Source organism: Malaclemys terrapin, chromosome 1 (assembly GCF_027887155.1).
Source record: "Malaclemys terrapin pileata isolate rMalTer1 chromosome 1, rMalTer1.hap1, whole genome shotgun sequence".
NCBI classification, from domain to species: Eukaryota; Metazoa; Chordata; order Testudines; family Emydidae; genus Malaclemys; species Malaclemys terrapin.
In genome coordinates this window covers 108,042,896-108,172,595 of record NC_071505.1, presented here as the reverse complement: position 1 = coordinate 108,172,595, position 129,700 = coordinate 108,042,896, and the positions used below count along the sequence as shown (strand labels likewise).

At 43.1% G+C, this 129,700-nt stretch overlaps 1 protein-coding gene across 3 annotated transcripts; it reads right to left on the bottom strand.

The window, feature by feature from the left end:
* Positions 1-35,982: 35,982 nt before the first annotated feature.
* IPO8 (importin 8) lies at positions 35,983-120,040 on the bottom strand. Of its 3 annotated transcripts, XM_054034702.1 has the most exons (25): positions 119,852-120,040; positions 101,739-101,820; positions 99,186-99,342; positions 95,311-95,469; positions 92,388-92,544; positions 84,635-84,724; positions 82,127-82,221; positions 78,962-79,046; positions 75,846-75,980; positions 73,204-73,303; positions 71,372-71,448; positions 68,348-68,464; positions 67,594-67,683; positions 65,559-65,724; positions 64,821-64,981; positions 63,841-63,966; positions 61,263-61,329; positions 59,176-59,301; positions 58,585-58,682; positions 57,822-57,917; positions 56,082-56,302; positions 44,999-45,204; positions 41,049-41,270; positions 40,061-40,177; positions 35,983-39,323 (listed from the first exon to the last, which is right to left on the bottom strand). In XM_054034702.1, exons 1-25 carry the CDS (start codon positions 119,933-119,935, stop codon positions 39,226-39,228), a joined length of 3,132 nt encoding a protein of 1,043 aa, XP_053890677.1. In that variant the 5' UTR covers positions 119,936-120,040; the 3' UTR covers positions 35,983-39,225. The 3 variants fall into 3 exon arrangements, with proteins under 3 accessions (XP_053890677.1, XP_053890686.1, XP_053890696.1); XM_054034711.1 differs by lacking the exon at positions 101,739-101,820 and having other exon boundaries at positions 119,852-119,928; XM_054034721.1 differs by lacking the exons at positions 95,311-95,469; positions 99,186-99,342; positions 101,739-101,820 and having other exon boundaries at positions 119,852-119,908.
* Between the last annotated feature and the right edge of the window lie 9,660 nt (positions 120,041-129,700).

Genomic DNA, 129,700 nt, shown 5'->3' with positions numbered 1-129,700 from the left:
TAGCCTAGTTACATTAAACAAAATCCCAGGAAATCTTAATGTTTGGAAATAATGGGATTGCTCCAAGGAATATACTATCAAACAAAAGGCCAACGGGAAAATGAACGAGTAGACAAATTGGATGGCGGTGCAGGGGTTGAGAAAGTGGAACAAACATTGTATCTTTAAGAACAGGCCATTTCAGCTTTCTCATCTGCAGAGGGTCCTACTCCGTGAGTGGCTCTAAGAAGCTCTTCTTAAAAAAGAGAAGAGGACTCTTCCTCTTCACTTCAAAAGCATCAGCTGGTAAGGGGAAGGGTAATCTTTAAATTGGTCTCCAGTGCTGGCCTCCGATTCAAAATGAATTGAATCATGGACCTATTTTGCATTGCTCTGTGTGCTCATCTTTAGACATCCAAGGGGGAAAATGAACATGAAAATTAACCTTTAAACTGAAATTACTTGAAAGATACAGTACAGCATTCGAATGGCTTGCACCCAGGGATCCAGACTTCAGCTAAAATATACAGATTAATAATATTGCTAATTAGCTGTCCACATTTATGAGACTGGAGCGGTTTAAGGGCACTATACACTGGTGCCCTATACTTTACCTTTCATTCTATTAAAACTTTCCCTCGGCTAAACAAATAGGTGTCTTGAATCCATGTCTCATTTCCCTGAAGCTATGAAGTGCCAGTGTACCTCTAGCCTAGAATTATGGTTGGACTACATGATCTCCTGAGGTCCCTTCCAACCTTGATATTCTATGATTCCATGTGGGGCCCAAGAAAAATAGATAAGATTGCATGTGAAATTTAGAGGAGCGTCAGTGTGTCAGGGTATCACGTTACTCTTAGGCATCAAAGACACTTCTATTCAACAGCTGCTCAGCAGAAGGATAAAGTAATGATTTACAATATCAAGTTAAATATAAAATGACCATGGTGTTTCATTCATATCATGCAATTACAGCTTTGTCACAAATGTCCTCAGTTAAAGTAATATCTAAATTACAAGAATACCAAAGAATTAGAAGTCTGTTTTTTAATGTTCTCAATTTACTGGAAAATGCTTTCTTTAAATACTTCATCTGAATAGATGGAGCTAACAGAAAATTAATGTGCAGTGTGAGTATAAAATCTGTGTCTTTTTTCTGCAAATGAGCAGCAGAGCAGGTACAATTAGTATGACAGATTATTCCTAACTTCACCCTATGTCTTTCTTTCTCAAAGGCGTTAAAAGACATCAAAGTTGGTCCTGTCCACTCTTCAGTGACTTCATTCAACAGTATAAATGAAAGAAAAAGTAGCAGAGTCCATACACTTCCTATTCCTGATTCTGTTCCTTTGCTTCCCACTGAAGAACCTTGTTATTTGTAAGGTAAGGACCAGGAATGAGGGAAACCTCAAGCAACACCCACCATGGATCATCAATTAGGATAGCACTGGGAATGTCAGTATCAAACATACCAAGCACCGACGACTGCTACCAGCTAATGGAGTTACTCTGTTAGTTCTATGTCGACTAGCTGCTATAGAGGGACATAAACGAAGCAAAAACTCTCTCTCTCAGCATGGTAGTGTGCCTCACTGACTATGCTTCCATTTATGGGTTTGGCTTCCATTTGTTTCTTCCTTATTTGTTTGGCTTGTTAGCCCAAAGAAAGCCTGTGAAGTTGTCTCCAGCAGGACCATTCACATATTGCACCACACTGAACTGCAGCTGACAAAAGCGGCCTGATGGTCTACTGCATCATTGTCCAGCTATTCTGGTGGCACCATGAGAACAAATGCTAGCATTCCGAACAGTTCTTAGTGTTGCTTATTTTCAGCTGCCTGCACTGTATTTTCTTTCACTTTCAGGGAAATGGGCTTTGGTGACGCCCTTTTTTTAAAATTGCATTTGTAAAGTTTTGTAGGTGATGGATTTATCTGATATGGACCATGTACTGAGCTAGAGCAGCAAGATGAAGTGTCACTCTAAGGCCCTTACGTACACACCTAACTTTATACACAGTGAGGAGTCCCCATTGAAATAACTGGAACTACTCAAGTGGTGAAATCCTGACTGCCAAAGTCAATGGCAGTTTTGCCACCGACTTAAGTGGGGTCAGGATTGCACCTACAGTGTCTAAGTGAAACACGTGCTTAAGTCTTTGGAGGATGAAGGCCTACATTGAGACTGCAAGTGTTTTGGGTCAGGAATATTGCTATGTGCCATGCACCACCCACATTGCTATATAAATAATAATTAATAATAGTAAATTATTACAGAGACAGAGAAATATGATGGGCAAGTGAATACCTTAGAAATGAAGATCACAGAAGAAAGCAATTGAAACCAACATAACAAAAGATTTAAGCATTAAGCCAAGTTCTGTTTAGAATATCTAGAAGAACATATTAGGGTTGAATAGCCATGTGCTAAGCATCCCTGCTGATATACCCCAACTTGCCGTCCTTCATGGAGTAGTCAATAATCTTATTTATGAAGCTGAATATGAAGGATGATCTTGCATAATGCTGACATAGCTTACAGAATTCCTGTAAGAAGAATTAGCAAGGACTATTAACGCGAAGGTACTTTTTTCCTCCTTCCCTGATACTGGAGATCAAGATGGAGTATTATAAGCATCCCAGGGCATTAGACATATCTAGGTTTGGGAAAAAATGATGCACTTTCCCATGACCTTAGTCCAGCTTCAGAGGTCAAGACAATGCGGAGAGATAGGGGGGCAATGAAGGGGCATCTTAAAATAAAACCCATGAATAAAAGGCCCGAACCATCATTGCTCTCCTACGCACAGGCTCATTCACAGAGAGAACTCATACATTTTCTCTTCAAAGCTCCTTACTGATCAAAATAAAAGGGCAACAGCCAAGAAGTAGCTAGTGAGACACAAGGAGATGGTCTGTTCTTAGTCATGTCGATCCTAATTTCCTTTTACTCTAAATGAGAGGGAGAAAATGGCTTCTGTCCATGAACTATGCAGATAGTAATGTCTGTGTCTTCTTCCTGCATTCTTTCCTTTCCACACAACAGTAACTTGTATTTAACCCATTCAGGAAACCTATCACAGCATATTTAAGCACTGTGCAATAAAACCAAGGTGTAAAACATTCTAAATCAATGTAAAAGACCCAACAAGCTCAATTGCATGGGACAGACCCAGAGAGAGTTAGGAGAAACACAAAGACAATGAGGGAAAAACAATGACCATCCAGGCAAACCATCCCAGAGAGATCAGTTCCCAACTCTTCAACAAACAGGATGATGTAAAAAGGAACAGAAGGGGGGGGTGGGCAAACAAACAAACAAACCCAAGAGACAGGGCACCAAGCAGTCAAGAATAGGCCATCTCAAATAGGACAGCTAGACAGGGACTGCAACTGTCATTGTCTGGAGAGTTGTTAAAAGTCAATGAAAATCTGTCCATTGATTTCAATAGATTTTGTGTTGGGGCTCAAGAGGAGATCTGTCTTGGCTAATCATTGTTGTATACCTCTTACCTTCCAACAATCAGAGATATTAGCCTTGGCTTGGCTCCAGCCTCCTAAACAGTGGTGCTCAAAATAAAAGCTAGAGAGGAAAGAAAAAAAACTGTGGAACAAGAAATCTGAGTTGGAGGGAACTCAGTTACAAAAGTCTCCAAGGATAAGTACTTAGGGTGACCAGATGTCCCAATTTTATAGGGACAGTCCCGATTTTGGGGGCTTTTTCTTATATAGGTTCCTATTACCCCCCACCCCCTGTCCCGATTTTTCACATTTGCTGTCTGGTCACCCTATAAGTACTAGGGATGGGCAACCACATTTTGCCCAATTCTAAACCCATTCAAGTCTACTGGGTTCAGAATCACAAGCCAACAAAGATCGGTCTTTCGTACCTGATGGTGGAACATAAGCTGCTTCCTGGTTGATAATGAGTGTTTCACTTCTGGGTTTACACTTCGTACTGCCAAAAAGCAATTTCTCCTGCTTTATGGTCTGGGAATTTTAGGAGAACTCCATCTCTAATGAGATTTTGGGTCTGTTGAAGCAAGTTGCTGCCTCACTCATTGATGGAGTTAGAGATCTAGCACAGGGACAGGAGGAGGAAAAAGAGGAGGCAGAGGAAGGTAAACACTGGAAGAGAGAGGAGGCAGTAAATGATACTGTTTATATAAAAACAATAACTGGAAGCTGCTTGTAAGACCAAAACAGCGAGAAAAGTCATTTTGCAAAAGAGAAAGAAAAAGTTTATACACTAGGAATTGTATTTCTTGGCATATATTGCCTCTGCAAAAGCCCACCATCCTGCAGGGCTCAGAACCAACTAGAACAGCAGTGCCTGCTGGGGCCACACAAGCACCCCTCATGGATGTGAGCATCTGAATCCAAAGCTATAAAAAGGCCTTAATTGTCCTCAGTTTTTTTCACTAAATCTACATATTCATAGGAGGACTCCAAAGAGATGGGGGAGAAGTTTGCAGAGGCAGCATACTGGAAGAACTACAGTTACTAAGAAAGCCTTTCTCCTTTGAGAAGTGCTTCTGCATACCCCCCACGTGCACTTGGGAGGGATCAGTCAGCAGTGCAAACCACTCAGGAAGGGGACAGAGGAGAACTAATTAAATAATGACCCAGAGTCTGAAACTAGTGCTAGAAGAGATGCCAAACGCAGAGCATATTAGTGTAAAAGTGTCTGACTAGAGCTCCAACGGGCAGCTTTGCAAATCTCTGCAATGCATACATTATGTAAGCCTGCTGTCGACCCCCCAATATGCCCTGGGCAGGGGACCTGGGGGGCAGGGATATGGGCCAGGGGCTGTTCTCAGGCCCCCCGACCTGGGCAGGTTGAGGGTCTGTGGCTCCCCACAGTTGCCTGGGTTGGGCTCCAGCTTCCAGCTTGGCCAGGGGGGGGCCTCGGGGGGGAAGTGGGGAGCTGGGGGGCAGGCCTGTGGTGAAGAGTGGATGGGCCAAACCTGTCCTCTTTCAAAAGTGGGAGGGCCATGGGTCCTTGGCCCCCTCTACCCGCACCTATGTGGAGTCACTAACTTCATTGGAGCTTCAAACTAGAGCTACCCTCAAGGATACAAGAGAAAGACTGGGGCCCAATAAAATGGACATAGAGCCTCATGCAGATGCAGAAACTGCAAGATGAGCTAATGGTGAAAAAAGTCGATTTATCCCAGGCCCAAGTAAAATCCCAGACTGGTCTCAGAAATATGATCGGATCTGGGGGGGTTAGATGATCAGCTTTGGCAGTGCTAATAGAGTCTGTCTGCCAGGATTGATTGTAAACACAACCAACATCTGAATATAATAAAAAATAAAAGTAATGTTACCATGCTCCATGCCCATTGGGATTTCTCATTTTTGCTTAGACTTCAGAATGATAAGGCTGTTTAGATCAGCAGCTTCATTCCAGCCAGTGTTTCTGACAAACTTGTCACCATGTTTCTCTCCAGTAAATATTACACACAATATAAGTCATTTTTACATGACGCACAAACAACTTGTTTTTCTCAGTTCACCACTAGTTTTATTTGTATATATATACATACACACACACACACACACACACACACTCACAATTAATTAAGGATACCTAACACTTTCCATCGGAAGCAGGCTTGGAAGGATTAGATTTTTATTAGGGCTGTCAAGCGATTAAAAAAATTAATAGCGATTAATCACACTGTTAAACAATAATAGAAAACCATTTATTTAAATAGTTTTGGATGTTTTCTACATTTTCAAATATATTAATTTCAATTACAACACAGAATATGAAGTGTACAGTACTCACTTTATATTTATTTTTATTACAAATATTTTTTAATACAATCCAAAGCAGTACAGATTGATGCATGTTCATTTTCATTATCTGAGTCAGATGCCATCAGCAGAAGGTGGATTTTCTTTTTTGGTGATTCGGGTTCTGTAGTTTCCACATCGGAGTGTTGCTCCTTTAAGACTTCTGAAAGCATACTCCTCACCTCATCCAGCGCCGCATTATTGCGTAGGCCGACAAGGCCTAGGCCTAGGGCGGCAAATTTGCAGGGGCGGAAGCTCCCCTCCGTGCCCCGCCCCTCTGCTCCAGCTCACCTCTGCCTCCTCTGCGAGCACGCCGCCGCGTCCTGTTTCTCTCCCCTCCCAGCGCTTGCACCGTGAAACAGCTGTTTCGCAGGGCAGGGAGGGAGGGGGAACGCCGCGTGCTGGGGGAAGAGGTGGGGCTGGGGTCAGGGATTTGGGGAAGGGATCCAATAGGGGAAGGTAGGGGGCAGAGACTTTGGGGAGGGGGTTGGAATGGGGACAGGAAAAAGGCAGAGTCAGGCGGGGCCAGGGCGGCAATTATTTCCCGGCCTAGGGGCGGCAAAATTATTAATCCACCACTGACCTCATCCCTCTTAGATTTTGGACGGCACTTCAGATTTTTAAACCTTGGGTCGAGTGCTGTAGCTAGCTTTATAAATCTCATATTGGTACCTTCTTTGTGTTTTGTGAAATTGGCAGTAAAAGTGTTCTTAAAATGAATAACCTGTGCTGGGTCATCATCCGAGACTGCTATGACAGGAAATATATGGCAGAATGTGGGTAAAACAAAAGAGGGCAGCATTATCTCCTGTAAATGTAAATAAACTTGTTTGTCTTGGCGATTGGCTGAACAAGAAGTAGGACTGAGTGGACTTGTAGGCTCTGAAGTTTTACATTGTTTTGGTTGTGTGCAGTTATGTAACAACAACAAAAAAATCTACATTTGTAAGTTGCACTTTCAAGACAAAGAGATTGCACTACAGTATTTGTATGAGGTGAATTGAAAAATACTATTTCTTTTGTTTATCATTTTACAGTGCAAATATTTGTAATAAAAAATATACACATCGATTTCAATTACAACACAGAATACAATATATATGAAATGTAGAAAAATATTTAATAAACAACAGAATGCCAATTAAAATGTAACAGTGCGATTAAAACTGCGATTAATAGGAATTAATTTTTTTAATCAATATTAATTTTTGGAGTTAATCGCGTGAGTTAACTGTGAGTAATTGATAGCCCTAATTTTTATTGATAAATGTTGGTAAACATTGAATTTCACTGTACCCACACAAACTGACTAAAAAATATTTCCATCAATAATAACTGAAACTAACAGATAGGCAAAGTAAGACAAATGCTGTTTGAGAACTTAGAGTTTGATTTAAGGATATTTACTCTATATTTTGACATGTGATGTTGACAAGTTGTTTTAATGGTTATAAAGCTTTAATTATTTGAAGTGGTCTACTGTCATTAAATGATTACTGACTGAGGCACCCACAATTTTGCACAACTGTGAAAATGTAACTTGAAAAAAATTAAAAAGCTTCAAAATAAATATCAATATTGTGGCAAAGTTATAAAAAAAAAATTGAATTCAGCCAAATCTAATTATAAGACTTTGTTTTCAGTTGCTTATAACTTTTCCAACTTAACTGTCTGGGCTGAAATTTTCCATGCCAAGTGTCTGCCTCAGGCTAAATATTTTGGGATTTTTTTTTTTTTTTTTGGCGCTGAAAAAGTCCTAAGAATGAGGTTATGGATCAAACAATGTATTTTTTCCTGTTAACAACTGTTTCATTGAGAAGCTCTAGTGCTTCCATGCTTTGAAGCAAGAATCTGAAATTTTGCAAGATGGTTACCCTGGTACTACGAATGTACTTTTTGCTGTCTCCATGAAAATCTATCCAAATTTAGCTAATTTATATGAAATTATTTATAACAATTGCAGTTCATACATGCTCAGCAGAGGTTTGTTAAAGCTGGCATCATTATTCCCTGAAGATTCCATCTGCACTGAGCATGCTCTATCCCCACACAGCTCCTAAGTGCAGACATGCAGGTGCCATCCCCAGAGAGCAACCAGTCATACTCTGGGTGAGGGCTACAGGGGTTGAGCAGCAGTTTTCCTGCAACTGCATCTCTTCGCCACTGGGGGTCACTATGTTGCTGTGCACAAGACCTGAGAGTAGAGAGACTATGCTCTCAATGTTCCCCCTTTGGCATCCAGACAGAGTGGAGAGTGTGACTGGTTTCCCCCTGGAACTGGGGTTCCACTGAGCCTGCCTGACCCACCAGCCGCGGCTCCCTTTACACTGTACTGCTGTGACAGGCTCTCAAGCCCCCTCCAGCACACGTACAGCTAGGGACACACCCAGCTGCAGTTGCAGAGCTGATCGCAGCATCTGTAAGCATGGGAAGGGTTCAGATAAGGAACTTTCCAGCTGCTCAGGAACGCACCCCCCTTTGCAGTGTAAACCCAAAATTATACCATCTTGCACTGCACAGGGAACTGTGCAGCGTAAGCTCATGAAAGTCACCCCTTCCCTCAATGTGGAGAGGAATATACACAGCTTTCGGCCCCAAGTTATCACTCCCACACACACTGGATTTAGATAAAGCAAAAACAAGTTTATTAACTACAAAAGATAGAGTTTAAGTGATTATAATGGATAACAAACAGATCAAAGCAGATTAGCTAGCAAATAAACAAAAAAAACCCATGCAAACTAAGCTTAATATACTACATAGATCAGATATGAATAGCAAATTCTCACCCTAAATGATGATACCAGCAGGCTGCAAGTTCTTAAGGGGCGAGCTGCGCAGACTTAGTTTAGAAACCACAGGTGTTCCAGTCACAGGATAAAAATCCCTTCCCCCAGTTCAGTCTTTGTTCCTCAGGTGTTTCCAGGAATCTCTTTGGGTGGGGAGTCAGTGAAGAACCACGATGTCACTCCCCTGCCTTTTGCATATGGCAGGAACCCTTTGTTTCAAAGCTTGGTTCCCATGTCAGTAAATGGAAAAAACACTGGTATCCCAAGATGGAGACCAGCACCAGGTGATCTGATCACATGTCCCTGTAGTGTCATAGCAGCCATGAGTCAGAGGCTGTTTGTAGCATCCTCAGGAAGCGCCCCCTCCTCCTGCAGGTGGGCAATAAGCTTCTTCTAAAGCCTACTGTTATCCCTAATGGTTCATTAACTTGAATGGACCCTTCCCAGCCAGCCATCTGGACTGGGAATTTTTTGTCTAGTGGGGGTTCCCCATGTATAAACACCTTTGTAATACAGATACATAGTCAATATTCCTAACTTCAGATACAACAATGATACATGCATATAAAGAGGATAATCATATTCAGCAACTCATAACCTTTCCAATGATATCTCACATGACCTATCCTGCATAAAATATATTATGATTATGTTAGGGTTACCATTCATCCAGATTTTCCCAGACATGTCTGGCTTTTGGGTTAAAAATAGTGTCTGGGGGGGATTTGTAAATAGCTACAAATGTCTGGGATTTCCCGCCCCCATGCAGAGCGTGGCAGGGCTGCAGGAAACTCAGCCGCTTGCATGGGGGTCCGGCACCCAGAGCCCTTCCCCCGCAGCTTCAGATCAGCTGCTGGAGTTCAGCCCAGCCAATGTAGAGCTACTCCCTTCCCCTCCCTGCATTCTCAGATCGTCAGCCGGCCGGGCCGTTCGCATCGGGCCTCGGCAGCTCCTCCTCCTCTTCTCATCCTCCCCTGCTCCCCGTCCCCTGCTGCCCAGCGCCCCGCTCTGGCAGCACTGTGCAGGGGCAGGGACTGGGTTGTGTGTTGCGCTGGGGAGCGCAGCCACGTGTCGGGCTCCGCGCAGAGCCCGACATACTGTTCTGAGTGGCAGGGTAAGGGGGCCAGGGGGCTGGAGAAGGGGCAGGTGGTTTCTGGAGGGGGCAGTCAAGGGTAGGGGGGATTGAATGGGTCAGGGGTTCAGGGGGCTGTCGGGGCGGGGGTCTGGAGAGGGGTCAAGGCAGGAAGGGAGCAGAGGGGATTGGATGGGTCAGGAGATCTGGGGGTCCTGTCAGAGGGTGGGGAGCGGTTGGATAGGGCGTGGGAGTCCCGGGGGTCTGTCTGAGGGCAGTGGTGTGAATATGGGGTGGGGGTGTGGATAAAGGTTGGGGCAGTCAGGGGACAGGTAGGGGGCAGTCAGGGGACAAGGAGCAGGGAGGCTTAGATAGGGGGTGAGGTCCTAGGGGGAAGTTAGTGGCAGGGGTCCCAGGAGGGGGCAGTCAGGGGACAAGGAGCGGGGGAGGTGGAGGTTCTGAGGGGGGCAGTTGGGGGGTGGGAAGTGGGAGGGAGTGGATGGGGCAGGGTGGGGCTAAAGCAGGGCTCGCCCCCCCGTGTCCTCTTTTTTGATTGTGGAAATATGATAACCCTAGATTATATTATAATCATATCATCATATCTCTATGAAGAATATGGGGTGCAGTGTCACAGAGAGGAATGAAATATGTAAGTAAATCTATTTATTCATGTCCAATTATCAGCAACATCATAACAGAATTTTCAGAAGTTTTCACCATCCATTGCTAACTTTGAGCTTCCAATATCTGACCTTCCAGTGATCTGCTGCACATCATCCGTCTATCTCCTCGCTGGTTGTCCCCTACCACAATAACCCATCATCATTCCTTTCATAATTTTCTCAAGGTTATTTCCACCTTTGTAGCTAATGTGACCAAAGTACATAAGTTTGTGTCTCTTTATTTCCGACATCAGAGCCTGCTTCTCTCCAATAATCTTTATAACAGACATTTGTCTATGTTTCCCATCCAGGACATATGCAAAAAAAAGTTTTCACCAGAACCACATTTCAAAAGCTTGTTTCCCCTCATGTCAGCAGCATGATTTGCATTCATAAATCATCTTGGGGAAAAATTGTTTTTCCCACAGTCACACCTTCATTCATTTTGAGATGCCATTTTCCCCCACACTTCCTTAAGGGAGGACATAACTGAGCGAACATCCCTAGTCATCTTCTGATTGTGTTGGAACAGCCACCTTGGTTGGATATATATGATCCCAGATAATTAAATTAATCTACAGCCTCTATGGCTTGTTCATTAATCATGATGTCTGTTTGCATCCAGTTTTGGTTAGTTGTGTCAACATACAGGCATTTTGGTTTCATTGTATTTAGGAATTGTCCATATTAGTTGCTCTTTTTACAGACTCAAACATTTGTTATATTCAATCAGTGGTTGTGGCAAATAATGTCTTGTCATCAGTATATCGGAGGTTGGTTAAGAGGTGTCCACCAAGGAGATTACAGCTCCTTCCAGTTTATCAAAACCTTCCATGGCTTTTCTCATATTCGGTGTATATGTTAAAGTGGCTTGGGGACAAAATACATCCTAGTTTCACACCCTGCCCAGTAGAACACTAATCACTGTCACCTACTGCTTTTCTCGCCGTGGTTGGCTGGTGGTTGTAGAGACTTGAAATGAGTTAAATGAGATGTTTTCGAATCCCCATGGTTGCCAGTATCCTCCAAAGAATCATGCTGGACAGCATCAAAAGCTTTTGGGTAGTCAATTAAGCACATGATCAATGCCCTATGCCAAAGAACCAAATCAGTTATGCAATGATACAGCAACTCTAGAGACAGAATGTCAAGTGGAAAAAGACTTTCTTGAGTGAAGACTGTGGATCAGACCATCAGTTGTTAAGCCCCAAACATAAAATTAAAACTTAACATACAACGCTTGACAGGTCCGCTGCATTTGGACTTACCCCAAATCAACGCCAATCATATAACTTCTGTCCAGAATGGGTTTCAGTCATTGGTACAGGTGAAAGAGGAATAACCCTAATGAACTTTGTAATAAAATGAAAACTATTATGCTCAAAACCGCCGGAGCACACATTCTGAAAAATCATAATCAGACCACACCATGGTTAACTGAAGCCACGTCTACACTACAAACTTTGGCCACCACAAGTTACATCATCATAAAGCTGCCGCAGTTAGCATATCCCTCGTTTGCATGCATAATTGGTTCTTTGTGTTGGCACTGCATGTACTCACCAGGAGTGGTTGTGTCAATGCACAGTGTGGTGCACCAGGGGTAGGTATCTCAGTGTGCAATTCTCCCCTGCTCACTGCACTGTGTTTTGGGAAGTTTTGGCAATGCATGGTAAGGAACAAATGAGTCATACGGGGTGACTGGAAGGGGTCAAGTTCCCAGCATGCAACTGTCTTCATCTGATGGGGTGGGGGTACCCCATCCAGTGCAGGGTAAATGCACCCTACCCCCCTTTGGGGCAGGAGGGGTATTGCAAACTTGTGGCTAAGTCCTCTTGACTGCCCTTGACCTCAGGACAGTCTGGCCTAGTGGCCAGGGTCAGCAGGGTTGCCCTTGCTCTCAGCACTGTAAGGTCTAGTGGTCAGAGTCAATGGGGGGGCCCTGGGTCTCAGGGCTGTAAGGCTTATTGCCAGAGAGTCAGGAACACAGGCTGCCACGTACAGGTGAGTGGCAGCCAGGTATAGGGGGACCCAGACCCTCCCTACTCCATTGGGTCCCAGCCCAGAGACTTGTCAGTGGTGAGGGTCTCTGCCACTGAGTCAATGGCAGGGATCCTGACCACAACATGCAGACTGTCATTAGCCATGCGGCTGATGCCCCCTTTCCCGCCCCCCCCCCCAGGGGCTACTTCCTACCATATCCCTTGTAGTTGTGCTCCAGGTATCTCCAGGGTCTCCAGTCTCTTTGATGCGGATGGCTCCCAGTGAGTGACCCTGGGTTCTCCCAGGCCTCCGCCAGCATCTGAGTCTCTGCCTGTGCTTCAGCATCCCTGGTTTCCATTGTGAGAGCCTCTGGTGCCTCCTGGCCTAGAGCCTGCAGTAAGCGTCCTTCCTCGGCTGTAGTCAGCCCAGACTGAGCTGAGCTGCTCCCTTTTATACTACTGCAACTCTGGGAGCATGCCCAGTAGCTATGTGGGGGCATGGCTTCCTCAGCCCACAATGTGGAGTTAACCCTTCCCCATCCAGTGCAGGATGAATGCATCCCATCACTCCATCCCATACTTATTTTTTAAAAAGGCATGAAAAGTCCCAGGAACCAACACAGCCCTTCTCATGGTCCGCCATCTCTGTCAGAAGCATGGACCCTGCAGAGCTCTGCACTATTGACATGAATGTTGCAAGCACAGGATGAATGATTCACTGGTATTTGCAGAGCCACAAGAATGACTGCATCTGCAGGGAACGTGACAATTTTGTGGAGAACAGATTGCTGTGAGATATTGTAAAAACCAATGCAAGGGTGTTGGTAGCAGGAGCAGCTACAGACGACGGAGTGCTGCTTCTGGGTCCAAGAAACAAGCACTGATGGGAGGGATTGTATCGTAATACAGGTTGGGGACAAAGAGCAGCGACTGTAGAACTTTTGGATGGGACAGGCCACAATCCTGTATTTGTGTGCCAAGCTCACCCCAGCCATCCAGAATAGGGACACCAGAATGAGAGCTGCACTGACAGCAGAGAAGCAAGTGGTGATCAAACTGTGGAAACCTGCAATGCCAGATTGCTACCAGTCAATGGAAAAACATTTTAGAGTTGGCAAATCCACTGTGGGGTGACCATTGTCATGCAAGTGTGCAGAGCCATTAATCGTCTCCTGCTACACAGGACTGACTCCTGGCAATATGCAGGACATAGTGGATGGATTTGCAGCAACGGGATTTTTCTGATCTGCAGTGGAGTGGCAGACAGCATGAATATCCTATTTTGGCATCAGCCCACATTGCCCTGGAGTATATCAACAGAAAGGGCTACTTTTCTATGGTTATGCAAGTGTTGGTGGATTACTGCTGATGCTTCACCAACAGTGTTGGTTGGTCAGGGAAGGTGCAGGACACTTGTAATCTTTAAGAACACAGCAGTGCTCTGAAAGCTGCAAGCAGGGACTTGCTTTCCCGACCAGCAGATTACTATTGGCAATGTTGAAATGCCAACATTGACCCTGGGGGACCCCACCTACCCCTTTCCCCCCCAGCTCATGAAGCTGCACACCAGTCACCTCGACAGCACCAAAGAAAGATTCACCTACCATCTCAGGAGATGCAGAATGACAGTTGAATGTGTTTTTGACAGATTGGAGGGGTGATGGTGCTATTTACTCACTCTGTCCTTTTCCTCCTGGGATTCCTGGGTCTGTCTCCTGTCTGCTCTTTCCTTCTACACAGTCTGAAATATCAACACTCCAGATCCTCTGCTCACACTCTGATGCAGCACTGGCTGCAGGATCTCACTGAACATGTAATCCCAAGTCCTCTTCTTTCTCCTCTTTATCTGCCTTAGGTGTTCCGCTGATGTGGCGGGGGAACCGTCAGAGTGGCAGATGCTGAGAAAACACAGAGATACCGCTGTCAGCATAGCCACACAAGAAAGCAAAAGTTACGGTTCAGAACTCCCTTCCTTGCTCCCCTAAAGTTTTAAGCAAGACATGCTTATTGACACTTCTGCTTCAGAGTGCTTGTGCACAGCTCCAGCCATAGTGAATATGACCCATCAGGGATACGGGAAATGTGAAGGGAATTGCTCAGTTGCATTAAACTATGAGTATAGGGCACTGGCACTAAATACTGGCACCATTTTCCACAGGCAGTAGTTTTAGCTGATATCTTATTCCTGAGGGTAACAAAGGCACAGAGCACAGCTGCTGCTGGCATCCTGAAACTGCCCAGGCCCATATGCCACTAGCCTATGTACTGCAATGGTGCCTGCCAAAGCTATCGCTGACTGGCATGGAAAAGTGTCCTACTCCAGAAGAAGAAATAAGGCTGCCATCCCGAGAAACCTTCAGCAGGGGACTGCAGATACCTCCATGAAAGTTCCATCAAGATCTCTCAGGAGGATTCAAGAGACATCCCTGGGTACATAAACTGCTCTGCATGCCTCCCCCCACCCTAACTCTAAAGGGAATGAAAAGCAGGTAACTCTACCTCTCTTTGTTGTACCGCTACTTCTTCTAGTATGAGTAAATTCATGAAAAGTCGATAGCAGTGTCCCGCTAAGTGAAGAGTGCCATCAGTACATTGTTTTAAATGGGAAATACATTATAGACTCAGACTTTAAAGCCTGAAGGGACCATCGTGATCATCTAGTCTGACCTCCTGCACATTGCAGGCCACAGAACCTCATCCACCCACCATAATCACTGGCTGAATTACTGAAGTCCTCAAATCATGATTTAAAGACTTCAAGCTACAGAGAATCCACCATTTACAGTACTTTATACCTGCAAGTGACCCAGGCCCCATGCTGCTGAGGAAAACAAAATCATCTAGGGTCTCTGCCAATCTGACATGGGGGAAAATTCCTTCCCAACCCCAAATATGGCAATCAGATAGACCCTGAGCATGTGGGCAAGACCCACTAGCCAGACACCTGGGAGAGAATTCTCTGTAGTAACTCAGAGCTCTCCCTATCTAGTGTCCCATCACCAACCATTGGAAATATTTGCTACTAGCAGACACAGATATGCTACATGCCTTCATCATTCCAGCCCCTCCATAAACTTATCAAGCTCAGTCTTGAAACCAGTTGGGTTTTTTGCCCCCACTGCTCCCCTTGGAAGGCTCTTCCAGAACTTCACTCCTCTGGGAGTTCAAAACCTTCATCTAATATCAAGCCTAAACTTGTTGATGGCCAGTTTATAGCCATTTGTTCTTGTGTCCACACTGGCACTCAGCTTAAATAGCACCTCTCCGTCCCTGGTATTTAACCCTCTGATGTATTTATGAAGAGCAGTCATATCTCCCCTCAGTCTTTGTTTGGTTAGGCTAAACAAGCCACGCTCTTTGAGTCTCCTCTCATAATGTAGGTTTTCCATTCCTCTGATCATATTAGTAGCCCTTTGCTACATCTGTTCCAGTTTGAATTCATCTTTCTAAATAATAATGGTACTAACATTTCCCTGTCTCTACTGGAAATACCTTGCCTGATGCACCCTAGGACTATATTAGTCTTTTTCACAGCTGCATCACACTCACGGCTCAAACATCCTGTGGGCAGGTCTACATTAACCGCTTAAGTTTCTATTTAGAAAAAGACACCCCCCTGAGCGACACAAGTTACAGCAACCTAAGCATAGGTTGGCATCGGCATAGAGTGTCTTCACCAGATGTGCTACAGTGGCACAGAAGTAGCACTTCTAGTGTAGGCCTTCCATCCAGGTCTCGCTCTTCTTCTGTCTCTTCCTCTGTTACTTCCAACTGATAAGTGGGACTGTGCCAAAAGCCTTGCTGAAGTCCAGGTATACTATGTCCGCTACATTCCCCCATCCACCAAACCAGTTACCCTGTTAAAAAACACAAATGTATCAAAATGCATTAATGCAACTCCATTCAATGTTTACATACTCTATAATAAAGCAAATCACATCCCAGTTCATTATACCTAAATTAACTGCTCAATTTTTCAACATAAAAAATGAATATGGCTAGATATTATCCATAGCATTACACAAAGGTGTTCACTGCTAATCTGGACAACACTGGTGTTACAAGAATCAGTCATTCACGGTCAACAAGTGGTTCTTTCATCGCCCCCAATAAACCTGACCATTACACATTTTTTCCCACATGTTGATCCTGTTACTAGTCCAGTTTTTCTACAGGGGAAGCAAAGATGTCTGAAAGACAACAGTCACAATTCCAGAAAGTAATTTAATTAAAAGAAATAATCCTAACCTGAGGTAAAATTACTGTATTATTAAGAACTTTAAGTTTCAGTCAGTGGTGAGAACTGTTTTAAAACAAAGTTTGCAATTGATCACATAAGCTATGGGGAAAAAAAATGTAGAAAGAATCTGATGTGTGCCAAAGTGACTCTTTTGGCTTTCTGCCGAAGACAAGTCATGTCAACCCCCAAGAAAGTTAACTTTTCTAATTAAGTTTTAAGACTAACTATTTCAGGTAATATGGCAGATTGGGGGTTTTCCCCCTTGAGCAGGACAGCAGAGAGTTCCCCCCCACCACCTTGGCTCTTCATGTGCTTGTGAGGGTTCCATTTCCTTGGGGCTGCCCCCATGGGTTGAAGTAGCAGGGATTTCCCTGGCTCCCCTGACTGCATGGAACTCCCCATCCCAGTGCCCCCCCCCCCTTACGCTCTATGTTCTCCCAGTTGCTGATGTGCTGCAGGTCACAGCCCATGTCCTCACAAATTAAATATTTTTTATACATTGCTCTAGTAGCTTCCTACATATCGAAGTCAGTCTGACTGGTCTATAGTTCCCAGGTTCCTCCCTTTTAAAGATGGGTACTACCTTAACCTCTCTCCTGTCATCCATGAATTTGTAAATATTATGACAGTGGCTTCAAGATTTCTAATCCTAATTCCTTCCGTACCCTGGCTGACCTGAATTCATTCAAATTGGTCAGAAGATCTCTGAGCTGTTCTTTACTTATTCCGATCTGCATCCCTTCCCCTTTGGTCTATGGTAACTTTGCTCCTCACACAGTTCCATGAAAGTGGCTTTTCTCATCTGAAAGTTCTGCAGCCACTGGTCATCATCCCAGACTTGCATGACAATGTGATCCCACCACTCAGTGCTTGTTTCCCGAGCCCAAAAGCAGCGTTCCATGGTGGTGAGCATGTCCATGAATGCCACAAGCAAACTCGTGTCGTATGCATTACTCGAGTTGCAATCATCGTCGGAGCCCTCACTGTCACTGTGGATCCTAAGGAATAACTTGACTGCCAAACGTGACGTGCTGGTGAGACTTGTCAGCATACTCCTCAGCATTTCAGGCTCCATTCCCGCAGACCGAAAGGGAAGACAGAGCGCGCAGTACAAAAAAACGTTGAAAGATGGCACCAAACGTGGACGGAAGCACAGGGAATGCTGGGATATGAACCAATGTATCACGGGGCGTTGGGACAGGACCCAGAGTAACCTGCCCCCTCTGCCTCCTTCCCACAAGCCACAGCGCCAGAATGGGAAGAGGTGCTCTGTGGGATAGCTGTCCATAATGCACCGCTCCCAATGCCGCTGCAAGTACCGCAGATGTGGCCACGCCAGTGCGCAAGCAGCTGTCAATGTGGACAGACTGCAGCGCTTTCCCTACCGCGCTCTCCGAAGGCTGGTTTAACTCACAGCGCTCTACATCTGCAAGTGTAGCCATGCCCTGAGTCTCAATAGTCACCTGCTGTCTCGCAAATAGCTGTGAATTCCACTACAAAGTATATGGTGTATCCTTCTCTACTGACTGGTCCACATAGAGAACCCAAGCTACTATTGCTACCACTGTTAGTTCAGTGGCAGAGGACTCTCCTGTGGATCTAAAGCTCACAGCCCTACTGATGACCTATGTGGGGATCAATATGGTTCCACGTGATGGAAAAATCTGTGGGGGGTTTTTTCAGTTTGCTTTTTACAGCAAGAAGTAGGAAGTTACACACGAACATCTGCACTACAAGAACATTAAGATTTTACAGCCATACATTAAAAGGGTAGGGAATGCCAGAATTAAGGTTATTCTGTGCAATCTTATTTGTTCCCCTTGTGATACAGGCTTTAGTTGCATGATCACCTTTTTTCCCCACAGGACCCTGGCCTCATTCTGTGCACTGGACTGATGATGCCCAAGGAATAAGTCAGGGTTATGCAGTTATCTGTAAGCCCCCTGCCTCATTTGTTGAGGAAGTTGGAAGGTGTGTAACGAATGACGCAGAGGACTGCAGGAAGAGAAAGGACAGTCTCATGGTTAAGCAGCTGAATGCTGCCCTGGATAACTGGATTCTATCCCTGCCTCTGCCACAGAGATCCTGTGTGATGCTGGGCAAGTCACTTAAAAAAAAAAAACAAACACCTTCCCACTAGTGGTTACAGTATGTTCTAACTACCCAATTTAAAACACGTGGGGCCCGATTTAAAGAATTGCATTCCCTCTGCAACTGAAGTTAATTGAAGCTCTGCTTTGAACATACAATGTGCTATAAAAATGCTAACTACTTTAATAATCAAACACTAGATATCTCCAGCTGGGCACCCAAAAATTAGTGAATATTATTAATGATTTTATCTTTAATTTTTCTCTGCCTAACTTCAACATCTCTAAAACAGGGATATTGAGACCACCTCTGCTTCCAGATGTATTGTAAAAATAAATTCATTAATGTTTGTGAAACAATCAGTTGCTACAATGAGAAGTGTCGTAAAAAACCCCTTAGGAAAAACCCATGTGTTCAGTGCATGGTTTGGATGGTGTGCAGTAAATAATGCATGACACATATTCAAAAATGAGGACACCTAATCAATGGCGTGCCATCCATCCAGCACACTGAACGAGGAAAGGGTCCTGTAGAAAAATAGTATGTGATTATATAATTATAGACTATCACAATGCATATGCACAAGGGGCCCAAACTCAGGTTGCTTGGGCATGTGTGTGTATATATTGTGACAAAGCTCTGATCTTGTCTCCCTGGGTCCCGTGTTTCCTGGTGGATTTCGCTAGCCTCAAAGGCTCACTGTGACCATCCACATAGCCCTTCTCTCTCTAGAGGCAAAGGTCACAACCTACTGAGCCATTTTTATCATCAGCCAACAAGGGAGGTGAGGAGAAGCTATCCTCCCTTGCACAGTCTCTGTTGTCTCCCAGTCTCAGTGATTAATCGGGGGGGGAGGGGCAAAAGGGGGGGAGCCCGGACCCACCCTTTACTCCAGGCTCCAGCCCAGGGACCCTAATACTATCAGCTATGGTAGCTGACTTTTTAGAAATGACACGTACAATTCCCTGGGCCACTTCCCCACAGCAGCCCCCACTTCCTCAATATCTACTTCACCCTTACCTCAGGGCCTCCTTCCTTGTGCCTGATATGGTTTGTACTGCTCAGTCTCTCCAACAGCGCAGCCTCCTCCTACAGCTCCTGACACGTGACACCACCTGACTAACTGGGAGGCTTTTAACTAGTTTCAGCCAGCTCCTGATTGGCTTCAGGTGTCCCAATCAACCTAGCTCCCTGCCTTCTGGAAAGATCTTAATTGGCCCCAGGTGTCTTAATTGACCTGGAGCAGCTGCCATTTGCTTATCTTGGTAACAGGGATTTGTTTAGCCTGTGGCTAATATATCTGTCTCCCACTACTTTACTGTAGTCATCTGGCCTTGCCCCATCACAACACACACACACACACACACACACACACACACACATATATATATTATATGCATACACACAAGTACCGAAGTTAAAGTTCTCATAGGAATGGAAACTCACCCACATTTTATATGCTGTACATTAAAGTGTCCATATATCAGCAAAACGAGTAATCCAAAAGACTATGTGTTTGTGTGTAATGTGAATGAATGAGTTAAATTTTTTAAGTAACACTAATTCTTATTACCTGAAATTTTTAAAAATTTAAAATTAACTGGCTTTTGCAATTCATTGCCTTAAAAGGAAATAAAAGCAAGAGAGAAATGTACAAAGCAGAACTGTACAACTCCATACCTCAGCACTGAGGGATCGACTAGATGACCTTGGAGTCCCTCCCAGCTCTATATTTCTATGATACTATGAACTGCAGGACTCAAAACACCCAAATCTTTGAGACTCTTGGGTCACACTATTTCACTCTGTGCACAATGCTATAGGTTTTGAAGTTCACACTATAGGGGGGAAAATAAAACACTTCATTTCAGAACTTGTGCCACTGGCAATAATCCAGCTAAAAACAATGGTAATGGAGTATTTTAACTGCTCATGCATAAAAGCCAAATTTTATTTATTTTGTAAACACCAACATTACCAAATGACTGCTCCTCAGTGAGGACTAGACACACATGAACTTTTAGAGTAGGATTTCAATATAAAATATGCACCCATTTTTTCCATGTGTGCAATTTTAATCCTCTAGCAGTTAAAGTTTAGCAGTTTGAGTGAGTTGCACAAGAAGCCTTAAATTATTTTTATAGACCATGCTGGGCACTTTACTAACAAGTATAAATCATAGAATATGATGGCTAGAAGGGACCTCAGAAGGTCATCTAGTTTAACCTCCTGCTCAAAGCAGGACCAATCCCCAGACAGATTTTTACCTTAGTTCTGTAAAGGGCCCCCTTAAGGATTGAACTCACAACCCTGGGTTTAGCAGGCTAATTCCCAAACCACTGAGTTACCCCTCCTCCACTGAGCTAGCTAAGGTTCCCGCCTCAAGGAACTTGCAATCTAAATAAATAGAAATATTTTGCCCTTCCTGGCTTAACTTTAACATATCTTAATCTTTGCGCTGGAGAAGTATTACAAATTTTGGCTGGAAATGAGATTTTTTTGGAGATGGTTATGAATAATTGAACAGTGTTGTACTGTAAACTGGAATATTAGCTATAGTGTTTTCCACCTTAATGCACTAAATTATAAAATTCTGACTTTATTTTTTTCTTCAGAGGAATCATTCAAATTTATCCCTGATGTAATTCCACTGGAGTTACTTAAGATACACTCAACAAAATGTGGGTACCTGATTTTTCCCCATGCTTCCTTGACACCAATGAAATTTTATAATCACAATCTACCATTGACTTGCTGCAAATAGGCAAGCTTGTAATTTACGGTACAGGACAAACATCTTTCATAAAACAATAGGAGTGCACTCTGCTCCCAGGAGAAGGGAAATCTCACGCACATCAAGTGATATCTGCTGGCTGACTGGGTACAGTAAATCAGTTCCAAAGGGGATCTTTCCTAAGTTCTCCTGTTCTGAGAATGGCAATACCCCTGGTGATTTGAGGCCTAAAGAGGGAAAGGTTGGAGGTCATACAGGAGGAGATGATGGTCTCCATATAGGTTCAGAAGCCATCAAATCCCAGCCTACAGGAGACTATCACTGAGATGCTTTGGCAGATGGTAGCTCTATATGTGTTAGAGAGGGCAAGAATTAGAGGTTGGAGGCATAAACAAGAAGGAAAAATGATAATACTTCCCCTGTCCCAAACAAAAGTGCACTAACTTGGGGTTCTAATCGCACAGCAGTTTCACTCTCTTACACGAGAGAGGGTTGGACTTGGGCATAGCAGTAGGTCAACATGCTGCTACAGGAAGGCGTGTGAAATGGAACAAGACTCCGAGTTCTGAAGAGGTCAGTGCAATCAGATCATGTTGCCAAGTGGCTCCTGTAGCTTTCTGGGGCTCTCATGCTTGTCCCTCAGACAGACCCATTCAACCTTTAGTGTCTGATCAGCCAAGTGGAGACTTCATAGAAGATGAGACTATTGCAGCATAGACTGCAAAAGCCTAGGATTTCTGGACTGAATGGGAGTATTGCCCCAGCTTGAGGCAGAGGGCATAAACGAGGGGAAGTGTGATTTGGAAAGGAGATCATAATTAAAAAGGCAATTCTGAAACTAAGTGACATCACTTCATTATTTCTACGTGTGAAGCCCCGTCTTTCATTCATATCATTATGTTTTTAAATTAGTATTTTTATTGGACCCTAAGACCTGCAGCCATCAATGGAGGCAAGATGATAGCTCTGGCGTGAGGCCAGTGCAGTAGAAAGGCCCTTGTTGGGAAGCCAAATACTGACAAGCAGAGAGCTAGAATTTATGAGGTCCTTGTTGCTAAAAGCATGTGTTTGGGATATATATAAAAAGAGTAACAATTATGCCACCCACAATGTTTATTCTTTTCTTATGTGTGGAGCTTGGAGCTAGTGTGTTCAAACATAAAACCATCAGAACTATTTTTAAGTTGGATTTATAGCATTTCTGGAATGACATTTAGTAGCATAGTTTGCAGTGGAGCTTGTCTGTTATTCAGCAAGCCCCCTACCCCATTTGGTCTCAGACGCGGTTATTTATAATTCAAAAGCTAATGCTGTCCTCTTCTCTGCAATTGTTCACGCAGAAGCCAGGAAGTTTTCTATCTTCATATTTCTACAGGCCACCAAACCTTTAGCAATCCAAAACTGCCTGTTGTTTTCTCCACAGTACAGGATCAGTAGAAACGTGGTCAGTAGCAGATACATTGACCTTTTCTTCTTGTGCAGCTTTGGACCTAATAATATACACTGCATTTCTCTGGCTTGTCCTTCTGCTTGCAAATTTATAACATGACTAGCTCCAAACAGGCGATGTTTCTCCCCTCATTGTTTTCAGACACTTCACAAGTCTCTTGCAGGAATTTCCCTTTTTAGAACAAACAAACCAACCCCACTAAGCTTAAGCTTTCAAGTTTTTTTTCTAACAAAGCTTCTTTTAAAGATTGTTGCAGGTCAAGAAAGAGGTGCACCCACAGGATAGTAAGTGTAGAGGAAGTTTTTATAGTGCCTGCCATATTATGATTAATTCACATGTTCTCATCCTATTCATATTAGGAGAGTTTAACTGACTCACCAAAAATATAAAAGTAAAGAAACCTGAGTAATAAACCAATCCCTAGATATAATGTGCATCAGAGAACTACACAACTAACAGTCTCCCACAGTCTCCAGGCCTAAAAATGTAATCAGGCAGGTAATTTAAAAAAAAACACAAGTCACCACCAGCAAACCAAACCACTGTTCAGCTCGGAATAAAAAGGAAAAAAAAACGGATCCTGATCTTGCAGTTAACCTTTACAATTATACTGTACTCCATTCGCCTTTGCAAATTTTCTTCACAACCTTAGAGCACTAGAAACTTTTTTCCTCCCCCTCCAAAGAAACCTTAGAGTCTGGAATATAATCTGGCATTTTAAAAGAAGTGGTGGTGTGCCATACCACCTGGTAACCCCCAGTTTGAGCCCTGAACATCTTTGGATGTAGTCCACTGATGGAATTCTCACTTTACTGATTAATGCATTTATTTGGTATAATACAGTCTCTACCTCCAGTTTGTCCTATAGGAGCTTATTTATAGCATTGATATACTGCATTAATTCTACAGCATAACAATGTTTTCTGAATGCTGCAGTATCACGTACTGAGGCAGGAGAGTCCATGGCCAAAGACAGAAAAGCTGCAAGATGAGTGATGCAATTAAAGCAATGTACAGTACTGTACTGGAAAAAGCAAAAGGCAATAACACAGCTATGGACAAGAAGCAGCTGTAACCTCTTTTACAGGAACAACAGAATAGGACTATTGATGTGAGTTAAATTATTCCTGTGTTTCCAGGCTCTTACCTTCTGAAAGGGTAACAATTAAACCAACTGTACAAAAGTGCTACCAAATGCACAAAATAACATTTTAAAAATGAGGCGTCCTTGTGGCACCTTAGAGACTAACGAATTTATTTGGGCATTGGAGTCTCTCTCCAATCTCTTTCACTTAAAGTCATCTTAGGTGATACTTGTAACTCTACAGAACTTCAATGGAACTCTTCATGTGAGTAAAGTTACTTGAGGATGCTTGTAGGATCAGATCCATAGCTGGTCAATTACCCTGTTTGTGTGGGTCTTTCACAGCATCAGTAAGAAAATACTATTGCAAAACCACAAAAAAATGGCAGGGTGACTGAAGGGAAGATTGCCGCCTGAAGTTACTTTAAACTGGGTTTTGACGTTTACTAGATTTGAGATTGGTGGTGTCACTTTAAGTGATCTGCCAAAGTGGGATAACTCTTCTACTCCACCTTCCTGTAAGACAGGTGACCTTAGAGTGCAGCCAACGAGATGGCAGCAAAATAAAACTAGAATAAGCTTTTTGACAGAGTAAGTCGTTGGTGCTTTATGTGGGAGATTCAGAGCAGCAGTACAGGAAAAAGCAGTCTGCTTTCAAACTGCAAGACTTTGAATGAAGAATACACTTTTTATTTTAATGTAAATTCACTTGTGTTGGTTCTTAAAATCCAAAATCAGTAACAGAATAAGGATATAACATTACAGACTGACCATATGCAGTTTACAAAATAATCTCATTAAAGTGTTTGTGTCTACACAAAGCAACAGAGGGTCCTGTGGCACCTTTAAGACTAACAGAAGTATTGGAGCATAAGCTTTCTTGGGTGAATGCCCACTTTATCAGACGCAAGTAATGGAAATCTCCAGAGGCAGGTATAAATCAGTATGGAGATAACGAGGTTAGTTCAGTCAGGGAGGGTGAGGTGCTCTGCTAGCAGTTGAGGTGTGAACACCAAGGGAGGAGAAACTGCTTCTGTAGTTGTGTCTACACAGTGGCTTACTCACTTTTTTTTCTCCTTTTCTTCACAAATAGTTCCAGAATTTTGTTCAATGAAGGCCAAATTGGGGAAAGCATTCCTAATCAGAACAGCACTTAAGCACATGTTTAAATCCAGCACATATATCCTGAACTAGGGCCTGTAACACTAAACCTAGTACTGAGGAATCTGTCAAAAGCCCAGCACTAATCTCCTTTGCAAATCAGTACACAAAATACTAAGCAAGGACATGGAAATGTTCTATAACTAATCTGTGTTCTATGGTAAGGCTCATCAGAAGGCAAATCTGTAACCCATCCCCCAACTTCTCCTAAGTCAGTATTTCATGAAGTGTGATTTGTGACCATCCCCTGCAGATGTGTGTGGTGGCAGGGAGAGCTGAATCTTCAGGGATGGGTGTTGCAGAATTGAAATGATTAATGGGAAAATGTCCATGTTTACAAACAAACAGAAGCCTAAGACCCAATTAAATACAGAGATATTCCTCTGTCTGAAAGACACACGTGCTCTAGTTGCATAGTGGGTGCCAAAGTCAGAGAGGAAGCACTGCTTGTCCAACCAGATGGGGAACATGGACTCTTCCCCTCCCCTTCCCTTCCCTCTAGTAAAGGGTAGGTTTGGCTGGATTTGTAACCACAAAGAGTTCCTACTTCAGTCTCCCCACACCAGTTGTTTTTCATTGTGTTTATTTTATTGGTGGCAGAAACACCAGTCACATCTTTAGAGAAACCCACAGACCAATGACAAACATCCATTCATAGTGGTGGGGAGGAAATAACAACATGAATTTAGGCCACCCTAGGGGTTGGTGAATCTCCTACACGGTCCAATTTTTGGCAACCCAGGGAGGTTCCTTTATTCCATCAACTTGGCTGGATCAGGCAGTGTTTTGAAAGTTATTGTTGTAAATAAATATTTGGAGAGGGAAAGAGGGAGTATGATTGGAGAAAGTTTAGGAACCCCCTAGTGCTCATTGGAAAGTCATATTTATGAGATCAGCAACCTCCGAAATCATTTGAATTAAGGAAAAGGTGTTTTATAAATACTCTGTTACTAAACAGTAATAGAAATAGCTTTTTGTGAATGATTCCTCCCCATGCCCAAGCACTCCCTTGCAGCTGGGCACCTTTACACAGGGATTACCATCCCACCAGGGTCGGCTCCAGGCACCAGCGCAGCAAGCAGGTGCTTGGGGAGCCAACGGTAAGGGGCGGCACGTCCGGGTCTTCAGCAGCAATTCGGCAGCGGGTCCCTCAGTCCCTCTCGGAGGGAAGGACCTGCCGCCGAATAATGAAGCTCTGCTGCCGCCGATTGTGGGGTTTTTTGTTTGGTTTTTTTCCCCTGCCGCTTGGGGCGGCAAAAACCCTGGAGCCGGCCCTGCATCCCACTTCTCCCCTCTGGCCCCTCCAGACTCCACAACAGGTTCTCTTGCCTCAATAATCCCACTCACTGTGTCTAGTTTATTACAAGAACAGGGCAGATAATGCATATGGAAAGTCTCAGAACAGTTCATTTGTCACTCCCAGAGCATCTTGTCCCTCAACATTGCACATAACACACACTAGCATCTTCCACCACACCTGGGCTCTTCTTCAGTTATCGCCTGTCATTCTGCCATGACAGCCAGCCCGACGCTCCTAGCTGGCGTGTAACCCCACTCTCCCCAGGGGGAAGTGTCCCAGCCTGTCTGCTGGGGGTTAGGCCACACTAGGGGACCATCCATTATTCCCTCTGCTCTGTTAACCTCTCATCTTAGCCAGCCAGAAGACAGGCCCTTCTACTGTTCCCCTGGCCCTCAGCCCACTCCATCCCTCTCTCCAGCATGCAGATGTCAGCGGGTAAGCCCCTCTACTGCTCTTTTCCCTTCAGCCCTCTCCAAGCTTGGGTAGGTGAGTCAGCAAACCCTTCTGGCTGCTCTCCTGCCTTCCCCCAGGAACCACCTACAGCTTCTATCAGCAACCTTCTACATTTATCTTTTTAGGCAATTGGAAATACTTTTATTGGCCCTCCAAGCCAAAGCAATGACTCCATCCTCCTCAAGGTAACTAGTGCTTTGCCCCGCCCTCCCCATGGACTCTGTCTAGGACTAGCACTTTGTCTATTTCACAGTGTAATAGACAGGACCCTGCGGTGACCATACCTGCAAATGTTTCAAGAAATAGTGAAATACCACAAGCTAGTCTATGTGTAGTAAGTTCACTGCTTTGATTCTTTGACTGAGCTCAAGAGATCATGATCCTTAATGAGCTGTGGAACCGGCTAACATCTGTTCAATCTTCTTTCATGTTGTCAGATTACTGAGCTGCCTCTACATAAAGAGTTAATGGTGGACGTTGGCTCCCCCAATGCACAGACACCTCATGCTGCTACTTTGAACATTGTGGGAGGGTTTGTCTCTCTAAAATTCACAATGCTGATGGTGGGGTGGGAGGAAAATGGGACAAGTCTCACTTTGCTCCAGGAATACCTGACTCTTTGAGAACCAGGTCTGAAAGCAGCCACAGAAGTACAAACTATGGCCCCAATACTGTTGGAAGATCCCTGTGCCAGTACAGACCTAAAATTTCAAATATGGCACATCCGGCAGGAACCATGTCTACGTGTAGCCTGTTGCAAGATCAGGCAAATTATACTAAAAAGAGTATCATCATAAAGGAATGAATTCATGTCAGATCACTTAACACACTGGGGAAAATTTGAAATAGTGGGCACCTATTGTTGGTTGCAACTAGCTACTGGGGTTTAAAAACAAACAAACCATTTATACATGGCCCTACAAGCCATTAAAAAACATCTTACAATAATGGGGAGGAGGGAGAGAGAGAATCCATTACCGATTTACTGGTATGAAGTACTCAGAGGGAGGATTTTTTAAACCTGATCATTTTTTAAACCTGAAATTCTTGATATAATCCATATAATTAAGGATAGATTTCAAAGCACACACATAATAAGGGGCCCCAAGCTTTGCAACATCAAGAGCAATGTTGGTAAGTTGTCAGGAGCATGTGAATAAAGTGCACATAAAATATGAGGTTTATACCACGCTCTCTCTCACACACTCCACCCCAATCACTGGAAGCTCCTTGAAATCAAGCAACCAATCTACCAACTGCAATATAAACCTGACCTCTACAGGGAGAAGGTAGCTATGGCTCACATTTGAGGACTTTGCAGGCAGAATTTAATTTAAGATCAAACTTTGGCCAACAGGAGTTCAATATTTTAGTATTCATCCTTATGATGTGTAGGAGGCAAGAAAGCAATTTGGTTATCACTGCAAGAGGAGAATTACTGCCATTGTAAGTCTGTGGCATATTCTAGACAATCAAAACCTATGGACCTCATAATTGATCCAACATGTTGGCTAGCTCTTCCAAAGAAACTATAAGGCTCATTAGCATATTGGATATAGGCAATGCAATGGATCATCTGAAGCTCTATACTCCCCCCTACTTCTCATCCACCTGGAAAGTATTCAGTGGTGCCACATCCTCAGGTTCATTTCAATCCACCAAAACATTTTACAGTATCATTCCATGATGGACGACTGCTGGGAAGAGATGGGGTACACATTTGATGATGAAGAAGGGGTATCTTGAGACACCGACTTGCCAAGCTAATGAGGAGGGTTCTAAATTAGGTTCAAGAGGGGCAGGTGACAAAAACCTGCTGGTAAGTATAAAAAAAAATCACCTTGACAGAGAGCTGGAAGTTGGGGTCGGGGGAAATGGAAAATTACAATAGGAGCAACAAGAGGAAAATCAGTGTGGGAATCTGCACATTTTGTGTGTCTATACACAAATGCAAGGAGTAAGACTAATAGTTCTTCCTGTTTATTCGCCAAAACTACACAAGCAAAATGATGGAGTTGATTGCATCATATAGACTTGGTGGGATAAACCTCATGACTGGAATTTTGGTACAGAGGAGCAGAGCATGCTCAGGAAGGTCAGACATCAGAGAAAAAGGGAGGAAGTGTTGCATTGTACATCAAGAATGTAGTTACTTGTTTTGATGTCTAGGACAAGGTGAGAGACAGACCTGTTGAAAGTCTGTGGGCACAGCAGGGGAAAAAAATAGGAGTAATGTTATAGTAGGGATCTACCATAAAACTACCAAATCAGGAGGTCGTGAGGAGGAGGCATTTCTAGAACAAATATCTAAAACTCAAGACCAGGTAGTAATGGGGACTTTAACTACTCAGAAATCTGTTAGAAAAGTAATGTGAAAAAACAAATTTTCCAATAAGTTCTTGGAATGCATTGGGGACAACTTTTTGTTTCAGAAAGTGGAGGAAGTAATCAGGGGGGACAGACCTTTTAGATTTGATTCTGACCAATATGGAGGAATTGGTAGTGAATCTGAAGGTGGAAAGCAATTTGAGTGAAAGTTGTTATAAGATTTCATGATTCTAAGGAAAGGAAGGATGGAGTAAGCAGCAGAATAAAGACAATGGACTTCAAAAAAGCTCACTTTAACAAACTCAGAGAACTGGTAGGAAAGGTCCCCTGGGAAGAAAATCTAAGGGGAAAAATGAGTTCAGGAAAACTGGCAGTTTCTCAAGAAGACAGTATTAAAGGCACAGCAGCAAACTATCCCAGTGTGAAAGAAAGATAAGAAGAAGCCAATATGGCTTCATCAGGAGCCGAAAATCAAAAAGGAATCCTACAAAAAGTGAAAAAACATGGACAAATTTCTAAGGAGGAGTACAAAACAACAGTACAAGCATGTTGGGACAAAATCAGAAAGGCTGAGGCACAAAATGAGTTACAACTAGCAAGGGACATGAAAGGAAGTAAGAAGAGTTTCTATAAATATATTAAGAGCAACACAAAGATGAAGGGAAGCGTAGATCCTCTCCTTAGTGGGGAAAGGAGAGCTAAGAACACGATGACACGAAGAAGGCCGAGGTGGTGTTTAATGACAGTTTTCTTCAGTTTTCTCTAAAAAGGTTAACTGTGACCAGATGCTTAACATGATTAATATTAACAAGAGGGAAGGAACACAAGCCAATACAGGGAAAGAGGTTTAAGAATATTTAGAAAAGTTAAATGTATTCAAGACAGCAGGACCTGATGAAATTCACCCTAGGCTACTTAAGGAACTAGCCAAAGCAATCTCAGAACCATTAGCAATTATCTTTAAGAACTCATGGAGGATGGTTGAGGGCCCAGAGAACTGGAGAAAGGCAAACAAAATATCTTTTAAAAGGGGGAATAAAGAGGATCCAGGGGATAACTGTTAACTGGAAAGATACTAGAACCCATTTTTAAACAATACATTTGCAAACACTTAGAGGATAATAGGGTGATAAGAAATAGCCAACATGGGTTTGTCAAGAACAAATCATACCAGGTCAACCTAATTTCTTTTTCTGACAGGGTTACTGGCCTAGCGGATGGGTGAAGCTGTGGATGTGATATGTCTTGATTCTAGTAAATCTTTTGACACAGTCCCACAGGACATTCTCATAAGCAAACTAAAGAAATGTAATCTAGATGAAATTACTATAAGGTAGATGCATAACTGGTTGAAAGACCATACTCAAAAATAATTATCAACGGTTCACTGTCAAACTGGGAGGGTGTACCTGGTGGTGTCCAACAGGTGTCAGTCCTGGGTCTGGTACAATATTTTCATTAATGACTTGGAGAGCGGAATGGAGACTATGTTTATCAAATTGGCAGATAATCCCAAACTGAGAGGGGTGGCAAGAACTTTGGAGAACAGGATTAGAATTCAAGAAGACCATAACAAATTGAAGAATTGATGTGAAATCAGTAAGATGAAATTCAAAAAAGACAAGAGCAAAGTACTTCACTTAGGAAGGAAAATTCAAATGCACAGATACAAAATGGGGACTAACTGATTAGGAATTAGTAGTGCTGAAAAGTACTGGTGGGGCTTAGAGTGGATCACTAACTGAAAGATCGAACAATGTGATGCATCTACAGAAAAGGCTAATATTCTGAGGTGTGTTAACTGGAGTGTCATGTGTAAGACATGGGAGGTAACGGTCCCATTCTACTCAGTACTGGTGAGACCTCATATGGAGTACTGTGACCAGTTCTGGCTGCCACACTTTAAGAATAATGCGAATAAATTGGAAAGAGTCCAGATGAGAGTAACAAAAAACAACAAAAAAAAGACAGAATGTTTAGAAAACCTGACCTATGAGGAAAGGCATGTTTAAAAAGACCAACAAGGGACCTGATAACAGTCTTCAAATATGTTAAGGGATGTTATAAAGAGGACTGTGATCTATTGTTCTCCATGTCTGCTAAAGGTGAGATAAAAAGTGATGTGCTTAATCTGCAGCAAGGGAGATTTAGGTTATATTGGGGGGAGGGGGGATCTTAACTAGAAGGATAGTTAAGTATTGGAATAGCCTTCCAAGGGAGGTTAAGGAAATCCTGTCTTTGAAAGTTTTTAAGAACAGGTTAGGCAAATGTGCGTCAGGGCTGGTCTATACTTGTTCCTGCCTCAGCACAGGGGACTGAAAAGATGACATCTTGAGGTACCTTCCAGTCCTCCATTTCAGTGATTCTTCACCATAGTCTGGACCCATTTATTCCCCCACATAAAAGCTCTTTTGGACCAAGCAATCTGAGAGAATAAAATTAACTGATGTCATCACTAGATAGATTAAAATGGCATCTTAACAAAAGATTCCATTGTTGTTAAAGAATTCCATAATGAAATATTTTCCAGATGTGTTTCAGAAAAAGGAAAAACAGAATCCCATGGTCCAAGCACAGGGCAGAGAACTCATGCATCTCCTTGGGTGAAATCCTGGCTCTGCTGAAATCGGATGGGAATTTTGCCAGTAATTTAGTTGAAGCCAGGATTTCCCCCCCTAATCTCTAATGCCAGTTCTGACAGAGAGCACACTTCTACGGCCTTGGACAGGTCACTCATTCAGTTTCCTCAATTGTAAAATGGGGCTAATATTTCTCTCCAAGAGGCGTTAATATGTTTATTTAATGTTTGTAAAGTGTTTCAAAGACAAGTGCTAAGGATTATTAAATGCTGCAATCAATTATAAAGTCCATATCTGCAGCCCTCACCTCAGGCAAATTTCTCATGGATGTCAATACAAGATTTATAAAAATTTGTTTGTCTGAGCGTGGGCAGCAGGACTAGGCACTGGATCTCTGGAAGTTCAGTAAGATCATATAATTCTTATATAAAATTAGCATAAAGTCTGAAACATCTCAAACCCAGGGAGGCTGGTCCAAGCTCCATCAGTAAGTGATTCTAGGAAGCTGCTCTGCTGAAATGCAAGACAGGCAGGCTCAGTAAAATGAAGAAATGTCTTTGCATTACATCTTTTATGTTCTCACCACAAAGCAGCGTCTGCTACGTGCTTCTGTAAATCCATGGGATAGCATAACCATTTCAGCAAGCAAACAGACACATATTGCTACAATCAGTAGAAAAGCCGCAGAAGTTGATTTTGCCGCCGTCCTCACAGCGGGGTAAGTCGGCTGCGATACGTCGAATTCAGCTACGCTATTCACGTAGCTGAATTTGTGTATCTTAAATCGACTCCCCCCTGTAGTGTAGATGTACCCTGTGTGACCGGGAGGAGTCAGGGGGAAAGAGGGGCACTACTTACCAGATCTGTCGCCTCCTCCTGGTTGTTTTGGGGGTTAGTTCTGCATGGTTGATTCCCCTTCCTGCCTTTGTGCTCCCTCTCTCTCTGGCCTTGGCTACACTTGAGAATTCACAGCGCTGCCACACGCTGTGAAGCGCGAGTGTAGTCGCGCCGCTAGCACTGCGAGAGAGCTTTCGCAGCGCTGCAAGTACTCCACCTCTCCCAGGGGAATACTTGCAGCACTGCGAGCGAGCGAGCGAGCGTGCAGCGCTGCAGGCGTGGATTACACTGGCTCTTTACAGCGCTGCACTCGCTGTGCTTGGGGGGGGGGGCGTTTTCACACCCCTGAGCGCAACAAGTTGCAGCGCTGTACAGCGCCAGTGTAGCCAAAGCCTCTTTGCATACCTGTGTATCATTTTCATATGACTTTGTATTATGCCTCTTCATATAACCTTGTATTAAGTCTTTCCATATATAACATCTATTTTCATAGAACTTTATATCAAGTCCTTTGATATAGGAACTTTGTATCAAATCCATATAGAGAAACTTTGTATTGAGCCTTGGTATAATGCAGGGGTAGGCAACCTATGGCACGCGTGCCGAAGGCGGCACGCGAGCTGATTTTCCGTGGCACTCACACTGCCCAGGTCCTGGCCACCGGTCCGGGGGGCTCTGCATTTTAATTTAATTTTAAATGAAGCTTCTTAAACATTTTAAAAACCTTATTTACTTTACATACAATAGTTTAGTTATATATTACAGACTTATAGAAAGAGACCTTCTAAAAACGTTAAAATGTATTACTGGCACACGAAACCTTAAATCAGAGTGAATAAATGGAGAGTCAGCACACCACTTCTGTAAGGTTGCCGACCCCTGGTATAATGCTATAGCCCCTAAGGATAGTTAAGGTAGAAGAAAAATGTCTTTTCGCTAGGAGTAGAATAAGATCTCTCCCCCCCCCCCCCCTTTTTATCAATTGCCCTGTTGAATGAATGAGGTGTGAATGAGTAAGGCATGGAAAGCAAGCACCTCCAGACAGCTACAATGGTTGGAGAGGGGACAGAAGCCAGATCCAAGAACAATAAAACTTGTCAAGTGTGCTCATTAAAGAAGATCAGACATATTGACAGCCTTGGGAGTTAGAAGCAAGCACCTTCTTTTGAAAACACCCTCTTTGAAAATAAATGTGGCAGCATTAAGACAACACCCAGAAGGAAGCGTCACAGATGACCAACTGACACAGACACAGATTTTGCATCTGGTATAGATTAACATGAGGGGGAAGCTGCTATAAATGTGAGGCATTTTGCAGAGGACCCTGGGTCTCGTCTTGTCAACATCGGAGCATTGATCCGGATCGACAGAAGCCCGGCTCCACCCTTCCCCCATCTAACTCACCTGGCCAGTGAAGTTAAGGGGAGCAACTAGTAACAAAAACAAGATGGAGTGTGCTTGTGTGTATGTGAGTGCATGAGTGTAATATAGATCATATGCATATGATACAGTGTTGATTGATACATGTATTACCAATAAATGTGGTGCTTTGCCTTATCCCCCCTGAGAAGATCCTGTGCAGTACTTTAAGTACAACACCCAGGCCCACCCTCTACTCTGGGTTCCAGTCTAGGGCCCTGAAGTGAACAGGTAAGATGCGCATCTCCACCACCTTACTGCTCTCCCCCCTGGACTCCTTCCTACTAGGCTTCTCCTCCCTTGCCTGATGGAGGGAACTGCAGGCTTCCTTCCTACTGTCTTCACACTGTTGCCAGCCTCTTGGCTTTGTAGAAGCACCACCTGTTCCCTCACAGGCAACCCTCCTTCTAATTAGCTTCCTCCAGCTTAAGTCTTCCCTCTTTGCAGCCTAATTGGTTGATTGGGCCCATGTGGCCTAATTCAGCCCTCTCAGAGCCAGTGTGGAGAGTACACCCCAACACAGACAGCCAAATTTTGACTTGATCTCTCACTTGTCAGGCTGTCAAATTCAGTCTCCAGCTGTCCAGAGCGAGACTGCACATTGGCTCAGCTGATCCTGTCTTAAAAGGCATATGAGTATGTCTGCAGAGAGCATCCTGATTAGATGCATGGACCAGGGATGTCTCTGCCAGTCCAAAGCAAAAGACTTATTTAGATCTACCTTCCTTTATAAAGTATTTTGTTTTCACAAGTAATGGCATTGGAGGAGATATATTAAGCAGGCAACTGAACCAGTCTATATATTCTCTCTATATCTAAGACTTTCTAATCTCTTCCTGGAATAGGGTCTCAGGACTTTTGCTATTTTTGTAAATGACTACACCCCACTTGTTTTGATCACATGTAACATTTCAAGGAGAGAGTGTTGTCTACACCTGTATAAAGTGTTTTTCTGCTCAATCAAGCAGCTGTTAAGGTACCTGTGTTATGTGCTTTGCTGGGATTGGGGAAATATGATTCTCTGCCCACCTGAAGAGCAACAAAACCTCCTGGACTAAGAATGATTGAAGAAGCAGAGACATGGGGAGTTGCCCACAGTACTGGCTGACATTAACAAGAGATGGCACAGAACCTTAACTAGAAGTCTCCCTGCTCTGCTAGGGCAGGGTCTCCCTTCCTCTGGTTCTCTGGTCTTTCAATTCTCAGCAACACACCTCCAAACTCCAGTCCTCTCTCCATGCTGTCTGCCTAAAGCAGCGTGTTTTTTTTATTTGGTTCCTGACAGGACCTGAATTGGCTACAGGTGCACCAATTAACCTGTAGTAACCTTCCCTAGTCTACAGGGAACCATGCCTTAATTAGCCTAGGGCTTATATATCTCCCCTCAATCTCTCTCCTACTGCTCCCTGGTCCTGCTCTATCACAATATCTATTTTTAAATGGCAAAATATAATCAGGAAAAGACCTTAAATCAGAGTTTATCAAAGTGGAGGTCCTAACACAAAAGGGGGTCGCAAAGCTACTGTAGTCGGGGTCACGGTATTGCCACCCTTACTTCTGCGCTGCCGGCAGCTGTGCAAAAATAAGGGTGGCATGGTATAGTATTGCCTGATGGGCTCCACTGTTCCGATGGTTGGTCTTGTCTACTAACTTGTGACGTAATCTAACACTCAGTAGAGACTAAATTTCTCCACCTGGACAAATGGCAGATTCTGAAGTAGTAAATCACTTATTTCCAATACCTCCTCTCTCACAATCCCCATCCCCAAAACATCCTTTTCTCACTGAAGCAAAGAATCTTACTATGACACTCTGCAGAACATGGTTTACATATTTTGACCCAGCCTCTGCCAAAGCATGTCAATTTTAATCACTGCACGTTTTCTTCAGTTTGGAATTCTGCTTTCTTCCTGGAGCTAGTCTCTTTGGTTGTAGAGTTTGCTTTGTTGCTAAAACAGACGTACTCTTCCCCCTTCAAAGAAAGACTCAGCCAAAGCAAAAAGAGGAAACCAAAAGAATAATAAGAGGCACCAGAAGTTTAAGAATGACAAAACAGCATTTGAAATTTCACACCCAGGACTGGTTAATTTATCTGAAAAAGATGTTTTACCACATAAGTTAACACTTGCTATAATTATAACCTACACAAATCTAATTTCATACTTAAGCACCCATAGCGTCCATACAGTCACCTTCATACTTAGTGAATGCTGGCACAGGGCAGCAAAGGTTACTTTTATCAACCTTTGTTTTATTTGACAATACATTCATAAGTCTCTGCATTTCCAAAGGCGACTACATCTTGCTCAGTTCAATGTTGCTGGTATCTGACGTTCCACGATTACCCTGGCTTCAACATGAGACAGTAATGCACATTTGTACTAAATGTAGTACAAGCTGGAGACATCTCAAGAAGAAATCCCTACAATCCCTTACCTATTATGATTGTGTATGAATGCATATTTATCACATTAAAAGAGAACCACATGTAAAAGGGGAGTTTGGAGCCCAGTAGATCTCGGACTATTTCTTTAATTGAATACCTTTTCAAAAAGGGTATAAATTTATGTTTGTTTTTTGCCAGTAGAAACATTTACTCAATCTCCTGGGAAGGAGAAAGCTAGTCACCCTTTTGTGCACCATCTCCTAAAATCTCCCCTTTGACCACAACTGTGAGATACCAAATAGCAATTCAAATCTATTGTCAGAAACATCTGGATGAAATCTTGGCAGTTCATTTGAAAAGTATACAAGCAGCAGCATTAAGGGAACAACCATGACTCAGAGGGGTGGACACAAGGATAGTGCTATACAGTGGTAGATTTTGCCTTGAACATGTTAACTCCTGAAAACTACCTTTTGATTATGGAATGACCTTCATTAGTGGAAGAAAAAAAATCCTTTTGTTCTTAGTTCTGGTGGGAGGAGAGGCTTTGAAGGAAATCCCACTGACTGACAATCAACATTTTATACATAAATGAACACAGAGCTTAAAAACTCCATTTGCCAGATGCCAAATGGCAAAAAGGAAGCTTCCGTTGCCAAGTATGTGTGGAGAAATCAATGCCACCGACTTCTGAATAACTTTTGTTTAGAGTTGTGAACAAGTTTCTAGCTTTTTATGGTTGTAAAGAAATCCCAACTGTAAACTGAATGTAAAGTGATGTATGTAGTGTTATCCATCTAGAGTGTTAGGGAGACATCTCCAGATCTAAATCTCTGAAAGTGACCAATGACTTTAGGGCCTGATTTTCAAAAAGTACAGAGGACTCTTGCTTCTTTGAAGGGTCTCATATTGGACATCCAAAATCACCAATCACTGTATTAGCAAAGGAACTGGGGCCTGAATTTTCAAGTGTTCAAAGCTTTTTCAGGCTTTAGCGGAATGAAAGGAGTTCTAAGAGACACGATAGTTTTTCACTGCTGCAATCAGGGTTTTGAATAGCAGCAGTGAAAACTAATAAGAACCAAGTCAATTTCATTCTGGGGCTGCTTTGAAAAAAAAAAAAAATCTATAAATACAGTGGCAGAGAAGGCCACTGGAGAGGACCTAACACTGAGGCTGAGGGAGGGGTAAAGTAGCAGACACATGACTCTCACAGCAGGAGGTAGGAAGGCTGAAGAGGGCTAAAGCACCAGAGGACCTCTCTCCACCCAGCAGTTCTAGCAGGCAGAAGATTCTGGGGCAGGAGGAGGGGAAAACAGGAGAGAGGTATTTTCACAGCTGGGCAGTGGGAGAGACAGAGGTTAGTATAAAAGATGAGAGCCCTGAACAGGGTCCAAGGACAGCACCCTCCCCCCCTTTGCAGTAGCTAAAGACGTGATGGGGAAGGAAGGAAGAGTTGAGCTTTTTCAATTGGGTACCACCCCAGGCAAAGGGCTTTTCACCTTTCATGTCAGTCTTGGGGTAACAGTTGTCTAGTAAACACTTTCAAGCCCTGAACAAGTGATCAGACACAAAAAAGACATGAAACATGGATTAAAGATTCTACCTTCAATCCTCATTTTAAAATATTTAACCATTTTAATTATCCCCATAATTTCCACTATAACTTTGTTAACCCCTTAGTTATAGAAGAGGGGTTTCTGTGCATATCAGTATTTAGCTGGGTGTCTGCTTAAGACAAGTTTCACTGTACGAACACACATACAATTAGGTATTTGTGTATATTTGAGTATAAGAGACTGACCTTTTAAACATGGGAAAATTAAACATGACTAAATTACAGCACTGGGAATAGAAGCCAGATGGGATGCAGAGTAGAAATTCAGACATAAAAAAAGCAAGATTTGGAGCTACTTTCCCCTCCACTAAGATAAATTATTGCTTTAAAATGTTATGGACCCCCGTTTTTCAGTACTATAGCTGGAATGATAATGAATCACTAAAGGAAAAAAATTTACAGGGTCCCAAAATCAAAAACCCAATATTCAGCAATAAAGGAGACAAGTGGTCATGTAGCTCATCTACTCGCAAGGGCCAGAGATTGATCACTCTCACACTTATAGAGATGAAAATTATTTGGTACCAGTGTCTGTTTTGATCTGAACCTGCCAGGGCATGAGTGCCATTACAACTCAAGTGGGTTGTCTTTTAATGGAGAGATCTCAAGGACGTAGGCTGAGGTGACCATTGCCTCAAGGGAAAAACCTGCTTTTTTTATAAGAACCTTTGAAAGCCCCAGAGTATGCTTTATAATTCCAAAAGAATGCCCAACATATAAAGGTCTACACCAAGGAGGGAAGCTGAGATGATGTTTTTGAAACCAGCAATGTATATGCAATTAACAAACAACTAAGTCATGTAGTAAAAGACAGATAGTAGGAAAACATGGAACCGAGGCTTACAGTGCATCTAGAAGAATCCTTACACTTAAAAAAATTACAATACACTCAAATTCATTTGTTCAGCTAATCCATATACAACAGAAGGCACTGTTATCCATAGGGATCCACCAATTCTGCACAGCAAAAACCTGAGAAGTGCAACTCAACTAGATTCAACCTAGCCCCTCCCAGTCATTCAGTTTCCTTGAGGGCAGATGTTTTCTTTTCAGTCCATCAAATTATAAAAACACCACAAGAATTTGACCCTTACAGTAGCTGGCTAGAAAGAGCAGGCTGGTGGGGAAACCACACTGCTGTCTCCCAGGGGAAACCCTCGGGAACATCAGATTACCCTCCCCACACACTCAGAAGTCATGACTGTTTTATAATAAAATGTAATGATGAAGCCATTCCCAGAGTCCTTTGCAATTTCTCCTTCAGTTGCCTCCAGGAGCATTTCCACCAAAGTTAAATGCTGTGATCAGTCCTTTGTTGTCAAACGTGTAGCCACTTTGTTGTTCTATCGTCTTAGTCTCTAGAATTCACAGAAGGGAAAGAAAAGGGGTATGAAAGTAGAGAGCAATTGCGTCTGATCTACATAGTCCTGTGCGGAAGGGGAAGCTTGTGGAACAAACTCTATTGACCAAGATTTCAATCTCAGATCTGCCATGGCAGTGATAAATTGCAGTAGATTAGATTTTCTTTTTTTAAAGTAACATTCCACACCCCTCTCTAGGACAGAAGTTGAAAGATTAATTTATTATGAAATAATTGTACATGACATTACACTGCATGCTCCTCACTTTAATGAACTTACTTCCATCAATGCAGGCCCCTTTTTAAATGTTCAAATGCTTATATTTACTGTGAAAAGTAATTTTAGTGGTAAAAAAATTAAACAGCTGTAAAACGCACACTGATCTATAACAGTCTTGCTCAAATGAATGGCTGTCAGCCAGGTTATACCTTAATTTACTCTTTATGTGAAAAATCCATCTGAAAATCTAGCTCAGTCCCTATTTAAACAACTATATCTGGCAGATAGGAGTCTACAAATTAGAGGCAATGCTAATCTCTAGGTGAGATTCATCTCAGTGCAGAGACAGCATAAGGCCCTACGTACCGCTTATGCTCCTCAAACCTCCTCTAAGACCCAGGTCAAGTAGTGCACAGGGACTCATGTTGGCCTACTGCACCCTATATAATCGTTACAGGGGCATAATCTGTTCCAGAGTCCCTACAACACATGACAGCCCCAGAGAAATGACTGACCTGCAGCACTTCGCCGGTGTTCTGCTAATGTGTAAATTTCCTGTAATTGTTTCTTCTGATCATCGCTCAGTGGTGCTGTCAGTGAGTGGTACCAGACTGCATCCCGGATCTGAACCGCTGTCAAAACAAAGAGTGGATGCAAAGTGATTATCAGCCTGTGTTTTAAGACTACTTCAGAAGGACAAGATGAAAAAGACACAGAGAGAAAGAAGATCTGGGGTTGTGGTTAAAAAACACAGACCTCACCCCTCAACACTGGTTTAGCACCTCTGTCAGCTTCTCAGAACACAGATGAAGTTGGCCTATTTCCAAAAGGGACTGGGATTTGAGAAGTTTAAAATTAAGCATGTGCTTAAGAGCTTTCTGGAAACAGGGACTTAATAATGTTTCAAAGTGTGCCCAGTATTCACAGCCATGTTCAATTTCACAGTCAAAATGCATCCATTATGCTGAAAATTAGACTCATTTCAAAGGTTAAAAATAAAAACTATACCTGTTAAACCTTCTGGACAGGAGAAATATGCTTTTTCCTTTAGGGTTTTGACAATTTAGAAAATGATAAATACTTCTATCTGAGCACTCAAAAGACACTGAAGTAATGTAGGCCCTATAATTTAGGTTTTGTTTGAAAAATTGCAATAGAGATAGTATGAACAGAAATGATTTCGGGACCTTTTCAGTTAGAACACTTGTTCAGCTTTAGATGTATCTTTGAGTGTGTGCTAGCCAAAGATTTCACGGTTATGTCAGAACAGGAGAATCAGAAAGTGAAACTTATTAGTAGAAAGGGGGAAAATTTTCAAAAATCCAAACTGAGGTAAATCAGCATAAATGGTGAAGCAAACATACAAAAAAGATCTTAGGTTATTTTTCAGTTTCAATAGTGCAAGAGGTTACTAATACCACAGATAACGATTTTAAACAATTATTAACATAAGTGCCTCTGAACTATCATATTAAAGAATTATGCATACAGGCATGTACGTACTTAACAGTGCTTGTGTAAAAAACTGATATTCATCTACACCATCTTCAAGGTCAAGAGGAGTGCTAAATCCTTCCAGAGCAGTTTCTTCCAATGCATCTTCATCCCAGTCATCATCGTCGTCATCCTCATCTTCATCTTCTCCTCCACCACCACCTCCTCCATGATTCTCTTGCATTGCCTGACCCACTTCATTTGTCTCCTCTTCATCACTTGGGATCTCTTCTGCAAATGTATCAACATTTTTCTTTTTAAAATCATCATATGCTTTCAGTAATTAAAAATATTAAGGGACAAAACATGTATATGTACATTTTTGGCCAGAAAAGGGACCACATTTTAAAAACAAACAAACTTGAAGATGTGAAAAAGGAAGTCATCAAAATATTTCATACATTTTAGAACACAGTTATGCTCTGTTTCTAATCACACCTTGGAAGTGTGAAACTGAAATTTGCTCTCACACATACCCGATTAGTTTGTGAGTAAAAGACTGCTGTAGGAGCAAAACAGCAACTTTTCTCTTTTAAATTACCGTATATACTCGTTCATAAGCCGAATTTTTTTTAGTAAAAAAGGGAAGCACCAGAGATGGGGGTCGGCTTCTGAACAGGTATAGAGAGGGAGAGGTGGGACACAGCCCCTCCCTCAACATAGGGAGCAAGGAGAGGCAGCACAGCCAGCAGAGCCAGAAGGGAAGAGGCGGGGCCAGAGTCTCTCTGCTTCTGGCCACGCTGCTCTCCCCCCAGCCTGCAAAGCAGCTACAGCTCTGGGGCTGGCAGACTGCAGCCGTGCCACCCGGCCCAGCCCGCTGGAACATGCTGCGGCCGCGCTGCCCAGTCTGGCCCACCGGAGCAGGCTGCGGCCGCACTGCCCAGCCTGCCGGAGCAGCTCCAGCCAGGTCAGAGACATCCTCCCCAGATAAGGTGGGAAGGGATGGGATGGGGAGAGTATGGGGGTCCCAGGCTAGGGGTGGGGGTCATGTGGGGGGTGGTCACAGGGGTTACTCCCCTGACTTCCAGCTTCTCCCCCCCCAAAAATTTCCCCACCAGTTGCTGTCCCGGCCTGTCAGGATAAGCAGCTAGCGCGCCGGGACACTTTGTTTACTTAGGTTTACCTCCGTGCCTGCGGATGCTCGAGGTAAACAAACCATCTCGGCCCACCAGCGTCTTATCCTGATGGCCCGGGAGCCAAAGTTTGCTGACCCCTGAATTATAGGGTCGGCTTATGAATGGGTTATAAAAAAATTCCATTTTTACTTATCCATCCTGCGGGGATCGGCTTATAAACGAACCAGCTTATGATCGAGTATATACGGTAATATAAATGGCCTGTCATTTTGCTTTTTAATAAAATACAGCAAATAAAGACTTACTTGGACTTTACAAACAGGTACCATATACAGTTAAAAGACTTTTGTCAAATTTATTGCCTACCAACCTTTAGAGAGCTCTCTTAACTGCACACACTTAAAGCAACTTCCCTTGATTGTTTTACCCAGCTTTGTATTTCTAAAACAGCAATCATATCCTGAATCAAAAACCCGAAATGTAAGTTCCAAACATTGCTATTTCTGACTTAAGCAAGGTCTCAAGTTACTATGCCAAAATATCTAAGAAATATTTTCAAGAATATAACGGGGGCTAAAAACAGCATTTCAAGTTTTTCTTTTGTCAGCTGGATAAAATGAGTGGAATTGGTTATATCTGCTATGGGCTTATGGACAGCAATCTGGAATGGGTGGGACTGGAGTTTTAGGCAAATCAGAGTGCAGAGATCTGAGCAGCACATGGCTACTGAAGTGATTGTGTAGCTACTGTACCACGTTCTTATGCTTAATAAGTAGGGGCAACTCAATTTAATTACAATTATGTCTGAAATTTGCACCTCATAAAAGCATTTCATTTGTACCCATCTTAAGCATTAGAGCCTACAATAGTTTTATCTCAGACTGCAAATTAGACATACTGCAAATTAGATATATCCAGACAATAAAATAATCGGTCATTAATGCTGTGTAATATACACTCTCCAGTGCAGCAAATTCTCTGGATTTTTTTTCCTTTTTGCCTGATAGATTGAGAGGAGGCCTCTCTGCAACAGGAATCATGATCATCTCAATTCCTGCTTTGTAAACCTGTCCTGAAGGCTCTTTGTGCCAGGGTGGATTGACTTAAACCAAAACAATTTACATCACTGAGTCTGATCATGATTTAAAGCAGTAAGCAAGAAACTTTATATAAATAAATGATTTTAATCTCATTTTGCATTTGTTTATTTTCCTAAAGAAAGACTGATTCTCATTGACTGGCAAGCCAATAAAACATGTGGATTTGGAACAAAACATAGCCTTTCCACTAAATTTGGGACATTTTGCTAACCAGGAGCATATACTATCTATACACAGTTATTTAAGCAATTATATAGATTAATTTACATTCATTCACATTCTTAATTTTTATATTTTATGATGTTAGAAAATAGTAAATGATGCATTTCTTATTTACTAGAGGATTTTCTTATTAATCAAAATTTGTGTCTCTAGTAAGATTGGAACTTGGAATTCAATTAAAAGTGCACAAAAAGAGCACTTTAAAGTTGTTTTATTAAACAAAACTACCTTAAATATGCTGAATACAACAGAATGAAGTTAATCAAAACATGGTTTACCATTTAAAATGGATTTATCAAACAAAGGAAGCATTATCTGTAGTTAGTGAATCAAACTGATTGTTTCTGCCCTTCAAGTTTTTAGAACTAGTAGATCTCATCTTCTCACACATAGTTTTTATTCATAGATTAGCAGAGGAAAACAAGCTTTTCTCCTTTTTTCAACTCACGATTGGTTTCTTAACTTTGAATGAACTAATCATTGAACTGAACTAGTTGATTAAACCAGTGCTTCTCAAAGCCGGTCCGCCGCTTGTTCGGGGAAAGCCCCAGGCAGTCTGGGCCGGTTTGTTTACCTGCTGCGTCCGCAGGTTCGGCCGACTGCAGCTCCCACTGGCCGTGGTTCGCTGCTCCAGGCCAGTGGGGGCTGCGGGAAGCGGCGCGGGCTGAGAGATGTGCTGGCCGCCCTTCCCGCAGCCCCCATTGGCCTGGAGCGGCGAACCGCGGCCAGTGGGAGCCGCGATTGGCCTAACCTGCAGATGCAGCAGGTAAACAAACCATCCTGGACTGCCAGGGGCTTTCCCTGAACAAGCGGCGGCCCGACTTTGAGAAGCACTGGATTAAACTGAAAAGAAGAAAATATTTTCTGCTCCTGCAGAAGAAGCTACTGCTGTCAAAAGCTGGTTTAGCACTTCAACAAACTCTGGTTCCAGATGCCGAGCCAATGACTTCACTAGTTCAGTGGTTTGACTTTCCTTACAACTTAAAATTAACTGTAAATAAATTTTCATTTCAAAATAAACCTATGTTATTTAAATCAAAAACTCCCCTTTAAATTAAAATATCAGTTCTTTTTTCAAAAAGTCATTTTTGAATCCACCTTTCTTTTTGCCACCCTCCATCTGGGAGAAGACAACGTGCCAGGGATCCCTTCCAAGCCCATTATCATTGCTTTTTAAATTAACTGAAGAGGTAGCTATTGGGGACATTTTTTTTCCAGGGACCAAGAATGCTGCCTCCACAGCACTGCCAAATTTCTGCAGGCCTATTAGTCAGGAGTCTCCCGCATGCTGGTTTACAGAGCACATTTGTGATCGGGCAGCATGGATTTGCAGCTTGTATTATTTATAAAACAAAACTGCCCTTGCAGGAAGAGTGACATAGATGCACCCCAAAAGGGCTTTAGCATTAATTTTAAGAGGAATGACCAATTCACAAGAGGATCTTCCCAAGCATCCAATAAACCAGACCAATTCAGCAGACTGGCTGACGAGTCTTAAAATGAACTGTAATTTCAAACACATTTCCACATTCTGGATTTAATTTTAAATGGGAGATTTTACCATTATCTTCTGCATCGTGTTTTTCGTCTTTAGCCTGGTCTTCATGTTCCGTAAATTCTCGCGTAGCACACACTTGTTTTAATCCCAGAAACAGGAGCAGGATTGAAGGAACAATCTGCGCAGCCACAGCATCTACCGCAGGAGGTCGGTTTTGCAATTCCATTAGGATGCTCAGTCCTATTATACACATCTTTCTGTCATGAAGTCTAAAACAATACAAATATGTTACATGAGAAACAGGTCCCTTTGTATAGATTACAGAGGACACAGGAGTAGAGTTACAGTACTAAGCAATGGCTCCTAAATATATTCTTCCGCTAGGTTTTTAAATGCAAAATTCCCAAGAGCAAGTACTGCATGTAATAACTGATTGCTCACCTGTCGCACACTGGTTAACTTCCTAGAGCTGTTGATTAGGATTCTCAGATACAAAGAAATGTAATGCTAAATAAACATGGTTACTGGTGTAATTTATCTGATTTTCAGTAAAGCGTTGGACGCAGCACATCACTAAACTGGACTGGAAAATCTATTTGAATTGGTTTAAATAGGAGTACTGTCATATGGATTGAAAACTGGTAAAAAAGGACCATAAGCAAAGAGCAATGACAAACAGTAATATACTGAATTGGGGGGGGAGGGTGATCTGATGGAGTGCCACAGGGGCTGGTTTTATTTAAACCAGGGATTCTCAAACTGTGGGTCAGGACTCGCTTAGACTTGCTGGGGCCTGGGGCTGAAGCCAAAGGCCCAGGGCTTCAGCCCTGGGTAGCAGGACTCAGGTTGCAGGCTCTCTTCCTAGGGCTGAAGCCCTTAAGCTTCAGCTTTGGCCCCCTTGCCCAGAGTGGTGGGGCTCAGGCGTTGGCCCCCCAATCAGGGCAGTGGGGCTTGGGCAGGCTCATGCTTCGTTCCCCCTCCAGAGGTCACGAAGTAATTTTTGTCGTCAGAAGGGGGTTGCAGTGCAATGAAGTTTGAGAACCCCTGATTTAAACAGGCCAAATTGTACATTCAATTTGTAGATTAAATTTAATTGAGAGACGTTGCAAATATCAATGAGATGAAAGAAATAATTCAAAGGCATCCAGAATAATGGACCAGGAGATTTAATCAGGAAAAATGCAAACTAACACACCCGGGGAAAAGTAATCTAAAGATATTCTATGGGACGGCGTTGGCTGGAAAGTGGCAGCTGAAAGATCCCTAATATTGACCGTATGCAGGAAATTAGATAAGAGCTTATAACTCAATCACTTTTTTTAAAAAGTGCTTTTGGGCTGCATAAGCAAAAGCATCACAACCACCATCAGAACAGGGGTAAATCCTTATCTACTGTCTGACACTCTTTATACTGCACTTAGAATACTGGGTAGTACTAGAAACACCGTTCAGCTGTGTTTCTGACTATACGGCATTTCACTATTAAAGAAACTCTGTTTTCTTAAAATTCTCAGTTACTGACAGCTTTTGTGAAGAACTCCAAATAGGACAAGAAATATCCTACAGGAAAGATAATTTCCCCTGTGCTACCATAAAATATGTACTGCCAACCTGGCTGGCAGGTTCTCATTCCCTTGCTCCTCCATGCAACATAGCAGTCCTATCCAGTTTCCTGGAGCCATTCCAAAATGTTACTGCTAACAAGACTGTAACAGCGGTGGGAAAGAGGAAAGGATAAAAGGGGGAGAAATCCCTTTTTAGTTGTCTGATCATAAGATGTTTTCAACTGGTAACAAACCGGTCATTTTCCATAGTCTCAACATGGTTAGCTTTCTCATATGGTGTGGCCATGCAAGTTCTGGCATCTAACAAAACAAAGGCTCTTGGGAGACACTTTTGTTCCAGAGTTAGTATTTCTTAGAACTAGAAGGATGGTTCAATGCATGTAGAGACTTGGAAAACTAACAGGATGCACATTTAAAGCAATATTGTAATAGCAAAGTCTGCAATAAAACTTACAGGGAGCCCCCCAGTTTTAACCATTAAAAAAACCTCCTACAATTTCATTCCTAGTCAAAGGCCACACATACCATGGTATTAAGTCATAGTGGGCATTGTGACGATTCAAGGAATCTGCACAATTTATAAATTCTCTGTATGTATCTTTACCAAGCTGCAAACTCCATTCTGAATATGCATGTTTTGCTCTCTCTATTGTCCATTACCTCCATGTTGGACCTAAATTCCAACAGGAGTAGTGGCAAAAGCTTAATAAGAGAGCCATTGACTTAAAGTGCTCTCCCGCTGAAGTTAAATAGTTCTCAACAACAGACTGGCTCCCAATTTATCACGGGACAGGACACCCAACAATGAAGTCACTTGTAAGTGTCTATGATCATCCTTCTGATGCAGGAGTCATCTGACAGAGGGACTGGAAGGTTTTGAAAGACAGAAGCTGATCTTTTGGGTCTTTTTGGCAATTTTCACCAGCTTAAGATGAGGGAAACTGCTGCAGGAGCTGGATGAGCCAAGGGGAGAAGAACCTTGCCTACCTGAATACAGATGGTCCCGCAAAGAAAGGGTGAGCCAGAGGGAGGGGAAATTAGTATAGGGTTTATTACTTTTGTGTAGATCTGTGTAATTCTCCTGCTATTAAAGAACAATGCTGTGTGCAAAATCTGCACGTGTTATGTGTCGCACCTTCCATGTGGCCCTTTGGAGAGTTACCAGAAGATTTACACTTTTGGGTGGAGTTCTGGGTAAGGGGGTGTTACCAAAATTATTTAGCTAATATTATACATCTTTAATAGAATCCATACTTATGCTAAAGTGAACCACTTTTCACAGCACTCTCTGTCCTGAAATATAGGATCATTAATGATCTGGAGGATGGCGTGGACTGCACCCTCAGCAAGTTTGCAGATGACACTAAACTGGGAGGAGTGGTAGATACGCTGGAGGGTAGGGATAAGATACAGAGGGGCCTAGACAAATTAGAGGATTGGGCCAAAAGACATCTGATGAGGTTCAACAAGGACAAGTGCAGAGTCCTGCACTTAGGATGGAAGAATCCCATGCACTGCTACAGACTAGGGACCAAATGGCTAGGCAGCAGTTCTGCAGAAAAGGACCTAGGGGTTACAGTGGACAAGAAGCTGGATATGAGTCAACAGTGTGCCCTTGTTGCCAAAAAGGCTAACGGCATTTTGGGCTGTATAAGTAGGGGCATTGCCAGCAGATCGAGGGACGTGATCATTCCTCTCTATTCGACATTGGTGAGGCATCATCTGGAGTACTGTGTCCAGTTTGGGGCCCTACACTACAAGGAGGATGTGGAAAAATGGAAAGAGTCCAGCGGAGGGCAACAAAAACGATTAGGTGGTTGGAGCACATGATTTATGAGGAGAGACTGAGGGAAGTGGGATTATTTAGTCTGCAGAAGAGAAGAATGAGGGGGGATTTGATAGCTGCTTTCAACTACCTGAAAGGGGGTTCCAAAGAGGATTGATTTAGACTGTTCTCAGTGGTACCAGATGACAGAACAAGGAGTAAGGGTCTCAAGTTGCAGTGGGGAAGGTTCAGGTTGGATATTAGGAAAAACTTTTTCACTAGGAGGGTGGTGAAGCACTGAAATGAGTTACCTAGGGACAGGACCGGCTCCAAGGTTTTTGCCGCCCAAGCGGCGGGGGAAAAAAAAAAAAAAAAAAAAGCCGAGATCGCAATCGGCGGCACTCCAGCGGCAGCTCCACTACGCCGCTTTCTTCTTTGGCGGGAATTCGGCGGCAGATGCTTCCCTCCAAGAGGGACCCGCCACCGAATTGCCGCAGAACAGCCCGACATGCCGTCCCTTCCCCTTGGCCGCCCCAAGCACCTGCTTGCTGGGCTGGTGCCTGGAGCCGGCCCTGCCTAGGGAGGTGGTGGAATCTCCTTCCTTAGAGGTTTTTAAGGTCAGGCTTGACAAAGCCCTGGCTGGGATGATTAGTTGGGGATTGGTCCTGCTTTGAGCAGGGGTTTGGACTAGATGACCTCCTGAGGTCCCTTCCAACCCTGATATTCTATGATTCTATGATAGTAAAAAGTGTGTGTAAACTTTTGTTTTTGGAGCGCACATTGAAAGTAGTATTTTGCCGAAGTTTCTGACAATAATAAGGAACTGATATAATTGTTGCTAGAAACTAGGCACAAATTTCCAACAACCTTGGATAGCAAGTACATGGCAATGGAAATATTAGGGTAAGAATGAAACAAACTACTTTTTGGGAGTTTGCACTGATGGTAACAACCTAAGGTATATATACTATTTAGCAGCGAGTTATATTTCTGGACCAGTCCACGCTGCTGGTTGTATCCCCAAGATCAATGGAAGGGTTTAACCAAGTGGTTCTCAAACTTTTGTACTGATGACCCCTTTCACATCGCAAGCCTCTGAGTGCAACCCCCCCTCAAATAAAAAATACTTATTAATATATTTAACACCATTATAAATGCTGGAGGCAAAGCGGGGTTTGGGGTGGAGGCTGACAGCTTGCGCCTCCCCATGTAATAACTTCGCGACCCCCTGAGGGGCCCCCGACCCCCAGTTTGAGAACCCCTGGTTTAACCCATATCTTTCTGCATTTGTGCTGACTGATTTCTAACACTCATGGATTGATAAATTTGGTTCACTGCGATTACTTGACATCTTATTAATTAAGAAACCCCAAACCTTTAAGTAACAGTGTATTTAAGCTACCAGAGGAATCTGAGCAGTCAGCACTGAGCCCAGGGGCAAGGCCGCTGAACTGTGGGTTCCAGATCTCAGGAATGGGCACTAGACAAAGACTGGAGCAGTGACTGAGCTCTGCTCAGACACCAGAGGCTTAGAACATCCAGGGATCCAGAGGCTCCCCTTAGAGCAGTCTGGCGACTGGCACACAGGGGTGCCCAACCAGATCTGAGACAGGCATCAAGCAAACCAAGTGGTTACAAAGATGTAATAAATAAGAGCTTACACAGGAATGGGGATTTTTAAGAATTGCATTAGGCCTCTTAGTATGTTAGTCCCAATTGGGCTTAGCAAAGCAGCTCTGTTTTCTGAGTGATGCACAATAGCAATAAGCTACTTAAAAAGAGCAAGCACAGCCTTCTGGCTACAATAGTCCATCCAAGGGAAAGTAAAGTCAACCAGCATATCAAGCTGAGCGTTTTGCCTGCGTGGTGTTTGCCATCTCCCTCATTTATTGCCTTGAGAAATGGATGAACTGAACCAGGCATGAAGGATATCCTCTCTTTCTCTAACTTTTAGGATTTCTCTCTCTCTCTCTCACACTCTCTCTCACACACACACAAGGAAGGACTGAAATCAGGAGGGTGATAGAATTCAGGAATCCTATTTCCAGTTTTGCAACCAGGGGAAAAAATGTAATTGCTCAGTGCCTCAGTTTACCCATCACTAATATAGGCTTACCACCACCAGTTACGCACATCATAGTGTTGTAAGGCTTGATATTTGTAAAGCCCCTTGATATTATTAGATTAAAGGTGCTGTATATGTGCAAAGCACAAATGTACAAGGAGATCACCCAGATGAATTTTGTAAGACCAGAGAGAAAAAAAAAATTAATTTTGATCCTTGCACACCTGTCTCCTGCAGCTCCTTTCTATGATAGCAGCCTCTTATAACCCCCAAATCCATACATGTTCTGTAGCTTGACACTGGAAGCCTTGAAATTTCTTCAAGTCCCTACAGTGCAATGAACTAATTTTACTATACGTGCACCAGAACAGTGAATGTCATGTGGTCACTACATCTTATAATATGTGTCAATGCTTTACAGTCATGTAATGCCAACTCCAAAATGGAACATAGCAAAAATTCAAGAAGCCATAGTAATTAGTGCCTCCACTTCCTAGTAAATTCCCCTTCTTGGACAATAAAGGAGATTAGAGGACTCAAGAATAAATCCATTTTAAATGGTAATACTTAGGAGCTAATCCAAATATTTCTTTTCCTATGTTTTCAAGCATTTAAATGAGCAGTTGCAAGAACAAATGTGTGCTCTTGACATATATTGTGGTGTTAGAGGTCCCAGAAGGATAGTTGAAACTTGGGCACTATGCCAATTTTAGTGAATTTGAGACGAAGGAAGAACTGCTTCTTCTGCCTATCAGCCAAAGATGAATAGCAGAACTAGCAATCATCTTATTCAGAGTTCAGCAGTCTGTTATGCTGAGTCTGTTTCAAGTATCAAGAAGACTTAACAAACCAAATAGGATATTTTTTGTAGTGGGGAAGGATGCTTCAGCATCCATCTAGTCTCACCCCACCATAGGCCCAGACTGAAGCAACCCTTCCATCTGCATGAGGCGGCCTGAACACAATTCCCTGAGGTGTTCGCTAGTGTTGATCCTGAGTCAGTTGGTCAGAAATGTAAAACACTCTTCCACAAGACATGCACTTTCCTTGCTCCCTGAACAACACTCTCAGCCTGGAGTGCTAAGGACAGACTGTTCCCCAAATGGAAGCACAACATACTACCATAACGCAAGTCTATTTTTAACATGTGGTGTGCAGTCTTCATAATCTGCAAGCCCTTCTGTAGCCTACAAACGCTTGTTTCAGTAATAGACAGAAGGAGCTAAAGGATCTTTTCTACTTTAAATTGAATCCTAGGAAATTCAAAGGGAAACCAGCAAGACTTTCTTATACTAATTAGCTGCCTCTTTCGTGTTAAAAATCAATTTTCTTTCAGTCACATCAATGTATTTCCTTTCGGAGTTGCAGATAATTAGCCATTTCCTTTAGGTTACAGAGTTTGGACCAGCCTGAATTTCCTATATCAGATCTTCTGCTTAAATAAATACAAATCATCAGTTTTTAAAAGATTATGAGTGAAATCCTAGCTCTTTTGAAGTCAAATGATTCCTATTCATCAACTAAACCTTCTTATTCAGTTTTTAGAGAATTCAACTATTGATTTCTCACATGTTCAAACCAAAATTAAGTTTTCCTTTTCACTTTAGTTTCTGTAGAAGAATCTTTACTAGGAACAATAAACACTGAGCATGCAAAATATGGCTTATTCAAATTTCAGGCCATCGAGGATAAGATGGCAAATAACACATGTACACAGGGTTTTACAGGTCTCTTCATCACCTTCACTCTAATTCAATCTTAAATAACTAAACAATACATATTTCAGTCTACATGAAACAATCCAAACAAAGCACATTATATACGTACAAATATGCACCCACAAACGTGCAATATCCAGGGGATACACTCTATTTATGCTTCATCTATACAGGGCAGTCTAATCCACCTGTACCCCGCCCCGCCCGCCCCATGGATTAGTTCTAGCACTCCAAGTCGCTGAGCAGCTCCAAAGAGTCACCATATTTTTAAATAAACCTAAAAGAACAGTTACTTTCTTTACAGTAATACACCAAGTCCAAAGCCGAAAAGCTTCCTGACAGAGCGGAGATGACTTGCTCCGCCCTCTGTGATGTTGTCTGTCAGCACTTGGACTGCAGATCCCTGAAGAGAGGAAAGGAACGCTCTGCACGCCAGGCAGATGGCTCCGAGTTCTAAAACAGTTACGTACAGACGAGTTTCTTGCTGAGACCACATGCCCAGAATCTGTAAGTGCTCTAAATGAGCTGCTCATCCCTGAGCGGAGTCTTGGTTGGCAGAGGGGAGGAGAAGGGTACTCCCTTAAACACCTGTAATGCGTCTTTCCTCCAGTTTAATGGGGACCCAACTTCTTGTGGGATTGTCTCCTGCATGGCCATGTGATGTTTGCTTGGCAAATACACTGATTTTAACCATCCTTGCATGAAGCATAGTTGAAGTCTAGTACACTACATCATGTAGGCTTAGAAAGTCATATGACTCAGAAGCATGAGCCATGCTCTTACTAATGTCTGTGAATAATCCTGCAGGTGGCTGACAAGGTCCACTGTGGTCTGGAATCTTTCTTACAGGAGATGAGCCTTTGATGACTTGGAATCTAACATGGCTAATAGGAGCACTCAGGGATGAAGCCTATTAGAACCTTTTTCCTCCAGTTCTAAGGAGGCTCCCATTGAATGCTCTTGGAGGAGGAGTTTAAGGCTGATTTGCCTTCTGAATTCTTTCAAAAAAGGAATGATAAAATTCAACACCTATTGAACTACACATGTCCTCAAGGCAAAAGAGGCATTTCATCTGACCATCTTTCAGTGGAATTAGAGCATCAGAAGGAGGGGCAAGTTTTGAACCCCACAGACTTTGCTTCAGCCACAGAAGCTAGATCCAGTACCGGGGAAGTCCCTAGCAAGTCATGCTTTAGGGGTTTTTAAGCCAACAGGCATAAAAATAATCAGAAAAACTAACAATTATGCTAACTATACATACAAAACAGATTTAAGTTGTATAGAGCACAATAAAAGGAGCCATAGCACGAGCTGTTTGAAGGAACAGAGGGATGGTTGGAACTGCTCTGCCCCTTATGTCCTTGGTTAAGGAAGGGGAGCGAGAGCGTCCAGGGTGCTGGTGTTGCCTCAATGGACATTGCTGGCCAGAAGAACCCAATCTCCCTCCTGCATCCAGGACATGTGCAAACCAGAAATGGGATCCATGTGGACAATTACATGAAGAAGAGATATATTCATCTTTTCTCTTGAAGTACGGAATTCACTCTCCATCCCTCCCCTTGGTATTCAAGGCTTCAGAACAGCAACAGGCTTCAGCTCCAATGTCTTGTAATCCAGCACAGCAAGAAACTGGAGCTTTATACCATTGGACAGAAGAGATTCTCAACTTTCCAAACCAACATACAGAAGTGTATGGCCACGTACATGTTATAAGAAATGTATATGAATTCCTTAATATGAGATTGCCAACATCATCACAAAATATCCTCCCTACTTTTCAATCATCAATTTAAGTAACATTTGTAAGTGACACACTTCACACATTTCTTTCAAGCTATATTACTTTCCCCAACCAATCCTTACTAAACCATTACCTAACAGACAATACTAGGATGAGATTTTCCATTGGGCACCTGTCTATAGCCAAATTATACTGCAGCAACTGGCCTCTCTGCCACATCGCTATGCTGGCAGTGTTGGTCCAATTGGCATAATGTGCACACAGGACCTGGAAGTTCACCAAAACCTCTGAGAAATGTTGGGTTTCCCCGCTTTGCTGCAGCCTATGAACTGTTCCCCTTCTATTCCCCACTGTGTACTTTAAGTAATACATTTTAAAAAGTAAAGAAGAGTAAGAGAGAGATAAACCTACCTACTCTACGCATTGGCATATGCCTCTCAAGTATCCTGCATGTCAGGAGACATTTTACCTTTCAGTTGTTTTCTGGTTATGCCCCTCCTGCCTCTACCAAAGTAACCCAAGTGCAATATGCATTGTGTTAATTAAAATTGTGTTTGTGTTGTTTGTCCCAACATACCCTGCACCAGCCCAACCACTGCAGCCAATAATGTACACGTTCTCTGGCTGAAGCTGATAGCAGTGCTAAAGGGTTTCAGCTAGGAGGGAGGGTCAAAGCAATGCAAGGACCTTGGGGAAAAACTACAAGTAATGGGTGTGGGATCCTAGAGGACACCCCCAAAATTAAGTATTTTTTCCAGACTACATATGGTACTAAGACTTTACTACAGTGTTGTAACGAATTGGCTTGGAAAGCTAGTTACATCTCCAATCTTGGATCAGAATGACTTTCATGGTGAGATGCTGCCCAACATTTAGCCAATAACTACCTAAGAAAAACAAACAATCAGCTCCACACAAACCACTGCTTCAACACAATCAGCTCCACACAAACCACTGCTTCAACAAACTTTAGAAAAAACATTATCTTTCAAAAATATTATGTGCTAAATGTCCTGAATGAAGGGCGCAAGGCATTCAGCATGTAATGGATGTTAGACTTCTTTGCCTTTTGGGGTCACAAATGATTGCAGATACCTACATCTTGCTGAGGTGCCCCAGTATGCACTATGTTGGCAATGTCAACCATGAAGCCCCTTTTGATTCATGCAGCCAGCCTCTCTTTCTGGGGGCTGGGGGGAGCATGACTAGGAACAGAGTAGAGGATTTTTTTGGTTGGGGGTGGTTTGGGTTATTTAAAAAAAAAAAAAATGTACACTACATTCAGTGCACTTTAAAAATTTAGAATAGAAAAAAGTTGTATAAATACTCCACATACTCAGAAAAAACCCAATCATTTCCCTGGAATCTGCTGGGTTGGTTCTATACTTCAGTGATTGAGATCCCCAGCTAGGGTGACCAGACGTCCCGATTTTATCGGGACTGCCCTGATATTTACTTGTTTGTCCTGCGTCCTGACTGATGTTCCGTCGGGACGTGAATTGTCCCGATATTTTGCACTCCGGCGCACAGGCGGAGGGGGCTCATGCCCCCCCTCTGCCCCCAACTCAGCCCTGGCCCTGCCCCCTCCCTACCCCATTGGATCCCTCCCCAAATCCCCACCTTGGCCCCGCCTCTTCCCCAAGCACGCCGCACTCCTCCTTCTCCCCCATCCCTCCGAGGCTTGCGTGAATCAGCTGTGTATAGCGGTGCAAGCGCTGGCCGGGGGGGGGGGGGGGGGGGCAGCCAGCTCAGGGGAGGCGGAGGTGAGCTGGTGCGGTGGGGGGCAGGGAGCTGCCGGTGGGTTCTCATCCCCCACCAATTTTTCCTATGCTCCAGCAGCTTTTTTTTTTTTCCCCCCTTCCCCCGTTGCCGGCTCTCAGTTTTTGTTTTCCCCTCCGCCGCCGACCCCGCCCGGCCCCGTGTCCCGATATTTCAAGTCTTTCATCTGGTCACCCTATCCCCAACACAGTGCATACTGGACCATCTCATGCAGAGGCAGATGTTCTGTAACCTCGGGCACCTGAGAGGCTAAAATTGATTAAGTGCTCAATGACATCTTATACTTGCTATGCAGGATACTCAGCATGTAACGAAAAGAAAAACTTAATACGTGCAGGTCACCTTCAACTGCACCACAGCATTTAGATTTTTTTGGTGTGGGTTACTGTTATTTAAACTTAGCTTTGGAATTTAATTTCTTGAATCGATGTGACTAGGGATTCGAAACAAGCTCAGAAGTATGCTGCCAAGAAATGATAAACAAGGATTTTAAGAAAAAGACTTAATACTTGCCCAAGAAAACAATCTGTGTCATTCATCCATTGGTTTATGAACTGCGCTGTGATGGGCTCAGGGTTGTGTGGAAATCTGATGTTCTCTAACGTGTGCAGAAGTAGGTCAGGATTGTAGTAAAGGGCAGCTATGGCAACCTGAAGACACATAGTACGAAGCTCACTTGTTTTAACTCCTCGAGTTAATCGCTCTAGCACAGCTTCTACAAAGAGTGGGATACACTGGGGACACAGGAGGGGAAAAAATTAAATGTAAAAATACTGCCAGTTTGCATGACAATTTAAAAGCATTTATCAGTCTCGAACCTGCTGAAGACAAAGAGTCAACTGGAATTCTGCTTGTAGCTCATAATAGTACAGTATATTCATTTCCCAACATAAAAGCAAGAGTGTACCTTCACCTTAAGACTCTGCATGCTTATAAACCTTTCTAAAACAATTACCCTTTGGACTAAAAGTTATGGCTAGTCTCAACATAAAGGTAAATATTTTGGGGAAATTTGGTAGGATTTGTTTTAGTGTGTATAAAAGGCATTTTCAAGCTTTGGGGAAACAGCTCAAATATATTCTTGTCCTAAGCTAAATCAAAAACATCTTAGTTTTAAAGCTTCACTAGGCATGTACATTACCCTCAGCAAGAAATATATATTCTGCCAAATTGTAACAAAGTAGGGTGAAAAATTTCTTACAAAAGTCTGCAAAGAGTATGGTTATTCAGGTATTTGCATTGCGCAAGTTTGGATGTCTAGATTATGAAATAAACAGTTCCTTATAAGAAGGTGCAGGTATATCCCATGTTTACGAGCATGGGAGAAAGTTTTGATTTCAATGTGCAATCATTTCATTAACACAGATGTGGCGCTTTTACACATGAATTTCATTGAAAATGTATGTGATTTAATTCCATCCCTTTCAGATTTTTCATCTAAAAAAAAATTCTGAGCAAAATTTTCCCTTCAATTACTCCAGATTTACATGAGTGGAATTCTACTGATTTCAATTAAATTAACTCCAGAATTATCAAGTAAATTTAAGGGTCCAAGAACAAATGGACACAATCTGTTCTTGCTGTACAGAGCTGGAGCTTTATACAAAAATAACAAAGAAGAATTTAGCTTTTAATGTGAAAAATACACTACTCCAGATAGTGGTTGAAAATGTGTATACAAAGATCCAGGAAATTTGTAGTTATGGTACTCACAGCAACCATAATCCAGCCATACTGCAAATATTAAGTCATAGATTTTACAGTATATACAGCAATTCAAAATACAGCACTAATAATAAAAAAAATCCGAGTTCATATTGCTGTGGGAAACAACTCCAGTAGTTTGACTTGCATGATTAAATTCTAAATCATAGCAATGTATTAAAACGTCTCATTCAATTCGGAACAAGCAGTGCTATCAGGAGAAAATTTAGGAAACAGAAAGAGAATCCTACCCAAGGTACCAGTCTTTATTTTATTGTTCAGTTTTAATCCCATTTTCTTGCATTTTCAAGATGCCATGTCCTTTAATCTCCTCCACGAGAAACAAATCCAAAAAAATCTCTTGAACTCACTCACACTCTTTGCACAGTCAGTGTGCTGGAGGACAATTCCATTTAGAGAATCCGATTTCCTACATTTGTTCCTTAAATCTATATTTTTCATCTACGAAACTCCTATGAATCTGGTTGCATTTATATTGAAGTACGTACACAGCATCAAATCTCTAAAAAGCTGTTTGTAATATATTACCTGGTCAATACACCGCCCTTTGCACTGAAGAACAATTACTTCTAAAAGTTTGGCTGCATGACACTCTGCATCTTCTCCTGCATCTCCAGTTAATACCTAACAACAAGAATGATAATTCAGCCCAACAACATCGTATGCAATCTGCTGTGGAAATACACATACACACACGAGAGAGAGCATGTGTATGGAGAGATGTATATATAAGAAACCATGGTGAAGGGGCACAAGACTGGAGAATTCAAACTGCGACCTTAGAGCTTGCAAAATCCACATAATTCTTTACAAATATTAACATTTTTCCATTATGTTATTTCAGTGCTTGTCCTTTTCTTGAGGAAAACATTATTTTAAAAGTTATTATGAGTATCCTTGATAATTGGTATTTTCTGCGATGTGATTTCAGTTTTGGTGACTAATGGCAGATTAACAGCCTGACAAAGTGAAGTCCTGTTTTCCACAGAACAGGTACAACATGAGCAACAGCATGGCAAGTTTCTTCCACAATGGTCTATCCACTTGCTTCATGGATGAAAGGGGGAATTCAATTCCCATGTCCATTTAAACCGTGGCCTCTCTGAGGAGGAGATCGGTTACAATTGGGAAATGGTTTCTGTGATGCATCCACTGGGAACCGAGCTAAGGCTTATCGTTTCACCTTGACCAATCAACCACCACCAACTGGCAAGCTTTGCTCACTCTTATTTTGAATATTTGGTGCTCAAAGATCAAGGGTGAGGACTATGACAAGGAATCCAAGTCTTACCTTTTTACACATAGTGTAAATGATTTCTAAATGTTTTGGATTAGACAGTAAAGTATCAGTGTCGATGGTCACATAATTGTGCATGAGAGGCATCATATCTAAAAAAAACAAGAAAAGATTTTATATAAAACCAACACCCCCAAAACTCTAACCATTAAGGCCCTGACCCAGCAATGGGATCTACTAGCTTGGATCCCTGAGCATGACAGGAGTCCTAAAGCTTCTGCATACAGCTCTCTGTTCTAGCAGATGCCTTTGTGAAATGCGTTTTTTAAATATAGATAGAGAAAAAGAATTAGAACAGACATAACTACATTTTAGCTAACAAATTGATCGTTTCATAATTTTTAGGATTTTCCTTTGAGCTCTGGGCCTACTACAATGTGTAAAACTGACGTATTCGGCCAAATTTCTCCAAGCAAAGAACAGTGGCATTAGCTTGCCGTGTTGTACTGGGGTGTTCACAACAAGGCCCAAGCACATGTGCTCTTTTCACGAATACAGACCAAAAGAAAGTAACTCCATAAGATAGCTTTTTGAAGCTGCATCCGCAAACAGTTACAATACACTATAGCTGGGGAACAGTCATACCTGCAAAGTATTCAAAGCAATCCTGTTGGAAAACTTCATATAGAACACCTAAAAGCTGCCACATTTGGGGGGAAATCATCTGGCACGTCAAACTGTATGCCAAGGAGAGAATTTCTTCATAAAACTCTGAAGAGAAGAAAATTTGAGGTAGGGGTCTGTAAAAGAGAAGTTTTGCTTGCAAATACCATAATCTCTCAAACACATGCCCTCAGGCCATACAGCAATGAGCAGACAGCTTTGGAAAGGTAAAATGTTATATAGTGAGAGACTGAAGAATATGGACCGAAAAATTCCAATAAAAAAGGCATCACACTATATTTAGTTTCTTATAATCATTGAAAAAATGCATTACCAGTGTGTGACGTTGTGCAGGCTATATGATTTTATAAAAATATGCTAATGAGTGACTATAATGTGACTGGAATATGCTTCATGCAAAAGGTCTCTTGTAATGTATCATTACAAAGCTTATAATCTATAAATAATCTATAAATGTATCACTTGTATCTAAAACTAGAAATATGAAATATAACTCTGAGGGCCTATTGTAATTATGCAAAGTGTGGGCCATTAATGGTGGTTTGGAATCTTCATGACTCCCATTAACCGGGACAATTGACTGCAGATGGCTCTGTTTTACCTGTAAGTCTTTCTATATACGTGTGTGCTGGCAAGTGGGTAATGAAGTCTTGCAGTGACATGTGATCATGTCACCTGAACTGGAATCCATCTTTAACCTGGTGCTTTTCATAGATTCATAGATTCATAGATTCTAGGACTGGAAGGGACCTCGAGAGGTCATCGAGTCCAGTCCCCTGCCCGCATGGCAGGACCAAATACTGTCTAGACCATCCATAGGGAGGAACCCAGAGGGACAAAGGATTCCCGCCTTATGCAAAAGGTATATAAATGGGTAGAACAGAACAAGGAGGAGCCATCATGAGGAATCCCCTAGTTTTTACCCGAGCTGGAACAAGAGCTGTCCCAGGGGAAAGGATTGTGCCCAGACTAGGAAGGTGTCCAGTATGAGAAAAGAAACTTATTGAAACATCTCTCAGGGTGAGATTTTACCTGTATTCAATTGTATTACTGTATTAGGTTTAGATTGGCATGTTTTATTTTATTTTACTTGGTAATTCACTTGGTTCTGTCTGTTACTACTTGGAACCACTTAAATCCTACTTTCTGTATTTAATAAAATCACTTTTTTATTTATTAAGTAACTCAGAGTATGTATTAATACCTGGGGGGGGGGGGACAAACAGCTGTGCATATCTCTCTATCTGTGTTATAGAGGGCAAACAATTTATGAGTTTACCCTGCATAAGCTTTATACAGGGTAAAACGGATTTAATTAGGGTTTAGACCCCATTGGGAATTGGGCATCTGAGTGTTAAAGACGAGAACACTTCTGTAAGCTGCTTTCAGTCAAGTCTGCAGTTTTGGGGCAAGTAATTCAGACCCTGGGTCTGTGTTGGAGCAGACAGGCGTGTCTGGCTCAGCAAGACAGGGTGCTGGAGTCCCAGACTGGCAGGGAAAGCAGGGGCAGAAGTAGTCTTGGCACATCACTTGGCAATTCCCAAGGGGATTTCTGTGATTCAACCCATCACACAGTGAACTAAAGAAATTGTTTCTAAAACATTTTCACACTTTTTCCATTCTCTAAAGATTTGTTTTAATTTACAGGCTTTACCATAACACTCCGAAGCTTTTTAATATAGGGAACTGCTAGGAGCATAAATGTAATCAAAGGTCACTTCCCCTTAATTTCAAAACAAGTTAAAATTTTATACGGAACTGAGTTTGATGCTTTTCAGTGCTCCAATGCACAGAAACTAATGTAATTTACTGTAGTAGTTTTAGTAACATGAAAATAGGAGATCAGGATATACAAATCAGAACTAAAAATGAACTTCCTTTAGTCCTGAGAGAAGTGGCTTATTCAAGCCTGAGCTGAAGTCCTGACAAAGTACTCGTCAGGAAGACAGTACTATTTGCTCTGTTAGATTTAAAAATATTGCATTAGTAACTTTTTTCTGCCATATAAAACAAACTGGATACTTCAAAAAGCCAGCTTCTGCATATACCTATTACGTGTTTCTGCAAAACGAGGCCAATGATCTGTAAACAAATGCTCTCCAACTGTTGAGTTATCTGAAATAAAAATAAGACAGTTTATTTAAAAAGCTACAATCAGAGTAACTTGATCCATCCACTTGACTAATTCAGTTTGACTAAGCAGTTCTTTCAAGGAAAAGAGAGTTTCCATCCTGGTTTAAACGCTTTCAACTATCATCAGAATGTTTCAGGGACACACTCAGTTATAAGTACTCAGCTATTTTAAAAAATAGTTTTCCTGAACATCGTTCTTAGAACTGTTTACTTAACAGACTGATCATCATTTTAATACTTCCTAACTAATGGTTGCTACCCATACACTAGCTGAGAGCTCCGTCACACTGGAAGAGCACCCCCTTGCTCCAGCTGCTGCATCCAAAGGATCTGAGGACAGACATCTGCACAAAAATCCTATAGGGCTGAGGAGGGAAAAAGAGCAAAAAAAAAAAGAAAAGATGTTCCTGCCTGTGGCCCATACTGAACTTCCCAGAAGACAGTATATGATTGTGTTGGGGGAAAGGGTGCCATTTGCTGGAATGAGCAGGTTTTACTGTGAGTAGCTATTTTGTTGTTGTTGGGCAGGGAGAATGTATTTAGGGGTGAAAACTGTCAGAGTCACAAAAGAGAAGTGTAGGTCTGCATTAGAAGCCTACATAAAACCAACAAACACAGACATTTAATTTTATTAACAGACACATTCATTAAGGGCTCATTCCTGCAAGGTGTGGAGCACTCTGCCCCCAGGCTAGCAAAGCTCTTGAGCATACGCTCAGCTTTAAGCACAGGTAGTCCCATGGAGCTCCTTGTGCTTTTGAAAGTCAGGCCAATTCTTTAGCTGCCTAAATACAGATTTAAGAGTCTAATTTTAGGTTCTTTTTCAAATCTTGACCATAGTCTATTTCCATAAAAAGGCAGTAAATTGTAGTGTTCATGTATGTGTAAAAGATCCTGAGATAAAGTGTTAAGTATTATCTTGTGCTGTATACTACAAAACAGTGAGCTACTAAGTTCTCACAAAAAGACTAACTTAGCATACATGCCCACTAGACTAAAAGCTGAATGAACCCCAAAGAACAGTATTTCAAGCTACCAGTGCTAAAGCTCATTTTAGATCCTAGTTTCCATTCTATTTCTTAAAAGATGGAAAAAGATTTTTTATGAAAAACTGAAGATGCTTTGAAATCTTAGCTGAAATGCAGTGGTCACCAAGAAAATCTTTTCAGACATTTCTTGTCAGATGATTGATATGTCTCAAAAATAGGTTTACTTCTTGTGATGAGAACTTGTATAACCAAGGAAGCAGCATGATCTAGGACAGTGGTTTTCAAACGTTTTAGGCTGTATTCCCCTTTCCAAATAGTCTACCATGTACCCAATCTGAGATACGCACAGGTGACAAGTGGTGAGGGGCACGCAGGGGCACGTTTTCAAACATTCAAAAAAAGCTAGAGGAACATTTGGGGGGGGTCAGGCCCTGTGCAGCAGGGCTCAGGGAGGGAGCGCTACCTCCACCCCCGACTCACCTCAGTGGGCCACCCCAGGGTTGGGGGGGCACAACCAAAAATTGTAATTCAAAGTGGGGTTTGGCCCGAGGTGAATCAGGGGGTGGAGGTAGCGCTTCCTCCCCAAGACCTGCCACAAGCAAGTCATGGGGTGGAGGTGGTGCTCCGTCCCCGAGCCCAGCTGTGCAGAGCTGTCCCCACCTCAATGTCCCTTCATGACCCTTAGGGTGGCGTACCCCACAGTTTGAAATCCTCTGTACTAAATAAAATGCATTGTCCACCATTTCAGGATTTTTCTTGCATACCCACTGACGAGAGCTCACAACCCCATAGGTATGCGTACCCCAGTTTGAAAACCACTGATCAAGGACAAAACATCTTCCTGCTGTAATACCAGCTAAGCTCAGAACTACCCAACGACTGTGTGACATTGGGGCAAGTCAATTGACCTTCTTTGTACCTCAATCGACACAGTTGTAAATTCAGAAAAAAGCAGAAGGCAACCCTAAGCTGAGCTTTACCTAGTAATGAAATTAGGGAAAAAGTTCCTCCTGCAGATAGCTCATGAATATATAAAGTCTAGAACTCATCCTGCAGTACAATAATATGTTGATCAATCTCAATCAATTCCATCCAGGTAACTGCTGAGTTCAACATCAAAATGTACATTGCCATTACCAATAGTTATCATACTGCAGTTACTGTAAATTATAACAAACATTCCCAGGGGAGAATTTAGCTTAAAATGTATTTGTAACAGTCTGCAACACTTTCTACTAATATATTTGCTGTAGTAAAGGCTACAGTGTTATTTCCTCAAAAATGTCAATTATCTCTTAAAGATGAGTTCTGTACAACTGAAAATTAGCATTTTACATTGAGCTTTAAATTTATGTTTACTGAGAGGGATCACTTGATCCTAATACACCAAGCTCCATAACTATTACATGCTCTTTTCAACTCAAGCTATTTAATATATATATAAAACTGCTTGTTGTGATGAATAAAATGAGAGAAGACTAGATGTGTAACAGAGTCATCTCACCTCTTTGTGATCTTCCACAACTGTTAGAATAGTGTCAATGGTGTGTAAGATTCCCATTGCCATCACTGTCTTGTCCTCCACTTCCTCATATTCTTCACTCTGAAGAACTTTACCAAATATCTCAGCCTTAAAAAGAAAAAAAGAAAAGAAAAGAGCAAACAGACAGATCTTCTAGAGGCAACTCATACTTCCAGCTTGCCTCGTAGGAAATGAGGGATTGCCCTTTGACTGATAATGAAGTGGCTGCAGTGTTCTCAAATTATTAAAACATCTGTGATAAAGCCACCAGTGATGAGAGGCATGCCTGATATTTCTGTAAGGGAACTGGGGAAGTTTGGGAAATTGAAAAACCTTCTCCTCCCTCCTCTGATAAACCTAACTGTGGCAAGTCACTTAAGTTAAATAATCAAAGCTATTAAATATCCTGGCTTGTTTAGAACAGCAACAGCTATCAAAACAGTCAAAACTACTGTAATTTTAAGGACTAAAGTTTAACTTTTTGAAGAGAAACCGTCAAGTAGTTTAACCCCCAAATTTACATGGGGAGGGGGGTTTTACAAGGGCTACTATTGACAGATAGGTTTTCAGTAAAGTGTTTTAAAAACATCAATGAAAACAGCTTATGTTGGAGCTAACACATGGAGTGTATGCAGATCAGAATTTGATGCCATCATGCTACTGCATGAATAGGCAGACTAGAACTGAAACAGAACAAACTAGATGACTCAGCTATTTTCATCATCCAAGCTGAAATCCAAAAGGAAACAGAATAAACAATGAAAAGCAAATCAGATTTTAAAGATTCTTTATTTTAAATAATCAAAGAAGCTGTAAGCAATATAGGTGGGAATTTTTTAAAATTATGATTTTAAACCTGCCAGTGTCCCTTTAAAAAAAGGCTCATTTCAAACAAGCTTGCAACAATGTTTAATAAGCTAGGCCTAGGGCTGTGACTACAATATTGTTCTACTGTCTCTTACCAGGTGTTGTGTCATGTCAACAGCAATGGTAGCTACTTCCTGATTGTATTCACAGATCATCTTCTGGATAACATTAGTAAGATCATCATTTTCTGTCTCTCTAACGATGTGCAACAGCTCCTGCATAACGGGCCTGACGTACGGCTTTACATACTCCTTTGCTAATAAGACAACAAAACAAAATTAGGAAAAATCAACTTTCCATAAAAACAAATATACAATCTGTCTTAGTTATCAGGATTCTTACTGTTCTCTTAAGCAAAGACACTTAAAACAATTCATTTCAAGTAAAAGTTGAGTCAGTCTAACAGTGTGTACTTTTTAGATGCAAACATATTACATAATGTATATACTCAGACATCTCCCACCACTTAGAATTCTGTCCACAGAAATGATCTACTTCCATGAGAGACATGCACATCTAGTATCTGGCCCTAAACATACCCATTGCTTCAATTCAATGTTAAAAAAGAAGATACCATTCAGTTTGTTAACTGAATTGTGTTGATTCAGTTTTCTTTTGTTCAAAAACCTGTCAGAAAAATCTGTAGCCAATGTTCCATGATGTACATTGTAGCTAATGAGCAAATTAACTTGTCTAAATGTGATTAAGTGTTCCAGGGATCTATATCTCTAAATGTAAGAACTGTTTATATACATCCACAGCAAATTATAGCAACGTGTCATCTAGGCAGGGAAAATAATCAGTATATACTTCAATGAACCATTGTAGCCTACCTTGCTCCTGATTGCTTATTAATGCCTGAAGAGCTATGGCAGCTTCTACTTTGACAGGCATTTCCTTGTCGTCAATCAAGCTCTTCTTTGCCAGCTCTACTGCATTCCTTAGGTTGAGTTCATTGTGGAATTTCAATGTGCTGAATGAATGAAGAACCCAACAGGACTGTCGTACAAAAAGAAAGCAAGTCAGGAGCTACTAAAGTTATAGAATTCTTTAAAGAATTTCAGTTACATGCTAACAGTTCTTTATCGGTTTTAAATTGATGCTCTTTTGTTTGCACATTTACAGAGTATACATGCACTACTACATACTCTGCAGGTTTCACACTACAGTGGTTCTTCTGCTCCTTTCCCCAAACATCTATAGATTCAATATATAACTGTAATTGTTATACTAAACTTCTATCAGGAACAAGAGAGCTTGGGATTTATTTTTTAAAAGTTTTCTTCCTAGGCAATGAGATGTACACTTAGCAGGAAAATTAATCACTCACTACTGATTGATGTGGGCATAGGGGGGGAAGAGTTTAGGGATTAAACCCAGCCCATCCTCAAAGTGGCATTAACTGCTCTCTGAAAACTGGATTTGGCTTTAGCTCAAACTCCTGAGATTTGCTACATAATCATCATATAACCATAGAAAAGCAGGGCTGAAAGGAACCTCAAGAGGTCATCTAGTCCATCACCCTGTGCTGAGACAGGACCAAGTATGCTTAGACCAGGGGTGGGCAAACTACGGCCCATGGGCTGAATCCGGCCCCTCAGGGCTTTGGATCCAGCCTGCGGGATTGCCACTCCTGTGGCGCCGCGCCGCTCCCTGCGGCCTCTGGGGGCAGGGGGGAGGGAAAAGAGCTCCGCGCGCTGCCCTCGCCTGTGGGTTCCACACCTGAAGCTCCCATTGGCCCGGGGCCAGGGCAGACAGGGATCCTGCCTTAGTGGCGCAGCACCACTGCCACCCCGGAGCCGCTCCAGGTAAGCAGTGCTGGGCCAGAGTCCGCACCCCTCCTGCACCCCACAACCCCAACCCCCTGCCTGGAGTCCCCAACCCCCAGCCCTGAGCCCACCCCCACACTCCACATCCCTTCTGCACCCCAACCCCCTGCCCTGAGCCCCCTCGTACATCCCACACCCCTCCTCCGACCCAACCCCTTGCTCCGAGCCCCTTCCTGCACACTGCACCCCCTCCCATACCGTGCACTCCCTCTCACACCCCAACCCCCTGCCCCAGCCCTACATTCATGGCCCTGCATGCAATTTCCCCACCCAGATGTGGCCCTCGGGCCAAAAAGTTTGCCCACCCCGGCTTAGACCATCCCTGACAGGTGTGTCTAACCTGTTCTTAAACACCTCCAGTGACGGAGATTCCACAACCTCACTTGGTAACCTATTCCAGTTTTTAACTATCCTTATAGTTAGAAAGATTTTCCTAATAGCTAACCTATATCTCCCTTGCTGCAGATTAAGCTCATTACTTCTCGTCCTACCTTCAGTGGACCTAGAGAACAACCAATCTTTATAACAGCCCTTAATATATATGAAGGCTTATCAGTTCCCCCCTCACACTTCTCTTCTCAAGGCTAAACATGCCCAGTTTTTAACATATCCTCACAGGTCAGGTTTTCTAAACCTTTTATTATTTTTGCTGCTCTCCTCTGGACTCTCTCCACTTTATCCACATCTTTCTTAAAAGTTTTGTGCCCGAAACTGGACATAAGGATCATATAAGGACCTCCAAAGGTCACCATATATCAAATGCTCAAGTTTCCCAATTTGATCAAAACAGTGAGTTGAAAGTGAGCCATACAGAAATGGATCACCTAGAATTTCAAACATCTATAAATAAGTTTTACTTGCATATCATTTCAGATCAAAATGCTGAAAAGGTTTCTGTACAATGGAGTTGCTGAGAAGTAAATTATTGTTTGTGACACATGTGGGAACTGCTACATTTCAGTCTGTTATTCAGAGTGAAATAAACCTGAAAAGAAAATAATCTGACACATATTGCAGTCTATAAACTTCGTGAACTTACTCTTGCTCTGAGATACCCCAGGTTAGACATGAACAATGGAAATACGTGATTCTGTAGCATCAGCTCCATTTGATCCTTGAATACACTCTTCTGTTGAAATAAACAAAAAATTAAGTTCAAGCAGTCTTTATTTTTGGATATACTGTATTATTCAGTAACCCATATTAACTGTCAGATCCAGACTAATAAAACCATTCTCTGCCTTCACATGAATTATTTCTATCCCATTAATACACGTAGAATAATTTCTAGATGGCATTTTGACGTAGGAGCAAGAGGCACATATTGAAGAATGGGAGGCCGGCAGGCTACACAACGTATTGCTGGAACACTTTAAACATTATTTACAGAACTAGAAGAAGCCTATAAGACCAGGAGCTATTTTTTGCTATGGACACGTGTCATGGTAATCAGTGTGTCCAAGGTTCCAATTGTTGCTGGAATGTATTTTGTAACATAGTCCCATTTCATCAGTAAAGCAGGAAAGCACAAGGAACTGTTCTGTAACAAGGCAGGTAGTCTGACAGAAAGGGCTGATTGTAAAATGGGAAGAGAAAGAAGTGGTTGAAGTAATTTTAATTTTATTTTTTTTAAGAAGAACTTCAGATTGGTATTTTACAGCAAAAATCACTTCACAGACTTAGTAAGTGTGCTTCAGGGCTAACCACACTTTAAAAATTAACGTTTTAAATTAGAAAGGACAGTTGATAACAGATTCTGATCATACACATACTGTATGCCCTCATCCATTTACCTTCAGTAAAATATCTGCTAGAGATCCCATCACGTGCAATGCTCCGTCTTTCTTTCTAGGGTCAATGTTTGGTTCTGTGAGGATCTGATAGCAAAATGCCATCATCTTCGGTAATACCTAAATATAGTAAGACACAAACAGAAAATGGAGGATAATCTGTATGTGGGGTCAGTGAACTATTTAAATCTATTTATTAGCATCTTTCTTTTAAAGTTTGAAAACTCAAGAACTTAAAGCTTTCATATAGTACCAATGTGAACTAATCCACATTGCCCATAATGTATTATGGCAACATGGCAGTCTCTTTCCAGTTAATGTGGAAAGCCCTATTATAAGCCTCTTTCTAATCACAACCCTCAAATTTGTCAAAAATAGATGCATCTGCCTGAAATTTCACATTAGTAATCATAAGTGAGGTACATTTTTTTTGATACTTCAAAGCAAATTAGAAGAGGTGATTTGGAGATACAGGGGTTCACACAAGGCAGTAATTTCACTTGTTAAATTTCTTCCCAACTTCTTTTCTGACTCGTTCTACATAAATTCCAGAACAGCGAGGTCTAGAAACTCGAGATTACAACAAATCTATTGATTTTTACAAGACTTGGACAGGTCTCTTGGCAGAATCATTCATTTAATGTGGTTTCACATACATTATATGCTTTGCAGACTTCATGAAATGAAGACCCCAATGCAGACTACTACAATGGGGATGGTGGCAGGCAAGGAACCACGTTGGGGCAGGTGAGGGGAAAGATCATAGTCTATATAAGAAATTAGATTTTAAGTGTTCAGAGCTGCAGACTTGGTTTGACTCTGAAAAGTTACTATAGAACAGCAGCCTGATGCTTCACATTTATTGTGTCTCAAATTACTTCCAGTATCAAATGTGCTTTGTTCTAACTAGCCCTGCAAAGTCAACTTGGGCATTCAGGGCCAGGCTGGCTTCTGTCCTCACACGTCACCAAAAATAATGGAACTTCTACAGGAAAGTTAGGTCCTCATTTAAACCTTTGCACCCCCTTCCCTTTCAACTGTTCAGAACTTAGTAAATAATTCTAACAAACACGCAGACAAAGGAATCAAATTTAGCCCACTCCATCTTAGCTGTGTACTTTAGTCACTAAAGTCAGAAGGGAGAATTCTGAATAAACAAAGCGAGCAGATCCATAGGAAGGTGCCATTTTTACTGTCACTTTTCAGAGCAAAAGTGCACATTGAAGTATCTATCAAAAACTCAAATTGTTTGATCTTACACAAAAAAGTAGGTCAGAGGAAGGGGCAGAGACAAAGTTGATTGGCTATCCTTAGTACTGCATCTTTACGATTTTTAATTCTTGATTTTTTTGCAGTCTAACCTAAACAGATTTTTCAGGATAATACCTGTGTTCTTTAAGAAAACTACAACATTGTCTCAAAGGCTTTTTCATTACCTAATTGACAGATATTTACAACCTTAACTGAAACTCGGTCAAGTTTTTTGCCTGGTAAGATATATATTTAACAAATTAACTAACAATGAAAAATGCATCTGTGCAACATGAGATCGTATACCTGTCTCTGAGATGCTTAGCATTTGAATTTCTTGATTTGTGTTTAAAACTTTCAGTCTTAATGCTGCCTTAAAAGGTTTTTTAAAAAAAAGAAATAGGTTGTGGGCAAAGAAAAGTTTCATATCCATTTCCAGCCAACTGTTCTAGAAAGATAATAAGAGCTTGAAAAATTTACTCATACACCTATCAGCCTGAAAGACCCGGGTACTTAGCCAGGAAAATACTTGTCCTGTTACACCGCATAAAACCATAACCCTTGTCATTTAAGGAATATAAATAGTTATATACTGTTTATCATGCACCATAGTGAACATCACTGCCAATCAACTTAATACGCTTTAAAATGCAACTTACTCCATCTCTTTTGCTTTCCTCATACCTTCTATCCTTTTCCAGGTTTCATGCTATTTTTCCATTCCACCCCCCGCCCCTTCTCCCCGCCCCGCCGCCCTATAAAAATTCATGGTCTCTCCTTTCTTGGCTGTCTTCAGTGTCTTTTTCCATACACTGTGTTCCCTACCTTCTCTTCTATAAATTGTTTGCTCTCCCACCAACTTCTTTCTAAATATAGCATTTCTTTTTTAATATATCATCAAGCTCTCTTCTATCCACTCCCTTCATCCGCTGCTACTCCACTCTCTTACACAGTGTTGTGAACATGACCACGTATCTTATAGCCAAAAGACTAAATCGATTAGCCAAAGACTGATATGAAAATAGGGGAACACCTATGCTGTTCAGAAGCAACATTTAGGTGAGAAATCAACCCACCACCCAGCTGTTGGGACGGGGAGGATGTTGGGATTCCTACCAAGGTGCTATCTGTAAGCAAGCTCTAAGAACAGTCTGCCGTATTTACCTCTGGCTAGTAGGTAAATAATACATTTGAATCCCTCAATTCTGGCTGCTGGAAGGGAGAAGTATTCTCTCTTGTTACCCAAGAGCATTCCTGGCTGCTGCACGGTGATGGTGTATAGGGGTCGCTCCTACTGTTTAGGATTTTCCTCCCCAGTGAGTAGTTCTCATGCCTCTTTCTTCTGCTCCTGTCCACCGCTTTCCCAAGAAACAGCAGACTGAAACCAACTTGATTCTCAGCAGTTTCACTGCTGCCCACAGGATTCTAAATAGCAACAGTGAAAAACTAATGTGAATCAGGTCCACTTCTCCCTTTGCTGTAGCTTAGGAAGCTCTGAGCCCCAGAGACCTTGGGGCTGTCTGCCTGCAGACTTGGGAAGACATTAACTGCATCTGTTCATACTCAGTTCACATCTGGAAGGTGAATCTTTGCAACCATAATGACTAGAAACTTAGTTTAAACATAGAAATTGAAGTTTTGATTACATGGAAGTTGATAGCACTCATTCACTGCAGGGTAGATTCTTCAAGGCTTGAGGATAATACAGAACCATTTGAGATAGACAGATGCCCTTTCAAAGAAAGAATAATTTTTTAAAAAAGAATAATTCAGTACCTCTTTTCGTTTCTTTGCTGCAGTGTAGAGGAGATTCTGGGCTGCTGTTGTAGGGGATGCATAATCCTCAAATACATCTAACAATGTTTAAAGAAAGTGTTTTCAGTCACTGAGTACAATTTAATAATAAAATTCTCACAGATCATTTTCAAATATATGTAGAGTAAGAGCTTTGGATGGATGTCACAGAACCAGGGTGACAAAAGAACATTACATTTATTCATGTTCTTCTTCATCCTCTGGACTCTGATAACTGAGTTTCAGTCACCTTTGACCAGTGTTTATTTTGTCAACTACCTTCCCAATATACCAAATACCAATCACTCTCTTTTTGAGAGATTTATTTTTTCTGTGGTATCTAAGATATCACAGCGTAGTAAATGGCGGCAAAATTTTTAATCGGTGACCTTTACAGTAGCAGCACCAATATGCTGCAGTGCCATGTGTATATTGGTGAAGTCCATTATGGTTTCATGTCACTAAAAAGAAAAAGTTACAGACCTTATGAAAAACTTCATTAAATCTAAAAGTATTTGAATTTAGGGTACTCTTGAATCTATGGCTATATCAAAGAACTAAAAAAGCTGATTTTTTTTTATGTCCTTGATTGTAATTAATCCTCCTCGAAACACACTGTAAATGTATTGTATACCCTATAAAGTTCTTCTGTTTTGCAAAATATTGCTACATTTGCAGCATCAGATAACAGGTGGGATAATCAATGAGGTCTAGAAATAAGAAGGCAATTTCTGTTTTTCCTGGTATCTCCCAAGTAAGTCATAACAGATGCAGAATATTAAATATACTGTCAGAACTGAATTTCCCACCCTGAGTATTTCTCCCTAAACTTTATTCTTTTTTCCTTTTACAAATGAAAAATGCAAAGTCTAAGTGCCTTAGCTACATAAGAAAAAATCAGAACTAAATGCTTGCCCATGAAGAATTGGATTCAGATGCTCAAGTCTTGGCTACATCTCTGCTCCCTGAATATTAATATCTTATGATCCTTATTGTTCTACAGTACCTCTTTCTAGGTTTTATTTTCTATTATTCCAAGAAAAGCTAAAGGACACTATTTTTATAAAATGCTAGCCAAAAGTTAACCAGTTTTGTTTTGTTTTTAAACTTTAATTCCCTCTATAATGCTTAGTTTGGGGGACTTTTCCAACAAGTTTTCCTATACTATTTAAAACAAACAAACAAACAAACAACCTATTCTCCAGTAGGACTAATCCTGAAAGGGGAACAAGGGACTTATAATTTGTACAATTATATGCAATTTATACTTTAATTCCTACATTTGTCTTTTGAAAGAATGCATATTTCTAACTATTCAAAAACGTTAATAAAAATAAGTGGCACTCAAAATGTACCGACCTTCAACAGGGATGGAATATGTCAAGCCCCCTTTGGTCAACTAGAGTTGCACTGCCTTACAATAGGGTCTCATGTCTAAGCATAACAGTGATTCAATACTGGGCTTTAAAGGTGAGTTTAAGTGAGCAAAATGGGGGAAATCTAAGAAAACATGCATCAGGTGCCTAAGCAGCAAGGGGAGGAAGAGCAGGAATAAAGTGAACAATCAAGCTTGGTCTGAAGGGGTAAGCAACCTTTCTAGAGCCGATCTTATAAATATAACACATTATTTAAATGGACAAAACTACTAGCTTATTCCCACTTAGGCTTTAAAGAACAATTCACCTCACTTTTAGAGTCTCCTTCGAACTCTGGTGAAGATACAACTACAGTGGCAAATACAGTTTTGTAATTCAGGGATCTATAACGCACAATTACAGCAAAACAGGGAGCAAACACTAAGCACAAACATTTACCAAATTTCATGCGAATGTACTCATATGGATCCTCTTGCCACAGCTCTTCATCCTCATCTTTATAACACATTAGGGAGAAAATCACTTCTTCAGATATACTCTAAGAGCAGAGAAATCAAATATGTTCAAGTGCACAGAACATATTTCAAGTATAGCCCCCCCCCCCCCAAAAGGTTTACTACATTGTACCTTTTCGTAAAGTTAAGTAAAGTTAGTTTAACTAATCCTCTTAAATTATTTTTACTGACTGGGATAATCTTACAATACACACATTGTGTTTTTCAAAGGACTCAGAAGGCAGCAATAAATTTTACTCCACCATACTCCAGTACAACACAAAAAATATACTGCAGGGCACAATCTAAGAATAGCAGAACATATCATTCGGTGCGAGGATTTCACAATGTGGCACTAAGATGAGAGTAGATCTTTTACTTTCCCCTCATCTTCCTAATACTCATGGGATTTATCGTCTGATAAGTTAATTAAACATGGGGACTTTATGATAGGAAAACAAAATATGGAGATGAAAATCATTTTCTTTAGCTTTTTCCACATGTTCTAATGACAAAAGAAGTGGTTAAACAAGAGCTCATTCCCTCACAGTTTGTCTTCCCTTCCTTTACCTTACAGTGCAGACAATGTTGAATATCTATAGTTACAATCACAGAAGCATAGAAATGTAAGACTGGGAAGGATCTCGAGACGTCATCAAGCCTATCCCCATGCGCTGAGGCAGGACCAAGTGAACCTAGACCGTCCCTGACAGGTGTTTATCTGACCTGTTCTTAAAAACCTCCAGTGATGGGGATTCCACAACCTCCCTTCAAAGCCTATTCCAGAGTTTAACTATTCTTACAGTTAGAAAGTTTTTTCTAATATCTAACATAGATCTCCCTTACTGCAGATTAAGTCCATTACTTCTTACCCTACCTTCAGTGGGCATGAAGAACAATTGCCACCATCCTGTTTATCACAGCCCTTAACATATTTGAAAAACGGTTCTCAGGCTCCCTCTTAGTCTTGTTTACTCAAGACTCACCATGCCCAAGATTTTTAACCTTTCCTCCTAGTTCAGGCTTTTTAAATCTATAATTTTTGTTGCCCTTCTCTGGACTCCCTCCAATTTATTCCCATCTTTCCTGAAGCGTGGTGCCTAAAACTGAACACAGTACTCCAGCTGAGGTCTCACAGTGCCAACTGGGACAATGACCTCCCATGTCTTAAATACAACAGTCCTGTTAATACACCTCCGAAGGATACTAGCATTTTTCACAGCTGCATTACATTGTGGACTCACATTCCATACGTGATCCACTATAATCTCCAGATCCTTTTCAGCAGTACTACCACCTAGCCAGTTATTCCCCACTTCGTAGTTGTGCATTTGATATTTCCTTCCTAAGTGAAATACTTTGCACTAGTCTTCATTTGAATTTCGTCCTGTTGATTTCAGATTAATTTTCAAATTTGTCAAGATCCTTTTGAATTCTAGTCCTGTCCTCCAACCAGGGCCGGCCCCAGGCAACCAAGCATGCTTGGGGCGGCACCTGGTAAGGGGCAGACAATCTTGGGGTGGCGGGGGGGGCAGCGTGGCGCGGCATTCTGCAGGGGGAGGGGGGCGCTCCGGCGGCGCGGCGCTCGGCGGGGGGGGTAGCGCGGGGAGCGGCCTCGGGGGGGGGGGGGTGGCGGCGCGGCGCTCGGCGGGGGGTGGGGTGGGCTCCAGCGGCGGGGCGGCGATGTGGGGCGCAGCGCTCGGGGGGGGGGGTCCGGCGGGGCGGGGGGCTCGGCAGGGCAGCACTTTTTTTTGTTGCTTGGGGCAGCAAAAAAGTTAGAGCCGGCCCTGCCTCCAACGTGCTTGCAACTCCTCCCAGCTTTAGTGTCATATGCAAATTTGATAAACATGCTCTCCATTCTGTTATCCAAGTAATTAATGAAAATATTGACTAATACTGTACTGATCCCTGCTAGGGTGTGTCTAGTGGCACTCCACTAGACACACCCTTCCAATTTGACTGAGACCTATTGATAACTACGCTCTGAGTATGGTCCTTCAACCAGTTGTGCACCCACTTACAGTAATTTCATCTAGACTCCATTTCCCCAGTTTGACTGTCATGTGGGACTGTGTAGAAAGCCTTACTAAAATCAAGATACATCACTTCTACAGCTTCCCCTCCATCCACTAGGTGAGTAACCCTGTCAAAAAGGAAATTAGGTTAGTTTGGCATGATTTGTCCTTGACAAATCCGTGCTGGCTATTCCTTAAAACCCTCTCATCCTCTAGGTGCTTACAAATGGATTGTTTAATAATTTGTTCCAGTATCTTTCCAGGAATCATACCCAAAGCAAAAGACTAAGTAATCAAAAACATAAGATTATGACTTCATTGCAGGATCAAGCAAAATAAAAAGCTGTTCTGGGAGGTTAAAAGCTCTTATTCAAATGCAAATATCTGCAATAAAGGCAAAAGGTAAACAGAACAATAAAGTAACAGACAAGTACATCTCTGTGAAAACTATTTTTCCAGAGTGACTGCAGTGAGAGAGATTCTCCAAGCCCCTTCAGAAAACCAGAAGTCTCAACTTCAGCTCATGGCAATAATGTTATTTAAATGTTTTTGACTGTGTTCTTGCACTGACCTGTATGTGTGGCTTCATCTGCTTCCAAGTTACAGAATGACTGACCCCTTGGTTCAGATAGTTTAAGATTTGCTGAAGGACACGAGGAGCAATATATTCTTTTTGCCTGTACTGGTCTAAGATTTTTAAGAGAACCTAAGGGAATAGTAAATTTATTTGTTTTAATGAAGCATGAAGATTTTAAACACACAATGTAACCATTTTATAGTGAAGACATTTTGACAGGTCAATTTCATTTTAAGTAGAAGCTCACGTATTAATCACTTCTATAATGCCTTTTATCCAAACATCAGTAATAATTTAAACATTGAAGTTCTGAGACCACAAACCTTTACTACCAGGAATTCTCCCACAACAGAATTACTAGCAGTAGTGAGATTCAACACATGCATAAGTGTTTGCATGATTGGGGCCTAAATAAGTCTCAGCACTCAGTGGAATAAGTTATGTCTTCATTTCTACAGATGGAGAAAAGTAAAGCACAGATGTTAAGGGCTATATGTTCAAACTTCAGTAGCTAAAGGTAGGAGGAGCTAAATCTATACATAGGATTTAGGTGACTAAAATTTAGGTGCCAAATTTTGAGAAATCCAAATTTAAAAACTGAGCTCTAAGTGACTTCACTAAGGTTGCAACAAGTTTATGGCAAAGCTAGGAAGAGGGGCAGGAGTCCGAATAACTGCTTGCTATAACTACTAGATCAGTGGTTTCCAAACTTCTTTTCTGGGGACCCAGTTGAAGAAAACTGTTGATACCCATGACCCAACAGAGCTGGGGTTGAGGGGTTTGGGGTGTGGGAAGGGCTCAGGGCTGGGGAAGGGGATTGGGGCACTGGGTTGGAGCGCGGACTTACCTCCAGCAGCTCCCGGTCAGGGGCGCAGCCGGGGTGCAGAGGCAGGGTTCCTGCCTGTCCTGGCACTGGAGACCATGCTGTGCCCCGGAAGTGGCCAGCAGCAGGTCCGTCTCGTAGGCGGAGGCGTGCAAGTGGCTCTGTGCGGCTCTCGCCCGCATGCACCCGCCCCCCTCCCCCAGCTCCCATTGGCCAGGTGGAGCCGGTGCTCAGGGCAGGGGCAGCACGCGGAGCCCCATGGCCCCCCTGCCTAGAAGTTGGACCTGCTGCTGGCCGCTTCCGTAGTGCAGCGCAGTGTCAGAACAGATAGGCACTAGCCTGCCTTAGCTGGGCAGCACCGCCGATGGGACTTTTAACGTTCCGGTCGGCAGTGCTGACCGGAGCCGCTAGGGTCCCTGGGTGCTGAGCAGGCGACCCAGTGCCTTACATGCCGCGACCCAGTACTGGGTTGCGACCCGAACTCTGAAAAACCCTGTACTAGATCACATTCATTCTCTTTGATTAGAACAGCAATCCATTGCAACAATTGGGACCTTTCATTCTACAGTATTCCTCTATAAATAGGAGGTTTCTGTGTATATTGCAAGCAAGAAAGTATTTACAGTAGGTCACTAATAATGACAGGACACCTATTATGAGTTAACAAGGATGGAGAACTGGCAAGTACACAAATCACAAAATATTCTCTGGTCATTTATTTTCAAAAGGGTAGTTTTGTTTCATAATAATTCTTCATAGTAGAGTAGTAAACACACTGTAGCATATTTCATAACATATCTTCCCCTGGGGCTCCCTGGGAGTTGGGTCTTATATTTGTCTTCTCTACTACATGCTCTTTGGGGCAGGAACTGTCTGTATCTCATACAGTCACTAACACAATGTTAGCACTTAACAAGCAATAAATATATAATGAATACTTAGCAATATAGTTTCACTACAGCCTCAATACATCTGAGAAGCGTGGTGAATCATGAACTTACAAGCTAGAAATGGAAAAGACCTATGTAGCCCAACTAGACCATTTGCCTTAGAAGGCAAATTGTTCCCTAAGGTACACTTCCTAGTCTTTTAGAGAGTCTAAGTTTTAAGTATTTCAAGTGACGGGACAGTTTCTTTTTCAGTTTCATCCATTACTTCTAATTGTACCTCCGAAATAATTTATCTCCTTTGATGTATAGCTCTTTCAAATGTACATAGAATGATCATGTCCTCTCTCTACTGGGCTTTTTAGCCAAGCTTACACATTTAATCTCAACCTTTTTTGTGCAGAGAAAGGCAATTACGTTTCACAGAGATTTCAATATTTGGTTTCATTCTGATTTAGACCAAAGCTTTTGAAGTTCTCTACAAAAGGGAAGGCAGCCCAGGCTCTGGGGCAGTCTGCCTGGCAGGCAGCACCAGAGATGCGAACGCTGGAAGACCAGGTTGCTGAGGAGCTGTGAGCTGGGGCTCCCAGGCTCTGAATTCCCTGTACTCTCACCTGGTGGGCCGAAGATGAGCTGGGAGCCTTGGAGTTTGGGAGTCGCAGCTCTCAGGGCTTCCAGCTCCTCTGCAGTCCTCCTGGCAAGCTGTGAAGGCGCCAGGAGCCTGAAAGCCCTAGCTGAGCTAGTTGCTCCACACCTTGACAGCTCTTCAGGTAGGCTGGCAAAGAGCTGGGAGCCCAGAACCCTCAGCTGCTGAGCTGACAGTACACCAGAGGGGGTGACAGTTTCACAATCTGCACTTTTTCCATTGCAACTTTGTCAAAAATCAAACCATCAAACCTCCCTGCATTCTCCAATGGAAAATCATTCTGAGTATTCCCGATTAGCTCCTAACTCCCTCCAATCTGCCTATGTCTTCCTGGTAATGACACATCCAGAAGAGATTTCAGTATTCCAGGGTTAGTTGCAGCAGAATCACGTATGAAGCGTGACCTGGAAATAAGACCTTCTTTGCTATGATGCCTCTATGTAACTGGCCCAAATTGCATCAGTCTTTTTACTAGCATTTCCTGCCTATCACCCTTACGTTTTTTGCAGCATTGCAGATTTTTGGATTTCTCCGCCCTTTTGCATCACTGCAATTTGGATTATTTCCCCCAAGATGGAAATATCATTACTAACAAGAGTTCCAAGCCATTTCTCATTGATTACGATGTGTATTTGACCAGTTTTTTGTGGTTTCTTTAAAGGGTCCTATGTCTTATATGAAGACGCTACAGGAAGATAACATGATTGTTCTATAGAAGTTATCCTAATTCAGAAACAAGAAACAACATCTTTACCTGTTGGATTCCCACAGCGTAGGTTTTTAAGAAGAACTCTGAAAATTCAAAATATTCTTTTGTTACATTTCCAGGACTTCCATACCTTTAAACAAAAAAAGAAAACAGGTATTTACACTTTTGAAGCAAAGTTTTCTGTTTACCAGGACAACATAGTCCTTGATTAAGCTTGCAAACATACAAAAGCCATTGAAGCAGAACTCATCTTTCACCAGAGATATATACACTGAATAATCTCTTTCCACAAACATCATTCTAGGCCATTATATCTCACACAATGATCCATTTCCCCATTTTTCTTACCTATGCACAAAGCACAATGTTGTAACCAATAACTAAAGTTGCATTTTTGTCACAGGATATATGAATTTCATAGTGTGTGGGGTTTTTTTTTAATATTCATGCGTTGATATTTTGGAATTTACGCATGGGCAGGTGGACGCAGTGATGAAAAGCTGAATGAATTTTACTGGAAGCACTGAGAACTAGCAAGTGAAACCTGACTGTACTGAAGCCTGTGAGAGCAGAAACTCAAATTAGAGCTACTGGTTCGTCACATGGTAGCAGATCCTCATTCAGAATCGGACAAATAGACGTTACAACACGAGTTTTATCAATTATATGGTTTTTAACAGTTTTATTGGAAAAGCATATTTTGCTTAAAATAATGCAACCTGAGTTTTTTAAAATTAAAAACTATAAATTTGTGGTGTTTGCCTTTCTCCATAATCAGAGCATCACTGATTTACTGTAACAAGCTAATAGCTTTATTTATGAAAGATAATGGTGGCAAAGCACTAGCTTGCACCACCTTCAAAAGCAGTCTCAGCCCCTGCCAGCCCAAGGTTCCTCAAAAATGTCACTGCACCCTTCACTAAGCAGGGTAACAACAGTATTATGCTTACAGACTGTCAGATGAAACACTCAAATGGAAATTGATGTTTATAATAATAGTGTGCAGATAAAAATGTTTGTTCATTCCTCAAAGAGGAAAAACAAGAGCCATCACATGTATAAAATGTATTCTATTTTAAATGTTTAGTTGATGTGAAAAGTTACTAAGCTGCTCTAATATTCATGATTGTAACTGTAATCCTAATAATAGAAGGATGGTGGACAGGGATAGAAAGTGTGGAAGCCTAACAAAAAGCCATAACTTAGAGTTTCTAGCTTCTAACTACGGCAAACTACGGCCCGCAGGCCACATATGGCCTGCGGGACTCTCCTGCCCAGCCCCTCAGCTCCTGGCCCGGAGGCTAGCCCCCGACCCCTCCCCTGCTGTTCCCCCTCCCCCGCAGCCTCAGTGCACCGTGCCGCCGGTGCAATGCTCTGGGTGGCCAGGCAGCACAGCTGCAGAGCCCGGCCTGACCTGGTGCTCTGTGCTGCGCTGTGGTGTGGCTGGCTCCAGCCGGGCGGCGCAGCTGTAGCGCCGCCAGCCACCAGTGCTCCAGGCAGTGCGGTAAGGCGGCAGGGAGCAGGGGGGGTTGGATAGAAGGCAGAGGAGTTTGGGGTGTGGATGGGGTCAGGACAGTCAGAGGGCAGGGAACAGGGGGGGTTGAATGGGGGCAGGGGTCCCGGGGGGCAGTCAGGAAGGAGGGGGGATTGGATGGGGCAGCGGGGGGCAGTCAGGAGCAGGGGTTCTGGGGGCAGTCAGGGGACGGGGGGGTTGGATAGATTGCAGGGGAGTTCAGGGTGGTGGTCGGGGGTGGGGGTAGGAGTCGGGGCGGTCAGAGGGTGGAGAACAGGGGGGTTGAATGGGTGCAGGAGTCCTGGGGGCAGTCAGGAAGGAGGGGGGGGTTGGATAGGGCAGTCAGGGGTGCGGGTTTCAGGGGCAGACAGAGGACGGGGGGGAATTGATGGGGCAAGGGTCCCGGGGGGGGCCATCAGGGAACGGGGGGGTTGGATGGGGCAGGAATCCCGGGGGGGGGGGCGCGTCAGGAGGTGAGAAGCGGGAGCGCGGGGGGGGTTGGATGGGGGCAGGGGCTGGGCCATGCCTGGCTGTTTGGGGAGGCACAGCCTCCCCTAACCGGCCCTCCATACAAATTTCCGAAACCCGATGCGGCCCTCAGGCCAAAAAGTTTGCCCACCCCTGTTCTAAATATTTGGTTTTTAATTTAAGATACATACATATATATTTCCAACCTTAACGCAATCTGCATTTTGTTTGTTTGGAGATATCTTTCAGGATTCAACAGTATTAATCTTAATTTTGGTAAACATTAGTCACCGTGTTACCCAGAGCAGATGGTTCAACCGTTAAAGAACCAGTTTTGAACATCCTAACTCCCTGGAACTAAAGGTTCAAATCCCAGCAGGGTCAGGTTAGCCTTTCATCTTTCCAAATCAAAATTGAGGGGCAGGTAAATTATTGTCTCTCAGTCTTTTGGATGAAACCTTAAATAGAGGTAATGTCTGATCTACTAGACAAAGATGCCATGGCATCTTTTGGAAATGTATTTCCCCTGGAGTCCTTCACCAGAGATTTTCCTTTCTTCCCTGCTGTCCATGAAAAGTTATAGGCAATAGACTGTAAAGAGTTTGAGAATCTTCAGGATTAAAGACACTAATATCCACATAAATATATATCAAGGAATCTCTTTTTTTCAAGTCTAAATCAGCCTAAAAATGTCTCAAACTAGTAAAAAAATCTGCAAGTTATATGCTAAATATGAAGAAAAACTTCTGAAATAAAACCTTGGTCATCATTCCACCAGGCAAAGGACAAGACAAAAAATTATTCTAAAAAGTTCCCAGGAAGAGCAGACAAGAAATAGAAATAAATCATTTGTGCTTCTAGAGTGTTTTTCATCCAAGCATTTCACAAACAATTAAGCTTGCAATGCCCCGGTGAGGTAGTTAAGCATTGGCACAGTTTCACAGATGGGCATACTGAGACACAGAGAAATTCCATTATTTGTCCTAGGTAGTCACATATAATGTGAGTGTCAGAATTAAGATCAGAATCCAGAAATCTGGATTCCCAGTCCCCAGCTTTTACCACTAGGATATTATCTCTCAGAATACCTGCACATACATACATCATAAACATATAGTGCCTGTGCAGTATGAATATAGGATATATATTCTGCATAACAATATCCACAAAAGATAGCTAAGTAAAAATTAACATTTTTATGCCACATTAGTTTTTAATCACTATATTACCGTTCAAAAAGACGAGCTACGATATGCAATGCCCACTTCTTACATTTCCACCACACCAGCTCTGGCCTATCATCTTCATCGATCTGTAATGTCTCCTACAAATAAATAAATAAATAAATCAGCCAAAGTATACAAACATTAAATTTAAAAAAAACACTCATACTGAGTGGATTAATACAAATTCAGATACAAACACTAACATTTTGATTGTATTAATAGTGATAATATTAGCTACCAGAATAAAACATGATAGGATTTTTTTCTTTTGATGTGATCCTTCAAATGTACTATTATGTTGAAAATGACCCATCTAAAAAAGCTGTATATACTGTATTTGTTTGCACTCTTATATTAGATATAATATAAAATAATCACGTGTATATGCATATACCAAACATTCATACAAAAGATGTTAAGAGAATAAGATTGCGAAGTGAAGCACTCAGAAATTAGGAAATGCCAAAGTTAAGGTTGCACAAGCACCCCTAACTGTGCATCCCTTTGTGTATGCATTGAAATACAATCTAATTACAGAACTCCGTATCACTGCTGGGCTCAGGTTACTCAGTTCCGTATATATGTATACTGACTACGTGGCAACACTCTAAATACTCCTGGGGGAATTCTAGGCCACTGTGCAATGCAGAATTTTGCAGAAATTAACGTTGTGCACGCAGAATTTCCTTTCCTCAACAGAAACAGTGCTGCTAGCTGCCACTGGATCCAGCAGAGCCCAGCTCGCACACAGAAGACACTTCTGGAGGGAGGGAGAAGGAGCTAGAGCAGTGGTTCTCAAACTTTTTTTTTTCCACGGACCACTTGAAAATTTCTGAGGGTCTCAGCAGATCACTTAGTGATCTTTCCAAATGTTGTTTGTACCATTAGCTAACTATTGTAAAACGCTTTGGATAAAAGTGCTATATATATATTAAAAAAAACCTCAATAATAAATGTTTTTTTGTTCTACAAATAAAAGCACATAACTCATATTTTAATATCAATAGTCTTACCTTTCTAATATGATGGATGTGCCCTCCCTCCCACACCGCAGCAGCCCCCAAGCTAGGGCTGGGAAAGAGGGGGGTCTCTCCCTCTCTCCTCCACTGCAGTAGTTCCCGAGCTGGGGCTGGGAAGGAGGGGGGTCGCTCCCCCGCCACAGCAGTCACAGAGCTGAGGCTGGGAAGGAGGGCCATCTCTCCCTGGCAACCACAGACCTGGAGCTGGGGAAAGTCGCCTCTTTCTCTGGCCACCGCAGCCCTGCACATCCTAATTTCCCCCACCCCCTCTTCTCACCCTACTGCCCCCTCCCGCCTACCCCCTACTCCCCTCCCAAGGCCACCATTTCACCTTACATGTGCGTCTTCTCCAGGTTCCAGGCACCTAATTAGTGGAGCCACGCCTGAGCTAGAGGGTTCCTGGCAGCTGCAGTTCCCAGCATGCTCTGAGTGGTATGCCCTGAGGCCCAGAGGGAGGGGGTTCGGGTGTATTGGGGGGAGGAAGGGAACAGAGAAACAGGAACTGGGTTGTCATAGGGTTTCTTTAACTTTCTACTCCTGGGGAAAATTTTGTGTGCATCTGTATTGTATTGCTGACAGGTATTTTGGAATAAATTACCAAAATAATTTAAACTGGCATGATTATGTAGTGTTATTTTGACAAATAAAATTTTCAGAATTTTAATTTTTTGGCGCAGAATGTCCCCAGAAGTAGACAGTAAACTATTGCTTCTATTCAGTCTCTTGGCAGGTTTCCAGCCTCAATCTTACAGATCTATGATTCTGCTTCCAGGACATGAGAATCCAAACCCTCTGTGAGAATTTGTTTCCTCCCTAATGTGTGTGTGTCAAGTTTAGTAACCCTTCCTAATTCCTTGCTCATATTTGCCTGAAACAGACATGAGATAAAGTGTTTATTGGTGCTATTTTCCCCAAGGCTACTTAATTTCCATGAATGAAAATTTTGTACAAAAGGTATCTTTTCAGAAGGGAGTATTACCATACCTAGTAATTCTGCTTCTCTGAACATATCTTGGAAAACTGACTCTTACCCATCCATCTTCTTTCAGAGTTTGAGGGTTTAAATTATATGGATTCATCCTGTTGATGCTGTTCTTAAACCCATTCCTTTAGAATTATTTATGTCTTTTATGCGGAAAAAGGATGGAGAGCAGGAACAGATACAGATTGTGTGTTTACACTATATGTTCATGGAGTAGACACTGCATATCTATATGTTCGTGTTGAGCTTTTCCTTCCTGTTTCTGAAACAAACTGGCTAAAACGTTTTGGAATCTCTGAAGTACCCAAAGTTGGAGTATATACTGTACAGCTACCTCAAACAGTCAAAAATCTTAAAAGCTACTTGAGTTGCCTGCATGACTTGTATCAGACACACCTGCCTGGATGGTATCTTTAGAGATTAGTTCAATAATCTCTCCACCTGGACCATCCCCATTTTCCCACCCTAAAGAAATCAATGTGAGTCTCTCTCCAGTGAAGTAAACCTTACAGCAGGCACATTCCTATCGATGATAGTACGGAAAATCTCCATCCATTGAGTCATGGTCTGGTTATTCACCAACTGGAGCGGCAATGCATACTGAAACAGGGGAAGAAGAAAACATAAGGATAAATGAAGTTAATTTTCTTCAAAGAAACATAAGGCATTTCTACATTATTTACACTTCTCTAGGAAACTGTAGCGTCCCTTTAAACAAGTTTTATTTATTATAGTGCAAAATTGCACTATACTACCTCTATGGCTTAGTGAGAAAAAATTTAAGGGAAAACATATCAAGCCAACAAAACAGAGTAATTGAAAGATAAGTGGTCAATCAAGCTGAAATACTGTTGATTCTAGAGAAGCAGTGAACAGAGTGAGAAATGTAAGATAAGCTGCCTAGCAATTAACATGCAGTATGTTCAATACATGGAAGATACCCTTCTTTCTCTCTCTGTTCTGTGTGAGCTAGAAGATGTAGTCAAGTACCTCAAACAATATCTGAGACTGGCACATAAATGAGAGCAACTTGCAAGTTTCTTATGGGTCCATCCAGACAAAACTGGTGATGGGAAGCTGGAAAAAGAAGCTGGAGAAAATGGCAGGGATCATAGTGGCTCTTTTAAATGACATTTGCGAGATAAGTGTGTTGTTATGTGAGGCACTCAAGCTAGATCCTCCTTAGTAGATAAGCAAGGGGTGGAGGACAAGACATTCTCTGTGAGAGCCCCTTGTCTAGATGAACTGTTAGTGCGTGGCAACAGGGGTGTAATTTACCTCTTGCTAGCCTGCCGTACAATAACTGGCCACACGGAGTCTGCTGCCATGCAATAAATTCTCTAGTGCACTTTGAACGTTATCCTTTTTGAGCCAAGTAGCTAGCCAAAAATTTGGGATCTATCAGGGTGTTTCAGTTAGCAGGAGAGAATTTGGTGATAGTCAGGTATTTCTTCTTTGATGCAGTTTTATTTATAAAGAATATACAAAGTCCTGTGTTTCTGAACACAAAAGAAATCAAACAGCAAGAAACAGCTTCTTTTGCTCACATCACCAACAGCACTCTTTTTAGCGACACCCTGGACCCAAAAACCTCTTCTCAAGTTTCTTCTATGGTCAGCCACCAGGCTTTCAGCTGCTTCTTCAAGTCTTTTCCCGTTTTTTGTCTGTTCTGCCTTCTCGCATGCACACATACCCCTACCCAAAACAATACTCAGCAAAAGTCCTTCCACCCACACAATCCAAAAATGTTGGGAAGGGTCTATTAGGCCTTGTTTCAATATGGCCCCTTAACTGTCTCACAACTATCTTAAGTGAAGGGTGCACTCACACATCAATTTCAATGAGGTTTTAACTCACCCCATAGCCAGGTTTCACCCAGCTTATAACATACCCCATGTCAGCATCACCCATCGTCCTGATGAGGCCTAAAATGGTGACACCAATAATCCATCCCAAACAGAAAAGCACATTAGGAAAAATAATGGTTACTAACCTGTTCCGTAACTTTAGTTCTTCAAAACGAATTGCACGTGTCCATTTTCCTGTCTGTGCACCCAGTAGTTTTTCCCTCAGTGGTGCCCATCTGGGTGGCTCGAGCACCCTCTGCTGTGAACGTCACTGCATGCAGGTATAAAAGGGCAGAGCCGCTCCCTTCCCCCCTCTGTTCCTTCTTGATAGAACTCTGATTCCAAGGGGTAGGAAGGCGGGTCATGGAATAGATATGTGCAACACATCGCAAAGAACAGCAGTTATGAAACAGATTAGTAACCATTTTTTCTTCGCTGAGGGATTGCACACATGCATTCCACTTTTGGTGACTCACAAGCTGTGAAAGAGGAGGTGGAATCATAGTTTATCTTAATAAATACTGGAGGAGAGCCCATCCAACTCTAGCATCACCTCTTAAGTCCTGCTTGCTGGCATAATGGGAAGCAAACATGTGAAATGAGTCCAGTTGGTTGCTGCTCTACCAATGTCCAAAATGAAAACATTTGCCAGAAAAGCTGCCAAGGCAGCTTGCCATCTTGTCAAATGAGCTGTGATCCTATTTGGCGGGGTGATATTAGCCAGATCTTAGCACATGTTGTTACATAATGCTATCCAAGAAGAAATTATTTGAGTAGAGATTGGTTGACCTTTCATTTTGTCCATTATTGCCATGAACAGTTGAGAAGATAGATCTATCCAGGTAGAACGCCAGCACTCTTCTTATGTCTAGAGTGTGAAAACGTCCCTCTTCCAGTGTGGTTTTGGGAAGAAAGCTAGGCAAATAGGCTGCTTGATATGGAACATGGACACCACCTTTGGGACAAATCTCTGATGAGGGTGAAGGTAAACCCTGTCCTTAAAGAAGATTGTATAGGGAGGCCCAAACATTAGCATACACAGCTCTCCTACCCTTCTTGCAGAGGTGATGGCTACCAAAAATGCCACCTTCATTGATAGATGTAGTAGACAGCAAGTAGCCAATGGCTCAAACAGAGGACCCATAAACCTTAACAACATTAAGTTCAGGTCCCATGGGGGAAAACAGGATTGTGCACCTAAGGTACAACTTGTCCAGGCCTTTCAGAAACCTCACTGACGTCAGAAAAAACAACAACCCAGATCATTATCCATCTTAGGGTGGAACACAGAAATAGCCACTAGGTGTGCCTTGATCAAACTAACAGCCAACCATTGGTATTTCAGATGCAATAGGTATTCTAGAACATGCTGGATCGAGGAACAGGAAGGAGACATCCTATAATGGGAAAAACATCTCCACTTAGAAAGTTAAGTAACCCTAGTAGATAGCTTTCAACTGTTTAGCTGGGCATCCTGCACCTTTTCTGAACAAGACTCTTCTCTATCATCTAACCATGGAGCATCCATGGGGTTAAATGAAGAACTTGTAGGTTCAGGTGGAGCAGTCAACATGGTCTTGGGAAATTAGTTCCAAGTCCAGGGGAAATCAGAGCTTCACTGACAGATCCAGGAGAGCAGAGAACCAGTGTTGGCAGGCCTATGCTGGGGCTAGGAGTATGACTCTGGCCTGGTCCTGTCTTACCTTCAGCAATACTGTGTGAATAACAGGTATGGGCAGGAAAGCATAGAGTAGCCTGCTTGACCAAGGAAGCAAGAACATGTCTGTCAGGAAACCCTGGCTGTGACTTTGCAGGGAACAGAATTGCTGACATTTTCTCTTAACTTTCGTGTCAAACTGGTCCACTTGGGGAGATTCCCACCACTTGAAAATATGTCTGGGCAAATCCAGGTGAAGATCCACTCATGGTGACTAGTAAATGATATGCTGAGGTGCTCTGCAAGATCATTCTGCACCCCAGAAGGTAAGATGCTTTGAGATCTACCAAGTTGGCAATGCAGAACTCCCGAAGTCAAGCTGCCTCTTGGCAGAGCAGGAAAGAACAGGATTCTCCCTGCCTACTGAGGTAAAACATTGATGCTGTGTTATCTGTGAGAACTAATAGGCCCTTACCCTTGACCTGCGGAACTAAAACCTAACATGCTAGCCTGATAGCTTTCAGTTCCCTGACACTTATATGTAAAGACAGGTCTCCTGAATACCACAGTCCCTGAGTCTGAAGAGCACCAAGATGTGTCCCCCAGCTGAGTGCAGATGCATCTGTCACTAACATGAGGGTCAGATGAGGGTGGGCAAAGAGGACAACCCAGCATATGTTGTCCAGACTCGTCCACCAATCTAGGGAGGCAAGAACTTGAGAGGGCACCCTCGCTACTGAATTTAAAGGAAAATAGTTCAGTGAGTAAACTGACGCCAGCCAACACCAAAAAATTCTTAGGCCCAGTCTGCCATATTGGACCACATATGTGCACAAGGCCATATGCCCCAGGAGCCTCAAAAAGTTTTGTACTGTTATGACTGGGTGAGACGTGAGATCCAGAACAAAGGCCCTCGTTGTCTGAAACATACAGTTTGGAAGGAAAGCTCTGGCTTAAGACGAGTCTAGCACTGTCCTTTATCAACTATATCCTCTGGACTGGGAAGAAGAGAGATTTCTCTGCATTGACTAACAGACCCACTGCACCGAAAGTTGACTGGATTAGAGATACACTGAACAACATCTGAATCCTGGATCAGCCTCTCGACAGCCAATCATTCAGACAGGAATAATCTTACATTCCTGATCTTCTGAGGAATGCAGCCACACCTGCCAACACCTCTGTAAAAACACTAGGAGCTGCTAAGCTGGATGAGGCAATATCTTTTATTGGATCATATTCTGTTGGTGAGAGAGAGAAAAAGTTTTTGAGAGTTTACACAGAGTTCTTCAGGTCAGGGAGCTGCTGATAGACCAAACAATTGTACAGTGAACTGGCAATGATTCTTATTTACCAGAAATCTGAGATATTTCCTGTAACCTTGATTGATCACCATATGGAAGTAGGCATCTTTCAAGTTGAGGGCAGTATCCAGGGAGGGGATAACTGAAGCTAGGGTGACCATGCAAGACTATTCTTTTTAAAAACTTGTTAAGAAGACACAGTCCAAGATTGGTCTGAGACAAACACACACACCCTTTGCTTTTGGGATTAGGAAATAGCGGAATAAACACCATCCCTCTGAAACTTTATGGCACCCATCTGAAGGAGAGCTTGAACTTCCTGTAGGATGAGATCTTTGTGAGAGAGGTCCCTGAAAAGGGAGGGAGGGGTAGAAACAAATTGGAAGGTATATCCCACTTCCACAGTGCTCAAGACCAATTGGTCTGAAGTAATTCAGAACCAAGCACTGAGGAAGTAGGAGAAAATTTGCAAAACGGGGTCTGGAATTGTGGTGACTGGCATGACGTTCTCGACTGAGCCACCAAAATGTCTACTTAGAACTCCCTGGGTGACTAGAAGGGACAGGGGCTGATGCAGAAGCTGAAGGAGGGGCAGGACTAAGCCTAAAATCCCTGCTCTTCCTCCTCGACAGGTCCCTACGAGGAACCAGAGCCGTACACCAGCACAACTGTTGAGGTTGATAGAGCTTTCTTGCTGGGCAGGTGTATACAAAACCAAAGATTTCAAAGTTGCCCTTGAGTCCATGGAACTTGCTATCTGTTTGCTCCAAGAACAACAGAGGACCTTTGAAGGGAAAATCCAGGATAGTTTGCTGGACTTCATGGGGTAAACCGGAAGATCATAGCCAAAAGCACCTTTTGATAGACTGCAGATGCCATGGACCTAGCAGCCAAGTCTTCAGAACCTAACCTGGTCTGAAGCAAAGTCCTCGCCAGTAACCTGCCCTCAGACACAATGAGGAGAACTCCTGCCTAGCATTCTCAGGCAGCAGGTCCTTAAATTTAGCCACAGAACCGCACAAGCTACGATTAAAACATCCCACCAGAGCCTGTTGGTTGGCAATTCTAAGCTGCAACCCCTCTCCCCCTGCCCCCTGCCAAATATCATTTTCTACCACATAAATCCAGCTTCTTTACATCTTTGAATTCAGGGGTGGCAGCTTGAGGATCCTGGCATTTCCTCTCATTAGTGGCTGCAACTACTAGCAACCCTAGAGGAGGATGGGAGTACAGGCAGTTAAACCCCTGGGAGGACACACAATATTTGCGCCCCGCATGCTTTCATGTGGGAGGCAACGATGATGAGGGTCTGCTGCAGGGACTTTTTAGGCTCCAAAATAACCTCATTGATTGGCAAAACCACTCGAGATGAACTTATCATAGACAAAATGAGGCAATGAGGGACTCCCTGAAATCCTTGACCTGAATGTCCAGGTCCGAAGCCACCATGTATAGTAACTCCTGATACATCTTATAGTCCTCAGGAGGGGATGATGTTGTCCCAGAGGAAGCTACCTCATTTGGAGAGGATGAGGATGAAGTCAACTCGGGATTCAGTTGAACCTCTTCTGCCAGCTGCTCAGTATCAGGCCCAGTACTGGACACAGGAGCAGGTTCAACTCAGTGCAATGATTCGCCTCACCTGGATCAAGATACTGAGTAGGAAGGGTGTGGGGATGAGCTGAAGGCTGGAGGAGACCCCCCAAGGGTTCCAAAAAGGCAGCTGATAAGGAACTGGGCCCCAAGGGCCTCCTGGCCACGTTACCGGAGCAAGCCCTGAGGCAGGATCCCAAAGGTATCCTGGGTGGTGGTAGGGTTAAGAGTGGAATGGCAAGTCTTGCCCCAAGGCTGAGAGACATATAATTCTGCTTCAGAGTCTGAAGAAGAGGACTCTCTTTCCACCAACCATGGAAGGGCGGCCTGTTGGTACAGGAGAATGGTGCAGAGATCCCGAATGCTGAAGAAAAGCCATCATTGTTAGCTTCCCCGTCGACAGTACCGACAGGTAGGCTGATTTGTAAACTGAAGAGTGGTGTGGTACCGAATGCTGCACCATAAGAGTCAGTTCTGGGCGATCTTATGGCAGTGGGAGAACTATTTCCTGTATCACTGGAGACACCAGTACCGACAGACTTAGGTGTTTTGCTGCAGCAAACCCCTATGGCATGGCCAGCACCAAGATCATCTCCGACCGATGCAATGCCACTGAAGTCAACAGTACCATTTGTGGTTCTGGACTCAGAGCCTGTACTGGCACTGGAGTCAACAGTGCCATTATTGCCACATACTTGGAGGAGGAGGAGTACTTTGAACTTGAATGCATTCTACTCAACTTCTTTCCTTCCTCCTTAGCTGGCTTGGAGGGTGGAGATCTTCCTCGATTTGATGCCCCTTTGGAAGGTTTATATCTCTTCCAGAGCACCAGATAAGGAGACCAGTGCCGGGATTTGGATAGTCGTGAAGGCACACTTCTGACTGAAGCTGCAGCACTCAATATCAACTCAGACTGGGATAGCTCCAAGGGTGATCTCAGTGCCTCTTCCACTAGCAGGAACTTCAGCCTAGCTTCCCTGTCCTCCTTTGTCCTAGGCTTAGAGTCCCAAAAAAATTGGCACTGGTCTTTTTAAGTCTTGCCCAGGAACTTCAGACATGAGTCGTGCGGATCATTCATGGGCAAGGATTTTGTGCAGGAAGCACAAGCCTTGAAGCCTGGTGACAGGGGCATACCCCAGCACCGGCCACAGCACTCTCAACAGGAAACAGCAACAGAATTTTTGTTTAAAACTATTAAAAATTCCAAAACTATTTACAACTAAACATAAAACTATCTACACAAAAGCTGACAAGTGTTGCCAAAGCAATAGAAAGCAGGTCCAATGACTGTCATGGGCAGTGAGAAGAACTGAGGGGGAAGAGGGTGGCTCTGCCCTTTATAACTGCATGATGTCATCCAACAGCAGAGGGCACTCAAGCAGGTACTGCTGAGGGAAAAGTTTCCGATGGCCATATTCTGGGAACCACAGCCACCAACAGTGGAATGGACATGTGCAACACATCTCGAAGAAGAACTTAGAACATGGCAGCAGGGTCCACATAGCCAGTGAGCATGTGGCAGGCTAGTGCAGGGTAGATTTACACCCCTGTTTGCTGTGCACTAACTGTTTGTCTAGATCAGCCCTGCGACTTGCTCCTTCTTCTTACTCCACAGTGGCTTGAATCAATTAACTTTTAGGGCACATTGCAAAGATTATATGTGCTAAGGCTCGTGGAACCCTCTGAGCATGGTGGAATAGCATTTTTAGGTAAATGCAACACATTTTGTTGTTCTGAATTGCTAGCTGGTTATACATGTACAGAATCAGTAGTATCTTATCAAACTGGCTTTGTGTGTGCAAGTGAGCTGCTGTCCCCAGCAATCTACAATTTCACATCGCTCTCGGTGCACAGAAGCCTACCTGCACAAGTGCATAGAAGATTTTTAAGATCTGTTTCTGAAGCAGTACAGAGTAATGGGAGTTATCAGGAAGAAGCTGGATCATCTGCTGCTGAATCCGAGGCAAGAATATTTGCATTGCTGCTATGAGAGGATCTCGCTCCTCTGCTTTCTTGTATCTACAAAAGAGGACAAACATAGATGTCAAGGGTCTGAGTGTTCCCAGTTCTAATGCCTACTCCTTCCCCACAATCCAATTATTTTACCTTTAAAAAACACAAACAACAACCCTGACATTCATGAGAGCAGTGTTTATACATTTCTCCCCTCCTCCAGCCTCCATCTGACAGCCCACACAATGCATGCTACCTAACCCTTCTACCAGCAGATGGAAAAATGTCAAAACAAAGGTTAAGTAAACATTAATGCCACTATGGGCAGGACTAATCTTACTTAAGACTATAAGCTCCTTGGGGCACGGACCCCCTTTGTGTTCTGTGTTTGTACAGCAACTAGCACAATGGAGCTCTGGGTTATGACGAGGGCTCCTAGGTGCTACAGTAATACAAATAATAAATAATATTTTCCTTGCGACTAGACTGTAAGCTTCTTGGACCAGGGACTATGATTTTTTATATGTTCTTGTAGTACCAAGCTCACTGCTGGTGCTCAGTAAATAAGTGAATAGCCTTCAACAGGTAGCGAAAGCTCTTTCGATTGGCTAGGCTTTTGGGTGGTTCTTAACATTTATATGTTTTGTGTTTTTATAAATATAAATAACTGGTCAACATTTTTTATAACGAATAGGACTAATTTTCAGTGATGCCACATGCTTGTGGCTCCAGCTGATGTTAGAGGAAGTAGAGAGTGTTTGGCACCTCTGAAAATCAGGCACAGGGTATATATAGTATTGAATAACAATACAACAAAGCTGATTCCATATTCACAATCCAGCATTTTCTTTGGAAGCACAGCTAGAAAATAAGTTGTATCCTGTTATCCAGTAAATTATAGCTGTTTCTCCAAATGTGTACAAAGGCATTACAATAACTAAGGGCCATCAGATGGCTCTACTCCTTCACAAAGAAAAAAGTACTTTAGCCTTCAATGTGGACTTCCACGTTTTGGAAGTGGCCAAGAATTAATCATTCTCTCAGTTCTTGGCAGTGCCAGAAAGCACTGTAAAGAGGCAGCAACTCTTGAGAAATTCTAAGTGTCATGGTGCATCTGTGCAAACTGCTATCTGTGTGGTTTACACATTCAGGGCCCTGAATACAATTACAAAAGTTGGATGTCAAGGAAAACAGAGTGTAGCTTCATTTTTAGACTAACTTTACATTTCAATACTTTCTAAGTCCACATGGATTCCATACTGGGCAAGGCTATTACTAATTATTAAGCCTTGTGGCTGACAGATTAGTTGAGCAACCTTACAATCCAAAGCTACCTTGCCCCTTTCCCCTCTCTCCCGCCTCCCCAAATTCTCCCATTTTACACAATTCAGTTCTTTTAGAAACAAGAAAGGACAGGCCAGCTTGGACAAAGGTGATGACTTCACTGCAAGAGGCTCCTCTACATGAAAGAGCATGGGTTGACCACAGACATCCCTACATAAGAAGCGGGGATAAAATATTTCAAGACTTTATCTTGGCATAACCCACACACTGATGGATTGTTAGGCACTAAATATTGTGTGTATCAATAGCACTCCCATATTCTCTTTTCATACTTCCTCTTCCTCTCCCCACTCCACACTTCCATAAGCTCAGTCAAAAGGAAGGCAAGTCCTACAAATCAATGAGTTATCCAATTTTTTTTTTTTTTTTTTTTTTTTTTTAAAGGGGGGTGTTTCAGGTCCTGCCTCATGAAACAGGTTCAAAGATGTATTATTGTACTTTGCAATCCAGCGTGTCAGGTAAGTTCTGGCTGACCCCAAAGATCCCATAGCATTTCATGTTAGTATACAGATTGTGGTAGTGACTCAAAGTTTCCTTCTCCCCACCACCACGCTGTTGTGTGTGGATTAGCTATCTGGCTATAATTTCTGACCCAAGTAGGCTGCACTTTCAGTGACACAACAATAAAGAGAGCTGATATTTAGTTACGTTGTAAAATGTATGTATTTGAGAGAATCCTTCTCCCCTACTCTTCCTATGGTGCTTGTCTGATTAGACTGGACACACTTTGGGGTAGAGACTATGTTTTCTTGTGTGTGGACAGTGCATAGCACATTTTGGGCACTACCAGAACATAAAGATCATGATTCTTGTGTGTGGTACATAAAACATTTTGGGAGCCTTAGAACAAAGTTGTTACATACATTTAGGTTTTTCACAAATACATTTATTTATTCACAAATAGTTCTACTCAAGTAAAATACCCAAGGAAGAAACTCAAGAAAAAAAAAAGTTAGATTGGAAAAAGAAAAATCAGCAAGGGTATGTCTACACTGCAAAGAAAAATCCACAGTGCCAAGTCTCAGAGCCTGGGACAACTGACTCAAGCTCAGAGGGCTAAAAATAGCAGTGTAGACACTTTCGGTCAGGCTTGAGCCTGGGCTCTGAGACCCCCTCGCTTTCCCACTGGGTTTCAGAGCCTGGTCTCCAGCCCGAGCAGGAACATCTACACTGCTATTTTTAGCCCTGCAGTCTGAGCCAACAGACCCAGGCTCTGAGACTCTGCACCATGGGTTTTTCTCTGCAGCACAGACATACCCTAAAACTCTGACTGCTGCTGTATTTTCTGCTCTCAAATTGCTGTCAATATAGATATGATGAAAAGTTCTCATTTACATACAAGAAAGAAAGCATATGGGCATCAGAAATTCCCATCCTTCATCTGAATTCCCTACAGAATTGTCAATACTCTTTCGGCTCTTTCTTTCCAAATAAAGAAATCAGCTGAGATAACACTGATTTCTATTCCACTGATGGAAATCCACTTACTCATACGTTTTCACCAGCTGATACAAACACAGCAGGCTGCCAAGCCAGCTCCCACTGTTCTGAGACTGCAAGTAATAGCCTATCTTGTCTACAACTGCTGTCCAATGGCCAGGAAAGTCATGCTTAATGATAGCACGGAGGCACATTGTCAACTGGGCCCTAAAAAAGGAAGAAAAAGCAATATGTTATAAGAAGATAAATATGTTAACAGCGAACAGTTTATATTAAAGACCTGATCCTGAACTCTCATTATTTAATGGATACAATGTACTGGATTATACAAACTTTGAGAACACTAGAAGAGTTTGAGGGGAGAGGGCCGGGAGATGAGAAAGGAAGAACAAAAAAGACTTGAAGTTAATGTTAAGGGAACCCGCTCTTCCTCCAACTTCAGGCTTTTTAGCTGCTTTTTCTCCCGTCCTTTTCACTCTCCACACCTACCAAGTGTTACATACAGTTTCTTTATGAAAGCTACTAGCACTACCCCTTGAAAATTAATCTGTAGGAGTTTTTTTAAGTGCCGATGAAATTAAAGGGAGCAACAAAAAAATGTAAACTTGCAAATTTTTATAACATGAAACTGTCTTGTGTGTGATCCAGCCTGAAGTTTCCTCACCAAATTATGATTTTCCTTGGATCATCTAGAAATCAATGTTCTTGACTCTGCCAAGGGAGGAAAAAAGTCTGCAAAAATATTTTCTCTTTACCTAATTTTCTATTGTAGAAAATCCACTTTGCAATTCTCCATACAGGCACTCAGTGGAGGGATGTCATTATTCAGCAAGGGGCTCTCAATCTTTTAATCATTTTAGCTTTGCCTCAATTTCCCCCTCCCTCTTATCCCTTTGTAGTTTGTGCGTCACACTGCCATCTTTCTGTATCTGCACCCTCCTACCATTGCTCTGGCAAGCAAAAGGTGATACCCTCCACAGCATTGCTCTACTTATAATAAAGTTTGTTTGACCTTGCTTCTTTTTACCCTTCTAGCAAATCACCACATTCCTACTTCGCACTGACAGAACACCTCTACTTTATGCAAGTTAAAAGCATTACCCCTGGTGTTTGCTTCCTATAGACTTTTAAACAACTGGTTTTCAGACATGATTGTTTTGGTCAACATCAAAATATTTTGGACATTTCACCAATTAAAATGACATGGCAAAAGCCTGTCAAACTTCTTTTTTGTGCTTTTCAGATTGAGGCTTTGTCTATACTGGCAAGTGAACGACAAAACTTTTGTCGTTCAGAGGCATTAGCTGCCCCTCCCTCCCCCCCCGAAAGACAAAAGTTTTGTCGAGGTAAAGCGCTGGTGTGAACAGCACTTTGTCAGCAGGAGCGCTCTCCTGCCGACAAAGCTACTGCCGCTCGTTAGGGATGGAAGTTTTTTGTCGTCGGGAGAGCTCTCTCCCGCCGACAAACAGCGGCTATACTGCGTGCCTTTTAGCGGCATGCTAGTAGTGGCACAGCTGTGTCACTAAAAGCTACGTAGGGTAGACATAACCAAACTTAGTGCTGACTGTGGTTCTGGAACAATGCCAGGGGAGACTGTAGGACTATTTATCCATTAAACAGTAACAGTACAGGTAACAGCAGTGCAAGGGTACCTACACTGTGCTACAACTTGGCCTGGAGAGACCACTGCTTTTAATAGAAACTCTAGTCACCAGCACCAGAGATCTCAAGTTGGAAAAGCTGTAATGCATGTGATTTTCTGAATACTAATACAACATTACAGAAAGACGGGGGTGGCACAGCTCCAGAAAAAGTTCTTTTTAAAGATTAAGTTGGGTTTCTGATGGGTGCAGTCTTTTAGAGAAGCTGTTGCTTCATACCACTCCACTATGCTACGCTCTGCTGCCCCATCAACCCAGGCTCTGACTCCACCCCATCCCACACAATTCCAGTTACTGCCTCCCCACTGGCTCATTGTTTGGGAGCTGAGAGCCAATAAGGTTCTGGCCAGGCTCCAATAGCAGTGGATAGAGGCAGGGCACACTCCACCAACATGGAGGAAATAACCAGAGCTGGGTGTTATAATAGTGGAGACCCTTCCCTGCTCGCATGATGGAGGGACGACTGGCCCATATATGAGTGGCTTTGTTACTCAATACATGGGCTCCTGCTCCCAGTCCTGAGCTCCGTTCAGTGAGATTTCAGATATTAACGCAAATGAAAGAAAGGGTTCAAATGTGAGAGTCTCACAATTCAGACATGAGAATTGAAGTGTCTGCGATACTATTCAGTCATTGTGGCCATTCAATCCCTTACCTTTCTTACTCCTGGGTGAACTCTGTGCCACTGTGCACATGCAAAATTCATGTCCCCTGCAGATTTTTTTCCTCTGCTGTGGCATCAGAAGAGAGGGCGGCTGGCTCACCAGCTGGAGCAGCCAGCAAGGAGAGGGAAGGAGCAAAGGCTGCTTTTCCTTATAGTGACATGCTTATGGGGCCAGCTGAGGGGGGGATGGTATATGGGGGGACGGATACAGCGGGGCACACATGGCTGCTGGGGGGGGTCATAGAGTTGGGTTCAGAAGGGCTAGAGGGGGGGAAAGAGTGAGGCTGGGGCACAGGAGCTAGAGGGGTGACAGTAAAGAGCCAACAGCTGAATGGGAGTGGGGTGCAGGGACACATGGGGATTGGGAGAGGGGGGTGCAGGGAAAGATGGGGACAGATGTGCCTGAATGAATGGGAGAGACTGGGGTCAGCCTGGTCTGCATTGGGCAGGCTCCCCAACTCCCTAATAATCCCTCCCTCAAAAAAAAAAAAAAAACAAAAAAAACAAAACACAATTCTCACCCACACTCAACAGCCCTCCAGGTTCACTCCCAGGCTCCCAGCAATTACTTCCCTCTCCCTCAGCTCCTCGTTACCCCTAACTCTCCTAAGCCTTTACACTGCTTCTGAGGGGTGCAGGAAATGAGTTTCTATATTGTAGTATAAATGAATTATTACTCAAACTTCTGTATTAATTTAGCTAGTAAGGAATCTATTTGTCAAAAAACATTTCCTAAATCTTTTTTGTTGTCTGTATTGTTACAGACATACTTACTGACAGGTATTTTGAAATAAAGTACCAAAATAAATGAAACTGGTGTGATTATATTGTGTTATTTTGACAAATAAAATATGCAGAATTTTAAAATATTGTGTGCAGAATTTTTAATTTTTTGGTGCAGAATTCCCCCACAAATACCTTTCTGATGAGATTACCAACAAGGAACCCACCTGTTGGCATTTATGAAGGAAAATGGTTTCTTCTTGTCCGCTAGAAACCTGATGCAAACTATCAAACTAATTTTACTTAGGCCAATGAACAGTCATAGCTAGTAATAAACCTATGAATTAGACCACTGTACTCAAAAGCAGAGAAGCATATCTTAGCTTTCCTAAGGTCTGTAAAACATTGGTACTGAAAACATTAATCGAAATAAGTTCTTCCAACATGTATAAAAGTAATGAAAGCAGCTGAGTAACGGACTTTGCACCAAAAAAAATACATTTTCAGGCTATGATGTGAATGGTATTTATCTGGAATTGAGGGTCAGCGGCAGGCTGAAATAACTTCTATGACTGCCCCATGCACCGATCTCCTCTGAATTAGCAAAATAAACAGAAAGTGACTAGACCAAGTTTCAGGAGTTGCTTTAAACTTTCTACGCTTTGTGGTAAATCTCTTATTGTGAGCAGAAGACACTCGCAAGTTAAAAACAGTCCAGCGATAATTCGATCCCCGAGAGATCGATTTCTACCCGCCGATTCAGGCGGGTAGTGTAGACCTCGCCTGAAATTTAATGAGACAAATAAAAGGGGTTGCGGAAGCTGAGCACCTCTGAAAGTCAGGCCCTTCGTCAACATATGCACAGTATAATGTACCTCACTAAGTCAGGAGACCGAATAATTCCTTCCACAATGTTATCACGAATTTGCTGGCGATCATTTTCATGAATGTTGAATGGAAATACAGCTTCTCCTGGTGGTGGTTCCCGATCTGGCCAGTACTGCGTCACCATGTTCTTCAGGTAAATGGCAGCTAAGTTACAGAAAAAATCCTAACATAGCAGCATGGAAAGGATTACTTAAATTCAGTTCTGTAGCAAAGTCTCTACCATTCAATGTGGATTACAACTGAAGGTGGCACAAAGTGATGCTGAACAACAAAACAGCGCAGAAGGCTAAGAACTACTGAATATCTGTCCTTTAGCAAATATTAGAGAGATAAGATGGGTGAAACAATAACTTTTATTGGACCAATATCCACGGGTGACAGAGAGAAGCTTTCAAGCAACACAGAGCTCTTCGTACCTTTCCCAGATCTGAAGAAGAGTGTCACAACTAAATACAAGATCAAATAGATAATTTAGCATAAGTTGTCGTGGGAGATCTTAGTCAACGAACCCAAGCTTTTCATCACTAGAAACATCAGGGTCAAATGTGTGGTCCTAAACAGAATATGGGATTATTTCAGCCAGCCTTTACTGGACAGTATTCTTTATTACAACCAGATTTGCAAAAGTGTCACAACAATTTACCAGCCTAGGCACAAAAGCTACTCATCTGTCATTTGTGATAGTTATAATGAATGGAAATTACAATATTTCACTCAACTTCAAAATAACCTACTCACCCACAGTAAGTAGAGTTTTGCAGGGCTGACTTAAAACAAAGTATAACTGTATGCATGGCCAGTACGTTCTACTTTGGGGAACTGCCTGGTATTGAACTAGCATGGAGCATACCTTTTATTCCAGCAAAAAGGTCCACTGTAACATCCCCAAGTCTTATCTCATCATTAAAATTCTCTGTAATTCCACAGAGATGTTCCCTATCGCCTTTAATGAAGGGTCATTAAAAAGTGGTATCTGGTAATCCTTAGCTGAAAATATCACTTACTCCTAAAGAATGCCTGTAACTATTCTTTCAGACATAACATTAGCAGAAAGTTCTTAATAAACCTTTAGAATACTAATCCTTTCACTATTTTCTTTTTAGTTAATTCCCGATTGGGATTTTAAAGCATATTAAAGCATGAATCAGGCACATTCAAGTAGAATATTTTTCTCAATTTTGACAGATTGAAGAGTATTAACCAAATTCTGTAGTTTGTGTGCAAAGCATGTTAAAAAGGGTCAAGTGGATGTCAGAAATTAAAAAACTTGTTTTTCAGATGGACCAGAGTATTCAGACAAAAAACGGACCAGAACAACCAATACAATAGCTTAACACACTGAGGTCACACCAGGACATGTGCTTTCTACATGGATTGTGATTTTGAATAAATTCTTGCTCTCACAGCAACTGTAGCATTCTATTGATTTAGCAATTTGGTATAAATGTACTGTCTTTCCATTCCCCACCTCCTTCCCTCCAAAAAAATACTGAAATAGGTTCCACACCTACATTTGTTTTGTTCTGACAAATTAAAATAAGAGTCTACTTTATTAAAATGACCATATGAATGAAGTGACACCTGAATGAAGTGCCTCCCTTTTATGCCAACATGTTCCTAACAATGCCATTCACAGTTGGATTATCTACAATAATATACAGGCCAAATAAAATGAACAGCATACATCAGCATGCCCCAATGCATTCAGGGGATTAACTGGTCTTTTTAACTTCCCCACTCCCTCTCAAGAATTCAACCACCCCCCACCTCCTATGGAAAATTCTATTTCATATGCTAGAAAGAGAACTGTGAGTGAAAAACCCCCATCAAACTCTTCTTGGAAAAGTGGAATACTCGCTGTTCTAATTAAAGGTTCACATTTAGCCACCTATTGTACAGGATTAATCAACATGTTTTATAAACAAACAATTTAGGTCCTGATCCTGCAAAGAGTTACACACATGCTTAATATTAACTATACCACACGCATATGAGGATTCTCTTCAAGATGCATTTAGCTAGCTATATACCCATAACTTAACTAAGGGATCTTTCTTGAGATCTGTTTTTGGGGGAAGGGCCTGTAAGTATCTAGCATTGACTCTGGCCATGTTAATAAGGACTTCTATTTCTCTATGTTAAGGATTCAAAACAGTGACAGACCCATTCAGATAAAATCCCCGATCTCCACATACCCTCTTCATGTGGGCTCCACCTCTCCTCATATGAAAAAAATCTGAGCTCCTCATGCCCTCACGTATATCCAAATACATGATATTTGGCAGGGCAATCGAACTAATCTAAGAGAGCTCACTACAAACACAAGAAAGTAAGGGAGAAGGTTTAGTGTGCCATAACCAGATTTCACCCCCACACCGGAAAGTGAATCACCAAGTCATTATGACTCCTTCACTGACCGATATTAATTCAAAGGCCAAAATAGAGTCAATTTTAATGACATGACAATAGTTCACCACTTCGTTTTAATATCTTATTGACTTTTTACAATAGGAAGAAAATGAAACAAGAAGTTAGCTCACCTGCTTGACGTACTGGAAATTCAACTTGATCCGAAACTATGATTTGTAGTAGACTGGGAGCAAAATTTATGATCTTGTACGACTGAAATTTATACAAAACAACCCAAAGTTAAATTCGTGTTTTTTTTTTTAAATTTAAAATATTGCATTGCCAAATGAATAAGAAAATTAGGATGACCATTTTTGAGAGAGTTACTACAGTGTTCTGAGACTTTCCACGGGAAGTTGAATGGAAGTTCACTTCTGTCGAATTCACCCCCTCCGGCATCATAAATAATTAATTTATGAAACTGAGCACATATAGGCAAGGAAGTGGCATTAGTGATGTGACAAAGGCACCTTCTTGGAGATTCTGAGATATTACATACTTAGACAAAACTGACTACAAATAATAAACTCTGCAGAAGTGCCTGAATTATTTAAAAAAAAAAAAAAATACTGACCCTAAAAGAGTCAAATGCATATTGATTTGCTTCACAGATACATAGCACTTCTGTGAGAAATACTTCAGAGTTTAATGGAAATGCTCCCACACTCCCTTTTAAATCAGTAAATCGTTTAAATTACATTAAAGTATATTTGGCAAATGCTTATGTTATATGCAATATAACTGTTGGATTAAATTTATAGTAACATAAGAGAAAAATTAAAAATCTGGAAAACCTACTGGACTAGCCATACATAATTAAAATCAAGTGCAGACAGATTAGATTTTAAAGCCACAAGTTTTTGTGTATTTTCTGGGAACTTTTCAGACACTCCATTTTCAGAACATCTGAAGAACTTCTAAAGTGAAAACACTGCTTAGTGAACTTCTGAGCAAAGCATGCCAGATTAAAAGGTGAAAATATGATAGCAGTATACTGCCACAATTCAATGGGCGTCCTCCTGCATGAGGAATAGGGAACTCTGCATGGTTCAGTGACTTTTCAGCCTCAGCAACATCTGTAGTTATTAGTCAGTTATAATCTCTTTTCTCTCAGCTCCAGACAATTGATGTTTCAAAGAGCTTTTTCCCAGTGTCTGCATGACCGCAGCTTTCTTTATTTCATCTCCTGTGGACGAGCTTTACCAATACTCTTCAGATAACTTACATTTGGCAGCTCTAGTGGTTTTAATGGTTTTCCTAGCTGAAAGGGAAGAACTTTAAAAATTGAACACAACTACACTACATCATTTCTTGGACTGCACCTCATTCAACTGCTCAGAAATACATGATTAGGTCTCTTTCTCATGGCCCGGATGCCTTGATCTAGCATTTCCATAATGAGATGATGATAATTTCCATAATGAAATGTGTCCACACTGGCGCTTATGTTGGTGTAACTTATGTTGTCATAGAGGGCAGGCCCATAAGTTACGCTGATATAAGCTGTAGTGTCAACATAGCCTGACATGATGCCACAGCAGTAACAGCTAGCAACACAACAAATATGCAAGGGCTTCTGGAGACGGAGACAGGCTCAAGGAATCTAGATCATTGGTCTTGGATACACGCCATCATGCACAAACTGGCAGGTCACTTTTGCCAACTCTGAACAGAAAGATTAGAGTCTATTTGTTTCCCACCAGGTTTTTCAGCAAACCAGGTAAGGATTTCCATCTTGACACTATACCCTGGGAGGGCTGGTTATAAGAAGGCTCAGAAAAGCCCTCAAACACACAAAATTGCAGAGAAGGAAGAAGTTACTCGCCTTGTGCAATAACTATGGTTCTTTGAGTAATTTCCCTATGGGTGCTCCATTGTAGATGTATCTGCGTCCCTGTGCTGCTGACTGGAGAATGTTAGTAGCAGCGTCCACTCAGTCCACGCATGCGTTGCCTCCCCCGCCCCCCATCATCTGCTATGAGGCTAACCAACAGTGTGCAGGTAAACCCTCTTCAGTTTCTTCTCTGCCACAGAGTTTATGATGAGAACTCCGAAGAAGAGGGTACGTCATGGATCACCCATAGGGATACACATCGTTACTGCACAAGGTGAGTAACTTCTTCTTCTTTGAGTAGTGTCCCTATGTGTGCTCCACTGTATGTGACTCCCGAGAAGTATCCCCCCACTGGAGGTTGGGGCTTCTGAGTCGAGTCTGTTATGGATGAGTGTACCGTGGCGCCGAACCTGGTGTCTGCAGCAGAGTCCCCCAGGATGGCATAGTGTTCTGCAAAGATATTGTGACAAAGTTCCTCCTCTATCTTGGTGGGTTCTGCGCTTATTGGCGGATTTTCTTGCCTCAGAGATTCACCATGTGGGTTGGGGAACAGCCCAGAGACCTTCCCCTCTGGAAGAACCCACAGTCCAGGTCAATCGGGAGGTTTGGGGGGAACCTGGGCCTGCCCTCTACTCTGGGTTCCAGCCCAGGGCCCTGTGGACTGCAGCTGTCTATAGTGCCTCCTGTAACAGCTGCATGACAGCTACAACTCCCTGGGCTACTTCCCCATGGCCTCCTCCAAACACCTTCCTTATTCTCACCACAGGGCCTTCCCCCTGGTGTCTGATAACGCTTGTGCTCCTCAGTCCTCCAGCAGCACACCCTCTCACTCTCAGCTCCTTGCGCCTCTTGCTCCCAGCTCCTCACATTCCCACCACAAATTGAAGTGAGCTCCTTTTAAAACCCAGGTGCCCTGATTAGCCTGCCTTAATTGATTCTAGCAGTTTCTTCTTAATTGGCTCCAGGTGTTCTAATTAGCCTGCCTGCCTTAACTGGTTCTAGCAGGTTCCTGATTACTCTAGTGCAGCCCCTGCTCTGGTCACTCAGGGAACAGAAAACTACTCATCCAGTGACCAGTATATTTGTCCTCTACCAGACTCCTGTACCCCACTGGTCTGGATCTGTCACAGTATGTGCAGATGCCCAGGTAGCTGCTCTGCAGATTTCTGATACAGGGATACCCTTGGAGACTGCAATGGCTGAGGAAACCGATCTCATAGAATGTGTGCAGATTGTAGATAGGGGTGCTAAGTTGCAAATCTAATAAGAGTTTGATACAGTTCGAGACCCATTCAGAGAGTCTTTGAGCTGAAATCGCTGTACCTCTAAACCTGTCCGCAACGGCGAGGAAGAGTCTCAGAGATTTTCTAAAAATTCTTGTCCTGTCCAAATAAAAGGCCATGGCTCTCCTTATGTCGAGCATATGGAGGATGGCTTCCCTATTATCCTGATAAAGCTTGGGATAAAACGTTGGAAAGAGAATGAGTTGATTCATGTGAAATGCAGAAATCAATTTGGGGTGAACTTTGGATGTGGTCTAAGTGGAACTTTGTCACGGAAGAACACTTTGAAGGGGAGATACACTATCAGTGCCGCTCTCTGATAGCGCATCTCCCCTATCCTCTTGCCGAGATAAAGGCGATCAGGAACGCTGTCTTCATGGAAAGGTGAGTTAAAGAACAAGTGGCCACAGGTACAAAGGGTGGTCTAGTCAGTCCTTTTAATACTACACTGAGGTCCCATTATGGGGCAGGAAGCTTGGGTTGGGGAAAGAGGTTCGCTATGTCTTTGAGAAACCTCTTCATAGTCAGGTGGGGAAAAACTGAGTACCCTTCCACCTTCCGGTGGAAGGTTGCTATTGCTGCTAAGTGTACTTTTAACAAGCTAATTAAAGTCCCCATTACTTGAGATCCAACAGTCTTAGACAGTAGTCTCAACTAGGAGTATGCATATCCCTGCGGGTATGCAACGGTCTTCTAGGGGGTACATCAACTCATCTAGATATTTGCCTAGTTTTACAACAGGCTACATAAAAAGCACTAGCAAAGTCAGTACAAACTAAAATTTCATACGACTTGTTATACTGCTCTATATACACTAAATGTAAGTACAATATTTATATTCCAATTGATTTATTTTATAATTATATGATAAAAATTAAAAAGTAAGCAATTTTCAGGAATAGTGAGCTGTGACATTTTTGTATTTTTATGCCTGATTTTGTAAACAAGTAGTTTTTAAGTGAGGTGAAACTTGGGGGTACTCAAGATAAATCAGACTCCTGAAAGAGGTACAGTAGTCTGGAAAAGTTGAGAGCCACTGGACTATGGGTAGAGTGGTGGTATCTGGTGTGATCCTTTTGGATTGGCACCAGATCCAGAACCTGGACCACTTCTGTAGGTAAGTGCAATGGATAGCCACTTTAATAACACTTCTTGTACCTCTTCAGAACATGATGTTTCTAAGTGCTGGAACCATGAAGGAGCCAGGCTTTGAGCTGTAGTATCTGTAGGTTGGTGATGAAGAGTGCATCTCTCACTCTGCAAGAGGAGGTAAGGAGTGATTGGAAGAGTCATTGGTAGACACAGCGCCAGTTGTAACAGGTAAGGGTACCACGTCTGCCTGGGCCAGGTGGAAGCGATCAATATTATGTTTGCTTTTTCTCTTTTTACTTTCAACGAGGACTTTCAGCAATAGATGGAATGAGGGAAAAGGCGTAAAGGAGGCCCTTCTCCCATGAGAGGAGGAGAGAGTCCCCCATGGAGTGCTGGCTGATGCCTGTTCTGGAGCGGTACTTGTGACAGTGTACCCCATAAGGCTTTGGGGGGGGTGTGCTTATAAATGTATGTATGACATAACTGGAGTATGTTTTGTGCTGCCTGTGCCATGTAATATATCTCCGTAAAGGTTATGGTCTACTATATCTATTCATCCTATTTGTACATATATATCATTTTCTACTTGAGGTTAAGAATATGGGCTGTATGCTTGCTTGGTTTCTAAGTAAGCTTTGTGAGGCATTTGCTCAGCTTCTTTAGGAAGGAATTCGCCAGCTTAAGTACCTGATCAGGAAACATTTGGGGAACAACGCATCTTGGAATGCTCCAATCCACATAATAAGTCTTCCTGGAGACATGCAAGATACCAAGTGGACAATGGCTTCGGCCTGTAAAGACTGAGTCATGCAGGGACATGTGACTTGCCCAGGTGACTCCAGAACTCCATCTTGGAGCTGGACTTTGCATAGGAGGGAGGAGGGGGGTCTCCACCCACAAGAGACAGTCTATTTAAACCCGTGGGAGACCCCTCCATTTTGTCTTCAGCTGGCTAAGGAAGGAGCCTCTCCACCCCCCCAGGATACTTGAAGGGAACTGGAACAAATAACAGTAACTACAGGGGGTTTGAGTGATTGCTGGACCCAGGCTAAAAGGAGATTAGCCTGTAAAAGGGAGCATTCTGGAACTGGTGAGGAACTTATCTGTATTTAGTTTGATTAGACATAGATTTGAGCATTTTATTTTATTTTGCTTGGTGACTTACTTTGTTCTGTCTGTCACTACTTGGAACCACTTAAATCCTATTTTCTGTATTTAATAAAATCACTTTTTTCCTTATTAATTAACTCAGAGTATGTATTAATACCTGGGGGAGCAAACAACTGTGCATATCTCTCTATCAGTGTTATAGAGGGCGAACAATTTATGAGTTTGCCCTGCATAAGCTTTATACAGGGTAAAACTGATTTATTTGGGTTTAGACCCCATTGGGAGTTGCCAATGACAAGCACACTTCTGTGAGCTGTTTTCAGGTAAACTTGCAGCTTTGGGACAAGAGATTCAGACCCTGGGTCTGTGTTTGAGCAGACGGGAGTGTCTGGCTCAGCAAGACAGGGTGCTGGAGTCCTGAGCTGGCAGGGAAAACAGGAGCAGGGGTAGTCTTGGTACATCAGGTGGCAGCTCCCAAGGGGGTTTCTGTGATCCAACCCATCACAGTACCATGGGCGTTTCTTGTTCTGAGAAGTAGCGAAACTATATATTCCCCATCATTGGAATATATTGCAGAGTACCACTGAGTCTATCTCTCACTCATGACTGTGGGGGAATTTGTGGCTGAGACTGTCCACTGTCATGTTGTGTACTCCTAGTAGGTAAGCCACTGATAGTGTAACAGTGTGGGAAATGCACCAGTTCCATAGCTTTAGTGCTTCCATACAAAGGGAGGGTGATCTCACGCCTGCTTTTCAGTTTATGTAATACATGCAGGCTATATTATACATCACGATCTTTGTGTGTGTGCCTCTGATCATCGTCAGGAAGTGAACTTATATGTTCCTGAACACTGCGAGTTCAAGTAAATTGATATGAAGACACATCTGAGATGAAGACCATTTGCCCTGTACTGTTGAGACTATTGTGATGTGTGCTCCATCTTATGAGGGATGCGTAGGTAGTGAGTAGTAGTGATGGAGGAGGTTGAGCGAACAAGATTCCCATGCAGGTGTTTGCTGGGTCTTTCCACCCATTCAGGGATTGTTTGATTTTGGTGGGCATCAATAGCAGTTTGTCTAGTTGTCCTTGTTCAGTCTGTAAACATAACTGAACCATGATTGGAGGCATCTCATGCAGAGTCCTGCATGAAGTATCAGCGATGTGCCCCCGGCACATGTCCCAGAAAGCTAAAGGCAATGTCTGTCCAATATCTGGGGGCTGGATGCATTGTCTCTATAAGTGTGGAGGGACTGAGGAATCTGTGATGTGGGAGGAGCGCTCTCGCTTGGACTGAGTCGAGGTCCACTCTTATGAATTCTAGTTTCTGTACCCGTATTAATGTTGATTTTTGTGTATTGATTTGCAGGCCCAGGTTCTTGAACAGATCCAGGGTAGTCTGGGTAACGCGCTGGGCTTTGATGAAGGAACACGCCCTGAGGAGACAATCATCCAGGTAAGGATAAATCATAATGCCCTGGGAGACTAAGTGGGCTGCAACTACCAAGATGACTTTGGAGAATACTTTGCAGACCTCTAAGATGCTAAAAGGGAGTATTCTGTACTGGTAGTGGTCTTGACCAAGTGTGAATCTGAGGTATCATCTGTGATTCAATATGATCGAAATGTGAAAGTAAGCATCTTGAAGGTCAAGGGGCGAGAACCAGACTCCCTTTTCTAATGCTGGGATAATCATTGCCAATGTGACCATCCTAAACTTCTGAGCCTTGACAAATTTGTGGAGCACTCTGAGGTCTAGTACAGGTCTCCAACCTCCCTTTTACTTGGGTATCAGGAAGTAGCGAGAGTAAAAGCCTTTGCCTCTTAGATGTATGAGCACTGGCTCTACAGCTCCTATGCTGAGGGGATGGTCAATCTCGTCTCATAGCAGGCTCTTGTGAGAAGGGTCCCTGAAGATAGATGGGGACGGATGTTGGCAGGGGCGAGTTGTGAAGTGGATTGAGTACCCATCTCGAATAATCTCCAAAACCCATTTGTCGGAGGTTATCCTTTCCCAGGCACTGCGGAACGGAGTGAGATGGCATCCACAGCGACGAGGGAGGTTTTCCAGTTTTGGATAGCATTGAGGAGAATGGTCTGCAGGCACCTTGACTAACCCATCAAAACTGTCATTTAAGGTGGATGGCTGTGAAGAAGGATGGTTTCCATTTGGGGAACCTGCACTTCTTTCTCTGGAGTTCATAAAATCTCTGGGATGAATACTGTGACAAACGGGGTCTGAATGAAGACTGGGGGCTTTTCTCTTCTGCCCAGGTGTGTAGATTCCGACTGATCAAAGAGTATCCCTGGAATCTTTTAAAACTAAAGTATGAAGGGAAGCATCCATTTTCTCAGTGAACAGTTTTGTATCTTCAAAAGGAAGGTCCTCCACAGTTGTTTGCACATCTTTGGGGAACCTAGATAAGTGCAGCAAAGAGGGTCGTCTCATCACAACGGCAGTAGAGATGGAGTGTACCACTGTGTCAGCTGCACTGAGTGCACACTGGAGTGATGTCTTTGCTTTAAATTGCTCTTTGTACGAATCTGAGAGCTGCTCAATAAAGGAAATGAGTTTTGAGTAGTTTAAGTAATTGTATTTTGCCATTACGGCTTGCTAGTTCACAATATGGAACTGAAGAGAGGCTGATGAATATATTTTTCTCCCAAAAAGATCTAGATGCTTCTAGTCCTGGTCGTAGGGTGTGGATGTGAGATGGGGTTGGCAGCCTCTTGAATTCACCACATCCACGATGATCAAACTGGGAGGTGGGTGAGAGAAGAGAAATTCCGTGTCTTTTGCTGGCACATAATGCTTTTTGTTGGCCTGCTTGCATGTTGGTAGGACCGACACAGGAGTCTGCCATATGAGTTTGGCAGCGTTCAAGAGGGCCTCATTAATAGGGAGGGCCACTCTGGATGAGGTAGAAGAATGTAAAATGTCCACTAGTTTGTGGTGTGACTCAGTCACCTCCTGTAGAGCTATTTGCAGTGCCTCTGGCACCCGCTGGGCCAGCTCCTGAAACAGCTTAAAGTCATCGCCAACGATGGTGGTGGGGGCATCCCCACCTTGTCTGATGATGACGATAGCTTTCTCCTTGACTTCTGCCTCTTGTTCTCTTAATTGTTCAGGGGGCTAGGATGCCCTCGTTGCAGCAACTGAAGAAGGATGTCTCTGGCTCTTGATGGGCCACGCTAGCGCCATCGGAAGCACAATGTCTGTGTGCCTGCCAACGATCCCATTAGAGCCACTGGGGAGGGGCGGTAGTTGGGACAATGGCTGCCCATACCAAGGAGACTGGGGATCAGAGGGATGGTATGATTGAGGTCCATACTGGAATTGGGCACCGTAGGGTGGGTGAGAGGAGCAGCGGGAGAACATGTCTTCTTTCTCACTATCAGACTCAGTGGATGAAAAAGGCAGAGTATGGCATGATGTTGCCAGTGAGTCTGGAGCTCTGGGTGGACTTGGTATTGATGCCCTGGTACTGAATAAAGGAGAATCCAGTGCATCACACACGAAAGGTCTGTTGCGTATCAGAAGTCCGGCAGTGCTAAAGGCGTCGGTACTGGTGGTGGTTGTTGGTGCCGAGATGTCTGCACCGAAAGAGTTGGTGATGTGAACCTGGTCTGCTGGTGCCTGGCATGACAAAGATGGTAGTGATGTTGATGTCCACACCATAGGAACCTTCCCCAGGGCAGCTTTTCTGGATTTTTCACGCCCAGTCAGTACTGATGATTCTTTGCCTGTGCCCTTTGGGTCCTTATGCAGCCCAACATGCTCTGTTGGGGCGGTACCGTGTGAGCCTTGGGTACCGGATTTAGAGAGCTTCAGTGCCGTCAGTACTGATGACACTGAGCAAGCCAAAAATCATTTTCGGATAGGTCAGGGCTTGCTGTGGAACTAATGGTCCTTTTCTTAGAGGCCTTGCGTGAGTGGCTTGTGGGTGTCTTCTTGGGCTCACCTCCTTTAGAAGTAGAGGGTTGCAGTGAGGCTTCCCATCATCCAGGTCTTGACACAGTTCAGAGGGTGGTTGAAGGGCCACCTCTATTAAGAGAGCCTTGCAGCTCAGTTCTCTAACCTTTCTGGATCAGGCCATCAGTTGTTGGCACAAACCACACTTCTGTGGTATGTGGTTCTCTCCCCAGGCAGTGGACACACTGAGTCCATCAGTCACCAGGATAAATTCCTTGCAACTAAGGGCTGGTCTACACTAGGGGGTGGGGTCGATGTAAGATACACAACTTCAGCTACGGGAATAGCATAGCTGAAGTCGACGTATCTTATTTCGACTTACCTCAGGTCCTCACGGCGTGGGATCGACAGCCGCGGCTCCCCCGTTAACTCCGCTACCGCCCCTCACCCTGGTGGAGTTCCAGAGTCGACGGGAGTGCGTTCGGGGATCGATATATCGCGTCTAGACAAGATGCAATATATCGATCCCCGATAGATCGATTACTACCCACCGAATCAGTGGGTAGTCTGGACGTACCCTTTGACACTTCTTGAAGCCCTGTGAATCAGGGATACCCTGTCCAGAGGGGTCCCCAGACCCGGGGGAGAGGAAGGAGAGGGTCAAAGAAAAATGATGTCCAAAATAAAGTAGGATTTAATTATTTTTAGTAATAAAGATTAAAAAAAGAAAAAGAAAAGGAAGCTCCAAAAAAGGTAGCTAAAATTAACAATTCTGAAGACGTTAATGATCCGCTAACGGACAGCTAAATCTCCATCTTTAGCCAGGGGCGGTTGAGAAGAAACTGAGGAGGTTTGCTGCACAGTGTTGGTTAGCCTCGTGGCAGAGCATGAGGGGGGGCAACGCATGCGCAGGCTGAATGAAGACTGCCACGAAAATTCTGTGATCAGAGGTGCAGGGGTGCAGACAAACCTACAGTGGAGCACCCATAAGCACACTACTCAAAGAAGGATTTTTTTTTGAGAATTAGGGATGGGGGTATCAAAACTGAGGCTTACATAAAAAAGAGGTAGTAGCACCATGAAGGAGTCACTGCCGAAACTCCAAAACAAATACAATTTGGATCACACATGAGCCACTGGGCTGGATTCAAAGAAATGGAGAGAAATCATTAGCTCTCTGTCCAGCCCCACAATTCTTCACCAACTAAAGGTGAATCAAGATTCCTTCTGTAAGTTAAATTAATAGTTCTGTCACTGCAACACCATTGCCAAATCACTTAACTTTCTGGCTCTCAGTTTACTCCTCTGCAAAACTGGTTTGATTCTAACCTGCTTTGTGCTTGGAGGCTTAATCTTTGTAAAGTAATTTGAGATCTCAAATAAAAATGGATGTATCAGTGCAAAGTATTCTCCGCATCAGTTCCCTCTCTACAGATATAAAAATTCAGTAGGCCTCAGAAGAAACAATGTAATCTATTTACAAGTTATAATACACATTTATCTGTTAAATTTTGAAAAATAAATTTGTGCAAGTTAGGTGGTTGTAGTGAGATTGTAACATATTGGGTCCCAAACTCCATCTTTCTATCTCTAGACCTAGGGCCTGGAGTCTCGTGGAAGGCAGCATATTCTGCCCTGGAAGTCAGGAGGGCCATGCATAAATCTCCACAAATTGCCTCTGGCTAATTGAAGGTAGGTTGGTGATAAGGCGCAAGATAAATGCTTCAGGATCTCCTCACCAGAGAAAGGCTTTCCGGAGGTGGAAGAGGAAGTAAGAAGGGATACTAGAGGATTAACAGAATGTTCTTAAAGGAAAAAACACTGGTTAAAAACTGTGTGTGTGTGGCCTATTAGATTTATTTACATTTCTTTTTTAATTAAATATTACACACATAAAAGGTTGCCAGTTTCATCAAAAGTGATGTAGGCCTGGTCGACAAAAAGGTTTTGTACCAGCAAAACTATTTTAACTACGGGTGTGATTTTTTTTTACTGAAATAGTTGTACCAGTACAACCTCTACTATGGACCCAGCAATACTGGTATAGCTTGTTCCTCTTCACACGTAGGAAAAAGTAGTACTGGTATAAGCATCTTTATACCAATATAACTGTGTCCACACTATGAGTTTAATTCGAATTTAGCAGCGTTAAATCGAATTAACCCTGCACCCGTCCACACAACGAAGCCATTTATTTCGAAATAAAGGGCTCTTAAAATCGATTTCTGTACTCCTCCCTGACAAGCGGAGTAGTGCCAAAATCGATACTGTCATTTCAAATTAGGGTTAGTGTGGCCACAATTCGATGGTATTGGCCTCCGGGAGCTATCCCACAGTGCACCATTGTGACCGCTCTGGACAGCAATCTGAACTTGGATGCACTGGCCAGGTAGACAGGAAAAGCCCCGCGAACATTTGAATTTCATTTCCTATTTGCCCAGCACAGGACAGCACAGGTGACCACAGAGAGCTCATCAGCACAGATAACCATGCAGGCCGATAATCGAAAAAGAGCACCAGCATGGACCGTACAGGAGGTACTGGATCTGATCGCTATATGGGGAGAGGATTCAGTGTTAGCAGTACTTTGTTCGAAAAGACGAAATGCCAAAACTTTTGAAAAAATATCCAAGGGCATGATGGAGAGAGGCCACAATAGGGACTCAGAGCAGTGCCGCGTGAAAGTCAAGGAGTTCAGACAAGCCTATCAGAAAACAAAGGAGGCAAACGGTCGCTCCGGGTCAGAGACGCAGACATGCAGCTTCTACGCTGAGCTGCATGCAATTCTAGGGGGGGGCTGCCACCACTACCCAACCTCTGACCGTGGATTCCGAGGCGGGGGTAATCTCATCAGGGAACGGGGAAGAGGAGGAGGAGGACGAGCTTGCGGAGAGCACACAGCACTCCGTTCTCCCCAACAGCCAGGATCTTTTTCTCAGCCTGACTGAAGTACCCTCCCAAGCCAGTACCCAAGACCATGACCCCATGGAAGGGACCTCAGGTGAGTTTACCTTTTAAAATATAAAACATGGTTTAAAAGCAAGCATTTTTTAATGATTAATTTGCCCTGAGGACTTGGGATGCATTCACGGCCAGTACAGCTACTGGAAAAGTCTGTTAATGTGTCTGGGGATGGAGCGGAAATCCTCCAAGGACATCTCCATGAAGCTCTCCTAGAGGTACTCCAAAAGCCTTTGCAGAAGGTTTCTGGGCAGCGCAGCCTTATTCCGTCCTCCATGGTAGGACACTTGACCACGCCATGCTAGTAGCAAGTAATCTGGTATCATTGCATGACAAAGCCTGGCAGCGTATGGTCCCGGTGTTTGCTGGCATTCAAGCAACATCCGTTCTTTATCTCGCTGTGTTATCCTCAGGAGAGTGATATCGCTCATGGTAATCTGGTTGAAATACGGGAATTTAATTAAGGGGACAGAGCTGGCCGTTCCTACTGGGCTGTTTGCCTGTGGCTGAAAAGAAATCCTTCCATGCAGTTAGCCAAGTGCGGCGGGGGGGGATTGGTGCTGAGCTTTTCGCCTTTGGCTAGCAGGGATCTTCCCTGATACCAGCCATGCAGTGGGGGGGAGGGGTACAGCGCTCATTCCAGATAATTCATGGCGGGTGGAGGAGCGGGGGGTTAGTTTGGTTTCTGCAGGGATCTTCCCTGATACCAGCCACGCGGTGGGGGGAGGGATAAAGCGATCATCCCAGAGAATTGGATGGGGGGGGGTTAGTTTGTTTTCTGCTGCTGAAGGTTAACAGGAAAACCGCAGCAGTCAACGGGCTTTGATTGGTATGTGGGAAAGGAGGGCGCAGAAGCCGAAAGACGATGGCTTACCATGGCCGCATGCAAGCCAAATTCTGTTGCCCGGACCTGCGTCTGTGATCTCTAACACCAAAGCCACAGGCACTCAATATTAAGATGGAAAATGCGGCCTTGTACTGAAATCACATGTGCTATGTAATGTGAATAGTGTTTTTCACCATGAAAGAGTATAAGCATTGTTCTGTAAAATGTATCTTTTTAAAAACTTCTCTCCTTTTTTCCATCCCTCCAGTAGCTGCAAATTTTTCAAGCCTCCCTCCTCCGTCCCAAAGGCTATCTCAGACAAGGCGGCAGAGAAAGAGGACGCGAGACGAGATGTTCTCGGAAATAATGGAGTGCACCCGCAATGAAAGAGCTCATTTGAATGAGTGGAAGGACACGGTATCTAAGTACAGGAAAGATGGCAGTGAACATGAGGTCATGAGGGACGCTCGAGACGAGAGGTGGCAGGCTGCAACGCTGGGGCTGCTGCGTGATCAAACGGACGTGCTCCGGCGTCTGGTGGAGCTTCAGGAACGGCAGCAAGATAACAGAGTGCCGCTGCAGCTGCTGTATAACCTCCCTCCCCCCTTACCATGTTCCATAGCCTCCTCACCCCGACGTGTAAGAACGCAGGGGGGGAGGCTCCGTGCACCCTCCCACTCCACCCCAGTGGACAGCCCAACCAAAAGGCTGTTATTATATTGAATTTTTTTCAGTGGCTTTTTACTTCCCTCCTATCCTCCTCCCAAACCTCATCTGGGTTACCTTGTCGGTTCTCTCCCTATGTTTATAATCAATTAATAAAGAATACATGATTTTTAAACGATAGTGACTTTATTTCCTTTAAAAGCAAGCTGTGATTTAAGGGGGGAGGATGGTTTGCTTACAGGGAATGAGTCAATCAAGGGGGCGGGTTTTCAACAAACAGAACTTTCACACCGTAGCCTGGCCAGTCATGAAACTGGTTTTCAAAGCTTCTCTGATGCGCAGCAGTTCCTGGTGTGATCTTCTAATCGCCCTGGTGTCTGGCTGCGCATAATCAGCAGCCAGGCGATTTGCCTCAGCCTCCCACCTCGCCATAAAGGTATCCCCCTTACTCTCACAGAGATTGTGGAGCACACAGCAAGCAGCAATAACAATGGGGATATTGGTTTGGCTGAGGTCTGACCGAGTCAGTAACGAGCGCCAGCGACCTTTTAAATGGCCAAATGCACATTCTACCACCATTCTGCACTTGCTCAGCCTGTAGTTGAACAGCTCCTGACTCCTGTCCAGGCTGCCTGTGTATGGCTTCATGAGCCATGGCATTAAGGGGTAGGCTGGGTCCCCAAGGATAACTATAGGCATTTCAACATCCCCAACGGTTATTTTCTGGTCCGGGAAGTAAGTCCCTTGCTGCAGCCGTTTAAACAGAGTAGTGTTCCGGAAGACGCGAGCGTCATGAACTCTTCCCGGCCAGCCCACGTTGATGTTGGTGAAACGTCCCTTGTGATCCACAAGTCCTTGCAGCACCACTGAAAAGTACCCCTTGCAGTTTATGTACTGGGTACCCTGGTGCTCCGGTGCCAAGATAGGGATATGGGTTCAATCTATCGCCCCATCACAGTTAGGGAATCCTATTGCAGCAAAGCCATCCACTATGACCTGCACATTTCCCAGAGTCACTACCTTTCTTAGCAGCAGCTCAGTGATCGCTTTGGCTACTTGCATCACAGCAGCCCCCACAGTAGATTTGCCCACTCCAAATTGATTCCCGACCGACTGGTAGCTGTCTGGCGTTGCAAGTTTCCACAGGGCTATCGCCACTCGCTTCTCAACTGTGAGGGCTGCTCTCATCTTGGTATTCTGGCGCTTCAGGGCAGGGGAAAGCAAGTCACAAAGTTCCATGAAAGTGCCCTTACGCATGCGAAAGTTTTGCAGCCACTGGGAATCGTCCCACACCTGCAACACTATGCGGTCCCACCAGTCTGTGCTTGTTTCCCGGGCCCAGAATCGGCGTTCCACGGCTATAACCTGCCCCATTAACAGCATGATCTCCAAAGCACTGGGGCCCGCGGTTTGACAGAATTCCATGTCCATGTCCTCATCACTCTCGCCGCCGCGCTGCCTTAGCCTACTCCTCGCCGCCTGGTTTTGCAGGTTCTGGTTCAGCATAAACTGCACAATAACGTGCAAGGTGTTTACAATGTTCATGACTGCTGTCCTGAGCTGAGCGGGCTCCATGCTTGCCGTGGTATGGCGTCTGCACTGTTCACCCAGGAAAAAGGCGCGAAACGGTTGTCTGCCATTGCTTCCCTGCTGAGGGGGGAGGATGTACCCAGAACCACCCGCGACAATGTTTTTGGTCCCATCAGCAGTAGGATCTCAATCCAGAATTCCAATGGGCGGAGGAGACTGCGGGAACTATGGGATAGCTATGGAATAGCTACCCACAGTGCAACGCTCCGGAAATCGATGCTAGCCCCGGTACATAGAGGTACACTGCCGAATTAATGTGCTTAGTGTGGCCGCATACATTCGACTTTATACAATCTGTTTTCAAAATTCAAATTATATAAATTCGGATTAATCCCATAGTGTAGACATACCCTAAGGGGATTGTACTGCTTTAACTATACCAGTATAAGGTGGTACAACTTTTGTGTTTAGACAAGCCGTTAGTCACCAAAAGAGGTGTATTCTTGGTATAATTGCTGGCATATGACATAAATCAGCATCTGGATTCTGAGATATGAAAGTGAATTCCAGGTCAGTATTGTCATAGGATTTACTAAAGTTTGACAAGGCTTTAAAGCCTTGCTCCAGAGGTTAGCACTGAAAGGTTTCAGAATTCCAAGGGCAAAAATCAATATCTAACTGATTATCTTCAGTTTTCATTCTTCAGGCAACATTTTTGTTCCATTCATTCAGGGATTAGTGTTAAAGCCAGTGTTGCAAGCATTAGTATGTCATAACAAGATAACCTGATATGCGTCAGTTAAATCCATAATGATCACTCACTCTAGGAACAGGAGGCCTCCAAAAATATCACACATTTCTCTTAATTCCAGGAATCACTTTTTAAACCAGATTAAAAAATCCTGTCAGCTTTCCTTAAAAAAAATACATGCTTTTTAAAACATTGTTAAGTACCCCTGCAACCTTGAAACTGAACCAGAATCCTGAACAATAACTATATTGCTAGTAATCTGCAGTCATCACATCTTTCATCTGATGAACCCAACAATCTTCAAAACTTTCTTTAAGCTTCATAACACCCATGTGCAACAAATCAATGACACAGTCAGGAACAGGATCCAGGAATCCAGACAATCATTCTTTTGCTCTAACCCTGCCAAACATACAGCAGTTTGTTATTGTAGTTTTGCTCCCATATGTTGTTTTTAATAAGGGTAAAACAAGCACTGATGGATTTGTTTTTGTGTTTTTTAAATAAATATGGACTTTGTAAAATAAAGAAGGTGGCCACATTTTGATATAACCCCCCCTCACAGCATTTCAAATGCCCTTTATCAATCAACAGTGAACACTCTCACTCTAAAAGTGAGAGTGTTAGATATAACTAATTCAGGAGTGGTTTTAAATTGCAAGCGTGGAAAATTAGAATAAGGACAAATTTCTAAACTGAACCTGAATCCTGCGAAACCTTATTAATCATTTCAATTAACATAATGAAGACCCCGAAAAGTGGGTCTCTTCAAAATAAGTTCAAAACTGAAGTTATTTTTCTATATTCCATCAAAATACCTATGTTACGAGAATTTTAAGATTGTATAACAAACCAAAATTCAGGAAGTGCCAAAATTATGATTGCAGGCATAAACTTAACTGTATACCCTCGTGCCATTACAGTAGTCTAACTACATGACCACCAGATATACTGTGATATCTAAGAAAAAGTATCACAGTTTTTCCAGAACTTTATATACACAAACACTGCATAATCTATATGTCTAATGTATATATCAGGAATCCATGAGAGTCAATGTACAATATTCACAGTGAATGGTATGAGGCACACAAGCATTGTAACCTGCACATACAATGTACTGAAGTATTGTATATTATATGTGTGACTTGAAAAACTAGTACACAATCATGTATTTCAAGTCTAATGCACATGTACAAGACCACCAAATTAAGAATTCAGGTGCAACCTTTACTTCGACATTTCCTGACTCATATTTTTAAGCTCACAAACTTAGTTAAGAAAGTGAAGGCACTGATCCTGCAAATGGTGCTACATGGGCAGACCTCTATAACCACACAGGTTCCCAGTGAAGTCAGTGGAACTCCACAGTGGCACAGAAGTCTCTTCATACATAGCCAGTTGCAGTATCAATGCCTTAGCTTTCAACCACTGCAGGGGAATATTTTTTTCACAACAAAACGTCTCATCAGATTTTCCTGTTAATTGTGGAAATATTTCTATTGTACTTCAGGTTTATACCATTTTAAATTTCAGCTGACAATCCCTTTAAGCATTGTTTCCATTTAGAAGCTGCCTGTAGTTAGAGTCCACTCGTGCCTAGGACCAACCTGGCTCTGCCCTTATCACCACTCCATAGAGACTACAAAACCAGCTGTCAGATGCTGAAAGTGACAGATTCCCCCATCCGCACAGGTTCAATAGACAGCTCAGGTGAAGGGGGAGAGGGAGTTATGGTGCTCGCTAGGTCCCCCTCGCTGCTCTCTCCCCCGCCTTCACTCCCAACAGAGATGAGCACCACAAGCACTAGCATCACTGGGGCTGGGGTCCAGCGAAGGGTTGAGAGCAGCGCATGGAGGCCCAGCGCTGACAGCGCTCACAGGCCGCCAGACGCGCGGCAGCTGGTGGCCGGGGCAGCCATGAAGCAGAAGCTCCCGGGCAAGATGCTTCGGGGATGTCCAGGCTCCCTCGGGGGTTTCTTGGCCCCTCTGCCGCCCCCATTTTACCCTACCAGGAGCGAAGGCGGCTGGCAGGGCACAGAGGGAATCCGCCTGCCCTTGGCCAAGCCGGGGAAGAGCCACAGGGCAGCCCCCAGGGGCTGTGGTGCAGGGGCGAGCAGCCCCCGGCCCCGGGCAGCGCGAGGGACAGGCAGAGCAGTGCGGAGACTCCCCCAGCCGCAGGGAGCGGGAGCGGGGGGGGGGCGATCACCGGGACTCGCCCCGAGCCGGGGCCCCGTCTCCGCGGGCGAAGGGGCAGGGCCCGGCCTCGGCCCCCTCACCTGATTGAGCTCGTTCTCGGCTGCGATGCGCAGCTTGGGGTCGATGGTGCCCTTGAGGGCCTGGATGATCCTGTTGGGATCCATGTCGCCCCCGACGCCGGGAGGCAGCGCTTCGCCGCCCCGAGAGCCGCCCCCCGTCCCCAGCCCCGCAATCACCAGCTCGCTCCGCTCCCCGCGGCCATTCACACCGGTGCGCGCGACAGCCGGGCGTCGGGAAACGGGGGCTGCTTTACGGCCACCGCGCCTCCTTCAGCTTCTTGCAGCCGGGGCAAGGGAAAGGAGGCCACCATACTGTTGTACGGAAAGGGACAATGACATTGCAAAGCTGCTTTACGGCGGCTGCCACAGCACGCCCTGTCCCCCATGGGGGCGGCCATGTTGTAGTACGGAAACTTGTCTCCTTGACCGCCCTCCCGGCGCAGCTGGTCCTGTCATTACTGTTTGACGGGAGGGTGACAGGTGCCCCCAGTCGCCACCTAGCTGGAGTTTTGCTTAAGTGGGTGGAGGGATGGAGGTGTGCACCTCCCCCAGGGAGGAGGAGCATAGGCACAGGTGCTCCCTCCAGCTTTTTCCTGGGCAGGGGAGAAAGAGATTGTTCCCCTGGAAACTGTTCAGGGGGGTTGTCTATGGGGAGGGGGTCAAAGCTGCTTCACTAGTAGCTTGAAGGTGTTTGGGGGGGTTAGGTCAGTGGGTCTCAAACTTCTGTAGTGGTGACCCCTTTCCCACAGCAAGTCTCTGAGTGTGACCCCCCCCCCCCCCTTATAAATTAAAAAACGTTTGTATATATTTAACACCATTATAAGTGCTGGATGTAAAGCAGGGTTTGGGGTGGAGGCTGACAGCTCATGACCCCCCAAGTAATAACCTCACAACTGCCTGAGGGGTCAGATCCCCAGTTTGAGAACCCCTGGTTTAGGTGTTTCTGTCCCCTCCCCCTGCACCTTGTAGAGATAATCCTTGCCCCAGCCCCTTCAGCTGATAGGCTGGCTGCAGCAACAGAGTCTTTTCTTCAAGATGCCCCCACGGCTTGCCCTGCTAGTGGAGCAGGGATTCTCTATTTGAAAGGTATGAGTCCCTCAGAGGCCAATATTGGTAGCTCTACATTGTTCCTTCTCTAAAAAGTTAGGGTAAGAAATAATAGCTTATAGTTACAGTGTACCCTCCTAGCTACTAGCAAAAAGATGTATCAAATCTAGTGTAAAGGTTCTACTTAGTTGAAAATCAACATGTTTTAATGGTTATATCAACCAATGAGAATGCCCCTTTCTTTAGTATATAATTGAAGTGCAAATAGAAAAGTTGATTATAATCTGATTTAAATTGAGGCTTTCCACTTGGATTTAAATCAATCCATTGTGCTTTTAGGCCAGTGTCTTATTCAGCGAGGTGCCCTAAAAAGGACTTTGGATTTTATAGGTTAACAGGTCTTGGCCCTTCCCAGAGTGTGAGGAACTATTCAGTGTGGAAGACACTAGCCTTCTCTGTGTCCTGTTATGGCATTGCCACCCTTACTTCTGCACTGCTGCTGGCGGGGTGCTGTCTTCAGAGCTGGGCACCCAGCCAACAGCTGCCACGCTCCGGCTGCCCAGCTCTGAAGGCAGCGCAGAAGTAAGGGTAGCAATATTGTGACCCCCCTAAAATAACCTTGCAATCCCATGCAACTCCCTTTTGGGTTAGGACTCCCAGTTCGAGAAACGGTGATCTCCCCTGTGAAATCTGTATAGTATAGGGTAAAAGCACACAAAAGAGCAGATTTAACAGGGGGAGACCAGATTTCATAGCCATGAATTTGGTAGGGCCCTACCTCTCAGTGATTGCCCCACCTAATAGTTCAGAGATGAATTCAGTTTTAAATAAGATGGTCATATTGGCAATTTTACCAAAATAGAAATATCTTGAGAGGTATAAAAATAAACACAATCAGCTATATTATGAAGGCCATTGATAGTGTAGCCCTAAACATTTACAAGTTCCCAAGTGACAAGATACCTGAATTCTTTACAAAACAGAAAAGTATTTGCTTGTCCTACAATTGCATTTCTCAAGTGCATATGATCCAATTTAACTAGAGACAGTGTAGGTATAACCAATGGACTTCAAAAATTTGAAATTTTAATTAGTATTACCTCATCTCTTCACCCTGATAAGTATAGTTATTTCTTTTATAACATCCCACAGTTGTAGCATCCGATTTCAACTACATTTTAGCAGTCATGTTTCTTTCTACCACCAAAGATGAGGCCACACTTTCATGTAATGAATAGTTTCTTCATGAGACCTTTCCATCACAGGATGTAGAAGTGCTTTATTAACAGTGAATTAACTTCACATAATCCCAATGCAGTGGTTAAGTATTATTATCATCCCAATTTTGCAGCTGAAGAAACAGGCTGAGGCTTTGTCGACACTGAGGAAATGTCATGGTATCTGCAGATTCAGGAAGACAGCACTGCATCAATTGTATTCCATTCACATTTGGAATTCTTCACAACGATGAGGACTAGAAACTCACTTTTAAAAATGTAAGCTTACATTGCAAAGAATCTGTATCTACCCTGCTGGCCAAATACATACATCAGGCTAGTTTGAACCAGCCCACAGGCACTTGTTTGACATCTATATCATGCAGTTAACTAGTTCCAGGGACCAATACTAACCTTCCAAAGAGAGGTAAAAGAGCCTTGAAAATGCTCCTGGTCAATTATGCAAATACGATAGGAGGGTAGGGTGAAGGAAATTCCTTCACTTTCTTACAGGGGTGCAATGGGAGGCAGATGGGGGGTGGGAGTCCTCTTGGCCATAGATGCTACCACAAATTCAGTCTCTCCTCCTCTCTCTGGTGGGAGAGGAGTGGAGGAAGAGGTCCCAGCTAGTCCTGGTCTCTCCAGTGGGTGGGTGGGATAAGAGGTCCTCAGCTGGGACTGGTCCTGGAAGAAGTGGCAACTGAAGCTGTCAGTGCCCAGCACAGCTGAGAGTGCAGAGGCAGGCAGTAGCTCTTCCTGGAGCTGGAGCCGTAGGACTCACCCAGACCCAGCTCCCTCCTTCCCTGAATCCTGGCATACGATCTCTTCAGGCTGCCTCCTCCATGTGTTCCACTTTGGGCCCCCTCCTTAGGAAAATTCTGGTTGTGCCTCTGAATTTTTGGCAGGTAATCAATCCCTTTACATGGGTAATATTTACTTCATCATGTTAGCATAGTTGTAAATTTTACTTGATTTATTCATAAGGCCAAATTTTACTCAGCTATATTGATGTTAATCTGACATAACTCCAGTGAAGTCAGGTTAGCAGAGGTGAAAGTAATTTAAAGGGCTTACCGGTACGCCAGAGTCCTGAACAGGGGGCGGGGCATCAACCGGAAGGGGCATGGCCTCAACTGGAAGAGGTGGGGCCTTTAGAGCCCTGGGCCCTTTAAATCGAGATTTAAAGGGCCCCAAGCTCTGGCTGCAGTAGTGGTGGCTGGTTGCCCTGGGCCCTTTAAATCAATGCCAGAGCTACCAGCTGCAGAGGCGGCTAGGAGCCCTGGGGGCCATTTAAAGGGCCTGGGGCTCCAGCCGCCGCTCTCACAGTGGAGTCCTGGGCCCTTTAAATCGCCACCTAAGCCCTGCTCCCAGAGCCCCAGGGTAGCAGCGGCGGCCAAGGGCGCCGGTGGTGATTTAAAGGGCCAGAGGCTCCCAGCCACCACTACTGCAGTGGAGCCCCTGGCTCTTTACATTGCCAATGGAGCCCCGGGGGTCCCGGCTGCCTCTGCTATCCTAGGGCTCCGGCAGCAGGGATTGGGCCGCCACTACCACCCTGGGCTCTTTAAATCTCTGCCAGCTCCAGCATCTGGGCTCTGGCAACAATTTAAAGGGCCCGGGGTGGTAGCAGCGGCCAGAGCCCTTTAAATTGCCACGAGAGCCCCACTGCTGGAGCCCTGGGGTAGCGGCGGCAGGGCTCCGGCAGCAATTTAAAGGGCCCGGGGCTCCAGCTGCTGCTGGGAGCACCAGACCCTTTAAATTGCCACCTGGGGAAGCCAGTCCAGTACGGCATACCGGCTTACTTTCACCTCTGCAGGTTAGCCACATTCCCAGGATACATAAATCTACTCTCATACGTCAGTATGTAGGATAATTCAATTGTGGGCAGGGGGAAAAAGAAAAGAAGGAAATGGGGCAGCCTAACTTGTGTTTTCCTTAAATTGGACAATTTTAATTGTTAAAGAGCATACAGATTTTTAGTTCCATGCAAAATGATAGAGGTAAGTATTCACTAACGGCTGTCCTTGAAGTTAGGGTGAAGAAAATATTGTAGGCAACAGCCTGGACCAATAGTTGGAGCGCTAAGGCTACCAAGTTGCCTACCCAGCTGCTTGAACTCTCTTCTCCTGAAAGCAGCTACAGTAGGAGTTTCTATAAACCGTGTTTCTCAGCCTGCAAGCCACATGCAGTCCAATTAGCACACTGCTGCAGCTCCAGTATGTGCTAAAAAAAAAAAAAAAAAAAAAAAAAATCAAGATTTGCTGCTCCCTGTCTGGCAAGGGGTGGGGCCGGCTGAGGGGGAAGAGGTGTTAGCAGCCCTGCTGGAGCACTCCTGCTGGCAGTGGGATCGGTGACAGCGGCAGGAGGGCATGGTGCGAGAGTGTGGGTTGCTGGGTGGGCTCCGGGCAGTGGGGGAGGAGGGGTGTGAAGGGCAGCACAGGCCCAGGAACTAGGGGTTCACAGGGAGTGCTGCAGCACCTCCAGGTTTTACTTGGGGCTCTGCTCCTGGCCCCGCAGCCACAGGGGGTGCTGGGTATAGAAGTCTGGGGCAGGGGTTGGCTGTGGGCAGTGGAGAGCTGGGCAGGGGGTTGGTCCAGTGCATGGTGTGGGTCTGGCCTGCAGGGGAAGGGATAGGTTGGCAGCACAGGGCTGGGTAGGCCAGTGTGTATCTGGCGCAGTGGCTCTCAACCTGCAGCCCACATAACACAATGGTAAGTTAGTTGAGAACCACTGCTCTACATAATCCCCCTAAATTGGAGAGTAACTTTAGCATTTCTCTATTGAGACTGCTAGTTAAGGAGCCAATTATGATAGCAATTATGTATGGTCTGTGTACCTACCCCTTGCCAAGTGAACAAAGGCTGTTTTTGAAAGCACCCAAGTGACTTAGGCACTTTTGAACATGGACTTGGCTCCCAAATGACCTAGGTGCTTTTTAAAATTTTAAGACTACAAAGTCATGTCACATAGGTCACATTGTTCAGATTGTAATACTATTCTGTCAGTACACAACTGGGCTAGAATGAAACTAGTAACCTAGTCCCTTGCATCAAAAACCTTCAAACCACCCCTTATCAGGTATATTGTTTCTGCTTATGTGGTTTTCTGTTGCAGCTTTAAACTGGCTACATTTAAGTACCTTGCTGTCCTATATTCACCCCCATTACAGCAAATCCAGCATTTTCAATAAGAAATTGATATTGTCCTTCATGACACTTTGTTCAGTATTTCCTCATTTCTTGTACAAATAAGTGACAGTTTATGTAGTGCTCCATCTTTTATAAGAAGGATGGTAACAATGAAGAGAGGATGCTGTGTTGAGGTTAAAAAAAGTGTCAAGACATATAGTATTCTTTGTTCTGGGGTTTTCACTTAAATGAGAGACAATGAACTAAGTCAATGGTCCAGTAACAGTTTCCAAGCATTTCAACAGTTTAGCCTGCTATTGGACAGAAAAGTAATTAGGTTTTTCAGTGTTTTAAAGTCACATCTATATGTAATAGTAGCATTATTCTTCTCCTTACATAGCTGGTTATCTAGGATGGGTGTGTGGGAAAGGGGATTAAAACACATTTTAAAGACAGAAGTCTCAGTGGTTGAGGTTGAGATGCTTAAACTGGGGTCATCTTGGAGTAGGGTTACCTATTCCTTTCAGTTGTAGCTGCCACCTTTGGGGAGCATAGATATTCTGCTCCCATTACTATTTTCTGTCCTCTTAGCAGTCAGGGAAATGGTAGCAGGAATGTGTCACATGTTTCTTGCAGGCTGGATTGGGAGGCATCTTGTCCTGACATGGAAGCACAAGACTGTTTAATAGTTTGAGGAACTTCGGGTAGAATCTAGAATGGCTCAGCTACTCTTTTTATGAGTTCTTATCAGCCAGACATCATGATACAGGAGAGATTGCGGTGAGTGCTGATAGGGGTAGTTCTTCCTTCAAGGGTTCTTCCAGTTGTTGGATTTGAACTGGAGGAGCTTGAGGTGGTGTGGGCTGTTGCCTAACTTACTCAGTATGAGAGGGTGCATGAGGATAGTATTCCCTTAAAAGCCCCCAGGGGTTTTACTGTTGCCACAATGGGGCACCATAGGGACATGGAGAAGGGGATCAGGGAGATGGGTACCATGACATTGGCGCCTAATAGTCTATATGTTTAGAGCAATAGGATAGCCTAGACTCCCTTTCAGATCCAAAATCTGGGGAGGGAGCTATAGGAGAATGTGGGCAAATCCCCACTACTAGTTGAAGAATAAACTTTTACCCTCATAAGAAATGGACAGTTGAGATAGGAATAAAGAGAGATAGATGCTGTCTTACAGGCAGGGAGAGAAAGTTGGTACAGGGGAAATTCTCATATCTCACATCACAGGTAAATGTAACCCTCCAGATAGCAGACACCTTCAGGTCCTTCCATCACATGTACCTGGAGGTAGAGGAGTGGTGCCCTAGAGTAGGGGTTGTTCCTACATGAGATGAAGTACTTGGTGTTGGCTTAGGCTGTACCACTCTTTTGGTTTGCAGTTTGGGACTGCGATGAGGTAATGCTCACCTGAGTCTGAAGGGGGCCAGGGGGAAAAACCAAGAGAAAAGAAAGGACATGATAAAAGGGAGAGATATTTTGCCATGCTCTCTCTCTTCCATCTACAGCCACCACCACACCACCAAGTGACTGAAGTGCTGATCAAAGGAGAGAGCCTGACTGAAAAGTAACCAGATGCTTCTCACCACAGGCTGGCTAAGTTTGTAAGGACATTGAAAGTGTTAAGAGCAGCTTAGAATGTGTTTTGCTTTTATTTCATTTGACCAAATCTGTCTCGTTATGCTTTGACTTAATCACTTAAGATCGATCTTTAGAGTTAATAAATTTGTTTCTTTATTGTACCTGAAGCAGTGCATTTGGTTTGCAGTAAATCAGAGACTCCCCTTGGGATAACAAGCCTGCTACATATTAATTTCTTTATTAAATTGACAAACTCATGAGTTTGTAACATCCAGCGGGCATAATTGGACACTGCAAGATGGAGGTTCCTAGGGTCGTGTCTGGGATTGGTGATATTGGCTAGAGTCATTCAGCTGCAAGCCGCTAGGAGCTGCTTATATGCCAGAGGCTGTGCGTGAACAGCCCAGGAGTGGGGGTTCTCACAACAGAGCAGGGTAAAGCTGGCTCTCGGAGTCAAGGACTGGGGTGATCTAGCAGATCACTGGTCCAGATAACACCAGAGGGGAATATCACTGGATCTTCTCATCCTTCAGCAAATGATTCAGAGAGTAAATACAAACATATATACTGCTTGCCATCAGAAGGCAACCATCATATTTCAAGTTCAACACTTAAGGATAAAGACTGATTCACAAAATGTCTATCTAGTTCCAACAACATGGTTAGTTCTACAAGGCCATTTCTCCATTTGTCAAATAGCTAAAGGCAAATATCAGGATTTGATACTAGTATCATGATTAGGAAGGCTATTTGTGGTGGCCCATAGTCAAAGCTTTGACTGTCAGTTCTGAACTAGTCTAATCTATTACCTATTTTAGTGGCAGAATAACTAGTGTATTGAAGGTAGTCTATGAGGAAGAGGTAAATAGCAAAGCCAAGGTGACATTACTGGGATGAGTAATGAAATTATTGCATCTTAGCACAGCAGGATGTAAATTTCTTTAACTACAAAATTATGTCAAATGCGACAATTGTGGCAGATCATTTGTATCTCTGCCTCAATACACTTGTGGCCTGAAAAAGCAAAAATCTTAAGTCAGCTTCAACACTGCAATTTCAAGTTTATTCCACTATTCCATTAACTTAATCCACAGTTAAGGAAACTTGTTTTACAGTATACTATAAAGAGGCTTTTCATTCAACAGAATTTGAAACAAAACCTAATGTTATTTGTCTTACGTTGCAGCCAGGAGACAAGTTGTCTCCAGCAGCCATTGTAAGGTAATTATGATACTACCATATTTTAAGACTTAGCCCAGTAAAAAAGATTTACCAAGAACTGAGTAGTGCTGTGTCCTCTTTTCCATGGATTTAGGAAATCTACAATTTAAATTTTGAATCCTGCATAGATGTGTTAGCAGTGCAGATATTCAAAAAGCAACAGATGAGTAAAGAGAGGGGAAAGGGTTAAGTGTGCAGAAAGGTCTACATTAACCCAACATAACATCCACAATTTTGCTTAAACATTTTCAAAAGGCATTGAGATTTACCAGCTTAAATGCTTTCCCAAAAAGATGAATATAAATCTAGGTCTTGTTTTAGTCTGAAGATATAGTTAGATTAAAAACATGGAGTTTAAAGAGAATCATTTACATAGAGTATTTCCACAGATTGCCACAGTGTAGGTGTTTAGGCATGGGATGAAAGCAAGGACCAGGGCATCAACCAGTCTAGGGTTAGACAACTACACTAAACTTGAGATTGTGCAATATCTACTTGTATTTGTGCACTTTGCAGCTTTCAGATATACTATGCGCTTATGAATGACAAACAAACACCTGATCAAAACTCAGACTGTTCTCCACTGGGTTTTGGGTGCTTTCTTGAACCTTGTGTGCTACTATGTTTTTGTTTAGAGTACTAGTCTTCAACTGGGTCTACTCTGCTGCCTAGATTTTGATGACACTATGGTGAGAATATTAGAAACCACTAGAACTTCATCTAGTCTAGGACTATCACTGTTAAAATCCTCAGTGTTGAGAGAGGACTTGCTGGTAGTCAATACAGGAACTGTAAACAGGAAGACAGTCATTTGAGGTACTGTCCCATGTATTTTACACTAATTTCTTGTAATAGTTGTAGCTTTGATAAAAAAGCTGTCATGTAGAATTAAGAGTTTCTGTAAAATTGTCTAAATCTTTTAACAGCTGAAATTGCATAAACCATCTTTCAAGTTGAGATAAAAATTACGAACTATGACATTCTTTACTACGGCCATCCATAATCTATTCTGTTTGTAACCTTAACTAGCAAGGTAATTGTATACTGGTAAGAATTTGTTTCAACTAATATACTTTGGCATATCTTCATGCTTTTCACTTGCATAGAATGAGCTAGTATTATTACAGACTGTTATAGTCCAGAGTATGTATTCTGAATAGTTGAAAAGGGCTTATTTGGAAATCTGTTCACCCACCACATAGTTTGCAAACATCTAGGTGCTTGTGTGCATGCTAATGAGTAGAGCTGAGTCAGTTATGAAAGTGTGGATTAGTAGACATCTCACCATTTAAGAGATGAGAAGAGTTGCACTTAGATGCAGTCATGTTTTAGCTAGAAAATTCACTTGAAGCAGCATGGTCAACAGGGATATACAATTACTACCAGCTGTGTCTCCTAGCTTGAATATTTCTATTAGATTAGTATGAAAATATGGAATTGGAAACTGGAGAAGAATTTGTAAGGGTTTTAACAGCTGCTACTTGCTAAAAATCTAAGCAAGCCAAACTGAAATGATCATGCAGGAAGGGAATCAACAGAAACAGTTTTGGGATAGGATGTGGATTAAAGAAGCTTAAAGCAAACCAACAATATGAAGTCAGGCAGCAGTAAGGCTTTTGACTGCTGATAAATTTATTAGACTGACATGGGTCAGTCAGCTTCACCAGCAA

Coding starts and splice junctions, on each gene's coding strand:
- IPO8 (XM_054034702.1), bottom strand. CDS start 119,935: ATGGATCCCAACAGGATCATCCAGGCCCTCAAGGGCACCATCGACCCC. Junction 95,470..99,185: donor CGGTCTCCTGACTTAGTGAG/GTACATTATACT, acceptor TTCCTTTTTTAG/GGCCCAGTTGACAATGTGCC. Junction 73,304..75,845: donor AGATGAAGCCACACATACAG/GTCAGTGCAAGA, acceptor CTCTGCTCTTAG/AGTATATCTGAAGAAGTGAT.